Source organism: Mauremys reevesii, linkage group 9, assembly GCF_016161935.1.
Source record: "Mauremys reevesii isolate NIE-2019 linkage group 9, ASM1616193v1, whole genome shotgun sequence".
NCBI lineage: Eukaryota > Metazoa > Chordata > Testudines > Geoemydidae > Mauremys > Mauremys reevesii.
The window spans coordinates 81,161,849-81,306,027 of NC_052631.1; the positions used below are offsets into that span (position 1 = coordinate 81,161,849).

The 144,179-nt window shown below is 45.5% G+C and overlaps 1 protein-coding gene and 1 long non-coding RNA gene across 14 annotated transcripts; one reads left to right on the top strand and one right to left on the bottom strand.

Moving 5' to 3' along the window:
* Positions 1-258: 258 nt before the first annotated feature.
* VSIG4 (V-set and immunoglobulin domain containing 4) lies at positions 259-59,983 on the top strand. Of its 13 annotated transcripts, none has more exons than XM_039488023.1 (9): positions 279-369; positions 459-708; positions 3,101-3,457; positions 4,236-4,517; positions 53,674-53,751; positions 54,377-54,445; positions 55,780-55,893; positions 57,302-57,323; positions 58,601-59,983. In XM_039488023.1, the coding sequence occupies exons 2-9, from the start codon at positions 654-656 to the stop codon at positions 58,812-58,814; spliced, it is 1,191 nt and encodes a 396-aa protein (XP_039343957.1). In that variant the 5' UTR covers positions 279-369; positions 459-653; the 3' UTR covers positions 58,815-59,983. The 13 variants fall into 13 exon arrangements, with proteins under 13 accessions (XP_039343959.1, XP_039343957.1, XP_039343963.1 ...); XM_039488029.1 differs by lacking the exons at positions 279-369; positions 459-708; positions 3,101-3,457; positions 4,236-4,517 and adding exons at positions 25,691-25,864; positions 31,177-31,535; positions 45,267-45,623; positions 53,059-53,340; XM_039488018.1 differs by lacking the exons at positions 279-369; positions 459-708; positions 3,101-3,457; positions 4,236-4,517 and adding exons at positions 25,691-25,864; positions 40,902-41,116; positions 45,267-45,623; positions 53,059-53,340.
* Positions 59,984-78,998: 19,015 nt separating this feature from the next.
* Positions 78,999-87,952, bottom strand: LOC120372650. Its single transcript, XR_005585093.1, has 3 exons — positions 87,799-87,952; positions 86,695-86,774; positions 78,999-80,355 (listed from the first exon to the last, which is right to left on the bottom strand). It is a non-coding gene; the product is annotated as an uncharacterized LOC120372650 (long non-coding RNA).
* Positions 87,953-144,179: the final 56,227 nt, after the last annotated feature.

A 144,179-nucleotide genomic window follows, 5' to 3' on the forward strand; every position in this document is an offset into this window, starting at 1 on the left:
ATGAGGAGAAAACAAAATCAAACAGCTGTTCATTCACCAGCCATTTTGTGCACTGAATGAGACGGGTCCTGTGGAAAAAATGTGATCGTATAATTCAATACTGTACCTTAATGCATATACACAAGGGCCCTGAATTGATTTGGTACAATCTGTCTTAATTCTGGCACTTCCTAACTATTGAGTGCTTCTCTTTGCAACCATAATGTGCTTTGAACAGAACTTGCGTGTGTGATAGAGAATATAAATATATGGCCTTTGAGAGAAGAATGGAAAACATGAAGAGAAGGCAAAAATGTCCAATTAAAAAAGATAATCAAAGGAAGCAATTACTTGTACAATCAAATGAATGGCAAGCAAGGCAGACTCAAAGTAAGGGCAATATATAATGGAAAAAGAGGGGGAAAAAACAGTCCTTTTTTTTTAACTCCATCCTTCATTAGGATCTGTCCTATCTGTAGAACCGTCACTCTGACACCTTCAGCTGCCAGTAAGACGTACTTGTGGTTTTTGAGGGAAAAAAGGAAGGAAAAGAGCAGCAGCAATTCTGTATGCTAGCTGAGTGGGAGACTGCTGAAAGGAAGTATGGCTGCCTTGGCATCTACTGACAGGAGAGGAGGTCCAGGGTAAGAGAAGTAGCTGCGGTTCTGTGAAGAATGGAAAAGTTAGTGTGGCTGGTGGTGTTCATGAATTCCTTCACCACCTTCCAGGGTGAGTAAATGAAAATGTTTTCCATATTCAGAGACAGTTAATCTAAGTTCACATAGCTGTGGACTTGATAAAAGATTTAAAACTGTAAAAGGCTGTGAAAACCAGTATCTCTTCTGTTCTTTCTACCAGCTTGGATTTCAGTCGCTTCAAATTCAAACCATGTAGAAAGTAGCAGCATATTATCCCTGGAGTGAAAATGCAGCTTGTATATTTCCAGTTCAGTCATTTTGCAACACATACAACAAGGAGAATGTAAGAAACAGCCCAGTATTGAGCAATTTGTCAGATTTAATGTACTCGGAGTAAGAATAAAATAAGACTGTCCAGGGTACTGGGAGAGTTTATTCTCTGGCATTTCAGCTTCTTCAAAATTCATGTTGTGGTTGGAATAAGTTCATTCTTTTTTAACTTAGCTTTTCAGAATCGTACTAGTGCAGGGGTGGGCAAACTTTTTGGCCCAAGGGCCACATCGAGGAATAGAAATTGTATGGCGGGTCATGAATGCTCACAAAATTGGGGTTGGGGTGTGAGTGCGGGCTCTGGGTTGAAGCTGGGGATGAGGAGTTTGGGGTTGGGACTGAGGGGTTCAGAGGACAGGGGGATCAGGGATGTGGGAAGGGGTGCAGGTTCTGGCTAGGGGTGTGGGCTCTGGGGTGGGGCTGGGGATGAGAGGTTTGGGGTGCAGGAGGGTGCTCCGAGCTGGGATCAAGGGGTTTGGAGAGTGGGAGGGGGATCAGGGTTGGGGCACGGGGAGAGGCTCAGGGGTGTAGGCTCCGAGCAACACTTAACTCAGGCGTGGTGCGGCCCCCGACCCAGTGCCCCAGCTGGAGTGACGGAGCCGGGCTGAGCCCCGTGGTCCAGCCCCCAACCCAGGGGCCTGTCCAGAGTGGGGCTGAGCCCCGTGGTGCGGCCTCCGACCCAGTGCCCCATCCAGAGTGGGGCTGAGCTGCGTGGTGTGGCCCCAACCCAGCTCCCTGGCTGGAGCACTGGAGCAGGGCCGAGCCACATGGTGCGGCTCACAGGTCAGCTTAAAACGGCTCGTGGGCCAGATCCGGCCTGCAGGCCATAATTTGCCCACCCCTGTACTAGTGGGTGTCATTGTAATTACAATGCTAGCTATGGCTCTACATACAACTCTCCTCCAGACAGATTCTGATCTCCATAACTGTAAGAGATTCTATTCACACTTGTGTAATTGAGATAAGAATCTGAGCTGTCATTTTACATCGTGCTGCAATTTCAAATGAAATGCACTTGCACTTTATCAGTAAATCTGCACTTGAGAAACAGGATAAGGGGAAAATGTTGAAAACTGCTTTGAAAGGTGAGTGTGGAAACCCACAGTTACTACCATGTCTTAGAAAAGGATGTGGGGGAAGGCACCAGTCCTGGTTTGTGATGCAAAATTAGAAGGTTAGATGTATGTGAACTCCTATTTCAGTTGCTTACTTGGAGTTCTGTTTTAAACGGAGTTAAAAGGAACAGGAGACTTTCAGAAAAGGGGACCAGGGGGGACGAAAAGTAAAAGCTGGACTTTGAGGCAAATTCTGAAGTCATTTGCTAATGAGCTTCATCACTTCTCTGACTATTTGAGGCTGAAATTTGGATGGGCATCTGATAAACTGGAAGAGTGAGCCTAGATTCACAGGACTTGGAGATGAGATAAGAATTGTGGCTCCAAATGCAAACCTGCCCATAGTTCCGATTCAGTGCTCTGGTTGGGATTCGTCTTATAAAGATGGCCATGAACCAAGAAGACCAGATGCAGATCTGGACCGCCCCAAAGTTCAAGGACCTTCGGATCCATTGTTCCAGTTCACAGACCAAAGGCTAGTGACACTGCAAGAGAACTCACGACTTGTGTTCGAACTAATTAGGACAACATGCCTTGTGTGCATCAGCCTCTGAACATCTCTTTCTGCTCTGTGGGGCACTTGAAGGAAGAGGGGGGGAAAAACTTTCCAAGCAGCCACATTAAGCTATGACAGGATCTGAGAGGCAATAACCATAATTCCTTTTCATGAATAGAGCTCAAAGCACTTCACAATCTTTTCATGTATCTATCCTCACCACACCCTTGTGAGACAGCAAGGTGGTGTTATCTGCATCTTACAGAGGGGGAACTGAGTCACAGAAATAAGTAGCTTGCTCAAGGTAACACCTGAATTCCACGGTGGCACAGGGAACTGAAGCCAGGTCTCCCACATCCTAAGCCAGTGCCCTATCCATTAGGTGTGACTAGGGAAACCAAGCAGCAGTGTTTGTCAAGAATAACTGTCTGTGCTTGCAGCTTAGTGGACTCCACCTGGATGTGCCTCTAGCACTGTTTGGTCTTACTGACGTTCTCTCCTCTGTTCTTTTATTTCCATCCCTCATTTCCTGCTTTCTGCAGCCATCCTGGAACTGACTGGCACCCACGACACTGAAGGGACATGGAAGAGTTCCATCACCTTGCCATGTGTCTACGGGCCTTCCCAGGACTTTGTGCAGCAAACAGTCATTTGGACCCTGGTCCGAGATCAAAGCCCTGCTACCGTCTTTCGAAGGGATAGCTCTGGCGATCACATCCTGTTGTCACGGTACAGAGGTAGGGTCAGCATGCCAAATAGCAGGCCAGGGGATGTCTCTCTTGAAATTGAGAAGCTTGAAGTCAGAGACAGTGGACACTACACTTGCAAAGTCACCTGGAGAGCCCAGGACAAGAGCCTGCTAACGAGGGAGAGAACCACTACAGTTAAGGTTGTTAAAGGTAAATCCAGTAATAAACCCTTGCACCTATGTAGCATTTGTCAGTCATAAAGCACTTGACTGAGCTGGCTGCAGATCTGGTGGGGATGGGGTTATGCAGAGGGACTTCCACTCCACACTGACTCCCCACATCTGCAGGGCTGGGGCCAGCATTTCCCATGGATTCTTGAGCGCCATGCGTCATCTTCACTGCACTGGCACTACCCCCACCCTAATGAGTGGAAAACGAGCCAAAGAATGGGATTCATGCCTGCAACATTGATTTGGGGATGTGGCTTGTACCTAGTTTGGCCCCTAGTGCTACTTAGGATAGCCTTCACACTGCCCTGCGGTGCCACTGCTGAACATCTCTGCGGGCCTTGCAGCAGTTATGGAAGAGTTGCGGTACAGAATTGCCCCAGCTACACACTGCAGAACATCCCCAACACCCCCCCCAGAACTCTCTGTGCATTGGTGTGGAAGGCTTATGGAGGGGCAGAAAGATGGCTCTGCCTCTGACAGGGAAAGCCTGCAGGTTTGGGGTATTCCCTGCAGTGGCCACGTTGTACTAGCATAGCTGGTGCAAAGCAGTCACAAGGAAACCATGAATGCAGCTCAGAACTCTGTATAGAAGGGGGTTATATGAGCAGGTAATGAATTAATCCCTTCTGGAGAAGAGTGAACAGCCGTGGAATTCAGGGAAGACTCCTGCACCTTTCTATAATATCGAAATTCCCAGATCAAATACCCCGCAACTTTGGGACAATTCAGACCCAGATCCTTTTCCTTTTGTCTTTCAGTTGCAGTGACTAAACCCATCGTCAGACCAGGCCCTCTGGGATTCACTGTACCAAAAGGGGCTAGGACAAGCCTGACCTGCTCTGCCAAAGGGTCCCCACCCATCACCTACCGATGGTTCAAGGGAGAGCCAGGAGGAGACACAGTGCTTGTGAGCAATCACGCCGTACTCATGTTTGATTCGCTGCGAACGTCTGACACGGGGAAATATTACTGTGAAGCAGAAAACAGAGCAAGCTCACAAGTCATGCAGCAGAGTGATGCAGTGCAGCTGACTGTGAGGGGTAAGTGCCCCAAACTAGTGCTTGGTGGTCTCTGAGATATTGGATGATAATGAGGCAAATGGCTTAGAGGGTTTAAGAAAGGTTTAGACCTTTAGACTGAATGTAAACAACATCTGTAGTGACACTCCCTAGCTCTCACTGTCAGCCTTCATATTTAGGACGCAGCTGATCACTGGTTCTCCATCCTCCAGCTCTGCCACTTGCCAGCTTGCTGACCTTAGGCAAGTTGCTGTCCTGTGCCTCAGTTTACCCCTGGAGATAACAGGCATTTCCTTTGTAATGCCCATTGAGATGTACGAATGCAAAGTGCTCTAAAAGACTTAGGAGACCATCATCTCAGAAGGAGGTGAGGCCTGCTCAGTGCTGAATTGGAAGCAATTTGGAGACTGGAAGGGAAGTGGTGTTTTCATTGCGGTTCTGTGTGAATGATGGAGAAGGGTGGGCTGAATGTGACACATCCACTTGCTGCCATTTTAGAAGTTAGTCCTCAGGTTGCTAGAGCTTACTGGAAATGACCTCTGCTGCCCTGTGTGGTTCTAGCTGCTACACCCCTTTCCTCTGCTGTCCTCTGAAGTGTGACCTCGTGCCGTTGGGCTACTTGGTTACAGGCTCCATGGGATGGCAGCTGTTCTAACACTTGGAAGGACATGCCTAGAGAAGTCATGGATTTCCTTAGCTCCATGTGGTACGGCATGAAGTCATCAGGAGCAAAATTTCTGCCTCCATAACTCCACTGGTTTGGGAGGATTCAGTATGTTGGGGAGCCCAGCAGAGCACATTTGCTTCTTTACTTGAAACCTCACCATGTGCTGTTTTGATTTAGATTACCAGGGGACCAGCCTGCCCCTCTATCTCATCATCCTGATCGTTGTGCTCTGTGTGGCTGTGGTATTTGTTGTCATTGCGGTCGTCTTGTGTAGGAGAAAGACCAAGAAGGGTGAGTGGGGTGTGCTGGGGATGCTCCGGGTGAACAGGCTGACTTTGTTTCTGAAGATTTCTGGAGAGGGGCCAAATAAAAACATTTCTACAATGCAGTGAAAGAAAATGAACCAATCAAGATCACTTCTTGAAATGGAACACTAAGGGGTAGGCATATCCTATCGAGACCAGGAACTGACAGGGTAATCATAATCCACTGTGCTAGTCTCATTTTCTTTGAGCACTGAACCTGTAGTAGTTTATCTATCCATTCCAATAGTGTGAATGCACTTCTTGCAGCTTGTGCCCCAGAGATGTTTGCTAGGAAGTCAACATGGTTTCATTCCGTAAAAGTTGCTTCCAATTGACATCTCAACAGTTGTATTGACTGTAGAAAGAGTAGATGACTGAAGGTATCACTGTAATCATCTAGCCTTGGCCCTCCTGCAGAACACAGGCCATAAAACTTCCCTGAATTAATTCCTGATTCAAGTCATCCCCCGTTCCACATGTGGTTTCCTGGTTTCTGTGCAACCTTCTCTGTACATAGTTCCTGGACATTTCTCTCTGCCTCAGGCTTCGCTGCTGCTGCTGGCCATGCCACCACTGCTTCCAAAGAAGGGCCAGATAACTTCCTTGGTCCATTCTTTCCATAGAATTCTGCCCCCTCCTCCTATCTGGCCTGTGGAAGATGAAGTGTGGTGGGGAGGTGGTTGATGGGAACGGGTAGTTCCCTGCTTAGCAGATTCATCACAACTCCTTCCATGGGTGGTGAGCAAATACGAAAGGGTAGAGAGATGGCTCAGCATCTGCCAAAGAGAGCCTTCTGTGCTGGGGTATTCCTGGCAGTCATATTGCACTAGCATAGCTGGCGCAAAGCAGTCACCAGGCAACCAAGAATTGAGCAGGACGTGAGCAGGCAATGAATAACTTCAGTCTGGCAAAAGGCCCAAACCCTGCATCTGAACAGACATGAAATTCAGATCTGGCCCCATATTGTCCCCTAAATGTATAATAATTAAACCCCCAGATCAAATACTGTCCCAGTGTTGGATAATTCAGATCTACATAGTTAAGCAGTCTATAGCGTTTGTCACCACAGAACTCTGACCCAGTTTCCATGCCTCTGTTTTGGTTTATGTTCTGCTCCAGTCTCCTATTGGGGCATGTCTGCTTTTGTTGCAGCTGGCCATTTGAATGTTTTTTCTTCATTGGGAACTTCAGAGCTGTTTTGTGTGAGTTTTACATGAATATAGTTTTACACACTTTTAAAGAAAAATACTTTTATAGGCATTTTTAGATAATTTACAAAATAATGTGGATTATGACAAAGCAATAAAGAGAATGTCAGAAAAGAGGGTTTTAAAACTACAAAAAAGGTAAGTCCCTTACATATGCTGAGGTTTTTTCAGAGAAAATATTTTATCCATTTTTAAAGTAAAAGTAATTAAATATTAGTTATTAGTTTTTTGAAAATATTGTTTATGCATTTAGGTTACTTTGAAAAAAAGTGTGAAAAATAATTGTATGTCTTTTGAAATAAAGAATAGAGCATGTATATTAGAGAAGATAAACAAGACACGAAGTGAGAGAGAACAGCCGAGAAAAGCAAAAGTCTCTTAGCCTGTTACAGAAAGAGTAAAAATAAAGGGAGGGAGAGAGAAAGTTATAAAGCAGCAAGAAAGCTTGTGTCACTGAGCACATGGCAGAGAGAAGAGAGAACCACCTAACGCCTACAGCTGCTTCTAGTCAAATGCCAACAATTCTGGGGGACAAGTTGGTGAGGTAATACCTTTTAATGGATCAACTTCTGTTACTGAGAGAGACAAGCTTTCGAGCTACACAGATCTAGTCCCTTGAAATATGTGTTAACTACTCATGCTACACAATCTGTTCTACCTTGTATTTAACTGTGAGACACCGATGTTGCAAACATCTTCGGGTATGGGATATTAACTCCGAGTGTCACAACTAAATACAAGGTGGAACAGATTGTTTAGCATAAGTAGTTTATTATGCTATTTAGTTATTATTGGACACTTCCTTTTCCCCCCTGCATTATTATTGACCATACTACCATTTTCATCTAATAATGGACCAATACTATTGTCTGGATTCCTTTTTGTTCCTTGTTTGTAATTAAAAACTCCTTATTGTTCGTAACTCTGCTAGTCATAGATTTCTTTTAATTCCTTAATCAATTTTCTACAATTCTTAGCTGTTTGTTTTTATTCATCACGATCTGCTTCCCCCAGTGTTAAATGGTGCAATTGTGGCTTATTGGGCATCTTGAATCATTCCCAATTACCGTATTTTCCGGCGTATAAGATGACTGGGCGTATAAGACGACCCCCTAATTTTCCAGTTAAAACATAGGCTTTGGCCTATACTCGCCGTATAAGACTACCCCCCCTTCCGAGGCTGAAGGACCCACCACCGAAGACCCGGTAGGGAACCGCCCAGTGAGTACACCCCCCACCCACGTCCTGCCCCCCCTCAGAAACCACAACCCATAACCCCCCCTGTCCTGCTCCTTGTCCCCTGACCACTCCTTCCCAAGACCCCCAACCCTAACTCCCCCAGGACCCCACCCCTGCCAAACTTGCCGCTCCTGTCCCCTGACTGCCCCAATTCCATCCACCACCATCCCAACAGACCCCAGGAACTCCCATGCGGTGCCTACCCAGCCCCCCCTTCCCCATCCCCTGTCTGCCCCCCCAGAACCTCTGCCCGATCCAACCCCTCCTCTCCCACCCCAGCCCTGGCCCTGGCCTCTTACCCCTGCCGGGGGCCAGGGTCGGCGCCGCAGCTGCGGGGCCCGGCTCCCCGGGCTGAAGCTGGGACCGGCGCCACAGCCGTGGGGCCCGGCTCCCCGGGCCGAAGCTGGGACCGGCGCCGCAGCCGCGGGGCCCAGCTCCCCGGGCCGAAGCCGGGACCGGCGCCGCATCCGCAGGGCCCGGCTCCCCGGGCCCGGCTCCCCGGGCCCGGCTGACGCCGGCGCCGCAGCCGTGGGGGCCCGAGCTGGGCCAGGTCCGAGCCGCGCAGGCGGGACCAGCCCGACCCGGGGTGCTTGGCTGGGACCGGGCTGGGGCGCTCGGCCAGGACCAGGAGGAGCCGTCCCGCCCCCTCCCCCACACGCCCAGCTTACCTGCCTGCTCCTTTTTTCAGGCTTCCCGCGAACACTTGATTCGCGGGAAGCCGGGGAAGGGGAGGAGAAGGAGGGCGGAGCGTTCACGGGAGCGGTGTCATCTATTAAGCTTGCTCGGATTGGCTGAGTCAGAGAGGCGGGCTATTACAACCTTTGCCAATCCGAGCAGGCTTTGTATGCATTAATAGAATACACCAGTGAGACCCCTCCCAGGATTGGCTCAGCCGAAGCTGTTTATACCCAGCGTATAAGACGACCCCCGATTTTTGGGGGTTGTTTTTTAGTTTAAAAAGTCATCTTATACGCCGAAAAATACGGTATCTTTCACATTTTTCTGTTTAAATACTTCCACCCAGCTGATTTGGCTTTGTGATTTTCAGTTTTGTAAAACTGACTTTTTTTTTTTCTTCCAAAGCACCAGGTATCTATATATTACTAGTTTGGATGTCATGTCATGTCATGGATATATTTTGTCATTGCAGGATGTTCAGAGATAAATGTAATTGAATCATTTTGCAAAATTAGTGTCAAGTTCACAATTTTAATTTTTAATTCTGGTCAAATCAACTTTAGTGTCTACTTAATAGCCTGGCAAGCCTAATACATCCAGTCTAATAGGAAGAGATTTTCAGTGTTCATTGAAGCATAGGGCACTTCAGTGACAGATGCCTTTTGGAAAGTATCACTGTCACAGGGCTCAAAAAAAGAATTAGATCACTCGATGACTGCTTCTTCTGTTCATTCCCTCTGAAGCATCTGGCATTGGCCATTGTTGGAAGACAGGATGCTGGGCTAGAATGGACCATCGGTCTGACCCTTCATGGCCGTTCTTATGTAGAACCATCATCCAGGGAGGGGCAGCAAGACGTAATGGACTGAACACAAGGCTGTTTCTATTTCCAGTTTTGGCAAGTCTCTTAATCACTCTGTGTCTTGGCTTTACCATGGGTAAAATGGGAATAACAATACTTACCTAACAGGGTTCCGGAATGGATGCACTAATTTATGATTGTACAGTGTTATGAAAGCATACTGTGCTATGTAAGTGCCAATTATTATTCCATCTTCCAATGGTAAGACTGTAAAAATAAAAATCTGATTTCCACTAGGAAGAATAAAACTACAAAATATTCACATTTCTTTTTCTTTTTTTCAGATAATCCAAATGAAGTAACAGAGTGAGTAAAATTCTTCATCTGTCATGCTGCAAGAGCTTCTGGGGTTGTAATATTGATTTCTGTGGCAGGAAAGCTATTTGACAAGTGAAGAATGAATGTCCTCTTTGGTTATACAGGAGGAGGGGTTTGAATAGCTTAATGATATTTGTGATTGATAGCATTGGATATTCACACGGGGGACAGCGATAGAAATGTTGTTTGTGAATATCTTAGAATCACCAAAATTAGAGTTGGAAAAGACCAATTGGATCCTCTGTTCCTTCACCAAAGAGACCAGTGCATGATTTTCCAGTGAATTCCCAGTGCTTTGTCCAGAATCTAAAGAACAGGAATTTCTAGCTCTTCCCTTGGGACAGTATCCCAGTTGAATGGGTCTCCCAGTTGAGAGCCATTTCCTGATGTTCATCCTAACTGTCCTTTGCTGAACCTCCTTCCATTACTCCCTGGTATTTCTTCCTGAACCATCCTAATCCTAAATTTGCATCCCTGTGTCCTACTCTTCCATTCACTAACACAAGACAAGCTGCCAATTTAAATGTCCCGACAATAAAACAATATGTAATGTAGGAGCTATTTATCCAGATGCCAATGAAAGTGATCGTAAGAGTGTGTGTTGCAGTGTGCTATTCTGCTAATGAAATTTGTCCAAGTGAGGTGGGTGTAACAGTATGTTAAAATAAGGTCTCACTCTGATCAATATTGTTCACTGCATGCTGGGACTTCTCGTCATCGGCTGCACCTGCATTGTAAAAGATGTGGCCAGCCATGTGCCACCTTGCAGAACTTTATCAGCTGTACTTGGCCCAGAGGTTGCAATTTGTCCATTATTTATTCTGTCCTTTATTTTCCAAGGGCGAAATCCCCAACTGGCATAGCCCCATTGAGGTCAATGTTATAATGTCAGTAGAGAATTTGGTCCCAAAGTTAGCAGATTGTTTCTCTCTCTTATCATTGTTGCTTTTCCTTTTAATACAACTTTTTCAGCCTCCCATAATGTCCTTGGGTTAGTATGCAGCGTCTTGTTATTCCATAATTAATATTCCACTGTCATTTAAAAGCAGAGGACCAAAGCCTGATCTCTGCCACCTTGCTGTAAATCCAGTGTCACTCCATTGAAGTTATGCTGATGTAATGCAGACTAAAATCTGGCCCAGGATCTAAATTCCCTCTAAAATGCGTGGCCACAGAGGCCGCCACCAAGGGCTGTGCACTTAACTCCCCCAGCCCCGGGGCTGTGGCACAGCGAGGAGACATGCCACTCCCTCCCAGCTCTGGGGCTGTAACGGGGAGAGACGCCTTTCTCCCAGCCCCAGCCTCGCAGCTGCTGTGGTGGGGAGAGGTGCCTCACCCCAACCCTGGACGTGCTGCAGTGGGGAGAGACGCTGTCCCCCAGCCCAGGCACTGCTGCAGCTGGGAGAGGGCTGGGGGGGCCCCTCATCCCTGGCCCCACCCCAGAGCCTTCATCCCCAGCCAGAGCCCTCACCCCCTGAACCCCAATCCTCTGCCTCAGCCCTGAGCCCCCTCCCACACTCCAAACCCCTCAGCCCCACTCCTGCAACACATCGCCTCCCTATTGGTGCACATAACAAAATTCATTCCGTCAGTGGATGGGAAAAATTAGAGGGAACACTGCCCAGGACCTTGAAGCTGGGTGATGTTGAATCCCCTCTAGTTCTTTCCTCCCATTAATATTAGCCTTTTGTTTCAGTCATAACTCCAAGAACCTCACAGGAGGAGAGACTTGTTCAGGAGTCAATGACAAGTGCACATATGAGGAAGCAAAATCTAGAGGTGAAAACAACTATACATCACAGCCTGTGAAAGAGAACGAATACGAGACAATTGGCACAGTGAAAAACAATGACTATGCGACTCTTGGGAAAGCAACAGCATCTGAATATGAACTGGGGGATGTTCCATAGAAAACCGGCATTTACACACCAGCAACAGCGCAGAAGATAGGGCTGTAGAGCTTGAATGGTCACCATTCATTAAGGGAAGCCCTTCATCCTTTCCACCTTCTTCTCTGATAAAAAAATATTAAGCTCATTGCTTTAATTGTTGAAGGGCAATTGCATCACCCTCTGGTTCTTCATGGAATCCAGTCTGCCCTATTGGTGCTTGAGAACTTGCATGAAACCTTCCTAAAATCAGCTTCCTGGTGTAAACTATCCAGGAATGATACACGGCGAGAAGTTTCTTTCTCTCTCTCTCTCTCTCTCTCCTGGGTTTAACGTTCAGCATAGACAATGGAAGGTCCTTTTTAATAACGCGAGGAGAGTTCAGGAAAAAAACTGAAAGCAAGGTCAAAATAAGAACCACACAGCACTGGAGGTACCAGCGGAAAGGAATCAACTCTACATCTATATCTTGCTCTGTAATCTGTAATAGTTTTTGTACCATACTTCTACTGCAAGAGGAAGTCTGTATGTATTCTGTAGTAAAGTTTGGCTGCTAGCTAGCTAGCCAGTCATATGATATCTCAAATTGCAACTTGGGACCTATTCTTTCAGAGAGTCCCTTTCTTTTGTTTCCTGCTAGAATTACATTTTTAACATTTTGGAAAAGATGGAAGATACTCTTTAAAAAGTCTGTGGCTAGGAGTGTTGCATCTCCTGCTGTCACTTTTTTCTGCTCCTTGCTTTGCCCTTAGGCTTTAATATAGGCAACATTGTTTTCCTACTAAAACAGTATTTTTAGCATGGAATCATATGCTGACAACCATCCCTTGCCCCAGCTCTTAAGTGTTGTGTTAATAAAAACTTTCCACTCTGTATAAAGCATGATTTCTCATGCACATGCCAACTGCTTTGGTATAGTGTGCGCACAGCATATAGACAGGTCACTTGTCCTCCATACGTGGGGAATTGAGAAGCCCAGCAGCCAGTGGGAGATATCCAGCATCTGCACTCACCTAAACTGAACGGTTTCACATATAGTCCAGTGGTGACTGACTTGACACCAGATACATCATTTTCAAATACAGTAATTGCAGCTCCAATCTGTTTGAACCTGGCTTGTAGCTCTTCTTGTTGTTAAAGCCTTGAGTTAAGGGAGGAGACTGTCCCTCGAGGGTGATGTTAGAGGGCTTTCCCTCAACCCTCTCACTTCCCTAGTTCTTCTCACGCAGACAGCAAGCAGCAAAAGACCAGAAGGCCGAAGTGCAAACAATGGGACGTTTACTGAGGTTAGTTTCCAAGCAAGCATATTCTGAAGCCCTTCGCACCAGTTGGGCTTATCTCTATACAGCTCTGACGCCGCAGAGCATTTACCCCATGTCTCCCTACCCAGTTCTGATGCCGCAGAGCCTTGCCTGTGTCCCTGTTCTCCCCCCACTTAGCAAGCGTGATTCCAATTTCCCCTTCCACTTCCTGTTTGACCCCAGTTATATAATCTCATTCTCAGCTATATCTTACCAAACATTTTACTGAAATTTAACTAACCAGTCCTAACCTATTGTAACATAATTCTCTAACCAATTATATCTCGCTACCCTAATTAACTTACACCTAGCAAAATTAATTATACAGCAGACAGAAACAATTAGTGAACCAGACAAATTAACAATAGAAAAGTGGAGGCCAGACAGATAAAACAATACTGAAATGAGGGTTTCATAGCCACAGATAAGTGATTTCTTGCCAGACAGGATGCTATCTTAAGATCTGTTTCTTTTACATGGTGGTGATGGGCATTATCAGGACAGAATCATCTTCCTAACAGCCCAAAACCACCTTATTTCAGTGTGATTGGTTGGGAATGTGAGGATGTGACCATTCGCTTCCCACCTTATGGCTGCCCCTGCTGCTTAGCCAGAGGCCTTAGCCTAAGGGCAAGGCTTCAGACTATCCTAGTGAGAGAAGGCCCGTACACAGGCAGACTGTGATTTTAATTTTGTTTTATACCTTTATAACTAGCTAAGTGATAAAAATACACCTACGTTCTTAAAGTAGAGGCCTTTACAGGCAGGCCTGAAAATCTATAGTCTAACACTCCACCTCTTTCTTTTTCTTTTGAGATCCTCCTGCCCAGGTATCCCTGGAAAAGCATAGGAAATATGGCGACATTTCCAGATAGAGCCAGGCATCAAGGTGGACTGTGTCAATGCTCCATCTGTTCCACTGTCCCTTGTGTAGGACAATGCCCTGCACCTTCTCTTGTACGGGCATCCTACACCTCTTGCAGTTAGTGTTCCAGACTTCCCATTATAGTGGGCCTAAGAAGGTTGAGTCTGGGTTGTCTAGTACACTGGGGGGGAGGGGCAGGGCGGGCTTACTACATTATTTGTAGGTTATAATTAGTGGCCATTCTTTAGAGGGTTGTGCCCCTCTTGACTGTTTCCATATACAGTGTAATGCAAGTATACTTAACAATACTATGATATAATCCAGAGCACCACCAAGACTCCTGACCACTGTAATATAGTCCAACATCCTGGCCACCACAAAAACACTGCTTCTCCTCCTTTGATCCGGTTAAAAAAAATTAACACCATTTTGGAGAATATATTTTAAATGTGTCCAGTTGTTGGCAGTTGCAGTGAGCTGCTCCTGCAGTCTTCGCATGCTTTTGTCCATAATATGAGTCCACTGGATATTCTCAGAAAAATGGGGTATTGTCCAAACCAGCTCGACCACTTGGTATGGAATTGGGTAGTGTGCACTAGTTCAATTGTCCACAGCAATGAGTTCCACAGATCCACTTGTGCACTGAAGTCCCAATGGGAGCGTGTAAATGTGCATAATTATTCCAGATGCTCATGCACTTGTGTCCCCAAGTGTTGTGTACATTCCCAGCAAACACGCCATACCCAATATATAATCACTCCAAATTGCCCCCATTTGCAACAGACCATTAATTCTGCCCCTCCATGGCCATTGAGGAGGGACACATTCAAATATTTTCTCTAGACAAACAATTACTTAACTGGATTATGGTCCATTTTACACCATTCCATCCTCCCCATCTATCTCCCAGCGAGCTCCTCCCTTTCTCATTATTGCCACAGGGCTCATGGGGACCACCTTAGTAACCGTCCAATTCCAAGGTACACAGTAACTATTACACAAGTGCTAGCCCCAGAGTTGGGCATTTTGTAACCCCATACTCACCACCCCTCCAAGTTGGGCATTTTGTATCCCCATACCACCCCTCCCAAGTTGGCCTTTTGAAGCCATCCTCCACCCACGTCACGAGCTTTCCTGTCCATTGAGTTAGCCGCAGGTTCACTTTTGCTGTCCTTTTCCATCCCATTGTGATTGCAGACAGCTTTTGTGTCAGTAGCTCATTGATTTGCCACTGCAATTTCACATTTTGGCTTATCGACTACTTAGTTACCCAATGGTCCCCCAGATTTCATACACCCAACCCTGTGTTTCCTGCTGCCGACAAATCCCTTTTCCAGCGATGATTCCATGTAAGTCCCCGCACCCACCAATTAAATTGTTGCTTCAACCCTTCTATGTATGTACTGCAGTTGGGCTGTACCCGGTCTGCCCACCATTCTCTGGGCTGTATCACCCATGTTATGGACTGGAAAGACACACTGAAAAGCGCTGGTTGCATCCACTCTCACAGTGGCTCCCATGCATTCGCAAGTATTTCCAGCTCCAGGCTGCAGCCGGCTTTGATCAGGATTCTTCCAGCTTGGTATCCATAGTACCTGTAGGGTTACATTCTGTAAAGTGGTTAAATTGTCATACCCAGCATCCCAGGGAGACTGTATGCCCAGTGTGATGTGTACATAATAACTGCACGTCCAGGGATTTTCCTCTGTGGAGGTGCCATTATGATTACACATGGTAACATCACACCCCAACTGTGGGACCCCAAACACCCCAGAAGACCAGAGGGTTATATGTTTTTTGGACCCTCTGTGACAAACCACATGTTCAGATGACTGTGTTTCATGACATAGCCTAAGAAATACCATGCAACGTTTCCTGATAAATTTGATATTCTCTACTGGGTTAGGACCCCTCCCCGTTCCAATCAGTATACCACATACCAACACTGCCAAATTCCCATGGGAGGGATCAGTGGTACAATTTTCTACAGATATATCTTCCTTATTACCACAACTTGGGGGTGTAGCAGTCCACGTGTTCCCTCCTTTTGCCACTTCACATCACGGGATCTGGGCAGGGTTTACAATAGTGACAACTGTGATTAGCAACAATGATTGCTCCATTCCAGGCCGCGGAATCCTTGGGTTCCCCTTTGTAGGTCCACCTGTAAGATGCATGTAACAATTTATATGTCCTCCTTCTTAACCCCCATTTTGTGCCTTTTATTTGCAGTTGATTTCCCAGTTTGGGTAGACCGTGCTTCCCAGGCAGGTCCCACCATGCATTGACCTTTGCTGCTATATGTGTTAGCCCTCCTTGTACAATATCCACCAAAATAACGGTAAGAAGACAAACACACAACACCATCTTTGTCACGACAGTAGACCCATGGTGCTCTGGGTTACTCTTCTGCTGGCACCAGCTTGCTTGTAGAGTGTCTGAAAAACAAAAGGAACATTTCCCAGCCCCCTGGGTGGGGACAGATTATTGCCTAAAAATAACCCTTCTAAATCTTGCTGACTGCAGGGGAAAGAGAAGCATTACCTCCATCCTTTGCTTGTTTTGTTCTATAGGCAGGCTTGTGAATTATCCCACTGTTCATTCATGAAATTCATGAGGCGGTGTACCTCAGTTTCCCCTCTTGTACCACAGACCACGTTTGTAATGGTTTTTCTGCTGTGCCTAGCTTTAAGTTTATTCACAGGTAGCAGGTGAGAAGCATTATTGCCATATGGACTAACAATAACATTAGCGTCAAATCTATTACCAACAGGTGTTTATAAGTATCTTGTTATACCAGGCCTTTTATTTAAACAAATTGTCTTTGAGGCCAGTGTGTTCATTACTCTCTTGAAATCTTTGCATAGGCTTGGGGGTTTGGTGAATTATAAGGTCAGGGTGTTGTGTATGTAAGTGGACTCCTTTTGTATCTGTCTTCAGGTTATAGCACTGTGCAGACACACACACAAAGGAATACTTAGCGTTAACCTGTCCCCTCTTATTTTCAGGCTTGACTTGTTTTCCTATCTCCCTTTCCTGGAGGGCCATAATCTGAGTCTTCTTGCTTACAAGTAGCTTATTTGCTGACCAGGTATATTTATTATCAGTAGCGGATTAACAAATTTGGCACCCCTAGGCCCTCAAAAAGTTGCCGCTCCCCCCCGCCAGCTCACCTTTGCTCCCCCATGGTAAGCCTGGGAGGGAGGGGGGAGAAGGGGAGTTGTGGCACACTCGGGGGATGGCAGCGGTGGAGTGGAGGTGAGCTGGGGCAGGGAGCGGTTCCCTGCTCCCCCACTCCCCCAGAGTCACTCCAACACCTGCTGGCCCCAGCTCACCTTTGCTCCGTCTCCTCCGATCGCACCACTACTTGCTTCTCCCTCTCTCCTAGCGCTTTTGCGCGGCAAGCCTGGGAGGGAGGGGGGAGAAAGGAGAGTTTCCGTGCGCTCGGGGAATGGCAGTGGTGAAGCAGAGGTGAGCTGGGGCAGGGAGCGGTTCCCAGCCTCCCTGGGCTACTCCCCACGCCCGCGGGCACCAGCTCACCTCTGCTCTGCCTCCTCCAAGCGCGCCGCTACTCGCTTCCCCCTCCCTCCCAGCACTTTCAGAGGGAAGCACGGCGCGCCTGGGGGAGGAGGCAGGCCGGGGATTTGGGGAAGGGGCGGAGTTGGGGAGGGGTCACGAGCAAATTTGCCGCCCCTGGCCTAGGCCTTGTTGGCCTAGGCGATAATACGCCACTGTTTATTATTTGCCGCTCCTTTGTGCTGCCATTTTTGGGCAGTTCTTTCCTTCCCCTATCAGCTAGGTAATTTGCATCCACACACAGGCTTTCTGGCTTGCTTTTGGATCCAAAGCTATTAGCAGCTCAGAGACTCTGTCTTAAAAGGGACATAATTAGCTTCCACCAGAGTTCTGATTGCTTTGCTTTTCACTTTTAACTCCTGCTTCTAAAACACACAGCCACCTGCAAAAGAAAACACAACCTATTGTGGCTCCTTTTAATTAAGGAGCATGTTTTGTTTGCATTTCTTTTACCCCTTCTACAATATACACTGCACCTGCTTTGGGAAAATGCACACCCCCGCCACAGTTCAACTCTACAACATTATATTAGCCACATCAACTTTCACACAAGATGTAACTGCCTCCCCCATGTCCACAGAGTTCTCATGCACCCCCACCAAAGCGACAGTCCGATCACCCAGAGTCACCCCAAAGCTGTGTTCCCAACATTGCTCCCCTTTTTCCTTCTCTTCTTTCCTGTGCACGCATACACAAAGGATCCAGAATGTCTCCCTCAGCCCATGGTCACGGCTGTCTCCCACAACAGCCACGACTTTGGTCTTTATTTAAAAACATATTAAACACTGAGGTACCTTAAGGGCTGAATGCTAAATACCAAAGCCGAACAACACTAGTTACCTGTGTCTGGCAAAAACTGTCAGTTTTGCAACTTTGAATGAAAGATTCAAATGGATTTAGTGCCATTGCTTTTTCTTTATTTAAATTGGTTTTGTTTTTTATCTTAAACCTACAAACAGGATTTTACAAACCATGAGTGTTGGTTTAGGTCCTTAAAACCTCACATAATTACACAAAAAGATTCACACACAAAAATTCTCTTTTACCCAACACCCCTTGCACTGCTTTTATTATTTTTTACACAACTGTACCCTGATTACATTACCATCTTGTACATTGGAGACAGTCAATTTTTAATGGAAACCCCTTACATCCCTTTAGTGATTTTGATTAACTCGTCCAATAGTCAAATAATATAGATCAGAGTATCTGGCTGCCTGCAGCAATCCTTTACAGACCATTTCTGTGGGAAAAGGACCCATTTCCTCCACAATAGCGATAAAGGCTCCTGGGGACAAAAACATATTGGTGGTCAGGGCCATCCTTAGGATTTATCGAGCTCTATGCAGTATTATTAAACTGGTGCCCCTATGCCTGACGGCAGCCCGGGCTTGCAGCCTGGGGAGAGGGACGAGGCACTAAGGATACCGAGCTGCCCGGCCTGCCTCACAGCGGTGGAGAGTCACAGTTCCCTGCAGAGAGCCCCGAACCCTCTCCCTCATGCAGGATGCACGGCGCCCTCTGTGAATACGGCCTCTGCCTAAGGAGACTGCAGTGCATGCTGGGTATGCAGGAGCCAAACTGCTCTTACCTGCTGTCATGGGCAGTGAAGCTGCCGCTTGGGAAGGCTAGCTCCCCAGCCCACCTCTTCTGCATGTGGCCCCACCCATACTCCACTCCTGCTCCGCCCCAAGCCCCACCCTCTCCCCACTGTCTTCCTCCTCCCTTCCCTCCCTCTCCCTGCTCAACCTCTTCCAGCCAAATCCCTGAACCCAAATGAAGCAAATGACATTAAAGAAATTGCAGAAGAGCATGTTTTCCACTGCATGACAGCTGGTGAAGATTGGACATGCAGAAGATACCTAATTAAAAGCACTAATTTGGGAATAAAAGCTGTCAGTCACAGGTTTTTTGATATGCCCTGAAGTTTGTCAGAGATTTATTTGCAAAAACTTCATAGTAAGGGCAAGTCAGCTGTCCTGCTGAATACATTTAATATTATGGAATACATGATGCAGCTCTTCTGTTTTACATTTTCTTAATCAGTAATTCTAAGCTGATTTTATATTTTAAATGTACTCTTAAGCCTTCATAAAGTAATCATTCCAGATAACTACTACATACTTAACTCACTGAAACAAAGACATTATTTTAAATTAATCAGTCACAGAGATTTAGTGTCTTCATAACAATATTCATTGTTTTTAGAAAAAGGGAACACTAATTTACTTTGTGTGATCTCCATAACAACAGACATGTTTGTGAAATTTCACCAACTTTAAAAAATGTTTCCAAAGATTTTACGCATAACAAAGGATTTTATATCTTACTAAGGTACTGATTTTGCTGGAGGGTTCTCTTAAAACTAGTTCATCAAATAGTCAGAAGTAAAGAAATGGAAACTCGTTGGTCCAGCTATCTGGAGGAAAGGGGTATTGTGTCTTTAAGGGCTCTCTTCAATGAGGTCGGGGGAGCACGAGGGGGGTGAAGGGAGAAAGGGATGGACAGAAAGGACAAGAAGATTTTGGAAGCAAGTTTTTTTACTCTAGTAATTAAAATTAAAATGTGTATTTTAGATAAGGGTGGTCTGTTGAAGGATTTATTTAAAAAACTACGTGTCTGAAATCCAAGCATTTAAGGTTAAAGATGAATACTCAGATTATGCATCTAAAAATCTATGCAAGGATTTTTTAGAGACATGATTTTATAATCTTCAGCAATCTTCTAATGAAATATCTTTAAAGCAAATTTTAAACTAAGGTCCTGTGTAGACGAATATATTCTGAGTAATTATTACAGTAATGCACAGCTATTTATGGCAGAAACTGACAGTATATACCTTGGGGTTGGCCAATGCCTGTTAAATGGCTTCATTACCACTTGAATGGCTCTTTAACAGTTTTGATGTTGTGCTAATAAGTCTGGCAGGCTGGAAGGCTTTTTCACGTTTAAGTTACTAGATCAGGGGTAGGCAACCTATGGCACAGGTGCCGAAAGCAGCACGGGAGCTGATTTTCAGTGGCACTCACACTGCCCGGGTCCTTGCCACCGGTCCAGGGGGCTCTGCATTTTAATTTAATTTTAAATGAAGCGTCTTAAGCATTTTAGAAACCTTATTTACTTTACATACAACAATAGTTTAGTTATATATTATAGACTTCTAGAAATAGACCATCTAAAAACGTTAAAATGTATTACTGGCACGCGAAACCTTAAATTCGGGTGAATACAGGGCCGCCCAGGGGGGGGGAGCAAAGGGGGCAATTTGCCCCGGGCCCTGCAGGGGCCCCCAAGAGAACAGCTGAGGCTCCCGCCTCCGCCCCTCTCCTGGAGCCTCAGCGCATCAAGTGGTGTCTCAGACAGCGCCGCAGCAGGGCCCCTGAGCCCCGCCCCGCTCAGAGCCGCGTGGTGAGGGGGCGGGGCTGCCTGCTCCAGGCTGAGCTCAGCTCCCTCCACTCGGCGAGGAGCTCATAGCCCTGCCCCCTCACCACGCGGCTCGGAGCGGGACGGGGCTCAGGCCCTGCCGGAGACACGCTGCGGCTGTTAAGCGAGGCGCTGAGGCTCCAGGCGAGGAGGGAGCCGGGGGTAAGAGGCTGGGGCCGGAGGGGTTGGCTAAGGGGCAGGGAATCCTGGGGACAGTCAGGGCACAGGGAGGGGGCAGAGGTTGGGACGGTGGTCAGGGGGCAGGGAATGGGGGGGTTGGATTGTCTACATGTAATTTCAGTGCCATAGGGAGATTCATGTCAGGGGAGGGTAGCTTCATTTAAAATTAGCCACTGGGGGGAAGGATCACATGAGAAGAGCAATATCCTTCCCAACCCTACCAAGGGAGACCCCCCCCCCCTCCCCTGCATTCCCTGAGGCTTCAGAGGGGTTAATTCAGTGGTTCTCAAACTTTTGTCCTGGTGACCCTTTCACATAGCAAACCTCTGATGCGACCCCCCCCCTTTTATAAATTGAAAACTCTTTTTTATATATTTAACACTATTATAAATGCTGGAGGCAAAGCAGGGTTTGAGGTGGAGGCTGGCAGCTCACGACCCCCAGTAATAACCTCGTGATCCCCCTGAGGGGTCCTGACCTCCAGTTCGAGAACCCCTGGATTAATTTAATTTTAGCACCCTGTGTCCATTCACATGCATGTGCTATTTTGAGCATTTCAGTTTTGACAACAGAGGCTCATCCCAGATTCTGGAACAAGCTCAAATGCTCAGTTTGTGGAGTATGTACATAAGCTATAGTAAAGAAAAACCCACAGTAACCGTCTCCAGTTTGTGAGGGACCACGTGGAGCCAGTCTCTAGGAAACAGATAAATGCATGGAGATTAAGTCCATTATTGGCTGTTAGCCAGGATGGGTAAGGAATGGTGTCCCTAGCCTCTGTTTCTCAGAGAGTGGAGATGGATGGCAGGAGCGAGATCACTTGATCATTACCTGATAGGTTCACTCCCTCTGGGGCACTTGGCATTGGCCATTGTCAGTAGACAGGATACTGGGCAGGATGGCCTTTGGTTTGACCCAGTATGGCTGTTCTTATGTTCTAACCTAAATGAACCCAAAGTTATGGAGACAGATATGAGTCAAGGAAGCCAGCAGAGTATCAGAAACCTGGAAAAATCTCTGCCTGTATGGGTTCGGGTGTTTGGTTACAAGCTGAGGTGGTTCAAAAGTTTTGGATTTTTTTTAAGCAGAATTTTTTTATTGTTTCTTTTAAACAATCAAATACAGCAAGCAGCAAATATTTGGCCACACACTTCTGAAACCTCAAACCATATTCAGGTTTTGGCAGACTAATTTCAGCTTTTCAATTAAAAAAACCACAACAAATTTTGAAGGAAAGCAGACATTGTCCATGATTTTTTTGCTGCTTTTTAAAAAGCCCTAGTTTTTGATCCAGAAAAAGTTTTGATGGAAAATATTTGTCCAACCCTTTTAATGAGCTTTAGTGCCTTTTAGCACTAGCTGATGCTGAGAACCAGTGATACCTTGTAAAGAAGTTTTCTCAAAACTGGGTTTGTGCTGAAATGCGGAAGGCTTATTTTTCCCAGGGGTGCCTGTGGAGGGGAGCAAGTGGGGCAATTTGCTGTGGGCCCCACAAGGGCCCCCAGGAGAATATAGTATTGCAATTTTTTTTATAGAAGGGGCCCCCAAAATTTCTTTGCCCCAGGCCCCCTGAATTCTCTGGGCGGCCCTGGGTGAATAAACGAAGACTCGGCACAGCACTTCTGAAAGGTTGCCGACTCCTGTACTAGATCTCCTCTGGAGGAAGACTCACCAGGCTGCAGCAGCCAGCTGTGGGAGTATCTGTAGGAAGGGTCAGAACAGTGATAGGAAGAGGTGGAAGGTGGACACTAAGACCTAGAGTTGCCCCAAATTTTTGGGTGCCCTACACAGCCTATGCAGTGTATGCCGAAGGACGGGCCCTGATCCCCTTTGTGTCATTTGTTTAACTACCACGGTTCAACCCAATGTGACTGTACTGAGTTGAACAAATAATTACATTTACATAACCGGGTTTTATCATCAAACCAGAAGCTTCCTTCTTATAACACCACAACTGTTACTCTGTAACATCTTCACAACCGTTACCTTTTAACATTTCCACAACTCCCAACCATTTACTTCCCTCCAAATTCCCCCCACATTCTGTAGTATTAATTTCTGCAAACAACTGCCTTTTACCCTGTGCTGTCTTTGCCTCGGGATTGTTCAAAAAGGCAGTAAAAAACTTTTATCTCCGTGGTCACCCCTGGATCTTTTACTCTAAAAATTTTAGCAGAATCCAGCAGATTTCCAAAAACAAACATACATTTCACATGAATATCTAAAGTACCTTCCATTAAAACTTCGGAAAAACCAAAAGTGTGAGAGAGGGGAGTGGGGTGGAAAGCAACCAATTAACCCTGTGAAGTTATTAAAAAGAAGAAGAAAAGGATATAGTTAGCTCTGAGCAAGGGTAGGGCTCCCTAAATTTAAACAGTTGGGAACCCTTACCCCCAGGTTTTTATCCTGCCTCTGGGAGAAGAGTGTTACCCACTCCTGCAAAACCTGCTGTTTTTCACTTTGAAACTTTTTTTTTCCCACTCCCCTAGGACCAAGTCCCAGCTCCTGTCTCTTAAGGTGGTCTGTTAACTCTGCTTTTGATGCCAAACCCTGTTGTGCCAAATCATCTTTAACCACCCCTAACGCTAATTTACAATCCTCCAGTAGCCTTCGCTGGAGTAGCACCAAACTTGAAAGATTACTGGCAGCTTCCCATAATGCTGCCTTTACTTCAAACCTCTTACAAGTGGACTTAAGTGCCTCCTTTCCCTGGAAGGCATCCTGTCCCCGTAGGCACGGACCTCCTTCCACTACCCATTTATCCAGGAGGGTGGGCTCCTCAGCCAGCCCCTATCCCTCTGGGTCCCCTAACACTGCTTCCATTTCCTTATTAATCTCATCCCACGTTGATCCCCATGTCTGGAATGGGCCCTGATTCTTCCATATCCACTTATCCAAAAAGATGATTACCCCAGTTTGCAAGGACCCGCAACTACCATCATGAGAGCCTGCCATAACCCCCTCCATGCAGCTGCGGGGACTGTTGCGGAGGGAGACTTACCTGGCTGCCGATGTCACAACACCAAGATGTTAGTGCAGGGATGGGCAAACTTTTTGGCCCAAGGTCCACATCTGGGTATGAAAATTGCATGGCAGGCCATGAATGCTCATGAAATTGGGGGTTGGGGCATTGGAGGGGATGAGGGCTCCGGCTAGGAGTGTGGGCTCTGGGGTGGGGACAGAAAGGGGGAGTTCACGGTGCGGGAAGGAGCTCCAGGCTGGGGCAGAGGGTTGGGGTCCAGGGGGGAGAGGGCTCCGGCTGGGGGTGCAAGCTCTGGGGTGGGGCTGGGGATGAGGGGCTGGGGATGCAGGAGGGTGCTCTGGGCTGGGACTGAGGGCAGGATGGGGATCAGGGCTAGGGCAGGGGGTTGGAGCATGGGAGGAGGTTAGGGGTGCAGGCTCCGGGTGGTGATTACCTCAAGAAGTTCCACCTCCAGCTCCTTTGTGGAGGCACGGCCAGGCGCCTTGGCGTGCTTCCCTGGCCACAGGTGCTGCCCCTGCAGCTCCCATTGGCCCAAGTTCCTAGCCAATGGGAGCTGCAGGGGTGGGGCTTGAGGTGGGGGCAGCATGTGGAGCCCCCTGGCTGCCTCTACACATTCCTATGGAGGGGGAACTTCTTGAGGTAACCGCCACCCAAAGCCTGCACCCCCTCCCATGCTCCAAGCCCCTGCCCCAGCCCAGATCCCCCTCCTGCCCTACGGAGAGGGGACATGCTTCTGTTTCTGGGAGCTGTGCAGAGCCACGGCACATGTGGAGCGGATCAAGCTCCTGGTCCCTCTTCCCAGCTGGAGCAGGGCAAGACCCGGACCCCGCTCCCTGATGGAAGCTCAACGGCCGGATTAAAACCTCTGAAGGGCCAAAGGTGGCCTCTGGGCCGTAGTTTGCCCACCCCTGTGTTAGAGGGATTTCCATCAACGCTCTCACTTCCCTGGGTCTTCTCGCTCAGACAGCAATCAGCAAAAGACCAGAAGTCTGAAGTGCAAACAATGTGATGTTCATTGGGGTTTGTTTCCAAGCAAGCATATTCTGAAGGCCTTCACACCAGTCGGGCTTATCACTATACGCTGATAGAGTCTGTTCCCCAGTGTTCCGTTCCCAGCTCTGATGCCACAGAGTGTTTACCCCGTGTCCCCCGACCCAGCTCTGATGCCACAGAGCCTTGCCTGTGTCTGTTCCCCATTCCCTATTCCCGTTTCCCCCGCCCCACTTAGCAAGCATGATTCCAATTTCCGCTTCCACTTCCTGTTTGACCCCAGTTTATATAGTAATATTCTCAGCTATACCTTAACCAATCATTTTACTGAAATTTAACTAACCAATCCTAACCTATTGTAACATAATTCTCTAACCAATTATATCCCACTACCTTAATTAACTTACACCTAGCAAAATTAATTATACAGCAGACAGAAACAATTAGAGAACCGGACAGATTCACAATAGAAAAGTGGGGGCCATAAAGATAAGATAACAATACTGAAATGAGGGTTTCACAACCACAACCATCAATAAGGGCACCCTGTCTGGCAAGAAATCAGTCTTAAGATCTGTTTCTCTGTCTGGTGGTGATGGGCATTATCAGGACAGGATCATCTTCCTAACAGCCCAATACCACCTTATTTCAATGTGATTGGTTTGGAATGTGAGGATGTAACCGCTGTCCCTGTTGCTTAGCCAAAGGCCTTAGCCTAAGGACAAGGCTTCAGACTATCCTAGTGAGAGAAAGCCCATACGCAGGCGGACGGTGATTTTGATTCTTTGTTTTATACCTCTATAAGTAGCTAAGTGATAAAAATGCACCTACGTTCTTAAAGTATAGGCCTTTACAAGCAGGCCTGAGTATCTGTATTCTAACAGGTGAGTACCTACCAAATGCTAATTAATCCAGTACTTTTGTAACTGTCCTTTCCCTGCGAGATCTTTTACACTTGTATCTCTTTAATTGCTACTTGTTGGATATGCAGTGCCCTTGGCTGATTTTTAGGAGTCGCTGAATGGGGTCAATTTCTTGGTTTTGAAAAAACTTGGGTTTGTTTGTTTCAGTTTGGTTTGTAATTTTTCACATATCTTTGCTCTGTCTGGATTTTGCTGGGAGCAGCAATGCAGTGCAGACCCAGCTGTTCTAATACAATTTCAAATCAATCGCATATGTCAGGAAATGTGGTGGTTCTTGTATCATTTCCAGTCTGAACAGGTTTGATTTCAATATCTGCACTTCCAGCTACTGATCTCTTTTGAAGCATGAATGTATCTGGCTGCAGCAGCAGGGTTAAGCATTGTTCACCATCATATTTAGATCCAGTTCCTTCACCCCCCGCTCCCAAGTTTCGTTTCTTTTCTTGAGAACAGTTTTAAAAATCTAGAGCTACGAAACCCCTAGGTTTTAAAATGGAAATAGAAAATGCTGACAGTGTTTTTATTGGTGATGAGGTCGTGGAAATGTGCAGGCTTGCTGGCACCAGTATGGTCCGGATGTGGGGAGGCTGGGTAGCAAAGGAGGAACATGAGATGAAGTAATTAAATTCTAGGACTGTAAAATCAGCACATTTGTCATGCCTTTCATCATTCTGCATGTAAGAAGGTGCATGAGCAAATAGCTCAGCTTGAGGCAATGTACCAAGCATCTAAGAGTAAAGAAGGCTAACTTCCCTTGCAGAGTATTATCATGCATGTGCTGGATGTTTAGGTATAACCCAAGTGCTGAGGGTCATCTTTCACACAGGGATATCCTGACACCTGATATTTTGAAAGTGGTCAGGCACCACCCAGGGAAAAGGCGATGCTAGATCTGCTCTTACTGATGGAACACAGCAGAGCATCAAAAACCTGTTGCAACAGACTTAGCTGGTGTGATGGGACCAGTGTATGATGGGAGCTAGTGCACTGACAAGACATTTTGCACCTGATAGGAGAGAGGATCATTTTGGGGAGACTGACAGGACCCACTTCATTTTTGCAGCTTCCAGCAGATGCAAAACATTAGCTATCTGATTTTAAAGCAATAAGGAAGGTCAAAAATATAAATATATAACTAATTCTAGTCAGCATAGTTTCATGCAAGGTAGGTCTTGTCAAACAGGATAGATTACAGGTCTGGTTGATAAAGGCAACTGTGTGAGATAGTATACTTGGATTTTCCCCAGGCATTTGACATAGTACCACAAGACATCTTGATTGAAAAACTGATATTACTATACATGGAATTGAGAGGTCACACATTAGATGGATGAAAATCTGAGTTGCTGACAGGTCTTAAAGTGTAATTGTTAATGGGGAGCTATCAGTGAGTGGACTGTTACTATCCTCTGGGGATTGGTTCTTGGTCAAATGCTATTTAATATTTGTTTCCATGATTTAGAGTATGCTGTAAAAATCTTTTCTGATAACATTTGCAGAGGACACAAATGTTGGTGAGGTAGTGAATAACAAGGAGGCTGGATTACTATTTCAGAGGGATCTGAATCACCTGGTTAACTGATCACAATCCAACAAAATGTGTTCTAATACAGCTACATGTTAGGTAATACATCTGGGTTCCAAGGATGCAGGTTATACCTACACAATGAGACTATCTTGGGGAAAAAAGTGACTCAGAAAAGGACTATATGGTCATTATAGATATAGTTAACTCTCAGTGCAATGCTATATTGAAAAGGATAAATATGAGATTCCTGGATATTTAAAAAGGGGAATATCAAGTAGAAGTAGGGAATGTGATCTTGCATCTGTATACAACATTAGTAAGATCACTACTAGAATACTGTCTCCAGTTCTGGTGTCCACACTTCCGGAAGGCTGAGGAAATACTGGAGTGAGTTCAAAGAAGGACCAAAAAATGATCCCTGGGCTAGAAAACAAGCCTTTGATATGAGGCTGAAGGAACTCAATCTCTTCAGGTTGCCGAAGAGAAGGTTGAGAGGTGACTTGATAAGTGTGTGTAGGCACTCACACATGGAAGGGACATTTGATTGGGAAGCGGGGGTCATGTTTCAAAGGCATAACAAGTTCCAATGTCTGGAAGATGAAGTTAGATAAATTCAGCCTTAAAATAAGACATAATTTCCTAGTTTTGAGGATAATTAAACATTGGAACAGTTTAGTGTAGCTGAGGCTTGGCCTGTCATGAATGAGTAACAGATGGGGGGAGCACTTCTTGGAAGATAGAATTAAGGAGGGAAAGAGATCATTAGGCTGAAAACAGAACATTTATGCAACACAGATAAGTAAATAGGTCAGTAGGCAAAAAGACTGAAAGTCTGAGTCAGCTAAGATAAGAGGGAACCATTTACTACAAACAAGATAACAATGGACAAGATAAGTTAGGAATGAACGTGGACAATGGGTGGACAGCACATACTGCACAGGGATTGGTTCCTGCAAAGGAACCAATCCAAAAGGTGTGATGCAATGTGTAAATGTATACAAAGGGAGAGGATTTCTGTGTAACTTTGGAGCTGTGATGTACCCTGCACCCACCCTTTGGGTTTGAATCTGACCGATTTAGCATAGTCTTGCTGTATGCCAAATAAAGATACCAGAGTAACAAAGTCTGGAGTCCAAGTGAGTTCTTGAGAAGTCCAGTGGAAAAAGGTCTCGAAGGGAATCCCAACACTTACCAGGCGAGGTAATGGACTTACCTTTTCTCATGTCAAAGACTCCAAGCATTGGTATCTTTTAAAAACATATGCCTTATTCCAGCTTCTGGGGGAAATTCAATAGCCTCTGCATGGTTGGGAAGGAGTGGGTGGCCTGTTAGACTGGATGGTTGTGGCTGTCCTTTCTGGGCTTGGAATCCATGAATCTGAATCCTCCTGTTCATCCTCTGCCTTCAGGGGCCCAGTGGAGAATGGGACCACTTGTATTGCCCTCAGCATACTCATAACACTTGCAGTTATTCATTAAGATAATGTTTATTATCAAGTCTAATGCTTCAGGGCTTCAACCAGTCACCAGTAGGTGTCAGGAAGGACAATATTTCCCCGATGCTCAGTTGGCTACATGTCTTGGGATTGGTTCATTTCCACCTTCCTCTGAACTATCAGAGATTGGCCACAGCAGGAGAACACCATATAGGGTGGATTAGAGGAGAAGACCCTGGCTTGTGGGTCTTCCTCACACACTCAGGATCATACTGACCTCCAGATCTGGGGTCAGGGGATTTTTCTCCCAGATCAGATTTGCAGGGTTTATTAGTCATCCTCTGCAGCATGAGGCGTGGTTTGCATGCTCATGTCATCTGGGAATGTCTCGTCTAATCAATTCCCTGCCACTGCAGTGGCCGTGGGCGTTGGTGGCACCTTGGTCTCTCCTGTTCTCAGTCTGTGGCATGCAACTTCATTTTCTGAGGACTGAAATGCAGCTAAAGTATTTGTGTGAAAATTAATGTCCTGTGTGTGACAGAACATACCCTTGTGGATTTTGCCTCTAGATATCCTGAAGCAATATCTCTCACTAACACTGAGGCAGAGGGAGAGCCAGTAATTGAATATGTACAAAGGTTCAGAAAAGAAAGAAGAGTCAAACTAACCCCAAGACTCTCAGTCCAAAGAAAATGTGTAGTATGATCAACATACTTGCAAATGCACTTTTGAAATAAGAGACTTGGTAATGGTATTAAGCCCGGTGGGAAAAAATGCAAAATTCTTGGGAAGGACTTCTTGAGGTGATGGAGGTAGATGAAGATACATATCATGTTAAAAAGTCTCTCGTAATGCTGTCCCACATCCAGTACATGCAAACAGACTTAAAGTGTACCACAGCAGGGATGACAGGGTAAACATCTGCTGCGCAGAAAGGGAAATGGAGGCACGCTGCCTCTTTGATCTGATGGCTGAACACCAGACTGACTCAACTCTGGAAAGCATTGATATCTGCAGTGCCTGAACTCCAGTTGAAAGGGCAGAGCTGTTGTCAGTGCTGCAAGAACACAGGTGTTTTCTAACAAGTCAGGGAAGACACACTTGCTGACTCAAAATTATGACAGAAGGAGCACAGCCACCTGCCAGCAGACCCTACAGGGCCATTGGCAAGGTGCAGGAACAAATTAATATAGAAATATAAAGCATGTTAGAACTGGGAGTAATTTAAAGAGTCTGACAGCGCTTGGCTGTCACCTGTGGTCTTGGTACCTAAGAAAGACAACATGGTAAGGTTTTGTGGTGAGCACAGAAAACTCAGTGCTGTCACTGTACCAGATGTGTATCCCATGACTAGAATTGATGATATGCTGGGCATTTTAAGCCAAGTGAAATATCTGAATCACAATGTTACCATTTGGGTTAATTAATGCAGGAGCTACCTTTCAAAGGCTGGTCCACCAAGTGTTAAATGGTTTGCAGAACTTTGCAAAGGTGGATGTCAACAACGTCGGAGTATTTAGCAACACTTGGACTGATCACAAAAAATGCTTTAAAATTGTGTCGTCAAAGCTCAAAGAAGCAGGCCTAACAATAAACGCCTCCAAATGTAAAATTGGATCAGTCAGAGTTCCTTACTGGAAACACTGGGTAGGGGAAGGTCAAATATCCCCTGATCCCTGGTAAGTTGAAGCCATTGTAAATTGGCCTATACCCCAACCAAAACAACCGCTCCAATCCTTCATAGATCTGGTAATTTATTATAGAAGGTTTGTGTGTCAGTTCAGTGACTGACATTGTATCTGCAAGCACAGATCTATGTAAAAAAAAAAACCAAAGCCATATGGACAAAGGCATGGCAAGAGGGTTTTGATAAGGTAAAAAAAATCTTGTTTAAAAAGCCTGTTCTAGCCAGTCAATATTTTGAAAAGGTGTTTGAACTGTGTACAGAGGCATCAGACACTGGATTAGGGGCTTACAGGTGTTTAATATGGAAATTGTATATGTAAAGGAGGAAAAAAAACATGGTGGCAAAGGCCTTACCCAGGAAAGATGGTCCTAACCCTGCTGCCTACAGTCAGCCAGTGGCCAACCTTTCTGCAGCTTTGTAAAGGGGGAGATGTGACAGAATATGTCCCTGTGTTCATACCTTACACACTATTATAATAATGTTTGTACGAGGTATGGCTTGTGAGGTATCATTTAAATACCTCATAATTTGATGATCAATAATAGCATGGCAAAATGCACATAGCAGCATTATCTGTGCAGTTATAAATGAGCTGAGATCATGACTAAACTTATGTTTTCCAGATAAACCTGGGAGGTGGTCAAACCAGTACCTCAGAGAGAAAGGGGAAGCTGATGCCTTAGCCAGGTGTACACAGGGCTGATGGACCATTACCTGCTAAGTGCCCATTCTTTGGCAGGAAAGGGGTCAGGGGCAAAAATCTACATCTTAGCAAAGAAACAGCATGGAGTTTCCTTCCATGCAGGCTGCCTGTTGCCTTGCTCCCAGCTGGAAATAATTTTCAAAGGGCAGACCGGACTGTCTCTCTCCCTCCACCCATTGCATTCTCTGCACCTGAAAAGACAAAGGAAGCAGCTGATGGACTCTGGGGGAAGGGTCCTGACCTAAAGAATTTGGTCAGTTAGACTGCCAAAAGCATGTGGTGAGAGAACTTCTCTTTGAATCTAATATAATTTAAGTTAGGCACCAGAAAGAGTTTTATCTTTATTTTTCTTGTAAGCATTTCTGACTTCTATTACTTGGACTTGCTTAAAATCTGTCTCTTTGTAGTTGTTTTATCTAATCCTGTGTATTTAAATTGAAATATCTGGATAACTATTTTAAAATAATAAGCTGACATATTATTCCCTTAAAGGAATAACACACTTAATATATTTGTACTGTCCAGGAGAGTACTGGGCAAGACAGGACTTACATTTCTGGGGGAAGATCCAGGACTGGAGGGGGTGTTGGGGTCACCCTGCGGCATAACCAAGACTGGTAAGAGTCAAGGTGTGGCTGGCTGGCTGCAGCACACACAGACATAGCTGGGAGTGATTTACATGCTGGAGGCTGTTTGTGAGCAGTCCAGGGTAGAGGCTACAGCAGCAGGGCATTGTAAAGAGTACCCCAGGTTACAGGGCAGGGGTGACGCAGCTACTCCTTAGTCTGGATTGTGCCCTGGTATGTCACACTATGATATTCAGGAGATCAACCTATATTATCCCATCTGGCCTTAAAAATTTATGAATCTATTTAATGATGAATTATTTGCATGGTGGTCATGTAAGGGACAAAATAACACATTACCATGATATTGCAAAACACAGTCAGACTGAAGGGTTTTCTAGAGGGCAGCTGGAAATCATGACTTGGCAATGTATTGCCACATGATAATTTCTGAAGTGTTGAAAGCTTACGGGAAGGTGTTACATGCTCATATTTTTGCAGTTCCAGTCAGTGTCCCGGTTTCTGGAGTCACTTTGGGGCAAGGTGCAGACCTATTATTATTTTTTAAAAAGAGCCTATTTGACCTCTGTGAAGGAGCTCCATCACAGTGTTAGGCCTGAATAAAGATGTCTGGCACCCCCTTTCAGGAATGGGGCGGGGCCACAAAGACACAGCGATGAACATGAAAATGGAGAGGGAGAACAAAGGTTCTATAAAAGGGAACCAGGGGGATACTGAGCAGAGAATCCCAGACAACACCCACTGCTCCAAAAAGGTGTGGAAAAGAGCCAGCCCATTTGATAATTGGGATCAGTGGGCAGAAATCTTCCAAAGGCTCACCTCCTCATCTGAGGCCTAGTGTGAGTCAAACCCTGTTCAGAGTCAGACGCAATCCCACCCAGCGAGTGGCGCAGCAAGCTTCCCCAGATAACAGCCTTTTTTGGTTCCCATTGAGTTGGAAATGACTGAAATGCAGATGTTGTATGCAATGGTGGTGTAGCTGTGTCGGTCCCAGGATATTAGAGAGACAAAATGGGTGAGGTAATATCTTTTATTGAACCAACTTTTCTTGGTGAGAGAGAGACAGGCTTCTGAGCTTACACAGAACTGTTCTTCAGGTCTAGGAAACTTACTCAGAGTCGCCGCTAACTGCAAGATGGAACAGATTGTTTAGCACAAGTAGTTAACACGGATTTCAAGGGATCATCAAAGTGCAGGGGCTTGTTAATACCCTTCCAGTCACAGGGAGGAAAGGGAGGGGGAAGCAGCTGGGAGGGAATGTCAGTGGGCTACAGACTGTTGGAATAAGCCATAAATCCAGTGCCTTTCTTCAGTCTACCATTTTTCGTGTCTAGCAAAGTTATGACTTTAGGCTCCCAGGCTCATCTTTTGAATGTGTGTGTGCAGGTTTCCTTTGAAGGTGAGGACTGATAACTCAGATATAGAGTTATTGCTCTGTGACTCTGTTTCAAGTGGTCCAGTTGGTAGCAGGCCGTTGTCTGTGTGATTAAAAACCACCGCTACAGTTCAGTTCGTTCAGCAGAGAGGTTAAGAAGGGAACGGGTTGTGCAGCTGTCCCTTTAAGTCAGGCTTTAGGCACACTGGCCTGGGTGCAGTGTGGGCAGAGGTGAAAGTAAGATAAAAGACTTACCGGTACGGGGGCCTGGCTCCAGGCCCCCAGAAAGGACAGGGCCTTGGGAGGAAGGGGCGGGGCTGGGGTTACACACACACACACACACACACACACACACACACACACACACACACACACACACACACACACACACACACACACACACACACACACACACACACACACACACACACACACACACACACACACACACACACACACACACACACACACACACACACACACACACACACACACACACACACACACACACACACACACACAGCCCTTCCGCACTGCCTGGCCTGCACCGGCCGGGGCTCCAATGACAATTTAAAGGGCCCAGGGCTGCGGCCACTGCTGTGGTAGTGGCAGCCAGGAGCCCCAGGCCCTTTTAAATCACCAGGCCCCAGGGAAGCTGCCCCTCCCCCCCCCCCCGATTGCCGATGGGGCTGGGGTGGGCAGTGGCAAAAGGGGCAATGACTTCTTACCAGTATGCCACTTCTTACCAGTGCACTGTACTAGCCCGTACTGGTCCACTTTCACCTCTGAGTGTGAGAGAACGCCACAGTGCGGTTGTCTACGATATTTATTTTCTGTAGGTACACAGAGGATTTCAGTCTCCAGGGCCGTCCGTCTGGAATCTCGCACAAGCTCACCTGCACCATATATACACAACTCCTCCCCCGGGATTCCAGTGCACTGAAAGGTCAAGTTTGAAACTGAACTCCACATATCATTGAGTTAAACCAAACGCAATGGTCCAAGTGTGGTGCTTCTGAATACGCACATTCCTCCAGGTGATCAAAATGGGAGGAATGGGCTTCAGCTGCTCTCACCAAGTGGTTGATTTTCACAGAAGAAAAATGTCCCATTGGCTCTCACCATCCTGCACTGAGCTGGAATGATCCATTGTTTGCAGTTCACCGTATTTTCAGTGACCAGTCTGAGCTCAGCTTTAGTGAAGACCACTTAATAATGATGCCAGGCAGACAGTTTGTGGCAGGATCTAAATTATGGTACATTATACTTTGGTTAACCCTCTAACCCCAGCTGAAAAGGGCCAACCGTACTCCAGCAGCTTCTGGTTTTGTGTACAGCAGGGTATTATCCTGAATTCCCTGTAGACCCCAAACACCCCTAATGTAATCAGTGAGAGACTGCCTAAGGAATGCAAGGTTTGGATGCTAGATGGCTACTGTTCTCTGCTCTCTTTCCATCCAGGCAAGTCAGGAGGGTGCAGATTATTGAGCCCTCTCCCACTAGACCAGACCTGAGGGTACTGACCTTACCCCTACAATTGTCCCAAGTAGTAGGACAGAATGGTGCTGGTCGCACTTTATATTAAGGGGGTGAGGGGTTCGGTCACAGAGACCCCCTTGGGACTGTCACCTGATGTGCTGAAATTGCCTCTGAGCCCGTTTTCCCTGATGGCTTGGGACTCCAGAACCCTGCCTTGTTGAGCCAAACATGCTAGCCTGCTGCAACACAGACCCAGGTCTGAGCCATGCCCCCAAAGCTGCAGGCTTTAACTGAAAACCACTCAGCAGGTTACCTGTCTCCAGCACCCAGACACCCAGTTCCCAATGGCATCCAAACCCCAAATAAATCCATTTTACTCTGTATAAAGCTTATACAGGGTAAACTCATGAATTGTCCGCCCTTTATAACACTGACAGAGAGAGATGCACAGCTGTTTGCTCCTCCGGGTATTAATTAACCCAGCATAAGTGATTAATAAAAGAGAGTGATTTTATTAAGTATAAAAAGGAGGAGTTAGTGGTTTCACGTAATAACAGACAGAACAAAGTAAGTCACCAAGCAAAATAAAACAAAACACGCAAGTCTAAACCTCAAACGTTAAGAAGCTGAATACTGGTAAATCTCACCCTCAGAGATGTTCCAGTAAGCTTCTTTCACAGACTAGACTCCTTCTTAGTCTGGGCCCAATCCTTTCCCCTGGTACAGTCCTTGTTAGTTCCAGCTCAGGAGGTAACTAGGGCAGTGATTCTCAAACTAGGGTGCCGCTTGTTCAGGGAAAGTCCCTGGCGGGCCGGGCTGTTTACCTGCCGCGTTCACAGGTTCAGCCAATCACGGCTCCCACTGGCTGCAGTTCACTGCTCCAGGCCAATGGGACTGCAGGAAGGGCAGTCAGCACATCCCTTGTCCCGTGCTGCTTCCTGCAGCCCCCATTGGTCTGGAGCGGCAAACCGCGGCCAGTGGGACCCGCGATCGGCCGAACCTGTGGACACGGCAGGTAAACAAACCATCCCAGCCCGCCAGGGGCTTTCCTTGAACAAGTGGTGGCCCTAGTTTGAGAACCACTGAACTAGGGGATTTCTCATGACTGGCAGCCTCCTTTGTTCTGTTCCACCGCCTTTTATAGCTTTGGCACGAGGCGGGAATCTTTTGTCTCTCTGAGTCCCCACCCCTCCTTCTAAATGGAAAGGCAACAGGTTTAAGATGGATTCCAGTACCAGGTGACATAGTCCGTGTCCGGTGAGACCCCAAGCCTTCATTCTTCCTGGCCTGACACACACACATGCAGAAACGCTTGCAAGTAAACAGAGCCATTTACAACCAATTGTCCTAGTCAATGGGAGCCATCAAGATTCTAAACCACCATTAATGGCCCACACTTTACAATAGGACTTCAGAGTAATACTTTATATTTCTAGTTTTAGGTACAAGAATGATACATACATACAAATAGGATGACCACACTCAATAGATGATAAGCTTTGTAATGATACCTTACAAGAGACCTTTTGCATAAAGCATATTCCATTTACATCATATTCACATTCAAAAGCATATTTCCATAAACTTATGGAGTGCAACGTCACAAAGGGTATATTTATAAATAGCTTATAAAAGCAAAGTAAATGATTAAAATATGTTTTAACAAATGGTTCGTCATTTGTTATAGCACCCAACAAGTCAATAGATTGCCCGTAGCCATGATTTCTAACCAGCTGTAATGCCTTTTACTGATGTATTTATAGCCAGCTGGTGAATTTCAGCTTTCTCTGGGCAATCATTTCTGCTATTTAATAACAATCCAAGTCACGGTTTTCTAAAATTCCCCAGTTCTGTGGGGCATGGGTCACTAAAACCCACAGTTGCCTCATTAAGAGTACAAGTCTCTTTCCTTCCCCAGCAGCAATGTGGAGCCAAAAGTCGTTGTCTTCTCTTTTCAGCATAGCCGTGTCACAAGAGAAGAGGAAAGGAAGGGATAGAACTTCCCTCAATCCTAACCCATGATGTACTTACTAAGCAGTGGAGGAACACACCCAAGTATGAGCAAGCCCAGAGCAGAAAGCTAGAAACGCAAATCAAATTTCCTTTTCATCAGCATTTTTCATCCTTTTTCAGAACATGACCCCCCATTTCAGTCATCTGCACCCTATCCGCCGCTTCTGCATCCCAGAATGCTTTGTGCCTGCTTAAACAGTGCTCTCTGGAATAGGAGCTAGGCCCCATGGTGCTTCCAAAGAATTGTTGTGACCCCAGCACCTGATGCAATGGCTGATAGGGCACCTGCTGGAGTCTGAAAAGAACCACCTGTTTCCAGGGCAGTGCAGACAAATGCGCTTCAGCAGGTGACCAGAGACTGGACATGAGGCTGGCTCAAAATGCTCTTAGATAGCTGCCAGCAACTTGCTTTAACCTCCTAGGATGAAATATGCCTCCTCAGCCAGTCCCTAATTAAAAATCTTGCTTCCAGCTCTGTAAAGCAAGGTTGGTTTGGAAAAGCAGAACTTGTGTGATTAGTTTTCCCATAGAGGAGCAAGGGAAATGAGAAGTGACCCACAACCTTTACCAAGGTGCCTCCCCCACACAAGTATCAACACTTAACCTGTCTTATAAAAAGGACCAGAAGAAAACTTATAGCCACCCTAGGCTGTATTCAGATTGTCCTTCCATGACTGAAAACCCCCACACAATGCTTCCTCCTCTTCTAAATTTTCAGCATAGATAGTCCCCAGGAGGTGTGTGTCAATGTGACTGTGCCACCCATTATGATAGTGGTGGGATCTCCTATCACCTATCTAGACCAAAGGATGACTTTCCCTTCCTGCTCGGCCAAATGCTTCTCACAGTAAACAGGTTTGCCCAGCTTAATTATAATTTAACCACTTTATTCATCCACTCGCCTGGCCTAAGAACACTGAAATTAACGTATGCATCTCCCTCTCATTCTTGACCCCATCCCACATAGTATTCACATTCGAATTAATTCATGCAAAAAACCCATCCATCTACATGAACAACAAATGACTCCAGGAACATCATACATAAAGGAAGGTACTTCATAGGGGTAAACAGATTAAGACTCAAAGAACCAAAGGCAAACAATAAAACTGGCAAAAAACATAACGTGGTGTTATAGGGCTGCTATAAAGTTTGCATTAGTATATCCTGGGAAAACATAGTTGTGTTTCTTATTCCCATAAATAATATGACAATCCTTTGTTCTTGGTAAGAAGGGCTCTATGGCATCCTATTTGATGATCTGTGTATAGACCAGAAGTGGCTGGGAAATAATTTTTTTTCTAAGGAAAATATTCAAATACATTTTTTTTCTGGAATATATTTGGGTTTTGTGCAACCAAAAAGCAATGTGTTTGGTTGCTGAACACTAAAAAAATATTGGAGGTGGGGGTGAGTTTTCAGTACTTTGGTGAGACCTCCCAAAATATTAATGAAAATATTGTGTGTGTGTGAAAATTTCCCTTTAGTAGAAATGCCACTTTCTATTAAAAACCATTTTCAACAGAACATGTTCAGCCTGAAATACATATTTTACTGCTGTTATTCCAGACTTATTACTATTTAGAATGACCTATAGCAAGGGTTCTCAACCTGGGGGTTGGGACCCCTCAGGGGATCGTGCGGTTATTACACGGGGGGATCGCGAGCTGTCAGCCTCCACCCAAAGCCTGCTTTGCCTCTATCATTTATAATGGTGTTAAACATATAAAAAAGTGGTTTTAATTTATTGGGGGGGGGTCACACTCAGAGGCTTGTTATGTGAAAGGAGTCACCAGTACAAAAGTTTGAGAACCACTGACATATAGTGAGTTACAATGAAAAGAATACACATAACATATTGTGGGTTTTTTTTTTTATCAGTTCTGTAACACTGCTTTCTATGAACAGGAAAATGGAATAAGCAGAGGAATGAGGTCAACAATGCCATAAGTGCTTCCTTTATAAACTATTGCACCTGCACTATGGTTCATGTATTATAGGCAAGGCTGGTAGCACCACCAGTTTTTAAGGTAGCTCACTTCCCATTCTAAAACCTGTTTTCAGCTCCTTATACATTTGCTGTTTGGGCTCAAATTTTCTAGGCTGAGCATCTGCAGCAGGCTGAATATTTTGGGGAAATTTCAGCCAAAGCAGTTCACCCATTTCAGAGAACAAGGATAGGGGGGAAAGCATTGTTTTGCCCATATTAAAAAATTCTGGCAATCTCTTCTTTGAACAGCTTTGGCACAGGGAGTTGAAAATTGGCAGGGTGGAGGCCTTTGTGTCAGGAATATGCCCTTTACTGTTGCTGTAAAAATCTGACCAAATTTGGCCAATATATAAACTTTAAAACAACTGTAGTTTGCACATGTTCAATGGAGACTTGTTTTATTTTAGAAGCTAAAATCTCCAAAGATTCAGCCCTCCTTGAGCTTGCTTGAGTCTCTCTCAGTTCCCAGGGCTGACCGGACTAAGCATGCTCCATCCCCACAGAGCAACTGAGCACACTCCATCCCAGAGCTATGGGGAAAGCCAGACTTTTCCGGTAATCGTAGCTCCCAGGTGGGCTGCGTCAGGATTTGTCCAAGACCTGGAACTGAGAGCAGGGAGCCTGTCTCTCCGTTGGTTTCGATGACCTCCCTGTTGGTGCCAAGGCAGCTTGGAGGAGGATGCGGTCTGATTTGAATGCAAAGAGAATAAGAACAGCCTATGAGGGGAAGGGAAGGAGTAGGTTGGGATAAGGAGACTGGCACTGGAGGAGGGGGAAGAAACTGTGACTGAGAGATGGAGGGGGAACTGTGAGATGAGGGGGAAGGGTGGTTGGCTGGTTGGGTGGGGAGACTGGGACAGGGAGACAGGGATAGGGAAGAGACAGGCCTGGGACAGGGAGAGATTGGAGGTGATGGGGCAGAAGAGATCAACCTTGAGGGGAATGGACGGGAGAGACTGTGCCCCCTAGACCACACCTTCTTCAGAACCTGGACTGGACCCCAAGATTTCTCAGTCTCACCATTCCTCAGCTGTGATACTTTTCCAGTAGGTATTTTGTCTCATTCTCTTTAGTTCTGGTGCATGTGAAGCATGACAATCTACTACCGCTATCAGTTTCTTCATTAGCTGAAGTGTCAGAGAACTGTGAGGTGGAAGCTGGAAAGTGTATAGTGAATAAGGCTGGGGATTGCAGGAAGAGAAAGAAGCAGGTCATGGTTAAGGTAATTAAATGCTGCCCTGGGGAACAGGATTCTATGCCTGCCTCAGCCACAGAGCTCCTGAGTGATGCTAGGAAAGTAATTTAAACCAAACTTTTCACTGGTGGTCACCAATTGTGTGTTCCTCATTTTCTGAGTGCCTAACTTGATAACCTGAGGTCCCATTTGCAGAAGTGCTGAGCACTCACCGCTGTAACTGAAGTCAATGGCAGCTGTGCTTTGAACATAGAACATACTATGTAATGCTAAGGACTTTGAAAAATCAAGTCTTAGGTGTCTCAAATTGGGCACACAAAATTAATGGATTCTTTTGACCTTAATCTGTCCGTTCCTCATCATAGGCATATCAATTAAGCACTCCAAAATGATTGTGATAAGTGCCATAGAAAAGCCCAGGAGAAAATTAATAATTCTGCCTTCAGCGCAGGGTTTGAAAGTGTGCAGTAAATAATGGATGGGCCCACACATTGAACAGTGAGGATAAAATACAATTTTCAGTGAGCACCAGCCATCCTGTGCACTGAATAAGGCAAGGACTCCTATAGAAAAATAGTATGTGCGCATGTAGTTAAAGATTGTATCATAATAAATATGGTCAAGCAGGCCAAATTCAGGTTGCACAACCTTAATTTAGGTACGTCCTAACTTTGGAGTGTTTGACTTTTCAACCTTAAAAATGTTCTTTTAACATCGTTCTTGTGTGTGTGTGTTTATATATATATATATATACACACTGAGAAAAGAATGGAAAACATGAAAGAGAAGAAAGCAGAAAAAATAGCAAGTTATAAAGAGACTCAAAGGAAGAAGTTACTTGAAAAAAAATCAAGTGAATGGTAAGCAAGGTAGATAGACTCAAGGTAAATATGAAATGGAAAAGAAAAGATTATTAGAATCTTCTTATTAACGCCATCCTCCATTAGGATCTCTCTCTCCACACCTTCAGCCGCCAGTAAAATGTAACTTGTATTTTTTGTGAAAGAAGGAAGGAAAAGAGAGGAGCAGCAACAGCAGCTCTAGATCCCAGATGATATAATAAGTGAAGAAAAGGAAGTATTGCTGACTTGGCTTCTGATCCTGGCAGAGTGGGTCTGTCTCACTGAGTTCAGCATCAGAGAGACGTAGCTGCAGTCCTGTGAAGAATGGAAAAGTTAATGTGGTTAGTGGCACTTGTGAATTCCTTCATCTTCTGCAATGGTGAGTAAATGCAAATGCTTTTCATATTCAGGGAAAGTTACTCTACAGGTGCAGACATGCCCGTGTGTGTTAGCTGATTGTTTGTATAGGTATGTTGTTGATGGAAGAATAAATATTAAAAATGCTGTGAAAACCAGAACCTTAGTTCTGCAGCTAATACACATTTACAGTCATTTTGCATCACATACAACTGGGAGATGTTTTTGAGAATGTAACAAACAGCCCAGCGTTAAGCAATTTGTCAGATGTAATGTGCCCAGAGTTAGAACAAAATAGATTGTTCAGGATACTGGGAGAGTATCTTCTCTAGCATTTTAGTTTCTGAAAAGTTCATTGTATGGTTGGAATATGTTCATTCTTTTGGAAGTAACAACTTTTCAGAATTGTGCTGGTGGGTATTGTAATTACAATGCTGGCTAGAGCTGCACCCCTGGCTTACCTCCAGACAGATTCTGATCTCCATAACTCTGTTACGCTAACTACACTCATAATTTGAGATCAGAATCTGAGCTGTCATTTTATACAGTGCTGCAGTTTCAAATGAAATGTGCTCACATTTTACCAGTAAATCTGCACTGCATTAGGAAGAACTTGGAAAACAAGATAAGGGGAAAATGTTGATACTGCTTTGAAAGGTGTGTGTGGAAGCCCTGAGTTACTCCCATGTTTTAGGAAAGAATGTGGGGGAAGGCACCTGTCCTGGTTTGTGATGCAAAAGTAGAAGGTTAGATGTATGTGAACTCCTATTTCAGTTGCTTACTTGGAGTTCTGTTTTAAACAGAGTTAAAAGGAACAGGAGACTTTCAGAAAAGAGGACCGGGGGGACGAAAAGTAAAAACTGGACTTTGAGGAAAATTCTGAAGTCATTTGCTAAAGAGCTTCAGCAGTTCTCTGACTATTTATGAGGCTGCAATTTGGACGGGCATCTGAGAAACTGGAAGAGTGAGCCTAGATTCACAGAACTTGCAAACCTGCCAATAGTTTCGATCCAGTGTTCTGGTTGGGATTCGTCTTATAAAGATGGCCATGAACCAAGAAGACCAGATGCAGATTTGGACCGCCCCAAAGAATTCTTGTCCCAGTTCACAGGTTTAATGTATGAGACCAGCGATTCAGGGAGCAATTTTATGCCACTAGGAAGGTGGGGGATTGGGAGAGGAGGAGGGGAGAGGGTCTAAAAGAGATTGTCCCACTCTTATGGAATGGTCCCGAAAATGAAAAGATTTGAAAATTTGTAGTATTCTAGAAGGTTAGCTAACCCATTCCTCTGACCAATGGAAGAATGTAGTATTCTAGAAGGTTAGCTAACCCATTCCTCTGACCAATTTGTAGTATTCTAGAAGGTTAGCTAACCCATTCCTCTGACCAATAGAAGAATGTTCTCTAAAATACATTCTCTGTGGTTTTGGCCAGTTTAGTTTTTAATCCCTCTAGCGATGGGAACCCCATCATTTTCCTTGGGAAGCTACAACCCAGTTAAACAGCTCTCACTGGTAGGAAATATTTCTTGTTCAGAAATGTTTCAGCATCAGTTTTCTTTTGCTCTGTTTATCCTCTTACAGCTAGTAGTTTCTCCTTTGGGATATAGTAATCATATCACTCTGAAAAATGCAGCAAGCTCTGGGCTGAAACACGGCAGCTGTTTAACAGCACAAAGCAACAGTGCACAATCCGGGAAATATGGAGTAAAGGTTTCTACGTTTCCAGTGAACTTTACCAGAAAGGGGGTAGGGTTGGGCTAAAGCACATAGGTTCCTTAAAATACAGCTAGGTAGGTAAGACAATGCAAGTTTTTTCATAAAAACGTGTTTCTTTACCAAGAGCAAAAGACCAGGTTACTGTTCTGTAAATCCCCAATATAGACTCAACTATTCTTGGAGCCTCCCAAATCTGACCCTGTTCAACTCATACAAGCTGAGGCAGTTACACTGCCAGTTACTACTGAGCATACTGCAGGGCTGTTCCATTCAGCACATATGTTACACTTCAGTGCTTCTGTTCCAACATGGTTATTTTCCTTCTGTCTTCCTTAAATCATATTTGTTTTTTGCTAGCCAACTCCCCTAAAAGGCCCAGCCCCCTTTGAGCCCAGCTGTGTCATTCTTCATTTCTATGATAACTTGGCCTTTCAAAACATTTGGAATATATTGTATATATTTCACTCTGCTCCAGATCACAGTATAAATAAAAGAACAACCCTCAAAGCTGACTCTTAAGCTAAGCTCTTCCCAGCTGGAAAAGGTTCCATTTAGAGCTACCGTGCTCACCACTTCCTGTTTTCAAGTTTTCTGTTTGCATCCAGCTAGTTCCTGCGGTTCGTTTGCTTCTTGTCATTTTTTTGGACAAAGTTTAGAGTATTTTCTTGTTGGTTTTTTGTTGTTGCATTGTGTTCTGTTTAGGAGACTTTTCATAAAATTTCTGAAAATCAGTGTCAGAGATCTGGCCTTTGTGTGACCAGATTTGTAATTTCCTCGCTCAATTCCAGGTCTCATTATTGCATTATTCAAAGCAAATCTTTTCTGAATCTGACACCAGGGCTTTCATTATGATTGAAGTAGACATAGTTCCCAAATAATTCATCCCAGTCTTTGCATCTGCCCAGGCACGTTATCTCTAATGTCGGCATGTCTGAGGTTTGTTATAACTGGTAGAGGACCCACGTCCTGCAGTCCAAACTCCGTGAATACTCCCCATCATGTCGGTTGGTCTGGGACATCTGTGACTTGTAGTATGAGAGGGGAATCCGCTCTCTGTGAGTTGTTCAATTTTGGCCTCTCTGGGGAGACTGCCAGCAAGTGGGCAAAAGTGCTAATTGACATGGCAATGATGGGGATGTGGTCACCTATGATAAGGAGTTGGCAGAGACCCACCACCAATTTTCACATAATGCAGGCCAAAGAACTGTTTAGTACCAAGAGCTTGATAATGGCTCTCAGTAACATTGCCCTGGTCTAGATTACAACCAAGACTCTCCCTTTTAATCTTGCTTCTGCTCATTGTTCTAGTTTTTCCAATAATTCTCCAGAACTGATTCGTAGACATGGGTATTCACAGTCCTCTGCTGCATGTATTAAAATGCCAGATCCTGAGCTGTTGTAAATCAGTGTAGCTTCATTGATCTTAGTCGAGTCATTTGTCTCATAGGGCTACACAGATTTATACCAGCTGAGAATCTGGTGCATTGTGTCTATTTGGTACTTTGTTTGCACAACACAGATGGCTTCTATGCCTTTAATGCCTTAGACAGTGGACATTAGGATTTTAAAAAGCCAATGCTGAGAGAATACAAAATACATTCATAGATGTTGATAATTTCACAATATTCAAGGAAAACTACTGCAAGACTCTGGACAATATTTGAGAAATAAATGGAAATGCTCCAGTGGAAACTTTAAGAGTTGGGAAACTTTCCATCTCTGTTTTCCAAGTTCCAGATTGAATATTGAGACAACAGGGCAGGTTCTCATCTCAGGTATACTGGTGTAAATGCAGAGTAAACCTACTACAATCTGGATTTCCCTTGGTGTAACTAAATGCAGAATTTGGCCCTAAATATATTAAAGGCATTAGAGCAGTGGGGATGATTTTTTTCCCCCTCCTTCCTCCCATATATGATGGACAGGTGTGCATGAAAGGGTGGGAGAAGCAGTGGCTAGTCATGCTTGAAAGGAACGCGCATGGTAGAGTATTGGGGCACCAGATCCAATCAGAAAACGAAGGAACTCCTTGGAGCTGAAAGATCCAAAACAACCGTGTACTTAGAGGTAATATGAATATGTAACCACAATCCTGGGAAAAGGAGGTAATGGTGCTCCTTTCTGTGGACTTGTGGTCAGCACAGCTGGGATGTTATATTCAGATCTATTACATCTCCTTAGCAGAAAGGTATTGAAAATGGGAGAGAGTTCAGAGAAGAGCAACAAAAATAACCAGGGAGCTGGAAGGATTGTTCAGGCCCCTGGATACAGTCAATGGTATGACTGACAGTCCTGGATTCAGATGGTAATAACAAACAGCACATATAAAATGGTTGTCAGGAGTGACTGTCTGTGGCTTGGTGAGCTCAACCTGGTGGTGCATCCAGCATGGTTTGGTGTTGCTAATATTGTTTCCTCTTTTATTTCCATCCCTCATTTCCTGCTTTCTGCAGCCATCCTGGAACTGACTGGCACCCACGACACTGAAGGGACATGGAAAAGTTCCATCACTTTGCCATGTATCTACGGGCCTTCCCAGGACTTTGTGCAGCAAACAGTCATTTGGACCCTGGTCCGAGATCAAAGCCCTGCTACCGTCTTTCGAAGAGATAGCTCTGGCGATCACATCATGTTGTCACGGTACAGAGGTAGGGTCAGCGTCCCAAAATACAGTCCAGGGGATGTCTCTCTTGAAATTGAGAAGCTTGAAATAACAGACAGTGGACACTACACTTGCAAAGTCACCTGGAGAGCCCAGAACAACAGCTTGCTAACCAAGGAGAGAACCACTACAGTTAAGGTTGTTAAAGGTAAATCGAGTAATAAACCCTTGCACCTATGTAGCATTTGCCAGTCATAAAGCACTTGACTGAGCTGGCTGCAGATCTGGTGGGGATGGGATTATGCAGAAGGGCTTCCATGCCACACTGACTCCTCACATCCACAGGGTTGGGGCCAGCATTTCCAATGGATTCTCGAGTTCCATACTTCTTCCTCACTGCACTAGCAGCTATGGCGACCAGGTGCCCAGTTTTTTACCAGAACACCCGGTCAAAAAGGGATCCTGGCAGGCCACTGACTGTCCCCTGACCCCCTCCCAGGCCCCTGCCCCAGCCCCAGACCTGATTCCCCCTCCCGCTCTCCAACCCCCTAGATTCCAGCCTAGAGCACCCTCCTGCATCCCAAACCCCTCATCCCCTACCCCACCCCAGAGCCCACACCTCCAGCTGGAGCCCTCACACCCCCCCACAGCCCAACCTCCTACCCCAGCCCAGAGCCCCCTCCTGCACTCCAAACCCCCCAGCCTGGAGCCCCCTCCTGTACCCCAAATCTCTCATCTCCAGCCCCACATCAGAGGCTGCACCCTCAGCCGGAGACCAACTCCCCGCCCCCCGGTACCCCCAAACCCCTACCCCAGCCCGGAGCCCCCTCCCACACCCTGAACCATAGGCGCCAACTCCATGTGTGCTCCAGGGCTGGAGCAGCCATGGGGAAAAATTAGTGGGTGCTCTGCACCCACCGGCAGCCAAGCTCCCCTCTCCACTCTCTGACCCCACTTCACCTCCTCTCCTGAGTGTGCCGCATCTGCACTCCTCCACCTACCTCCCAGCACTTGCCAGTGCCAAACAGCTGTTTGGCAGCATAGCAAGCTCCAGGAGGGATGGGGGAGGAGCGGGAATGTGGCGCAGTCAGGGGAGGAGGTGGGGCTGGGGCAGGGATTTGAGGAAGGAGTCGGAATAGGAGCAGGGAAGGGGCAGAGTTGGGATGGGGACTTTGGGGAAGGGGTTGGAATGGGGGCGGACAGGAGCGGGAAGAGGCGGGGCAGGGGCGGAGTCAGGGCAGGGCTGGGGGTAGAGGGGGGTCGAGCACCCACCGGCGCGAGCAGAAGTCGATGCCTATGCCCTGAACCCCTCATTTCTGGCCACACCCCAGAACCTGCACCCTCAGCCCAGAGCCCATACCTCCTCCCACACCCCAACCCCCTGCCTCAGCCGGGAGCCCCCTACCTTACTCCGAACCCCTTGGCTCCACCCCCCAGCCTGGAGCCCCCTCCTGCACCCCAAATCCCTCATCCCTGGCCCCACACTGGAGCCGGCAACCCCAGCTGGAGCCCTCACCCCATCCCTCACCCCCCCCCCCCGAGGCAGCCCGGTGAGGAGTGAGGGTGGGAAGAGCGATCAACAGAAGGAAAGGGGATGGAGTGAGTGGAGGCAGGGCCTCAGGGAAGGGGAAGGCCATGGGCAGGGCCTCGGAAGTGGAGCAGAGGCAGGGCAAGGGTGTTCGGTTTTGTCTGAGTAGAAAGTTGGCAACCCTAACTGGCACTAGCCCCACCCTAATGTGGGGGAAACAAGCCAGAGGATGGAATTCATGCCTGTGATGGTGCAGACCCCAGCTATACTCTCTCCCCACTCCTGATCATCCCCAGCAAAACTCTGATGGGTGTAGCTGTTCAGTACTATGGAACATGAAGGTGTTAGTAGCATGCCAGGTGTACTGTGATGCTGGGGCAAGCCCTGAAGGCACTTCAATGGCTAGGCCTTTTAGGAACTTGCCCTGGTGGGTACCGGCAAGAAAGGGAAAGTTTGAAAATACTCTAGATACTAGGGCTTAACCAGTTCTAACTCAAAGTGAGGCTGTTCTTATGGTTGCAGGAGGTGGGGGAGGGGAATCAAATCGAGGGTTAGGACTCCTCAGGTCTACTGCCTGGGTTGTTCTCTCTAGTCCAGCCTTCTGGTCAAACCAAACAAAAGCTTGCAGGTTTCCAGGTCATGATCAGTTGGTGGTGTGTGTCTCATTGCGGCCCCTCGGCACCAGCTTTCTGCCCTGACTTGGTTGCTGCCCCATAAGTCCTGTCCTACACAGACCTGCTCTGGCTGCAATGTCCAGCAGTCACCCCTGTTCCACATGTGGTCTCTCGGTTTCTGTGCAGCCTGCTCTGTACATAGTTCCTTGGCATTTCCCTTGGCCTCAGGCTTCCCTGCTGCTACTGGCCATGCCATCACCCCTTCTGCAGAAGGACCAGATAACTTCCTTGGCCAGTTCTTTCAACAGAATTCCTGCCCCCTCCTCCTACCTGGCCTGTGGAAGATGAAGCGTGGTGGGGAGGTGGTTGATGGGAATGGGTAGTTCCCTGCTTAGCAGATTCATCACAACTCCTTCCATGGGCGGTGAGCAAATACGAAAGGGCAGAGAGATGGCTCAGCATCTACCAAAGAAAGCCTTCTGTGCTGGGGTATTCCTGGCAGCCATATTGCACTCGCATAGCTGGAGCAAAGCGGTCACCAGGCAGCCATGAACTAAGCAGGACGTGAGCAGGCAATGAATAACTTCAGTCTGGAGAAAGGCCTGAACTCTGCATCTGAACAGACATGAAATCCAGATCTGGCCTCATACTGTCCTCCAAATGTATAATAAACGCCCAGATCAAATACCCCCCCCCCCCCCGTATTGGGATAATTCAGACCTACATAGTTAAGAACTCTATAGCATTTGTCACTATATAATTCTGACAGGTTTCCATGCCCCTCTTTTGTTTTACGTTCTGCCCCAGTCTCATATTCGGACACGTACACTTTTGGCACAGTTGGCAATTTTGAAGAAAAAAAAAAAAGGTCATGGGGAACCTTAGGGTTGTTTGTGTGTGTGTGTTTACATGTTAAGGTTAGAAGAAAATAGGTATTTTAGACACTTTTAAAGAAACATTATTTTATAAACATTTTTAGGTAATTTACAAAATAACATGGATTATGGCAAAGTGATAAAGAAAGGAAAAGTGTCCAAAAAGAGAGAGTTTTAAAATCGCAAAAAAGAGAAAAGTCTCTTAAATATGTTGACAAAGAGTCCTGTGGCACCTTATAGACTAATAGACGTATTGGAGCATGAACTTTCATGGGTGAATACCCACTTCGTCATTCATCTGACTAGGGCCTGGTCCACACTAGGACTTTAATTCGAATTTAGCAGTGTTAATTCGAATTAACCGTGCAAACGTCCACACCATGAAGCTATTTAATTCGACATAGAGGGCTCTTTAGTTCGACTTCTGTACTCCTCCCTGACGAGGGGAGTAGCGCTAAATTTGACATGGCCATGTCGAATTAAGCTAGGTGTGGACGGAAATCGACCTTAGTAGCTCTGGGAGCTATCCCACAGTGCACCACTCTGTTGACGCTCTGGACAGCAGTCCGAGCTTGGATGTTCTGATCAGGCACACAGGAAAAGCCCTGGGAAAATTTGAATTCCTTTTCCTGCCTGGCCAGTTTGAATCTCATTTCCTGGTTGGACATCAGGGCGAGCTCAGCAGCACCGGCAACAATGCAGAGCTCTCCAGCAGAGGAGTCCATGCAATCTCAGAATAGAAAGAGGGCCCCAGCATGGACTGACCGGGAAGTCTTGGATCTGATCAGTGTGTGGGGCGAGGAGTCTGTGCTTTCGGAGCTGCGCTCCAAAAAACGGAATGCAAAGACCTACGAGAAGGTCTCCAAAGCCATGAGAGACAGAGGATACAGCTGGGATGCAACGCAGTGCTGCGTGAAAATCAAGGACCTGAGACAAGGCTACCACAAGACCAAAGCGGCAAACAGACGCTCCGGAGCCTGCCACCACTGCCCCACCAGTGACCGTGGACTCTGACAATGGGATAGTGTCGACGGCCAGTTCCTCGGCGATGTTCGCGGACGGGGAAGATGAGGAAGGGTTTGTGGAGGACGAGGCAGGTGACAGTGCTTACAACGCTGGTTTCCCTGACAGCCAGGATCTCTTCATCACCCTCACGGAGATCCCCAGAGCCAGTGGAGGGAGACCCTCTCTCTGTACCAGCGCTCACACAGCGAACGGGAGGAGAGGTGGCGTGAGGAAGACAAGCAGGCGACTCAAACGCTGCTTGGACTAATGAGGGAGCAAATGGACACGCTCAGGCGCCTTGTGGATGTTCTGCAGGACTGCAGGCAGGAGAACAGAGCCCCCCTGCAGTGTATCTGCAACCGCCCTCCCCCGCCACAAAGTCCCATACCCCCCTCACCCAAAATAACCAGAAGGAGGGGCGCCAGGGGCCGTGAAAACTGTCACTGCACCCCATCAGAGTGCTCAAGTACCCAAAAGCTCTCATACCCTAAATTTTGAGAAGTCCTTCTTTTCCTGACTCACCCAAGCCCCAATCCCAGTTTCATCCCCTAACTGTCTAGTTAATTATTAAAAATACTTTGCTGTTAATTACTGTTTCCATCATGTTTTTTTACGGAAGACTGTGTTTGAAGGGGGGGTGAGGAAGGGGGTTGGTAATTGCATAGGGCGGTCACCTTTACCAGGGTACAGACACGGGGGCAGGATCAGCAGCAGGTCACACACACAGTGCAGTCAGTAGGCACCCTGGTCGGTATGGGAGGTGGTTTCCAGGTTCTGTGTGGGTGGGGGGGTACGTGACTTTGTAGCAGGGGAGGGCGGTTACAGATCTTATGCAGCGGTCCTTGTCCCGGACCGCAGAGTCACGCAGCAGAGGAATCTGTATCCGTCCTCCTCCGCCAAGGTTACATAGCCCCCGCACACAGAGTCCCAAAAAGGAGGGATGGCAGGCTCCGTTGAAACAACCAGTCTGGCACTGCAGACCGCTTTAGGAGCAGGAGCCTGTCATTCCTCGAGTTTAGAGGCGGTCTTTACATCACTGCACACCCTACACAGCACAGTCTGCGTCCCAGTTTCAACCCTTTAACGCAAAGTCATTAATAAAGAAACCTTTGTTAAGTAACAATGGAACACGTATTTTATTTTTACATGTGTGTTGGAAGTGGGGGAAACAAGGTGAATGGGGTATGTAACTGCAGAGGATAGTCAACAGTAACTGGGTAAAGAAACAGGGACAGGTTCAGCTTCTCTGTAAAGAAACTGAACAGTCAGAGGTCACGCTGCTCGCTGCTCGCAGGTACTTGAAGAGTTCCTTGTCGCTGTCCAAGGCGCCTGTATAGGGCTTCATGAGCCAGGGCATTAGCGGGTAGGCTGGGTCCCCGAGGATCACTATAGGCATCTGCACATCCCCAACAGTTATTTTGTGGTCCGGGAAGAAACTACCTTCCTGCAGGTGTCTAAACAGACCACAGTTCCTGAAAACACGCGCGTCATGAACCTTGCCTGGCCACCCAACGTTGATGTTGGTAAAACGTCCCCTATGGTCCACCAGTGCTTGCAGCACCATTGAAAAGTAGCCTGATTTCTCAGCAGCTGACTGTGGAAGAGGTGGATGATAAGGTGCGAGGAGGTGAAAACGGCCATAACTGCAGCGGGCTCCATGCTCGCAGTGCTGTGGCGTCCGCGCTGTCACTGACCAGAAAAGTGCATGAACAGATTGCCCGCAGGCGCTTTCAGGGAGGGAGGGCGTGATTGACGGTTCAATGATGACAGTTACCCAAAACCACCCTCGACACATTTTTTCCCCCAGCAGGCATTGGGGGCTCTACCCAGCATTCCAATGGGCAGCGGGGACTGCGGGAACTGTGGGATAGCTTCCCACAGTGCACCGCTTCCAAAGTCGACGCTTGCCCCGTTAGTGTGGACTCACAAAGTCGAATTAGTGTCCTTAGTGTGGATACACAAATTCGACTTCGTAAGGTCGATTCCACAAATTCGACTTAAGTTGATTCGAACTACTCTTGTAGTGTAGACATACCCTAAGTGGGTATTCACCCACGAAAGCTTATGCTCCAATACGTCTGTTAGTCTATAAGGTGCCACAGGATTCTTTGCTGCTTTTACAGATCCAGACTAACATGACTCCCCCTCTGATACTTAAATATGTTGAAATCTTTTCAGAGAAAAAATATTTTATGCAATTTTAGAAATAAAGGTATTAAATATTAGTTTTTAGGAAAAAATATTGTTTATGCATTTAAGTTACTTTGGAAAAAAGTGTGAAAAATAATTGTATGTCTTTTGAAATAAAGAATAGAGCATGTATATTAGAGAAGATAAACAAAACACAAAGTGAGAGAGATCAACCAAAAAAAGCAAAAGTCTCTTAGCCTGTAAACATCTTCAGGTCTGTGAAATTAACTCAGAATGTCACAACTAAACACAAGGTGGAATAGATTGTGTAGCATGAGTAGTTAACACGTATTTCAAGGAACCAGATCTGTGTAGCTCAAAAGCTTGTCTCAGTAACAGAAGTGGATCCATTAAAAGATATTACCTCACCCACCTTGTCCCCCAGAATTGTTGGCATTTGTCTAGAGGTAGCTGCAGGAGTTGGATGGTTTTCTCTTCTCTCTGCCATGTGCTCAGTGACAGAGGCCTTCTTGATGCTTTACATCAGAGGTGGGCAAACTACGGCCCGGGGGCCACATCTAGCCCTTCATACATTTTAATCTGGCCCTCAAGCTCCTGACAGGGAGCGGGGTCCAGGGCTTGCCCTGCTCTGCACGTGCTGTGGCTCCACATGGCTCCTGGAAGCCGCAGCATGTGCCCCCCTGGCTCCTATGCATAGGGGCAGCCAGGGGGCTCCACACGCTGCCCCTCCCCCAAGTGCCGCCCCCACAGCTCCCATTGGCCGGGAACCATGAGTATTTGTGACCCGCCAAACGATTTCCATACCCAAATGTGGCCCTCGGGCCAAAAAGTTTGCCCACCCATGCTTTACATCTTTCTCTCTCCCTTTATTTTTCCTTTTTCTGTAACAGGCTAAGATGCTTTTGCTTTTCTTAGCTGTTCTCTCTCACTTTGTGTCTTGTTTATTTTCTCTAAAAATGCATGTTCTGTTCTTTATTTCAAAAGGCACGGAGTTATTTTTCAGACTTTATGGCAAAATAATATGAGTATATAAACAATATTTTCTTTTAAAATTAATATAATACCTTTCTTTCAAAAAATGCGTAATTATTTCCTCTAAAAAGACCTGTTAACATATCTCTTTTTTGCAGTTTTAAAACTCTCTCTTTTCTAACATTTTTCCTTTCTTTATCACTTGGTGATAATCCCCTTAAAAATGCCTATAAAATTATTTTTCTCTAAGAATGTGTAAATAAACCCTATTTTCTTCTAACCTTAACATGTTAAAACACACACACACACTAATGTTCCCCATAAAAAATTTTTTTTTCAAAATGGCTGACTGCTCCAAAAACATACTGGTCCAAATGTGAGATTGGAGGTAGGACATAAAACAGAAAAGGGGGCATGGAACCCTGTCAAAATTGTGTGGTGATGAATGCTATGGAGTTCTTAACTACTGACCCAAATCCCTTTCACTCTGTCTTTCAGTTTCAGTGACTAAACCCATCATCAGAGCAGGCAATCTGGGATTCACTGTACCAAAAGGGGCTAGGACAAGCCTGACCTGCTCTGCCAATGGGTCCCCACCCATCACCTACCGATGGTTCAAGGGAGAGCCAGGAGGAAACACAGTGCTTGTGAGCAATCACGCCGTACTCATGTTTGATTCGCTGCAAACGTCTGACACGGGGAAATATTACTGTGAAGCGGAAAACAGAGCAAGCTCACAAGTCATGCAGCAGAGTGATGCAGTGCAGCTGACTGTGAGGGGTAAGTGCCCCAAACTAGTGCTTGGTGGTCTCTGAGATGCTCCCAGCTGCAGGATGATAATGAGGCAAATGGCTTAGAGGGTTTTAAAAAGGATGAGACATTTATAGTGACACTTGCTAGGTTAAAACAACAATGGCTGTCAATCCGCATGCTTTAGGATCACTCAGCTCACTGGCTGAGGTCAGAGAAATGTCATGCATCCTCCAGTGATATAGAATTGCACAATAAAGTGCATTATGGGAGGCTTCCAACTTCCCCCTGAAGATTTTGTATTTATCCAATTTGTAAATTGAAGGAGTAGCAGAATCTGATGTGTGGTCATTTCTCTCACAGACCTCACAAAACCAGCAACCACAGTACCCAGCTCTGAGAACAAGGCGAACACCACGGCCAAGCCTGCCTCAGAAAGAGGTGAGGCCTGCTTGGAAGCAGCTTGGAGACTGGACATGAAGTGATATTTTCATTGTGGTTGTATGTGAATAATATAGAGGATGAACTGACTCTGTGACATGTCCACTCATTTGCAGCCAGTTTTTAGCAGATGGTCTGTAGGCTGCTGAGGCATGTGGCTTGCTGGAAATGACCTCTGCTGCCCTAGGTAACTTCCAGCCCCTCTCTCCCTTGCTCCTTGGGAGACATGGTCTCATGCTGCTGGACTACTTGGTTATAGTCTCCATGGGATGGCGGCCATTCTAACACTTGGGGACATGTCCAGGGGAGCTATGGATTTCCTTAGCTCCATTTGGTACAGCAGAAGTTAATCAGAGGCGTTAATCATGCCCCTGTCACCCCAGTGGTTTTGTGGGGCTCAAAGGTATCACAGCAGGGCCTTTCATTTTCTATTCAGAAGGGATGGTCACCCTGGCAGGTACATGGGCAGCACTGGCTCTAAAGGGTTTGTTTCACTGGCTTATTAGGCTAAACAGGGAAATGCCCTCCAGTCCTGCAGCTGCTTCATAGGCCAGAATCAAATTTCTTTCCAATGCTGAATGACTCGTAAACCATTATGATCACCTGAACCTTGCTCGATTTGCAGATCTGATCACCACAGCATTGGCAACTGGGAGTGACGTGCGAGTTCCAGAAACGCATGAAGTGACAGCGGGTAGGGGGAGACCTTTCAAGCAGTGGCCAGGGAGGTCAAAGAGTCAAGCTGGAGTTCCTATGCTGACACCTGGCAGTAGATTTTGTCACAGGGTGTAGCGGGGTGATCACCCCGATCTGGCTTTGGAAGGGTGAAAGCAGCCCTGGAGAGGGCTGCAGCAGGGTAAGAGAGTGAGAACAGCTGTGAGAAGCTGAATGAGTCGCTGACCACAGCTGTGGCTGGCTTAATGAGGGCCCAGCTGACCCTTATAAGAGAGTTCTGGGCCAGAAGCCAAGAGACAGTCTCTCTCTAGCTGTTGAGAGGGATGGGCCTGGCTGCTGGGAACTGAGCAGGGTACCTAAAGTGGAGCAGGGCTGGGGAAAGGCCAGAGGAGCTGGGGAGCTCCAGCCTGGAAACCCCCCAGGCTGCAGGCCTTGTTAAAGGCCAAGAAGCGTCCTAGGGTTGCAGAGGGGCAGCCCAAGGCTAGGCAGAGGCAGCAGGTCCAAATCCTTCTTGGTGTCCCTAGCCTCTGTTTGTCAGAGGGTGGAGATGGATGGCAGGAGAGAGATCACTTGATCATTGCCTGTTAGGTTCACTCCCTCTGGGACACCTCACATTGGCCACTGTCAGTAGACAGGATACTGAGCTGGATGGACCTTTGGTCTGACCCAGTATGGCCGTTCTTGTGTTCACCTCCTTCCCAGCTTCCGGTCCTTGTGGGTTTGTCCGAATCCTGATGTTTGCTTTGAGTTTCAGGATTCAAATGTACTGAAAATCTCAAAGTTAAAGTCAGCTGTAACTGTCATGATTTACCTAGTTTTTCAGTGAAACAGTAGACATTGTGATTTTTTTAGACAAATCCCAGTGTGTCTCAAAATGTCTGTGAACCATGGTGACTCTTTGGATGAAATGAGCTGAAACTAGAGTTTTAATGAGGCCCCAAACCAGATGAGTTTCATGTGGCTTGATGTTTGGATGTGAAGGTTTTGCACAGTTCTGCTCCGCACAGCTCGTACTTTCTCAGTCAGCTGGGGCTTCCTTTCATCTCTGAATGGAGATGCTGACCATGAACCACAATGGACCCCAATATCGCAGCAAGAGGCCAGTGCAGGAACTCCAGCTGTGAGACAATAGATTTGACTGAACCACTACCTTTGCTCTGAGCCCCTTTGTCCCAGCTGGCTGACTCAGTATGAGGAAGGAACACAAAGAAAAACCACATAATAACCTAGGCCTCAGTCAGTACATTCAGCTCCCAAGGGAAAGGTCCATCATCGTGGTTTGTCTGTTTTTATTCATTACGAAGCAGAACTGCTTCCTTGCTTGAAACCTCAGCTTATGCTGTTTTGATCTAGGCCACCGGAGGACTGGCCTGCCCTTCTATCTCATCATCCTGATCGTTGTGCTCTGTGTGGCTGTGGTTTTTGTTGTCGTCGCTGTCATCTTGTGCAGGAGAAAGACCAAGGAGGGTGAGTGGGGTGTGCTGGGGAAGCTCAGGACTGCTCTGGGCGATCAGGCTGACTCTACTGCTGAGGATTTCCGGGGGAGGGGGCCAATATTCTGCCAACAGATAGCAGAGGCAGTTTTGAGATCTGCTTTAAAAACCTTAAGATGTTTGCTCAAAGTGTTTGACAGAAATGTGGTCTGAGGTCATGGGAGTGATCTGTGCGCAGGTGGAGGATGGGATGGGGAGTGTTCTCTTGGATACATGTGATTTTTCCCCGCCGAAGATTAGGTGTAACTCACTCCAGATAAATGGGGGTCTTCCCAGCAGGCCAGTAGTCACATTGCACTCCCACAGGCTACTCACTAGTTTACATACATGAAAATTCAGTAAGAAGAAACAATATTCTAAGCAGCTTTCCTCCATCCAGCATATAGACTAGAAGGAATGAGCTGGTCCCAGATTAGAATACTGATGCAATACAACGAAAGGAAAATGAGTCACTTCTCGTATATGAACACAAGGGGGCAGGCATGTTCTATCAAGGAAGGGAATGGACAGGGTAATCATAATCACAGTGCCTGCCTTCCTAGATTTCCTCTGAGCACTGAACTGAGGGTACTCTGCCTATCCATTGCAGGACTGTGAATGCACATCTTGCAAGTGTGTGCTCCAGAGATGGTTGCTAGGAAATCAGCATGGTTCCATTCTCTAAAAGCAGCCTCCAGTTGACACCAATACTCAGCACATCTCCTACTGACTATAGAACTTGAGTAGGTGACTCGTAGCTGAGACCAGCTCAGCCTGGATCCTACTGGTGAATCAGGGGGTAACCATTTCTTCTTGCCTCACTTGGTGGAGCCATTGCCTGCATACAAGAGACCAAGAGAGGTCATGTGCCGGACACAGAGAATCTGGGCCCCAGATAACCAGTCACCAGAGGCTAAATCCACTTTAGTGTCTGCTCCTTAGCTGGACAGGCACGATACATTCAGTCCCAATAGTAAGAGCTTTCTAGTGTTCATTTCAGAAATGGGAATTTCAAAGCCAGATAGTTATGAATATATAATTGCTGTACAGAAATATCAGCCAAGGAAGAGCAGCAAAATGTAGTGGACTGAACACAAGGCTGGGAGGTGAGAACTCCTGGTTTCTAATCCCAGCTCAGCTGTGATTTTCAGCTGGTCATTAACCACTCCATGCCTCCATTTTCCCATCTGTAAAATGGTAACAAAAAACTTACTTAGCAGGGTGCTTGAGTGGATTTATTAATGTCTGTATAGTACTATAAAAACTTTATACAGTGCTATGTAAATGCCATTTATCATTATGAAACCTATCAATGAGCACATTTTTTAAATAAAACTGATTTTCTCTGTGGGGTAATAAAATGCAACATTTTCACATTTGTGTTTTTGTTCTTTTTTTTTCAGATAATCCATATGAAGTAACATAGTGAGTAAGATTCATCACCTGTCGTGCTGAGGGAACTTCTGGGATTGTAATATTGATTTCTGTGGCAGGAAAACTATTTGCCAAGTGAAGAATGAATGTCTTCTTTGGTTATACAGGAGGAGAGGTTTGAATAGCTTAATGGTGTATGTGATTGACAGCATGAAAGTTTAGTTATTCACACAGGGGACAGCGATAGAAATGTTCTTGAATGATATCTTAGAACCACACCAAAATTAGAGTTGGAAAAGATCTATTGGATTCTCTGTTCCTTCACCAAAGAGACCAGTGCATGATTTTCCAGTGAATTCCCAGTGTTTTGTCCAGAATCTAAAGAACAGGAATTTCTAGCTCTTCCCTTGGGATAGTGTCCCAGTTGAATGGGTCTCCCAGTTGAGAACCATTTCCTGATGTTCATCCAAACTGTCCTTTGCTGAACCTCCTTCCGTTACTCCCTGGTATTTCTTCCTGGACCATCCTAATCATAAATGTGCATCCCTGTGTCCTACTCTTCCATTTACTAACACACAAGACAAGCTGCCAATTTAAAGGCCCCGACAATAAAAACGACACGTACTGTGGGAGCTACTTATCCAGATGCCAGTGAAAGTGATCATAAGAGTGTGTGTTGCAGTGTGATATTCTGCCAATGAAATATGTCCAGGTGCTATTCTATCAGTGACGTTTGTACAGCAGTATGTTAAAATAAGGTCTAACTCTGACCAGTATTGTGCACTGCATGCTGGGACTGCTCTTCGTTGGTTGCACCTTCACTGTAAAGATGTGGCCAGCCACAGACCACCTTGGAGAACTTTATCAGCTGCACTTGGTCCATGGGTTGCAATTTGTCCACTATTTGTTCTATCGTTTATTCTCCAACAGCCAAATTCCCCACGGGTGTAGCCCCATTGAGGTCAGTATGGTAATGTCAGCCAATGTTGGAGCCAAATTCTCTGCTGATTGTTCTTGGTTGCCTCTTTTTTGTATGTGACTCTCTCATCATTGTTGCATGTCTCTTTAAACCAACTTGCACAGCCTCCCATAATGTCCCTGGATTAGTATCAGGAGTCTTGTTATTCCACAGCTAATATTCCTCTGTCATTCAAAAGCAGAGGACCAGAGCCTGATCTCAAATACCCTACTGCAAATCCAGAGTCACTCCACTGAAGTTATGGAATGACTCTGGATTTACCCTGCTCTGGTTTAAATGAGATCAGAATCTGAAAATGTCGAGTCTCCCCTGTCTCCTTCCTCCCATTAATGTTGGACTTTTGTTTCAGTCAAAACACGAGGAATGACGCGAGAAGACAGACTTGTTCAGGAGTCAATGGCAAGTGCAAGTATGAGGAGGGAAAACCCACAGTCAAAAACAACTTCATGACACAGCCTGTGAAAGAGAATGAATATGAGACAATAAGCATAAAGGAAAACAATGAATGCAAGAGCCTTGTGAACGCAATGGAATCTGAATATGAAGTGAGGGATATTCAGTAGGAACCAGCATTTTCATGCAAGCAGGAGTGCAGAAGATAGAGTTGGAGAGCTTGAATGGTGACCCTTCACCAAGGGAAACCTTCCTTCCTGTCTGTCTTCTCCTCTGATAAATATTCTAAACTCCTTCCTTTATTTGTTCAAGGGGAACTGTGTCACCTTCTGCTTCTTCAGCAAATTGAGCTCTGGCCTTTGTTGCAGAAACCCTCAGCAAAGCGGTTATCTATCTGATTTATGCAGTGATTAATTTGTGAGCATCCTGGGGGATGGGGGTCAGGGCTAAAGGGGCTCCACAAAAGTCTTGAAGCTGCAGGTCAAGGTAAATAGTGGATTGTAACATACCCAACAAATGATAATTAAAACAATAAAAAGATCTATAATGATAGAAAGTTACTGAATGCTTAGGGCCAGGGAACTTTATTAAAAGGCAGAAAGTTCTCTGGCTTCCTCCACTACAATTAAACCACTGATTTTACATCTTATTTGCACTCAGGTCTTCTCCCCAAGATGTGGGGTGGGGTGGTAAAGGGACCATAAGGGTTTGGTTGATGTCCGGGGTGTGTCAGATTGGAGGAAGGCATCTTTCTTTCCTGCCTCTCTTCTGGAAAATCAGAGTTGATGTTGGGGAAAACACTACAGCTTGACTTTAGGGTGGGGGGAATAGGAACACAATATAATAGGAATGTTGCAGAACTTTGTCATCCTGAGTCAGAGCTTAGAGGGGAAAGAAAGGGATGGTCTAGTGATATGAGCAATGGTTTGGGAACCAGAATCTCCTGCGTTTTAATATAGACTCTGACATCGGCTCACTGTGTGGCCTTTGGCATGTGTCTCAATCTGTCTGCTTCACTTATTTATCTGTGTAATGGAGATATTAATACTGACCTATCTCACAGGGATGTTGTGAGGCTTTCATGTTTGTAAAGTGCCTTGAACATAGCAAGTGCTTGATAAGTGCTGAGTATTTTAATATTCTCCCATGGTAATTGCAAAGGGGTCTCAAGGAGTCTATTGAATCTTGACTCTGACCACTTTGGTCTTTCATCATCCAATGCATGCTCATTCTGTTTCCTGCAATTTGTTCCCCTTGCTCTCTTGTCTGATGTAACTCTGCAGAGTGATTTGGGGTACAGCGTGCCCTACTCAAAATAAAGTTAGATGGTGTTTTCACAGTCACTTGTACAGTCTCTTCACACAAGTTTTCACAGACATGCAGCTTGCCTGCCATTGTAGTGACAGCACAAGAGCATGTGAGAGTTTGGGTCCTAAAGGTTAGCTCACAGCTGCTTACTCTAATGACACAAACAAGGTTTTGCTATTTTGTGCTGCTGTCAGACCTGCTGAGCCAGGGTCAGATCTGCTCTTAATTATACCATTGCAACTCCACTGAGAATGCATTGCAGCTGTGCACACAGGAATGGTCCTGTTGCCGGCTCAAAGAGCCCGAGGCGGAGCAACAGCAGGGTTCGTTGCCCGGTGTGCGTCGCACTAATTATCACACCAGGGTGGAGAAGCAAAACCAGGTTTATTTGAGCCCAAAAAGGTGCCAGGGAGAAAAGCATTCTCAAATCCTGCACACAGATACAAAACAGCTCTCTCTCTTTTTATACATGATTTCAACTAAGCATTCCCATTACTCCTCACACTCCTCCTCTCCCCCCACCTTTCATTCCCATGCAGCAAATACACTTTGCAATAGCAATCACATGAAGCAGTTAAGTCATACTTGGCAAAAAAACCACCTTAGCTCGTTAGCAACTCTTCTGTGATCAGTTATCTGTACTTTCCCACCGTGGGGGCTACGTTCTCATGCATATAACTTTAATTACAGCACCTGCTTTCCGCCTATCTTATTTAGTATTGGCTACATCTAGTATTAAGCAACCTTGCCACTGCCAGTAATTAGCACATAACACAAAAGGTTACAAAAGTTTAGCAAGGCTAACAAAAGCACTTTACATAAACGTACTTTGGGTCACATAGGCCCAAAGCCATCCTCCCGAGTTACCTAGATTTATGCCTAGTGACACCAACAACTCCCCCCTTTGAGAATACTCAACAAATTTTTGGCTGAGTCTTCTCAAACTTTAAAGACAAAAAAACAATGAAGCTTTGCAGAAATATGTACAACTGCTCTTTTGAGCTTAGTCACCCCAACCCAAGAATGAACGCATGGACAAAAGAGTGGAATGTTCATTTAACAACTAAGGGATTGGGACACTGACTATAAATCAGGTAGGTATACCAAGTGGTTTAATTTTCCAGATGTCTCGGTGAATAATTCAGTCCCATATGCATGCTCCCCATGGACCCAGCAGGATTCGGTATGTGGGAGCCCACACCCACCCTAACCGGTCCATATGCTTGGAAGGAGCACTGTGAATGTCCACACTTCTATCCAGAAAGTGTCCAAGTATGTCTCCATGACCACAGATCAGATGGTACTCCTGATGCATCTGTAAGGGCAGTGGGCCAAGTCTGGTCTAGATCCCACTGCAATACCTTCCCAGCCTCAGTGATATTCAATACCATCTCTGTCAGTAACGTCTGGGTCACAGAACTAAGGGCTGAAATGACATGTAACTACCAACTCCAGCCTGTACTTAAGACAGCTGAGCTTCAAGAGTAAGTCTAGTGGCCTTTTCTAGTTGGCCCAATTTTTCATCATTTTCTTGGCTTTTAGGTCCCTCTTTGTTCCAGAGGAAATAGCCCAGGCTCTCTGTTATACTAATGTAAGGGCAGCCCCTTGTGAGCAATCTGGGTATGTAAAAGTGATCTGAAAACTGGATAAGGACAATGTTATTCAAAATGCAATGAGGGAGGGCAATACATGCTGAAGGATTTATCCAAAACACAGGGCGCAGCCTGTAGAATAAACCCCAAAATCCAATGAATACCACAGTTCCAAATATAAGTCCCACAAATTTCGTCCTGCCAGTGTGTAATTCTTTGTTTCTTCACCAGGGTCAGTTCTTAATGTCCTTTCTGGTCAGGAATTCCTGGACTTTGGCAATGTCAGTGGAGTGAGTGTTTCTTCGTCTTTCCCAAAACAGATGTAGTTTAGCATTCTACAGGGGAGAGATTATCAGTACATCACCCTGTAATGGTTTTGCTTTTTTTAGAAAAATTCAAAGGCACAATAGATTTGTCCGTGGACAAGGGAGAGGTTCAACCAGCACGTCACCTTGTCCTTTTGCCCTGCTGTTCAGAAGCACAATAGAACTAGAAAAAAAAGAATAGGCTTATCATCAGTAGGAGAATTCTTCTGAGGTGGAGGGGTCTTTTTGCAGTGAGAATCCTGGGTCCAAGCAGTCAGTCTTTGGCACTTCACAGCGGTGTTGGTAGTCAGCAGGACTCAATACGGGCCTTTCCAGCATGGAGCCAAGGCAGTCTTTCGTTGATGGATCTTTATGTAGACCCAGTCTCCTGGTTCCAAGGAGGGGCAGGCTGCTAGGATCTTTGGGTTGTTTCTTCTTTACCTGTGTGAAAAGAAACCTAACACATTGCATTAGTGTCTTTGCAGATTTTACAAATTTTATAGCTGCATGGGCAAATTTAAGTCCCCCCCTTGTTCCTTTTTTTGGGGGTTAGCCAAGTCTTAGCTGTGAGGAGTGTCCTTGAACAAAGTCAGTGTCTCAGCTTTAAACTGAGCATGTTATCTAGTTTTTTTTTTCAGTCAACTTGTTTTTTTTTTCGCTTCCCTTCTCAGCTTTTTTTTTTTTTAACCTACAAAAAAACTTTCACGTTTTACGTATACACCTGGTGTTAACAATGAACACATACACATTGCTGTTATACAGTACATTAGTCTTATCTAATATATGCCACATATACCATTTCACTAAAATAATGTTATTACAGAGCTTGAGAACAACAAACCAAGACAAGCACACCCACTTCGATGAGTTCATTTAATACAAACTGTAGTCCAATAGCTTCCCACCATCCCCCGCCCTCTGGCTAGAAGTCTGAGGTAGCCAGAAGGATCCCATGTACAATATGGGGAGTGGGTTAACTTTCCATGTCCTTGCTTTTAAAGACTGTTAGTATGCAAATTTTAATAACCACTCTAAATTAAAAGATTTGGCCAATAAAGTTTCTTTCTCTTAAGGAAATTTACTAGACTTTAGTATATCACATTTTTCTGATATATCCAAACACTTTGTATTCTAAGTAAAACAAAACAAGTATCTGCATTTCAATTTAACACTGCCACTTGGTTTTAAATTAGACCATCCCATAAAAATATTAAACACAACAATTCTGGCCACTTGAGACAAACACCACAAGACAGAACATAGAACACAAAACATAATTGTTACTCTGTCAGTAAATGCATGGTATGTTGAATGCTGTTCAGCTGGCATTAGTTTTCTTTGATTATCTGAAAGACAAAACAAAAGTCTGCCCCTTCTGGGCAGTCAATTATTACTTAAAATATACAAATACTCTTGTTAATTTAGGAGAATTACCCCATATTTTTTTTGCCTGAATTTATTTACAAACATTTCAAAGACACCAAGAACTTTTTACTTTAGTACATTTACAAAGTTCAACTGCTGTTCCCTCCAGCAACTATAGAGTTAACTTTTCACTGTGCCTTAAATCACTTGCCTGTCCTTTCAACAGCCACATACCAACTCAGATCACCATTCCAAATATTCTTCTGAGTATATGAACCCCTATGCGTATACTTACTTACTCTGTTCTTGTTTTTTCACTACACCCTAAAAGTTTCCAACCTGTTCTCCAAGCTCTCTGTCTGTTGCCTGGCCGCCTGGGCCCGAGCCTTTTTTTTTTTTTTTTTTTTTGCTGAACTGTTTCTTTCCATGGGTACCAACGTATTCCACTACCAGTTAGCTAGGAGGGTGGGCTTTTCAACTTGCCCCCACCCTTCTGGTCTTTTCCCTAAAACATTTTTACTCCCAAAACTACTCGAGTCCTCCCTAGTAAGGCTTGCCACCTGGCAAAAATACATGGCCATGGGGTAGAGGCCATTTACTTAACACACAATCCAAACTCCTTTGGGGGTCTACCCAGAGACCCACCCATTTGTCTGCTGACACTTAAACAGAAAAGAAAATTACACAGAGAGCAGAGAAAATTACAGTCTAAGCCAGATTTTTCCACTTCTATTACATTGTCCGTTACAGGGGGGGGCGGGACAGAAAGATCTCAATACAACCTCAGAGCTTCATCGCACACATGGCTTCCACCCTGAGGAATTACGAACGAGAAGTTCAGTTCCGCCCACACACCTAACGCCCAAATGAACAGAGCAGAAAAACAACAGTAACCGGTTAAACAGAATAGAACCAGAACCAGATAGTGCACCAAAACCAGATAGTGTTTCCTTATTCTATTAGGGCTCACCTTTAACCATACAATCCTTATCATATAATACCAAACAATACCAAACAAAGCAAACATAAAATAACAAGGGTAAAACAGATAGATGGTGTAAATTCTGCAGGGCTCCCCCATTCTCTATTGCTCACCAAACTGTGACAAATTTCTGTTACCAATTATTCCTCATGTCAGGTGATCAAACTGACACTGCATATAATTAAATTTTAAAGCTTCATTAAAAATAATAAAACAACAATGGAGAGTATTGGGAACACTCCCACATCACTCAGGAAAAATATGAATGCCCCAAGCCTTAAGCCACTTCAATGCTTACACATATCCAGACTGGCCACGTCTGTGTATAATGGTCAAAGAAGGGAAATAGGTGGACGGGAGATTATCCTGTATACAGCTTGTCCAGAATTTCCAACATGCTTCCACTCTTGGGATGGCTGTTCTTTTACACCCTGGACTCTCCTGCGGCGTCTCTTTCAGAGATTCCAGTTCAGGTCAGCTGCCTGTGGCTTTTCCAGTGTCACCGAGCCATACCAGCTACAGGGTTGCAGAAGCACACTGTTGGATCTCACTGGAGAATTAAGCTTTGCAAATGCAATCTCAGTTCTGTAACTTGTACTGCGCCTTTGGTTTGCCTCTGTCTCTATTTTCCACAACCAGCTGGGGCTGAAAGCAGTTTTTTTCTTTTTTCTTTTTTTTTTTTTTTTGGTACTTAACATAGTCTGTACTGATTCTTGACCTTGTACACAGAGCAGCTTTCTCCTTATCTCTGGGGTTAGCCAAGTTTCAAATTAACCCGTTCCTAGACAAATTGCTCACACTGTGTCAGAGGCTTTTCTTTGTGATTAAAAGCTCCTCTGAGATATATGATCTTATCTAGATTGAAGATACCTTCTAATGGGCACTGTTTAGATGGATTTTCACACATGTGATGATTCCAATTCTCTAAATACCTGCAGGTTTTAGGACCATAATGTACGTACATGTAACATGCTGGGGTACCCTTAGGGGGTGAGGTGGAATATTTAGACTGTCTCTCCCCCATTTTCCACACACACACACACACACACACACACACCAAGGCCATTATTTCCTATTACCACGATGCATCTTATCTTGCTGCACAGTCAATAAATTCAGATGGCGTGAGCCCAAGAGAGACAGACGTCCCCACGGACAGTCTTCCTCCCAGTGTGGCTCTGGGGCATATGCTGGGGGATTTTTTTACAAGAGCTCTACATACAAACAGCTTCAGAAGCTACCCATTCACTGACAAAACAGAAATAATTGAAGGATCATGTTGTAATTAAGTGATCCTTCTGGTGGCCACCTTTCCTGGCTCTCTAGCTGATACCGAGGCCAGTCTACTGTACAAAACCTTTTCAGTTTGCTTTTAGTCAATGGATCTGATTCAAACACTTTCTAATTCACCAGAATGCATTCTAAGGGTGTACACCATACTCTGCCTGTACTCTGTTCCTGCCCCATACCTATGGGAAGACACTGGGCATCCCCAGGTCTTAACAGGCAAACAAAAGGTTAACAGCACTGGACTGTTCCTACCTTATCCACAGGACCGGTTCCTCACCGTCGCCCGCAGCTGCTTCTCCACTATCTGAGCGCGTTGCACCGTTGTGTCCTCCAAGGTCAGCCTGACACGTCTCTGCCGAGGCCCCCGGTAAAGGCACCGGTGCGCGCCGGGCATCAGCTGTGACCATCGTCCACCGGCCATTGGAGGAGTCCGGGCAAGGCACAATTTTGCCTCGAGCCCACCCAGGGACGCCAAAACTGTTGCCGGCTCAAAGAGCCCGAGGCGGAGCAACAGCAGGGTTCGTTGCCCGGTGTGCGTCGCACTAATTATCACACCAGGGTGGAGAAGCAAAACCAGGTTTATTTGAGCCCAAAAAGGTGCCAGGGAGAAAAGCATTCTCAAATCCTGCACACAGATACAAAACAGCTCTCTCTCTTTTTATACATGATTTCAACTAAGCATTCCCATTACTCCTCACACTCCTCCTCTCCCCCCACCTTTCATTCCCATGCAGCAAATACACTTTGCAATAGCAATCACATGAAGCAGTTAAGTCATACTTGGCAAAAAACCACCTTAGCTCGTTAGCAACTCTTCTGTGATCAGTTATCTGTACTTTCCCACCGTGGGGGCTACGTTCTCATGCATATAACTTTAATTACAGCACCTGCTTTCCGCCTATCTTATTTAGTATTGGCTACATCTAGTATTAAGCAACCTTGCCACTGCCAGTAATTAGCACATAACACAAAAGGTTACAAAAGTTTAGCAAGGCTAACAAAAGCACTTTACATAAACGTACTTTGGGTCACATAGACCCAAAGCCATCCTCCCGAGTTACCTAGATTTATGCCTAGTGACACCAACAACTCCCCCCTTTGAGAATACTCAACAAATTTTTGGCTGAGTCTTCTCAAACTTTAAAGACAAAAAAACAATGAAGCTTTGCAGAAATATGTACAACTGCTCTTTTGAGCTTAGTCACCCCAACCCAAGAATGAACGCATGGACAAAAGAGTGGAATGTTCATTTAACAACTAAGGGATTGGGGCACTGACTATAAATCAGGTAGGTATACCAAGTGGTTTAATTTTCCAGATGTCTCGGTGAATAATTCAGTCCCATATGCATGCTCCCCATGGACCCAGCAGGATTCGGTATGTGGGAGCCCACACCCACCCTAACCGGTCCATATGCTTGGAAGGAGCACTGTGAATGTCCACACTTCTATCCAGAAAGTGTCCAAGTATGTCTCCATGACCACAGATCAGATGGTACTCCTGATGCATCTGTAAGGGCAGTGGGCCAAGTCTGGTCTAGATCCCACTGCAATACCTTCCCAGCCTCAGTGATATTCAATACCATCTCTGTCAGTAACGTCTGGGTCACAGAACTAAGGGCTGAAATGACATGTAACTACCAACTCCAGCCTGTACTTAAGACAGCTGAGCTTCAAGAGTAAGTCTAGTGGCCTTTTCTAGTTGGCCCAATTTTTCATCATTTTCTTGGCTTTTAGGTCCCTCTTTGTTCCAGAGGAAATAGCCCAGGCTCTCTGTTATACTAATGTAAGGGCAGCCCCTTGTGAGCAATCTGGGTATGTAAAAGTGATCTGAAAACTGGATAAGGACAATGTTATTCAAAATGCAATGAGGGAGGGCAATACATGCTGAAGGATTTATCCAAAACACAGGGCGCAGCCTGTAGAATAAACCCCAAAATCCAATGAATACCACAGTTCCAAATATAAGTCCCACAAATTTCGTCCTGCCAGTGTGTAATTCTTTGTTTCTTCACCAGGGTCAGTTCTTAATGTCCTTTCTGGTCAGGAATTCCTGGACTTTGGCAATGTCAGTGGAGTGAGTGTTTCTTCGTCTTTCCCAAAACAGATGTAGTTTAGCATTCTACAGGGGAGAGATTATCAGTACATCACCCTGTAATGGTTTTGCTTCTTTTAGAAAAATTCAAAGGCACAATAGATTTGTCCGTGGACAAGGGAGAGGTTCAACCAGCACGTCACCTTGTCCTTTTGCCCTGCTGTTCAGAAGCACAATAGAACTAGAAAAAAAGAATAGGCTTATCATCAGTAGGAGAATTCTTCTGAGGTGGAGGGGTCTTTTTGCAGTGAGAATCCTGGGTCCAAGCAGTCAGTCTTTGGCACTTCACAGCGGTGTTGGTAGTCAGCAGGACTCAATACGGGCCTTTCCAGCATGGAGCCAAGGCAGTCTTTCGTTGATGGATCTTTATGTAGACCCAGTCTCCTGGTTCCAAGGAGGGGCAGGCTGCTAGGATCTTTGGGTTGTTTCTTCTTTACCTGTGTGAAAAAAAACCTAACACATTGCATTAGTGTCTTTGCAGATTTTACAAATTTTATAGCTGCATGGGCAAATTTAAGTCCCCCCCTTGTTCCTTTTTTTGGGGGTTAGCCAAGTCTTAGCTGTGAGGAGTGTCCTTGAACAAAGTCAGTGTCTCAGCTTTAAACTGAGCATGTTATCTAGTTTTTTTTTTTTCAGTCAACTTGTTTTTTTTTAGCTTCCCTTCTCAGCTTTTTTTAACCTACAAAAAACTTTCACGTTTTACGTATACACCTGGTGTTAACAATGAACACATACACATTGCTGTTATACAGTACATTAGTCTTATCTAATATATGCCACATATACCATTTCACTAAAATAATGTTATTACAGAGCTTGAGAACAACAAACCAAGACAAGCACACCCACTTCGATGAGTTCATTTAATACAAACTGTAGTCCAATAGCTTCCCACCATCCCCCGCCCTCTGGCTAGAAGTCTGAGGTAGCCAGAAGGATCCCATGTACAATATGGGGAGTGGGTTAACTTTCCATGTCCTTGCTTTTAAAGACTGTTAGTATGCAAATTTTAATAACCACTCTAAATTAAAAGATTTGGCCAATAAAGTTTCTTTCTCTTAAGGAAATTTACTAGACTTTAGTATATCACATTTTCTGATATATCCAAACACTTTGTATTCTAAGTAAAACAAAACAAGTATCTGCATTTCAATTTAACACTGCCACTTGGTTTTAAATTAGACCATCCCATAAAAATATTAAACACAACAATTCTGGCCACTTGAGACAAACACCACAAGACAGAACATAGAACACAAAACATAATTGTTACTCTGTCAGTAAATGCATGGTATGTTGAATGCTGTTCAGCTGGCATTAGTTTTCTTTGATTATCTGAAAGACAAAACAAAAGTCTGCCCCTTCTGGGCAGTCAATTATTACTTAAAATATACAAATACTCTTGTTAATTTAGGAGAATTACCCCATATTTTTTTTGCCTGAATTTATTTACAAACATTTCAAAGACACCAAGAACTTTTTACTTTAGTACATTTACAAAGTTCAACTGCTGTTCCCTCCAGCAACTATAGAGTTAACTTTTCACTGTGCCTTAAATCACTTGCCTGTCCTTTCAACAGCCACATACCAACTCAGATCACCATTCCAAATATTCTTCTGAGTATATGAACCCCTATGCGTATACTTACTTACTCTGTTCTTGTTTTTTCACTACACCCTAAAAGTTTCCAACCTGTTCTCCAAGCTCTCTGTCTGTTGCCTGGCCGCCTGGGCCCGAGCCTTTTTTTTTTTTTTTTTTTTTTGCTGAACTGTTTCTTTCCATGGGTACCAACGTATTCCACTACCAGTTAGCTAGGAGGGTGGGCTTTTCAACTTGCCCCCACCCTTCTGGTCTTTTCCCTAAAACATTTTACTCCCAAAACTACTCGAGTCCTCCCTAGTAAGGCTTGCCACCTGGCAAAAATACATGGCCATGGGTAGAGGCCATTTACTTAACACACAATCCAAACTCCTTTGGGGTCTACCCAGAGACCCACCCATTTGTCTGCTGACACTTAAACAGAAAAGAAAATTACACAGAGAGCAGAGAAAATTACAGTCTAAGCCAGATTTTTCCACTTCTATTACATTGTCCGTTACAGGGGGGGGCGGGACAGAAAGATCTCAATACAACCTCAGAGCTTCATCGCACACATGGCTTCCACCCTGAGGAATTACGAACGAGAAGTTCAGTTCCGCCCACACACCTAACGCCCAAATGAACAGAGCAGAAAAACAACAGTAACCGGTTAAACAGAATAGAACCAGAACCAGATAGTGCACCAAAACCAGATAGTGTTTCCTTATTCTATTAGGGCTCACCTTTAACCATACAATCCTTATCATATAATACCAAACAATACCAAACAAAGCAAACATAAAATAACAAGGGTAAAACAGATAGATGGTGTAAATTCTGCAGGGCTCCCCCATTCTCTATTGCTCACCAAACTGTGACAAATTTCTGTTACCAATTATTCCTCATGTCAGGTGATCAAACTGACACTGCATATAATTAAATTTTAAAGCTTCATTAAAAATAATAAAACAACAATGGAGAGTATTGGGAACACTCCCACATCACTCAGGAAAAATATGAATGCCCCAAGCCTTAAGCCACTTCAATGCTTACACATATCCAGACTGGCCACGTCTGTGTATAATGGTCAAAGAAGGGAAATAGGTGGACGGGAGATTATCCTGTATACAGCTTGTCCAGAATTTCCAACATGCTTCCACTCTTGGGATGGCTGTTCTTTTACACCCTGGACTCTCCTGGCGTCTCTTTCAGAGATTCCAGTTCAGGTCAGCTGCCTGTGGCTTTTCCAGTGTCACCGAGCCATACCAGCTACAGGGTTGCAGAAGCACACTGTTGGATCTCACTGGAGAATTAAGCTTTGCAAATGCAATCTCAGTTCTGTAACTTGTACTGTGCCTTTGGTTTGCCTCTGTCTCTATTTTCCACAACCAGCTGGGGCTGAAAGCAGTTTTTTTCTTTTTTCTTTTTTTTTTTTTTTTGGTACTTAACATAGTCTGTACTGATTCTTGACCTTGTACACAGAGCAGCTTTCTCCTTATCTCTGGGGTTAGCCAAGTTTCAAATTAACCCGTTCCTAGACAAATTGCTCACACTGTGTCAGAGGCTTTTCTTTGTGATTAAAAGCTCCTCTGAGATATATGATCTTATCTAGATTGAAGATACCTTCTAATGGGCACTGTTTAGATGGATTTTCACACATGTGATGATTCCAATTCTCTAAATACCTGCAGGTTTTAGGACCATAATGTACATGTAACATGCTGGGGTACCCTTAGGGGGTGAGGTGGAATATTTAGACTGTCTCTCCCCCATTTTCCACACACACACACACACACACACACACACACACACACACACACACACACACACACACACACACACACACACACACACACACACACACCAAGGCCATTATTTCCTATTACCACGATGCATCTTATCTTGCTGCACAGTCAATAAATTCAGATGGCGTGAGCCCAAGAGAGACAGACGTCCCCACGGACAGTCTTCCTCCCAGTGTGGCTCTGGGGCATATGCTGGGGGATTTTTTTACAAGAGCTCTACATACAAACAGCTTCAGAAGCTACCCATTCGCTGACAAAACAGAAATAATTGAAGGATCATGTTGTAATTAAGTGATCCTTCTGGTGGCCACCTTTCCTGGCTCTCTAGCTGATACCGAGGCCAGTCTACTGTACAAAACCTTTTCAGTTTGCTTTTAGTCAATGGATCTGATTCAAACACTTTCCAATTCACCAGAATGCATTCTAAGGGTGTACACCATACTCTGCCTGTACTCTGTTCCTGCCCCATACCTATGGGAAGACACTGGGCGTCCCCAGGTCTTAACAGGCAAACAAAAGGTTAACAGCACTGGACTGTTCCTACCTTATCCACAGGACCGGTTCCTCACCGTCGCCCGCAGCTGCTTCTCCACTATCTGAGCGCGTTGCACCGTTGTGTCCTCCAAGGTCAGCCTGACGCGTCTCTGCCGAGGCCCCCGGTAAAGGCACCGGTGCGCGCCGGGCATCAGCTGTGACCATCGTCCACCGGCCATTGGAGGAGTCCGGGCAAGGCACAATTTTGCCTCGAGCCCACCCAGGGACGCCAAAACTGTTGCCGGCTCAAAGAGCCCGAGGCGGAGCAACAGCAGGGTTCGCGGTCTGCGTCGCACTAATTATCACACCAGGGTGGAGAAGCAAAACCAGGTTTATTTGAGCCCAAAAAGGTGCCAGGGAGAAAAGCATTCTCAAATCCTGCACACAGATACAAAACAGCTCTCTCTCTTTTTATACATGATTTCAACTAAGCATTCCCATTACTCCTCACACTCCTCCTCTCCCCCCACCTTTCATTCCCATGCAGCAAATACACTTTGCAATAGCAATCACATGAAGCAGTTAAGTCATACTTGGCAAAAAAACCACCTTAGCTCGTTAGCAACTCTTCTGTGATCAGTTATCTGTACTTTCCCACCGTGGGGGCTACGTTCTCATGCATATAACTTTAATTACAGCACCTGCTTTCCGCCTATCTTATTTAGTATTGGCTACATCTAGTATTAAGCAACCTTGCCACTGCCAGTAATTAGCACATAACACAAAAGGTTACAAAAGTTTAGCAAGGCTAACAAAAGCACTTTACATAAAGGTACTTTGGGTCACATAGGCCCAAAGCCATCCTCCCGAGTTACCTAGATTTATGCCTAGTGACACCAACAGTCCTGTGCAAAGACAGGGCAATGCTGGCTGCCCCACAACACTGCTTCCAACTGCTGACCAGGGGCAGCTGCAGCACAAAAGGGAGGATGATTTCTCTCCTGAGCTGTAAAGCAAAACCAGCCAACCACCAATCCAGTAACCATCGTTTAGTACCCCCTGTGGAGTAGGTTAAAAAAGACAAGAATATTTCTCTCTCTCTCTCTCTCCCTCCCTCCCCCCTACACACACACATTAAAAGAAATTAATGTTTTGCTTCAGCTGAAATTTTTAGTGGAAATTATTGTTTTTTTTAAATGAAAAATTTTGCAAACATTTTCAATTTAAAAAAATTCAAAAGATTGTTTCATTTTGTGGGGAAAACCTACTTTCTCTCACTTCATTACTTTTTCTACTAATAAAAGAAGGGAAAAGTTAATGAAGAAGAGGCCACTGGAAACACTGAGGAAAAAGTAAAATAAAATGGAATTTTTGTTCTAACTTTTAATTTTTTCTCATTTTCCCCACCCACACTCCTCCTGCTTTCCAATGGAAAAAAGTCAGAAAGTGAGAGAAAATGACTATTTCCCCTCAAAACAAAAACTTATTTTAAAAAAGAAAAAAATTAAATATTTTATTTCTAATTTTTTCATTAGAAAACAAACAAAAAAAATAACCCAACCTCAATGAAAAAATATTGCAAAATATTTTTGTTTCCCCTGAGAAAAACTTTGATGGAGAATTTTCAACTAGCTGAGAAGCCCAAGGCTTATCTCCAGTAACATCCTCCACCTCACCTCCCTTCCCCTTTCCTTTCCAAATCAATTATGTCTCACCCATTCTGAATGGGGTTTCTTCCATAAGACAAATGGAGGGTGTTCTACCTGTCAGTGGAGGTCATCGCTCTTATTTTAGTAACCCTCGATTTGAATCCTACCTGGTGCTGCTCTCCGGGTCCCGATTTACACCAGTCAGGTAGATAGAACCTGGGTGGATCTTGAAATCTCAGAGCGTAAGAAGAGAGAGACGGAGGAAAAGTGGGGGCAGATGGGACTGGGAAGAAGCTTTATCTTATTTCTCCCTGCAGTGACCTTTCCTTGTTCAGGCCACTAGGAGTCTCTGTTTAGCCACACAACTCCTCTTGAGCTGGAAGCTTGAACAGTTGCCTTCTTCATCACCCTTATAAAAATGACGTTAAAGGGGCATGAGTGATGGAGGGAATTGGCAGTGCAACTAAAGAGCTTTTCACATCAGGGACACTGGTTCAAATCCAGGAGGACATCACAAAATCCACCAACACCACTGACAATCTCAAGAGCAATGGATGAAGTAGGGAGCAGAGGAAAAATACACTGGGAAGTGTTACATCAGCTTAACTAAATTATGTGAATGGTGCCCGGATAATATGGTGATCAGTACCTTAGAAATGAATATGGTAAATAAATGAATTGATAATGTCAGCAGAAAGGCCCAGGAGTGATAGAACATCACCTATTCATCCCTAAAGAGCAGGGGCGGCTCTAGGAATCCGTCCGCCCCAAGCACGGCGGCATGCCGCAGGGGGCGCGCTGCCAGTCGCTGGTCCCACGGCTCCGGTGGAGCTTCCGCAGGCATGCCTGCGGGGGGTTCACCCGAGCCGTGGGACCAGCGGACCCTCCGCAGTCATGCCTGCGGGTGGTCCGCTGCTCCGCGGCTACAGTGGACCTCCCGCAGGCATGACTGCGGAAGGTCCGCTGGAGCCGCCTGCCACCCTGCCGGCAAAATGCTGCCCCAAGCGTGCGCTTGGCGCGCTGGGGTCTGGAGCCGGCCCTGCTAAAGAGGGTAGGAGGCCCTGTAGCTAGGAGCTTATAATGATATTGCCTGAGCTGTACCTAGTCTTCAGATCAGCAGGGGCCTTCATCAAACCCAAATGTAGCTGTCTAACTGGGGGAAGTCACACAGTCCTCGGTTTCTCAGTCAGAACTCCCAATGGGCATTGCTATTGGCAGACAGAAGTGAGACTACTGCCAAAGGAGGAGGCCTGTTCATGTTGCTTTTACTATTCAAAACCTAAGTATGTTAAGTAATCACAACAGACCACTACCAAACATATGTCAAAGTGTCCGAGTGGGATATGGAGTCTTTCTCTCCTAGGGCAGTAGCTCAAATATACATTTATGTGGCTAGAATAAAGACTCCACTTTAATTTGATTGACTTCTTTCAACTTCAGTCAATGTACAATGTACTCCTCATTCAGTCCCAAGGCCTCTTTGCACTCCAAAGGCTCTGTGAGTGAGAAGAGCCATCTAAAAATGTGCTGTGCAATTACTATGCTTGAACCTTAGATACTGTAACCAAACTGTGCCAGCAGGTGGTAGGGTGACCAGATGTCCCAATTTTATAGGGACAGTCCCGATTTTGGGGTCTTTTTCTTATATAGGTTCCTATTAACCCCGACCCCATCCCTATTTTTCACACTTGCTGTCTGGCCACCCTAGCAGGTGGTGATTTTGCAAAGCTGCTCCTTGCTTATGTTTGATTTGCTGTATCCCAGTATTACCACCCCCAAAGCATTCAACAATCATGAGTCAGTCCCCAAAAATCAAACCATCTTAAAAACATGAGATTCTTTAAAAAGAATATATTTTGAGTTCCTTTTATGTGTCACCTGCCTTTTGAAGCTTTAGGGTTCAAGTGTTCAAGGTTTCTCTGTAACCATGAGGACTAGAAACTTACTCTTTTTTAAACAAATGAAAGCTGAGATTCTCATGCAATCACTTGACTCCAGAAGCTGGAGCTTTAAGAAAGACACCAATGAGAATCATGAGAGTTGGTAACACTGTATCCCCAAGAGTCTCACCTATTTGCTACATCTGCTTCCAGGTATTCTCGGTCATCCCTATGACACCTTAGTGCTTCCTGCAACAAACGGACCCTACCGGTCTGCCTGCTTTCATGGGTTGGTCAATTAGCTGTGAGGTCACTTGTGGGGGATACAGAGTGGAGATAAGCTATGGATGGCACTGGTGTGTTGCTAGACTGTATCACTACTTAGCAAAGCTTCCTCTGTCCCAAAGCAATGCCTTTCCCTCTTGGGCTGCTGTTCTCCGCCACTACACAACTGCCAGAACCTTTTCCCCACTAGTTCCCCAGCCTGACCATAGAAATGCCCATGGAAACAATTAGCTCTCAGTACAGCTGAACTAGGACACCAAATCCAACCTGCCCAGCCCAACTTTTGTCACAAATGTATGGACAATTCAGATCCTTTGTGACCCAGGCCCATCCCTACAGCTGGCCAACTCAGAACCCCAATTCTGCACACCCCAGAGCTCACTGGGGATCTTCCACTTCTGATTGGATTGTGGATCTGGTCTGCACAACTTGGCTTATCTGTCATTCGTGGGGTACATACCTGGGAAATGGGCAATTGTCTAAGGGTTAATAAAGAGACCTGGATCATCAGTCAGTCTGTGTTACCCCTGCCTCCCATTTCTGCCTCAGCTACTCAGACAGGGAAGGGGTTAAAAGCTGCAGCAGGGTTGGGCTGCAATCAACTGCAGCTGGGTTTGGTGGGGTGTGGCCATAAAAGATGAGGCAAGGCAGGCAGTAGGTTTTGCAGGACAGATTGAGTAAGAGGAGGTTTTTGGAGAAAAGAAGTAGAGCCTTTTGCTAGCCTGTGATAGGAAAAGAAGAGGAAGCTCAGAGAGGGAAATGAGGTCCTCTGAAGCAAAAATTCAAACAGATTTCTCTCTCCTCGCCTTTGAGGTTCTGTCAGGCCCTGGGGGTAGAGTAGATACTGACCCTTGTCATGGAAGTAATCATGGGAAGGGAGGGCTGTTCATGACAGCCCTATGAGAAAGGAACAGGTTTAGTAAGTTATGAAGGAAGGGTCTTAGGTTATTAGCCTATAGCCAAGCTACTCTGCTTGTTTCTTATGGAGAAGTAAGAACACCCTTCCACCTGCCCTGAGAGCTTAGGGGCCTGTTTGTTTTAGCCCTTCCTGATGGGTTTATTGTTTTAAATAAATCTGCTGGAGCCTTGAGACTGGAGATGTTTGAGCCACTTTGCCAGCACCTCATATGCCCTGGCAGTACTGCCAGCTTGAAGCATCAAAAAATCATGAGATGGGCTTAAAAAAGGGATTTTTTTTAATTTTATTTTTTTACAAATAGTTAATGTTGGGTTCTTTTTATCTGCCTTCTGGTTTCTGAGCACTCAGGGTGCCCTCACTTCATGTTTTCAAGTTACTTTTGTTAATGAAAGCAGAATCTCTTGATTCCAGAAGCAGGGGTGCTAAGAAATGGGGTTCAAAAAAAGTCATGAGCGAGGGCAACATTTGTCATGTAATGTATAAATGGACTGCCTCCCTTATCTGCAGTTACTCCTTTAATCTGCCCCAGTGAATTTAAAGATCTCTGGCAAAAACCAAATGGGAGGAACATTCCTTCCTGGAAGGGTGTGTGAAGCCCTGTGCTTAGCTCCCTGTCTCAGCCGTATGTGCTGCTTCCTGTATTATGCTCTTGACTCAATCGCTTTGTCTGTCTGTTTCTTCCCTACTGCTTGTTTACTCAGGTTTACATGCTGAGCTGTTCACCAGCAATCTGCCTGAGCACATGAAGGTGCTTCAGACGCTGCCCCCTTCCCTCCTGCCTCCCACACTAGCCTGTGGCTTGACATTACTTCTGTGCTACCCTTATGTGAAACAAGTGCCTTAGATACTTTTATAGCTAACAATAGCATCTGTGGAGGTGATAGCAAGTGCAACATTTCTGGGGCTGTCAGTCCTCATGTGTCAGGGCATTAATTGGTCAACAGGCAGGGACAGGAAGAAATATCTTTCCTCCCACTTTCCCTGGAACAGTACTGTAGAATGAGGGGATCTGTGGGTGCTCACACCACCTCTAAAGTTTCTGGCCACTATTAGAGACAGAGTAATGAACTAAACATCTCCTGGTTCTGTTCCAGTAGGGCAGTGTGCACATCCTCTCTGAGGGTTGAAGTCATTGTAAGGGTCTGATTCCATTTAAATAGTATTGCAGCTAAGTGGGACAATCTCTGCTTGCTGTGCTGGGGTGTCGTTCTGTGCCACTAACTGAGAAATAAGCCTCTTGTTGTTTAATAGATCTCGGGGTCTGTCCATGCTTCCTTGGTAACCACTGGAGAAGCTTTGAATCAACAAGTGACACAGAGGAGCTGTGCACCACTGGAAATAAAGGGAAGGGAATGTTCCTAAGTGGCACCTGGAGGAAATTCACTACTGCACCTGTGGCTACTTTGCACCAGCTGGTGCATGGAGGCTGCTAAGGGGCCATGCAGCCCACAATTTTGATTCCCTCCAGTAAAGAGCCTCAGCTCTGTGCTGCCCCTGCAGAAACCATGGTGCAAAAGATGGGGCAGGAGCAGAGTGGAGGAAGAAGCTGAAGAGGGGCTGAGACAGGTCCAGAGCAGGCATGGCTGGAGTGCTCTGATTGTCCCTGACTGCCACATGTTCTGGCAGCCCCAGGGGTGCCCTTACCTATGCTTTGGTCCCCTCCCCAAAAGCACCAAGCAGCTTCCTTTCTGGCCCTGCACTATTGCTTCCCTCTATGCTGTGGGCATGTGATTTCTGGTAGGGAGAAGCCAGCCAGAACAGGACATTTCCCCTTGAAAGTCAAAAGGGTTTACAGGGGCGGCCAGGGGGAGGGTTGTATCTCCAGATAACCAGGGAACTTCTCCTTTCTTTGCACTGGTCACTCACCTGATGATCTGACTAATACAGTCAACTCCAGAATCTGAGCCAAAGGAGAGAGAAAAACCGCAGCTTCCTCTGTGAAACTGCTCTGTGTACAAGATGAACAATACTTGGCAGCAGTGGTTAATGTGTCATGAACCAAATTCTGCCTTTGGTTGCATCTGGGCAACACCATTTACTTGATATCAGTGCCACTGCAAGGGTGGGATTCAGGGCAGACTATATTCATGGAACTATGAGGCAAAGTGGGGTTGTGATGCGGCCATTTAAGCCAGGATTTTCAGAGGGGATTTGCTCATTTGGGGGTGCATTGGCTTTTTTGTGTCTATCCTGATTTTCAGAGGTGGTGAGAAGCTGTAGATCTTGAAGGGAATTGAAAGGAAAAATGCCCCAGAAACAGCAGGATTTGTTCCACCAAAATGTCAAAGATAGAGAGATTAACCTTGCTTCCTCCTGGGGCGTGGAAGAAACTGAAGGATCTGCTCCTAGACATTTCAGAAGAGGAGGGGAGTGACAAAGTAGTAAGAATAAAGACTGAGGTAAACTTCTGGAAAAGAGGAGGTGAGGAACTTAAAATGGACCCTGAGATGTGTCTTCAGCCGGTGTCAAAAGGTGTAGCTCCATTGACGTGATTGGAGCTGGGCCCATTTACAAGAGCTGAGGATCTGACCCAGTGGCTTCTGACCAGAGACAGAAAGGGTTTAGGGTGGATAACGTATGCCTCCGTTACACTATGGATTATCAGAAATGGAAAGTCAGACAGAACAATGGACCTTGGACTTTTTAAAAACTGAATGCACAGATAAAAATAATAATTAAGACGAGAGTACTGTCTGTGAATCAACTTTAGGGACTGGAAAGAAAACTCAGGAGGGACAGTTTGAGTCAGAATGGCTACGGCCATGTTTGCTCATACAGGTGCACACTGCAGTTCTATTATGTAGATGATCAGAAGCATGCTATTCACTTAGAAAGTCAAAACCATTTATTTACAGATAGCATTCTTCATACAAAGCCCAGCATCTCCAAAACATTTTACAATAAGTGGATGTAATCTAAAGAAAAAAGGAGAGTTAAGGATGAAATACCATTTATTTATATATATAGATATAGATATAGATAGATATATATAAATTTAATGGCACAATTGGCTGCTGATACTGCTCCAGTAACAGTGAGAAGGGTCGTTTTCTGACAAGCTCTTTACACTAGCAAAGTAACAATGGCCTGAATTTTCAAAAGGGATTTTGGATTCTGGCTCAGTTTTTGAGTGTCCAACTTGAGACACCATAAAGGGACCTGATTTTCTAAATAAGTTGAGCACCCCAACCTCTGAAAATCAGACCTCTTTATGATGTCTCACCCAAAATCACAAGTCACTTTTGAAAATGTAGGCCAATAAATAGGTCTTCTTCATGTGAGCTGGCTTAGTATAGCTTCAATACAACGGCAGAGGTACAGCAAATATAATAGGCAACTCTGCTAGGAGATCTTACCGGGAGTAACTGGCTGAAGAAAAGGAGACTTCTAAACATGAGATTTATTTTACTAGGACTTCCAAGCAAAGTGATGAAAGCTCCTTCACATGAGTCATTTAAAATTGAACTAAACAAACCACAGGAGAATTCACTGCAGGGAATAATCTTATATTGGCTGCTGGAGAAGAGGGAAAATGAAATAACGGCCCTATAAGTCTATTTCCCCTCCATCTTCTATGATTATACAAAAATATTTCAACACATCTGATGAAGAAATTCTCTGTTATTGGCAATGGTTTTGTAAGTGGGATCACAACTGCCTTAACCTTTAGCTTAGTTGAATATACTAAAAAACCATTGTCACACAACAACTCAACATCACCTCCTAATTGCCACCAATACTTCAGTTACGAGCATTGTCTTTGGCAACAGACTGAAGAAATAAATAATTCTGGGCAAAATTCTCTGCTTGTGTAACTCAATGGAAGTGTGCCAGCAAAAATTTGGCCCTATTTCTGTAGAAACTCACCATTCAAATGCGTGTTCAAACAGACGCTTCTGAATTTGGGGCACTAAGGAAATCTGCTAGCACAGGAAGCAAAGCATAGTATGCAGTTATTAGATAGCTCTCTGTATTTTCAGCGGAGAGAAAATCTTAAACAGTCAAATGAAGTAATCAGTCTTCTGTGGTGCTGATGTGTGTTGCTAAGCAAATGCCTCACTTGGGGTATTTGACAAACTGACACTCTGCCACACTGAGTGTCAAACTCAGCTTGTCAAATACACGGAGCGCAGCACTGCAGGATTTGGGCGTACCACCTGGGAAACCTTCAGTGACGTGATGTCCTAGAGGGGAAGAAAAAGAAAGGTTGAGTTTCTGTCATTGACAGGTAAGGAAAATCCCTCCCTTTAATTGGTGGGGAGGGGAGCCAAATAAGCAAGTGTTGACTTCTGCTGAGTTCACATCAGCTACATTGATCTGTGAACTGAAGCCGGATATGAGGAGCTCGCCCACAGGACTTGAAATATTTACTGCCTTGCCCACACAAGGACCATCCACAAACACAATCTTTAAGGTGCCACAAGTACTCCTGTTTTTTTTTGCGGATACAGACTAACACGGCTGCTACTCTGAAACACAGAAGTGGAGTTTGGATGCATTGTCAGGAAGGCTGATATCTTTCTGGGTACACAAGGGCCCTTTTTGTCTCGACAAAAAGCCCAGAGCATATACCCTAGGGAGCATTTCTGCACTGGATGGGGTCACAGGCAAGATAATCTAATAGAATGTTTGCATTTTTCATTTCTGAAATTATACGTTTAGATAAGCAGGCCAGGATTTTCAAATTTAGGCTCCTGAATTAGAACCCCTGCTGTAATTTTGCATTGCAACGATCACACAGTCACCTGCAACCCCAAATCTGCAAGGTACTTAGGAATGTGCCCAACTTCAAGCATATAAGTCATGCCATTGTAGCCAATGCTTCACATTCTTAAGTATGTTGCTGAATTGGCGTCTCTGGCTCAGGTCCATAATGGAAGTTAGGAGCCTAAATTCCTTTGTGCATCTGGGTCTATGTGTCTAAAACAGGTGTTAGGGATGAAATCCTGGCCCCACTGAAGTCAATGGCAAAATTCCCATTGACATCAATGGAACCAGGATTTCACTCTTGATGTTTAAGTGCTGAGATCACTGAGCACCCAGATTTGGAATTGTCTACCTGAATTTGAAAAATGGGACCTCCAGGCCTATCTGAGATGAAGGATATGATTCTGGTCCCTTTGAAATCAATGTGGGGGTTGCCACTGAATGCACTATTAGCAGGATCAGATCCTAAAACTAGCTCAAAGTCCAGTGTCAAATGCGTTCATTTTCATAAAAAAAAAAAAAAACAAAAAAAACCCACCAAACCAAAACCGCTAAAACAATGTGGCAGTTCAGCAGCGTTCTTGCCTTCACTCCAGGAATGGTCTCAAGCCCGCCACCTTCCGATATTGGACTGCACTGTTTGGCAATAATGTTGTAAGGGTTCTAATTCTCTATTGCTGTTCAGCCAGGGGAGCTCAGAAAGAAATAATGAATTTCTTCAAGAATGACCTTAGGAACGTTCTCTTCCATTGTCAAAATTAAGCCTTTTGTTCCCTTTCCTGCCTGCTCTATGATGAAGCTTCCCGCCCCCCCACTCCCATGAACAAACATAGCTTTCTACCCACATATGCCAGCACAACTCACTCCCCCATAACCTAATGTAACTCCCCACTAAAACCCTGTTCCCTTTGTTCCCTCCCTCCCCGCCCCCCCCCCACTCCTCTGCACACAAACATGCAGATGCAGTGTCCTTGCCTTAATCCTTTTAGAAACAATCTGATCAATAGTTTGCTTTACAAAATTCAGAGCACCAAGTCTGTAAGAGAAAAGACATTGCTAAACTTCACTGACAGATGCATGCGTGTGTTTAAAGGAAGCCGGCAGCTCAGAATATGGTTGCTGCTTGAAATTATGATGCAGGGAAAATGTATCACAACTCCTGGAAAAAACCTATCCCGTGTCACACCATTTCAGTGCCGTTCACATGCTCTGTGGTATAGGCCCCGGCACAGCCTATTTTTAAAAATGAAACAGTTAGCTGCTGTCAGAGTTCTCTTCTTTTCATTTCACATGACCAGAGGCACCAAGTTTCTGAGAACGTAAGCAGGCTATTTTTGAGACCACAGTGAGAAACTCAAATGAAAACCTTTAAAGGAGATGAAAACAGAATTAAACTGTTACACTGGCAGTGAAATGGAGTGGGTGATCTAACAGGTCTAAATTCTAATTTCTAACTTCTGGGTATGATGATATCTTAGTTTCCCATCTCTTATTACACAAACACACACACGTCCCCCCAAAGGGGTGTATTTTTTCTACATGGAAAATAAAAAAATTCTAGTAAATGTTGATCCCCTCCCCCAACCTCACTCCCATGCATAATAAGCATAAGAGCTATGCAATGCTCAAATTCCACTTAAACACTCGAGTTAGGGTTTAAATGGGACTTTAATGATGCATGGTCCTTGTGCTTGTCCTCTGCTTAAGGGAGTATTTCGCCCTAAATAGCTGCATGAACAACACTGTTGGCACAGGGTTTTGTCGATATTGGTAAACTTGCACCAGTGTAACTGAACCAATATAAAAACCGATCCAGTCTGTTATGGCCTTAAGCTACATTGGTTTAGGCAGAATTTAAATGAATCTAAGTGGGCTACCCGAGGGGTTTGCCACATCGTACTAAACTGATTTTAAAGTGACTTAGTCACAGCCGTGCAAGTGTTCTAGTTTAGCCAGGCCACAGATTAACTCTTGCAAAGCTGATGTGACCTAATGGTTATAGCAGGGGACTGGGCAGCAGGTGCTTGGCTCGTCTTCCCAGATCTGTCATTGGGCTCTACATGCAGATTATTTATGATTACTAATTAGACATTGTGCAGTCCTTGGCACCATTCTCTCTATACAAGGGGGGAAAGAAGAATGAACTCGTCATTAAACTAACTGGGAAGTGGTCCAAATGCCTCATGTTTGCTCTAAGAACTCTCTTTCCAGTAAAGTTTGATGTGGAGGTTGCATCAAAAGTGTAAGTCAGCAGAGCTCTATTGACTTACGTGCAGGGATGCTGATTTACGCCAGATGAGGATTTAATACTGAAGTTCAAGAAGGCTCTTTTTAAAAAAACGAGCACCACTGCTTCTGCTATTCTAGGTTAAAGCCGTTGTGGCTTTGAGAGGGGAAAAACAGAGCTGCTCATAATGCTGCTGTCAGCAACAGATAAAGGGGGCAGGGGGGGGCACAAAGTGAAGATCATTTTTTCAGTACATAGGAGAGGAACTCACTCCGCACCCTGTACTGATGGTATGTTGTTTGGGTGGACCTCACTATTGACAGGGATTCTGGTTTCCAGTTGGAATGGGTATTTCCAAGGAAAAACCTGGTGTTAAAAAGCAGACTTAACCATCAATATTGCTGGAGGCAGAAAAACAGAAACAGAAGCTTTCTCCATGCAGTCCCTTGTGAATGGCATAAAAGGCCAATGCTTTAGAAATCCTGCTGTGAGCACATCAGCCACATGGAATCTCTCTTGGGAGTTTTACAGGACTCTCTTCCTATTCACTGTGCAATTGGTGAGAGAAGGAAAATAATAAAGCAGGATGGATTTGGCCCCAAACTTATACAAGTGCCTGTATTTTGGCTGTGTGTTTCTTTGAATTTTCAGTGGAACCGAGCCCAAGCTCTGAAGTTCAGCTCTCAATTTGGATACACACCTTTCTCAGGTTCAATGCAGTCAGAACCCGGGTTTGCACCATTTCTAATTGCCGTACTCACTCAAACACAAATCTCAAATCAAAATGAAAAGAGAGAGAATCCACATGGGTTTGTAGAATGCCCTACCAGCTGTAACCTCGAGACTTGAGTCTCCTCTCACTTACACAGGTGTAAATTAGGAGTAACTCCATTGAAATCAAGTCTTACGCTGATTTAAAACTGGAGTGAGGTCAGAATCAGGCTTCCTGAGTGACCCCCCAAGCTCTAGCTGTAAATTGAAAACCCTAATATCACTGGGCCAAATCCTGAGGCCCTTACTTAATCAAACCTCCTACTGAATCCTAGTCTATTCCACTAAAGATCTGCACCCATCACTATGGTTGATGCCAATGGGAGGTTTACTTGAATAAAGAGCACAGGATTTGATTCAAAGGATTCAATTATAAGTACCAGGCATGCTCCAGAAAAGATCAGAGCTGGAGATAAGAGTTTACACTGAAGCAGCCATGCCAGGTTGTACCCAAGTCCATTTTGGCTATAGCACATCTGTGGATTTGGGTTAGACAGTGAATAAGTTTCAGACAGAGCAACCGCCTAAGTATCATGCCCAGTACATTAGTAACGCCTGCTCTCTGGCTGACAAGTGTCATTGCTGCTTGCTTAGATCATGCAGGACAGCAAATGCTCTGCTCCCTGCTAATGAGGGCTGATCATGTTATGAACCGCCTTCCAAGGATGCTGACTCCAACTAGATGAGAGTTCTTTCAGCAGTAAATAAAGCATTCGATTCCTCGTAAGAGTTGAGCAACAGCAGCACAGGGCTTGCCAAAAGCCACACGACAGCTTTCGTTGTGCGCTTGCTCTTGGCCTTTTTACAGCAGTGAGGTTCCTGGTTGCACATGGGACCCTGCTGCAGATGAAATCATCTCCCCCAGCACTAGAATTAATGGAAACTCTCCTGTTTACTTGCTAAGGGCTTTATAGTGGCTTTAACCCACCATACACTATAGGGGACAGAGTGGAGCTGCAGCAGAGAGTTCCTGGAAGAGCACTGGCTCCAGGAGCCCAGCTGAGGCAGCCACCTGGAAGCAGGTGCAGGGTACACACTGCAGCTCTGTTGGCTGGTACAGAGGGAGTGGGGGTGAGGTTATGGTCACGTCTCACCCTCTCCGAGGAATCCAGCCCTGCCAACAGCACTAAACCAAAGTGGTTCCTGTGTTCAGAGAAAAAGTATCCAATCCAAAGCCCATCCAGCTCAATGGAAATATTCCCATTGACTTCAGGGGACTTTGGATCAGGCACAAAGATTGTGCCCAGCCTCGGCACAGAGGTGCATGTGGAGAGAGGCATCTCGCACCAATTCCCTCTGTACAGGGGCCAGGCACAATGGAGCTCTACGTGTTCCAGAGATGGGCTCAAGCTGGGACATCCAGCTCCAGAACCAGATTGGCAACACCCCAAAGTTCAGGGGTGCTGGATCCAGGGCACTGGCTCAGCTTATCACCAGGGCTGGCAAGCAGCCTCGCATGTGCCCTCTGACCTTCCAGGGAGCTGGGCTCAGGCTGCTGTCTTGATTTTGCGACCGGGCTCAAACCAAATATCCCTACAAGGAAACGTATAAAACAGTGAAATGTTTCCCCAAGCACCTGCTCCCCATGTCTTGTCATCCCAATAACCCACCCCCAGTCAGCGTGATTTTGTCCTTACTTATGCCAGCTGTCTAGAGTAGAGACATAGGCCCTAGGTCCTTGTCTTATTCTCTGCCAGAAATGCCATTCATCCTCACTCAGCCCAAGCTACTCATCTGAATGTCCCCTCTCTGTCCTTGCCCCACACCTGCCTCTGGCCCTTCTTTCACATGGTTCCCTCCCCCTGTAAACCCACCTTCTTTTCAAACCCCACTTCTCCACAGAGGCTTATAAACCAGAGTCCCATAAACAATAAGTCAACCCCCTAAGGTACATGCATTAGTCTCCCCAGCAACTATACGACTGCATGCCCTTCGCTTCCACCTCTCCCTCCCTGCGTTGACATCTTCTCCTGTTGTTTGCACCGTAGCCTAGATGGTAAAGCTCTTTGCAGCAGGGCTGTGTTCATTTGTCTTTGTACAGCCCTGTGCACATCTGTGGTGCCATGTAATAGATGAGTAGTATAATGCACTGTTCACACACACGTTGCTGTGTTAAATAAAAAAATAGGCCCAAATTCTGATCTCTTCTCAGCTTGAGGACCACTTGCTCTGCAGGTGGTCTCATTGACTTCAGTGGAACTATTCATGGAGCAGGGCACTATTCCGTGTGCGGAAGGGTATCATGATCTGACCCAGAGGTTAATGATTTTTATGAGGTACACAGTATTAAAGCTTTCTTCTCTCACCCCACAGAGTCATAAAAATAAAAACTCCTATAGACTATTTATTTGGATAATTGGACAAGGAGCCAATTTACAATGCAGACAGTTAAACTCAGCTTCAGGGATGGGCTTGAACCAATAATCCAGGTACAGACACCCCTGAACTTTGGGATATTCAAAAGCCGCAACCAGAGTTTAATGCTGGGCCCCATTTCACTGTGGCTGACATAAAAGCACATGGTGTCCCCAGTGTTCTTATTTGCAACCCAATTCAGAGACCCAGAAAGGATAAAACTATTAGCCAAGGAGAACCTTTTGATAGCTGATCAATACATGGATAATCTGAGTCTAACACATCAGGGGATCGATTAGAGCTGCAGAAATGGCTTAGGAGCCTGAAAATCAGAAGAGTGGCGATTTACACATGATAATTTATGCTTCTAGGCAAAACAATGTAGAAGTGCTTGATACAATACTAATTATTGCTAGCATTGCATATCCCTGAATCGTCCTGCAAATCCCACCTTGAAACTCACCTTCCAGCGCCGGCCTCCACCCCACCTCTTCTGCACTCCCGCTGGGCTCTGCTCTCTCCAACTGTTTGCTTCACTGACTTCTAAGAAAGGAGAAAAGAAAAAGGGAGGAAAAATGCTAATATCTAAAATTCACACACACAGAACTCGAGAAAAGGACCCAGCCAGTGGGGCATGCGCACTAACTTATCGTATGATCTTTCACTGGCGGAAACCTCCGGATCACCTCCCCCTGCTCGTTGCTAGTTATAGCCCTGGCATTTCTATGTCTCATTTGGATTGAAATCTCCCCAAGGCCAACAACCCTTTTTTATTTCTTTGTAAAGCACCAGGCATACATTAGAAGCTGTACACATAGTCATTAATAATAAATCATCATCATCATAAATTAATTATGGTTCCAAGTGCAGAGTTCCCAGGCACAATCAGCTGCATTTTCTTTCCTGGCAGGATGCATGGGGAGAAAAGACAAATGAAGAAGCCAACCCTTCTATCCATATACTTAAAATATACTGTCCAGCTGCATGGTTTTTCCCCTCCAAGGAGAGACCCGGCAAACCCCCTCATTAAAAATATCTGCCCCAGGGAGGCTTGAATATTGGATATGATTCTGTATCTTGAGGAGAGGGATTCTGGAAGCTGGGCTAAGAAATGATCTAGACCAAATTGTAAACATAGGAGAAAGACACCAAGGAAGGTGCGGGGTTAGGGTGACCAGATGTCCCGATTTTATAAGGACAGTCCCAATTTTTGAGTCTTTTTCTTATATAGGCTCCTATTACCCCCCACCCCCCACACTTGCTGACTGGTCACCCTAGTGGGGGTGGAGTGTCCAGGCAGAGGGCTGGCAGAAATTGGAGGTGTTCCCTGGGATCTCACCCCAAAGTCTCCCGAAAGAGACCCCCCCAAAACAACTTTAGACAGGAGAATTGCTAGAAGTGGTTTGTTGCTGCCTGTTCTCCCAAGCTGTACCCACCTCAAAGTAGAGGTGGAGGAGTGAGACAAGTGTCCCAGTTGAAACTCCGTCCCTTCTCCCCTCTGCCACCTCCTTTTACAGCATACAAGAGAGTAAAGCCAAGCAGGAGTGCCAGCGGGTACAAACCATACCTGTAGCTGTGCTCTCACGGGGGAAGAAGTTGTGTGGTGCTGGGTCAGGCACGTGGGGCCTGCTGGGGGCACCCAGGGAGCAAAGCAGAAGCAGAGCAGTGGGGCTCAGCCCAGGAAGGCAGCTCGTTTTTGAAGGGGCCTCTCCTTCTTCAAGAGGAAGCTGAAAATGGGGAAGATAAGGCTGAGGTTAGATAACAGGAAATGTCTGGATGTGAGTGACAACATGTCAGAGTTGTGAAATGCAGCAGCAGCAGCAGCAGCTCCTGGCTTTGTCCCTCTCACAGGGTGCAAAGCTCACAAACTGCTGCTAAAGCAAAGCTGGATGGGGTCTGTGCAAACTGTCCAGACGCACTTTCAGACCGAATACCTTGCAGATTAGAACAGGCCCCAAGGCATCAGCAGAGCTGGTAACCAGGCCACATTTATTGTATTTGAGCTAATCACACCTTGGGGGAGGCTGTTCTCTGCTGGCTTACAAAGGAACTCCAGGGGCTAGTCCAATAGCCTCTTGCTTTTAGAAGGGGAAATTTACTTTAACTATTTAAATGGCCAGACTGTCTTGGATTACGATGCTGCCCATGGCTACACTGTGACAAAGCTGGCAATGCGGACTCGTGGTGCAGCAGGAGAGCAGAGCTATAGGGAATGCACTTGGGAAGGGAAATAGATGAAAGAGACATAGGCTGGCAGAGAGATATCATTCAGCCCAAGAGAGAGGATATCTCACCAGATCAGCTGTTCCTGAGAGATTTTTTGACACCTTCAGTTGCTTATGGACCCAATTAAAAAAAAAAAGATCCCAAGCCAGAACCAAAAGAGATGGGGCTGGTTTGGGACCAAGGAACTGAATCTCATCCCCAAACCGATCAGATGTCTTTGGATCTGAAATTGTAGTTTGGACCCATCTCTCTTGCAAAAGAAATAACCAGCCCCCATCAGATCACCATTGATTTCCACAGGCGATTTATCGGAAGGAAGCATTTGTTTCTAAAAGTCACTGTATATATCACGGACTGCACTGCTAGTTCTCTCTGTCCATCTGTCTGCCCATCTGCCTATTCACCCACCATATTTCTAAGACCCCTATCTCCAGAGTATCTAAGCCACCAGTTCTCAAACTTTTGTACTGGTGACCCCTTTCACATAGCAAGCTTCTGAGTGCGACCCCCTCCCCTTATAAATAAAAAACATGTTTTTATATATTTAACACCATTATAAATGCTGAAGACATAGTGGGGTGGAAGCTAACAGCTCACAACCCCCCAGGCCTTGTGACCCCTGAGGGATCCTGACCCCCGGTTTGAGAACCCCTGATCTAAGCGTTCTACACACACCAGCACAGAAACATCAATGGTTTGTTTACCATTAGCTTGTTCTGCACTGGAGAACTTTCACAAACCATTCTCACCATTGTGAACACCACACTGGTTCCATGGGTGTTAGCAACAAGGGGAGCCCTCATGGAGCCAGCTTGCCAGTTCCAACTGTCATTCTCATCTAATCCACACAGTGTTGAACACAACTGCCAGAAAGCCCCCCACACTAAGCTCCACAACGCAGCTAGGACTATGGAAGCTGAACTTGTGTTACCAACGCTAGGAATTTTTTGGAAAAGTCTTAGCGCAGACAGCATTGTGTGCAGCATCTTCCTACGGAGTCAGTGCTCGTTTGAAAGATGTCACTGCATGTTTAGTCAGCTCCTGGCTTGTGTCTCATCAATTACCAGGGATCAGTTCTCCCTTAGTTGCCACTCAGAAGCTGCCTTTCCTTCCCATTTTACCCATCTAGCCTTCCCTTTTCCAACTTTCCACTGCTGTCTCAGTACCTCTAGCCAAACCACATGGAGGGGTCTGTAGTCTTTGCCTGCTGGGACCTAAACTAAGCCAGCAGCTTTCAGTTGCTTTATTAACACACAGAGGGAGGCAGCCACTCGTTTCACCATATTGTTACTGTGCTGGCCAAGGCCCTGATTCTGCAAACACTTATGCACATGAGTAGCCATGCACACTTTGAACTCAGTGCGGTTATTCGTGCGTGTAAAGTCACTCATGTGCTTGCAGGATCCAGGCTCAGGTCCTCAGCTAAGAACAAGCCCTAACCCTTGTGTCTGACAGGGAGTATTAGAGAATGAGGGATATAGCTAGCATGCTGAGTTCCTCTTTCATCCCCGGCATTTTAAAATATATAATAATAAAGAGGAATGGAAAATATGGGTGGTTTTTTTAAAAAAATGGGAGGGAGTGGAATTGGGGATGTAGTTTGTACAATTTGTTCTGAATCTTTTTTTCTTTCTCTCTCTTTACCATGCAAACACAGAGAAGCCCTTGAAATCAGTGGACACTTCCATAAATTCCTTGAACTTCCAGGTCAAATTATTGACTTTTCATAGGTGAGAGAGGACATATTTTATTTGTATCCCTTTCTGGGCGTGCAATACAAGGAGCAGTGCAGTGTAACATAGAGTTTGGTCCATACACTAAATCATGTGCTTATTGTGACAACGACAGGGTTGAAAAAACCTAGGGACAGCCTAAGCCAGAACTCTAAATCTTAACACCCTCAAACTGAACGTGCTAGAAATCCAGCCCCAATCCATAGTCCAGGAGGTCCACCTCTAAGAAAGCTCAGAATTAGCGTCTCATTTTGGAGCAATTTCATCATGCTTCTCTCTTTAAGTGAATGCAATGGCAGATCTGATATGTGCTCACTAGTTTCCGATGCTGTTTGTGTCACGAGTTGCAATGCTGTAGATAAAACATGATGGGCCTGAATCTGACCCAATTTACATCGCTTTTTCACCTGTGTGACTCCATTACTTCAGTGCAGTCAGTGCTGATTCTTACTTATGTGGGGGAGAGCAGAATCAGGCTTTTGAATAAACAAAAAAAATCAACCCCGAGCTTGATAAAAGATCTGAAAGCTGCAAACGTGCTCAGATATTTTCATCAAGAAACCACAATCCCATGTCCATACATTGTTCCACAAATTAAACTGCTATAAATAAATGTATGCAGGGTAGTTGTGGTGGGTAGCGTTCAGAGCAGCGTTTGATCTTGCTCACACAGCAAACACCCTTGGACTGTACTAAAGATGAAGGCTAGTGTTCTATGGCTGTGTTATGCAGACCAGCTGATCAAAATGGTCTCTTCCGGTCTTTAAATCTAACCTGAATCTGTGAACATTTTCAAACCTGGGTGCCTAAAGTTGGGCTCTTAAATCCATAAGTAGGTACCTAAGTAAAGCAAGCTGATGGCTAAGAGTGTAAACATCTACAGCTCCCATTCTCTTTGACAGCCGTTGTGAATACTCAGACCCAGATCCTCAAAGGTATCTAGGTTCCTAACACCCAATGGAAATTAGAAAATTTCAAAATCAGGACACTTACATTTTAGTGTCTATGTATGGGTTTAGCCTTATTATAGGCTTGAAAATTTTGACCAAAATATCTTTGTTCCTTCAGCCTGCAGTTGTAAGAGAACTTTTTGCCTATGTCATTTGTGAAAATGAGATACTCACTCAGGAGCTTTGGAATATTTGACCCTTTATGCAGAAGCAAACACATTTGAAAACTATTCACCAGTCTTTTATTATGTTTGAAATATGATACTGACAGGACAACTATATTATTATAGTTATATTATTATATTATATATTATTATATTATATATGCTCCCCTTGTGTCACAGCCTATGCTAAAGAAAGATAGTAGTTAATATGGATAAAAAGCATTAAACTATTTGCGTGTGAAACATAAACGGCCAGGCTCTACATTATAATTCAGCCTGTTTTCACCAAGCTGGTGGCACAAGGGGCTGGAGAGCACCCAGACCTGCCATCTGAGGACTCCGCCCATAGAGGCGTTGAAGCTGGCACAGAGCAGGCAGAGCCATTCCTACTCCACACACCGGCTGTGGCCACCGCTGTCGGGGGCATGGCTGGAGTATGCTAGTGCTCTGACAAGCCTCAGCTACCCCAGAGCCCCTTAGAGTGAGGGTTTGCCGACACTGCAATAAAACACCCGCCGCTGGCCAGTCTCCGCTGATTTGGGCTTCCAGGGCTTGGGCTGCAGAACTGGGTTCTGGGACCCTCCCACCTGCAAGGTCCCAAAGTCTGGGCTCTTGCCTGTGCCCAAATATCTACACGGCAATTTTATAGCTCCACAACCTGAGCACCGTGAGCCCAAGTCAGCTGTCACGAGCCAGCCCCTGGTGTTTTCTTGCAGTGTAGACATACCCTGGGTGGCCTAAACTAGCTAGCAATGGGTCTGAGTCTCCAGACAGTGAGTGACCCTAAATCTCTCTCCAGTCCGGACACCCTGCTCTAGAGCACACCCCACTGCCTGTGAGCCACTAGGCCCAGCTTTAGCAAAAGCAGGTGGGGATTTCACAGTGAAGCGGATTTCCCCTTCAGCTCGTCAGGTGTCATCACACTACCCCAAGACATGCAATAGCTTTGACATTGCACTCCACATTTCCTAACCAAGTCAGCCTTTCCAGAACAAATTTGCAGCCTCCCCTACGGGATATTAACGATCTTTATTTAGGGTATGTCTGCAACCGAGCTGGAAGGTGCAATTTCCAGCTCAAGGCGACATACTCCAGTTAGCTCTGGTAGAGCTAGCGTGCTAAAAATAGAAGTATAGCTAGGGCTGCCTCTGCCATGAGAGGGGCTAGCTGCCCCGAGTACAATCTCATCTGAGTCCCTAGGCACACAGTAGGGCAGCTAGCCCCTCCCACCACTCGCACTGCCACAGTTAAAGGGCTACTTTTCGTGCTCAAGCTTGTTCAGGTGCAGGCATGTCTCCTTGAGCTGGAAAGTACAGCTTCAGTGCAGACATAACCTCTCTGAGGGTAGGTCTATACTCACCGTCCGGGTCAACGCGGTGAGTTCGACTTCTCGGAGTTCGAACTATCGCATCTAATCAAGACGCGATAGTTCGAACTCCCCGCGCGCTCCGGTCAACTCCGGAACTCCACCACCGCGAACAGCGGTGGCAGAGTCGACCTTGGAGCCGCGGAGTTCGACCCCGCCGCGTCTGGACGGGTAAGTCAGTCGAACTAGGGTATTTCGAGTTCAGCTACGCTATTCGCGTAGCTGAACTTGCGTACCCTAGTTTGACCCCCCCCCCCTTAGTGTAGACCAGGCCTGAGACACATAGGGTCAGGGCCGGCTCCAGGCACCAGCATTCCAAGCAGGTTCTTGGGGTGGCAATCTGCAAGGGGCGGCAGTCTGTGTGTTTTTGCCCCCAAGCAGAGCGCCGAATTGCCGCCACAGTCAGCAGGGGCAGTCCGTGTGCCGTTAGGGTGGCACGCGCATTTCCGCGGCGGCGGCAATTCGGTGGCAGCTTCTATCTTCAGCTATCCACGGCAGTGCAGCTTCTGGCTGAAGACAGAAGCTGCCTCTGAATTGCCGCCGCCGCGGAAACGCACATGCTGCCCTAATGGCACACGGACTGCCCCCGCCGTCTGCGGCAGCAATTCGGCACGCTGCTTGGGGCGGCAAAAATAGTAGAGACAGCCTTGCATAGGGTATCAGCTGTAGCCCTCCACCTGCCAACTCCCAAAAGCACAAAACTGTGCAGCAAATGGGGGTGACAAAGCACCTTTGAATGAGGTAGCCCACACCCAGAATGGGACAGGAGGTTCATTTCACCACGTCCTCGCTCATTTTACTTTCAAGATCCTGCACTTCCATTGTCAATATGTGTAGGAGTAAGCAGCATGTCTGTGTAGGATGCAGGTAAATCTGGGCCTATCATGAGTGATGCCCCTCCTAGCTGAGGCCAGGGCCAGGAATTGGTTTGCGTTCATTTAGGGATGAGCTAACTCGTGAAATTCATGTGGCCATAGTTTGCTCTCATTGACCCCGCCCTACCCATGCCACCTCCCTGATGTCAATGGGACTGGACAAGTGTAGGTTAAAGCAGAATCTGGTCCTCTGGGCTAGAGCCAGATTCAGTGCAAGAGCAGTGGTGTTGCCCTAGGAAGCTCATTGAATATAAAGTGCTGAGAGATGTCTTGGAAGGCAAAACTTCACAAGTACGTAAGCAAATTAAAGTGTTGTGCTGCCAGTTTAGGACCTGATCCAAACCATTAGTGAGAGTGAAAGGGCTTTTCCTTGACTTCTGTGGGCTTTGGATCAGGCCCTTACTGCAGTTCCAGCCCAGTCCTGTAACCCAGCTGGAGCACAGATGCTCCCTATTTTTAAGCCCTGCTAATGCAGGATGAAAATCCCAGTGTGGACAGGAATTGTAATTCACCCATCACACTGTAATACCCCAGTGCTCTCTCTCAGGCTTCTCCTCTCACCTGAAGAATCCTACTTGGTCCTTGCTTGACAAACTGCTATAATTATAACATTCAAATGTTCTTGCTCTTTTCCTTCCCACTTGTGGAATCTCCCCTCCACCCCCACCCCAATCCCTGTGTTTTGCCCCTGGATCCTGGAGAGGTTTCTGATTAAAAGCTCACAAAAGCCAGTTGCTACTGGAGCTTCTCCCAAAGTGGCTGCTGCTTCTGACTTCACCACAGGGACAGTCTGGTGTGGTTGGAGCAGGGCCCTCCTTAGGATTTATGGGGCCCTGCTCAGTATTATTAAACTGGTGCCCCTATGCCCAATGGCAGAGCGGGAGGGGGAAGCAAATGACATTAAAGAAATTGCAGACGAGGGTTTTTTCAAAAGAAAATGGAGAATGTTTTCCACTGCATGTCAGAGGGTAAAGACTGGAAATGCAGAAGGTACCTAATTAAAAGCACTAAACTTGGGAATAAAAAATGTTAGTCACAGGTTTTTTGATATGCCCTGAAGTTTGTCAGAGATTTATTTGCAAAAACTTTGTGGTAAGGGCGAGTCAGCTGTCCTGCTGAATACAACATTAAATATTATGGCATACATGATGCAGCTCTTCTCTGTTTTACATGTTCTTAATCACTATTTCTAAGCTGATTTTATATTTTAAATGTACTCTTAAGCTTTCATAAAGTAATTATTCCAGATTACTACATATTTAACTCACTGAAACAAAGACATTATTTAAAATTAATCAGTCACAGAAGTTTAGTGTGTTCATAACAATGTTCATTGCTTTTAGAAAAAGGGAACACTAATTTACATTGCGTGATCTCCATAACAATAGACATGTTTATGAAATTTCACCAACTTTAAAAAATATGTTTCCAAAGGTTTTAGGCATAACAAAGGGTTTTATATCTTACTAAAGTACTGATTTTGCTGGAGGGGTCTCTTAAAACTAGTTCATCAGATAGTCAGAAGTAAAGAAAGGGAAACTCTTTGTCCAGCTATCTGGCAGGAAAGGGGTGTTGTCCCTTTAAGGGCTCTCTTTAAAGGGGAGGAGCGGGGAAGGGGGTGAAGGGAGAAAGGGATGGACAGAAAGGACAGGAAGTCTTTGGAAGCAAGTTTTTTTTACTCTAGTAATTAAAATTAAAATGTGTAATTTAGATAAGAGTGGTCTTTTGAAGAATTTATTTAAAAAACTATATGTCCTCAGATCCAAGCATTTAAGGCTAAAGATGACTGTGCATCTAAACATCTATTCAAGGATTTTTTAGAGATGTGATTTTATCATCTTCACCAACTAACTAATGAAATATTTTTAAAGCAAATTTTAAATTAAGGTTCTGTAGACTAACATGTTCTGAGTAAATATTACAGTAATGCACATATACCCGGGGGTTGGCGAATGCCTGTTAAAAAGCTTCATTACCACTCGAATGGCTCTTTAACAGTTTCGATGTTGTGCTAATAGGTGTGGCAGGCTGGCAGGCTTTTTCACTTTTAAGTTACTAGATCTAAGCATTTAAGACCCCACAGATGATGCAGAAGAATAACAGCTGAGTCTTTATAAGCAGTTAAGTGAGCCATGCATGATGGAGAGCCTCTTCTACGAGATGCCACATCACGCTGGTCTCTAACCTCAGCAGCAAGACATTGAGTGACAACCCACTCACCCAGTGAGCTACTAGAGTAGAAGCATTGCATCTTCACCACAAGTCTGATTGGTCAATCACACCCTGAGGGCATGAAGCTGTTTCTGGCACCTTCGGCAAAAAGCACTTTCAAAATGAACTCTTTACTGGCTGATATGTACGCAGCTCGCTAATGGGGGGTGGCTGGAGTTTGATCTCATGAGCACCTGGTTGCTGCTCACATGTGCTTATACCTCTCAGAAAAGAAAACCATCACTAGTGCCTCGTAATGTTGTTTTAAATAGCGTGTTTGGGCGTTTATAGCTTTTATGTCCTATTTTCAGCAGCCAGTGTTGGAGGCTGGGCTATAGCAAATGGAGGATGTTGCTGCTCATGGGCGATTATGTGTTTGTCACATTTATTTTAAACTTCTGTCTTTGGGGAAAAAAAACCAACATGAAAGAAACTGTGAGGCTCAAGCTGTTTTTCAGATGGCCTGTGTCAGATAAGAAAACCCCACTAACTGTCACCGCCCTTGCACGGAGTTCCAAGTTCAGTCTAAAAACGCTCTTGAGTGACCCATAAGCATCCTGTACAATATACAGTCTAATTATTATTAATAATATTCATGTACACTTGGTGTTTATGAAAGTAATAGAAAAATAGCACCAGCCAGTGAGCAAGAGGTTCGGATCAGCATGGGTCTGGTCTTATTTCATCTGAACTGGTTCATTCACATCTATTTTAAAATGGGGGAAGAAATGGATCTTCCTTCTCTTTCCCCAAAACTGTCAGTCTTTACAGCACAGCGTGGGTCTCTGTTCGTGTTCTCTCACTACAAGGCTGTTACTTTCCCTAGAAATTCTGCAAGCAAACTTATGCTGCAGCTTTGTACTAAGCCATGTCTGTCTGTCTGTCTATCTATCTAGTACTGGTATGGCCCTCATCCCTGTAATATTATAGGGTTATATTCTGCCACCCTTACTCATATAAAGAACAGAACTGCTAGTCCTATTATATGGCTATGTAAGGAGCAAGGTACTCCTCCATATTTTGCAAGGCAAACAAAATTAGTCCTTAGCAATTAATATAATCAGAGGCTATGGGGCTGTGTTTTATTCTCAGTTATGTCAATGAAGTTACTTTGGATTTACACCGGTGTAACCGAGGGCAGAATCTGGTCCCGGGAGACTACAAAAACAGCTGTGGGTTGGAACCCATTCTTCAAATGGAGGGTGAGGCATCAGAACATGTTAGAATATATTTTGAATGAGATAAATACTTCTAAAACAATACTGTGCTGATTTCCTACTGATTAGTAAAGCAGAAGTTTATTGTGTATCTGATGCTAACCGGTGTCTTTTTTTGAACACACTAAAGATGCCTTTCTATGCCTAATAGCCTTTAATCACCACATGTGAACCAAGTTTCACCACTGTGAGTCCCTAGAGATGTTATCAAATTAACATCCTGAGAATGAAGGCTCATTGATTAGTACTGAGTGTAGCAAGCAAAAAGGTTTAGGCCTAGCACATACTCCCTTCTGTGTGTATGGCCCGTGAAACACAATGGTCACATTCCCACCATGTGTTCAGTAGTAGAGCTGGTTTTAGAGCTCAGGGAATCGTGCCCCATATTTTTGGTATAGCTTCGTTTGGCTTGTTACGTGAACTTGCACTGTACATGTTTGAGCCCTTTTTTCCATTTGCTTTCCATGAACATTCAGGCAATTGAGTTTCTCTGACACAAATTTCAATGTCCTGTGCACTGGTGGAAACTTGAGAAAAGTTGCACACTCAAGTATTCACAACAGAAGTGTTTGCACGCTGGTCCAGTCAAGGAATAGAATCAATACTAGATGATGTATCTGACCAACCACCACTAGGTAACACTGCTTGAATTTCATATGTTCTTGATCAATCCACAGAGGCCAAAACTCAAACAGATTTCAAATGACAAACGCCTTTGTGAAAATCACAACCCATTAGTGGAGACTCCATGAACAGAAACACTGGCTAAATTAGCCAGGTAGGTTATTTGTGAATTATTCACTCATCTGCCATCGGTTCTGATTACTACTGAGTTATTTTTCTTTTTAAAGTTTCTGTATGGATTTGACACCATCAGCTCAGGATTAAACAAAGACTGTGAATGGCTTGCCAACTACAGAACCAGTTTCTCCTCCCTTGGTTTTCACACCTCAGCTGCTAGAACAGGGCCTCATCCTCCCTGATTGAACTAACCTCGTTATCTCTAGCTTGCTTCTTGCTTGCATATATATACCTGCCCCTGGAAATTTCCACTACTTGCATCCGAAGAAGTGGGTATTCACCCACGAAAGCTCATGCTGCAAAACATCTGTTAGTCCATAAGGTGCCACAGGATTCTTTGCTGCTTTTACAGATCCAGACTAACATGGCTACCCCTCTGATACTTGTATGGATTTTGTGCTGTTGAGAAAGCACTGAATTGACAGCCCCAGAGACTAAAGCCCGCTGTTTTCCACAGAACAATTGACCTAGAAGAACATCATCCAGGGTTGAGAGCACAGATCAGTGTTCGTGGCTCATTCAGTCCTGTCTGTGTTTGCCACATTTTGTCACAAGTCAGCCCAGTTTCCTTCACTTGCACATTCAAAATACAGAACCTCTAAACCATTTAGGTCCATATTTTGAAAAGCAACCTGTAATTTTTCGATGCCAAACTTTGGACACATCCAGTACTGAACACCCCTCACTCCATTTGAAGCCAATGGAAGCTGTAAATGCCCAGCACCTCTGAACATCAGGGGATAAGTGTCTAAAGCTGAAGACCCCCAAATGGAGCTAAACAGGAATCCACCTCCCCTCTGGTGGAAATCACTTCCTAAAGAGATTCCAGGGTGAGACTCATTTGTATTTTTAAATTTAAGCAGAATATTGTCTCGCTGCTAACTTCCTGTTGAGTTTGAGTTTGTTTTAGCTTGTGGGGCATCCGGATCCTGGTGAGTGGTGTTATTTACATTAATAAATAATACTAACAGCTAGGGAAAGCAAATCCCAGCAACAAGCTGATGGCTTTGTAAATCACATGGCTAGGATCCCCAAAGCACTGTCATAGGAACATAGGAGTCATAAAATCATGACTGGTGTGGAGAAAGTAAATAAGGAAGTGCTATTTACTCTTCATAACACAAGAACTAGGGTCACCAAATAAAATTAATAGGCAGCATGTTTAAAAGAAACAAAAGGAAGTATTTTTTCACACAACACACAGGGTTCAAAAAAGAACTAGATAAGTTCATGGGGGATAGGTCCATCAATGGCTATTAGCCAGGATGGACAGGAATGGTGTCCCTAGCCTCTGTTTGCCAGAAGCTGGGAATGGGTGACGGGATGGATCACTTGATGATTACCTGTTCTGTTCATTCCTTCTGGGACAGCTGGCATTGGCCACTGTCAGAGGACAGGATACTAGGCAAGATGGACCTTTGGTCTGACCCAGTATGGCTGTTCTTATGTTCTTCTGAGTGTCATAGTAGATGAGACCTAATTGTCCCATCTCTGGCTATGGCCAGTACCAGATGCTTCAGAGGTAGGTGTAAGAACTCAGCAGTAGGTAGATATGGGACAATCTGCCTCCCAGCCTCTTTCCTTCCCCCTTGGGCCTCACCCTGCTCTCTAAGGTCTCATCTGGATCTTTAATTGCCAAGAACTTCTTGTTTATAATGCAGCACTGTCACCTTCGATTCTTGGCAGTATCCAAGTTATATCCTTTCATGAACATCTCACATCCATTTGTGCTGCTCTCCCAACATAGACTTTACTGGGAAAGGTTGGGGGTTTTGTTTATTGGGTTTTTTTTAAGAGGGAGACAGGGAGTCTTTGTAACTTGTGAAAAACACTTTAAAGGAATACATACCAGAGTCCTGATTTTCCAAAGTGCTGTATATTCACAACTCCAGCTAAAATCAATGGAAACTGTGGTATTCAGCTCAGCACCTCCAAAAGTTAGATGTCATATCTCCAACTATGTCAGCCAATTAAAGAGCAGTTTGTTCTCCTTTCATATAGATCCAGGCTTCCCTGTTACTCCAGAGCTTTCAAGTTTGGATCAATAACTATTTTTGTAACACTAAATGGGCAGCAGTTCTATGGATTTACAAATTAGTGGAAATAGCTGTAGAGATGCTAACTATTAGAGCACGTACATAATATTGCTGCAACTGAAATGGATTATACTCCAGTTTACATACATACCACAAGCCTGACAGACATTATAGATGGTGCACATCTAATGATCTTTAAATCTTATATAGGAAAGATCTATTGTTTCAGTCAAAATAGTGCTAGGGTTGTATTGTCATTATAGTGTAGGCAAAGGCGTCTCCACGCACCAGGGCACCAAGCACATGCCTGGGGTGGCAAGCCACGGGAGGGTGGCCTGCCGGTCGCTGTGAGGGCGGCAGTCAGGCTGCCTTCAGTGGCGCGCCTGCGGGAGGTCCGCCGGTCCCGCGGTTTCAGCAGCAATTCAGCGGCAGGTACGCCGAAGGCCCAGGACTGGCGGACCTCCCGCAGGCATGCTGCCGAATCCGCGTTACCAGCAGACCTCCCGCAGGCGCGCCACCAAAAGCCGCCTGACTGCTGTGCTTGGGGCGAAAAAATACATAGAGCCGCCCCTGAATGTAGGTCTTGGGCTCACATCTCGGTTAAGATGATGCTTTACAGGGAGATCCAATAGGTAAGGAATTGCCTTTCACTTGGGTTCAAATCCTGGCATCAAATATAAATGAAAATCACTTAGGTGGGGGCTATGCTAGTTCCCAAGTTTTGCACATCCAGGCAGCATTTGACATTTAAAAATGCTCTACTCAGGAGAAGCCCAAAACTGGAAAATCGGGGTGCTACCAATCACCACGCAGGTGACTTGGCTGAGCTCATGGAGAGCATCAGACTAAGACAGTGAGATCAGGACTGAGGTGTATAGGCAAAGTTTTGTCAAAGAAGCTTGCACAGCACTAGCCTGCACTTTCATTGGCTCTGACCAGGCCTGTTAACCCCTCAATTTCATCAGCACAGAATCCTTTCCATGCATTTTTAGATGGGAAAAAAGTGCTTTGCAGAATGGTGAGATGTCCAGAGTAAAAGCTAGCCACTGATGGCAAGGCTCAAGGTTCAATGTCAGCAGAAACAACAGAAGGGCCTGTGATACCATGAATCCCGTTAGATACAAAATTGTCTGTTTATCAGTCCTGCAGTTCCACAGGCTGGGAAGCAACCACCACAACATAGCCAAGATACTGGTGTTTGCGTCTCTTGGCCTGTGCACTGTGGGCTTTTGGGAGGAGGCAGGCATGCTGCTTATCTGGCACCACTCGTCTAGCACAAAGAGGGCATTTCAACACTGCGGCCTCTGCTTGCAGAGTCATTGTCACAGGGAAGTGTGTGACCACCAGGCCCCAGCTCCTGTCCTGAGTTGCTCAAGAGTGACAGTTGGGTTTACATCAGCCATCATCCTCTGTGGCAACGAAGTGCTTCCCCAACAGCACAAGATGTCCTTCAGCTGCAACAATAGCACAGAGACAGCGTGGATTTTTATGGTTGTCTCTCAGTCCAGGGTGTGTCACAGTTCGAGGCCTCCCGAGGAACCGATTCCATTGCTTCAAATGCGGCTTCTGAATTTTTAGTTTTGAAGAGCCAAACGCCAGGTCCCAAGACTGCACACTAACTATTTCCATGGGGAAGAGGGGGCTCCTTCCTGCTGTGCTCCTTCCAGAGCTACTCTAGAATTGTTCTTCCCCCGTCTGTTCCTTCTCCTTGAAGCATCTGGCCCTGACCACTGTCGGTAGACAGGATACTGGGCTAGATGGACCATTGGTCAGACCCAGTACGGCCGTTCTTATGCGCTATACCACTCTGGCAGCTGTAAGGCAGCAGCCCTTGTGGCTGATGTGCACCCCTTTCCCCCCATTCATGGAGGAAGAGTGCCAAGTGGCTCCAAAATTAATTATCCTGTGACTTGGGCCCTGCCCTGTCCCTGACACCCTGTGCACATTGCTGTATAGGGAGCCTGCAATGAATGGTGCGACGCAGACCCCCTGCAGGTCATCTCCAAATCTTGCTTTTTTGCAACAGAACCACCACTGTTCCTGCTGGGTCAGGCCTTCCACAGATGTGCAGAAGACTTTGGCCCCGACAAATTGTGCTGGTGAAATTGACAGCGTGGGTCTCTGTTCATGTTCTCTCGCTGCAGGGCTGTTACTTTCCCTAGAAATTCTGAAAGCAAACTTATGCTGCAACTTTGCACTAAGCCATGTCTGTGTATCTGTCTCTCTAGTACTGGTATGGCCCTCCTCCCTGTAATATTATAGGGTTATATTCTGAAGTCCCCTCCTTGCCAACTAGATGGGCAGTGGCAGTGCAAGGTCAGGCTGCTCTGACAATTCACCATGCTCCTGCCCTGGAGCAGTTCCCAGGGCCTAGTCAGTCCTCAGCAGCTCTCCTGACTGCCCACAAAGGGAGCAGTCTCTGGGTTATTTGTGACATCTCTGCAAGTAGGAACTGAACTTGGACCCAGCAAACAAACCAACTCGTCTCACATCATTGGCCCCTGGATGGCGTGTTCTGAGTTTCCTCCTTTGTATGATGGAGCTTTTAAAACACAACGGGCCAATTTCAGCCCTGGTGACACTCCACTGAAAGGCTGGGAGCAAACCATAATGTTCCTTGCTAATGCTTCTTATGAAATTGCCAGTGCTGAGGTACAGGCAGCAAGCCAGTGCTTAGACATGGGGGTATCATTCTTCTGCCCCAGAACAGTGAAGTATTTAAGCCACAAGACTGATAAGCTCATTTTGCTGTACTGTTATTGTTATTTGTATTTTGATCTCAACTAAGAGCCCCAGTAATGGACTAGAACCCCACTGTGCAAGGTGCTGTACAAACCCAGCAAAAAGACAGCCCCTGCTCAAAGAGCTTCCATTCTAAAGTATAAAATCACGTGTACAGTAATTAAAGTTGCTGAGTTGCTTAACCTGAGTTACGCAGCTCAGGGATGGAGCAAAGACTTCTTCAGAAAGGAAGATGGAGTAATACTGGAGGAAGGAGACAGAGTTTCTCCCTTGACAAAGGTAATTAAAACACTGCAAGTTCTGGTAAAAACTGGTCAATGCATCCTTTCCACTGTCCCATAATGTGGGAACCAGCAAGCATTTGAAATTCAAGATCAGTGTAGTCACAATATATAAACAAGGTGACACTTCCTACAGCAGACACTACATGAATCCAGAATTAAGAACAGGCTGGATCACTTTATGAATAGTTGTAATATTTAAGGGTGATAAACTAATGCACAACACAGCACACTTTCTGGCTGTGCATAGTATTGCTCATACAGTACTACTGGATAAAGACAGAGATGCTAATGCTACGTTGTGGAAACCCAAGCATGAATTTGGGAGCTGAACGCATTGGGGGCCAGGACACATTTGTTAAATAGCTTGAATCAGCCTATTGTGTAGTGTAACTTCTGTATTTTATCCCATTTGTTTAGCTTATGGATTTGCAAAATGTCCGTGAAACATAAACTAGAGATCTGGGTACTGAAATCAGGCGGGTGGGCAGATTGTTTCTGCAAGAAACACAATTGCACATACAAAATATCGATTGGGGAAGCAAAGCCACTGCTCCATGCTAGTGCTGCTGCCTTAAGCTATGTTTACTCTAATTTTTTCCACCTAAAATTTCTGCAGAATAGATCAGGGTTTCTCAACTTGTGGGTTGGAACCCAAAACTGGGTTGCCAGAATGTTTCAAAGGGTCATATGGCAGTTCCTGTGGCTCCTTTCTCCAGGCACTGCAACCTCTGGGGTCCCCATGCCACTCGGGTCTGGCCCAGCTGTCGTGATGACAGCAGTCCAGGTAGGCCAAATCTGAGTGAGTGGCACTGCAACCCCATGAGCCAAGTCACAACTCCACTCTCACAAATTTGGTCCAGTCAAGGGGGCAGGGCCAAACCTGAGCAGAGCTGCAACCCCAGAGGTTGCAAAGCCCAGAGCGGAGAGCCAAGCCCAGCCAGCCCCACAGCACAGGAGCTGCCAGTGTGGAGTGAGTGCTGGGCAGGACCCAACCTCCCCCACCCACCCCGAGGGGGCAGGACCCACATAAAACAACCCCAGGGCCTCCACATCCCGACTACTTACTGCGTTGCGACAGACCATAAACATTTACAAACTGGTCTTGAGCCCAAAGAGACTGAGAACCACTGGTCTAGATAACACAGTGGGTAAAACGCCAACAGCCACCAATGCCCTGGCTTGCTCTGCTTGATGGACCTGGACAAGTGGAAACACCATGAGGAGATTTTATGGGCTAAAATCTTGTTTAGACAAGGTCGGAGGGGATGGGGAGCTGGCCTGGCATAGACAGAACGCATGATGCACCTGCTGGCAGAGACGTCGCTGCGGTGTGTGTTTTCTTTGGAAGCCTGAGGAGGAATCTCAATCAGCATGAATTCTTCCTGGAGCACCTGCTGCCATGTCCAGCCCCAGGCAGGGCTCTGAGTTGAGACAGTCTTGTCCTTGATGTGTGCATGTTATGGTGCTAGGCAAGACTAAGTACAGAGTTGGGGTGTGGAGGCTGACCTGCTGGAGTCACATCATTAGCAAGTTCTTTCCTCTCTTCTACTCCCCACCTCCTTCCCCCACCCAAAGAACCCCATTAAATGGTTAAAACATTTGGTCAAAATTGCCAAACTTGGGGGCCTAACGTTAGACTACCCAAGCAGCTGGTTTTCAGAGGTGCTGAGTCCCACTGATATCAGTGAGAACTGTGCATGCTCAGCCCCTGTGAAAACCAAGCCGCCAATTTAGGATTAGGGTTACCAGGCACCTGGTTTTTGACCGGAACTCCCGGTCGAAAAGGGACCCTGGTCACTGGCTCCAGTTGGCACTTGCTCCAGACCAGTTGGCGGTGCAGCTGGGGCCCAGGGCTAAGGCAGGCTCCAGGAAGTGACTGCCAGGTCCCTGCAGTCCCTAGATGCATGGGTGGCCAGGGAGGTGCAGTGCACTGCCCCTGCGCCAAGGGCCAGCTCCGCAGCTCCTATTGGCCAGGAACCGTGACCAATGGGAGATGCAGGGGTGGTGCCTGCGGGTTCAAGGGCAGCGCACAGAACCTCCCTGGTAGCCCATGTGTCTAGAGCTGCAGGGAGCTGGGGGCCGCTTCCCAAGAGCCGTGGTAAGCGCTGCCAGGATCCCGCACCCCAAGCCCTCTCCTGCAACCCCAACACCCTGCCCCAGCCAGAGTCCTCTCACGCATCCAAACTCCCTCCCGGAGGCCACACACCCCCAAAATCCTGCCCCAGCCCACTCCTGCACCCCAAACCCCTCATCCCCAGCCCCACCCCAGAACCCACACCCCAGCCGGAGCCCTCACCCCCACGCACACTCCAACCCCCAGCCCGGAGCCCCTCCTGCACCCCAAACCCTTCATCCCTGGCCCCACCCCAAAGTCCTCAGCCCTAGCCAGTGCCAGCACCCCGTCCTGCACCCCAATCCTCTGGCCCCGTCCAGTGAAAATGAGCGAGGGTGGAAGAAAGCGAGCGACCGGGGGGGGGGGGAGTGGAGCCAGCAGGGTGGAGCCTGAGAGAAGGGATGGGGGCTCGTGGAAGGGGCAGGGCTGCAGGGAAGGGGTGTTCAGTTTTGTACAAGTAGAAAGTTGGCAACCCTATTTAGGATCCTCACTTTAGGCACCCAAATTTGATGGTATTGGCCTTAAATCGAAAAGGCAAAGACTCACACTCCCCACCAGCACAGCGCTTGGTTGCTTTACTCCTCTATTCTCCTTCAAAGAAAAACTGGGCTGGGAGGGTTGGAAAGGGACGTTCACTTATTTAGCTAACCCAGGATCCCTTCCTGTGGGCTCCTGCCCATTCTTTACCCCACTCCCCCTTATGACACTGGAAGAATGATCCACTGCTGACAATAAGTGCCAGCCACATGCCGCTGAATTGGTGCCCAATATAGTCAGAGACAAACCGTGTCGCTGTTTCAGAAGGCAAGGAGACAGGCCCTTAGGCCCTTCAGCAGTCGGCTCAGTGTTTTCTCGGCATGTGTGCTTCCATCCGCTCAACACAAGATGGTGCCACCGCTTCCAACAGAAAGAAAAATGGGAAATGGGAGGGAAAGTGGATTCGATGAGGCAGCAAAGCCACATCTGGAGCAGGCACACACAGATCAGTTACGTATCCATACGCACGGCAGTGTAGTCCAGTGTAAACTCAGGTAAACCCACTTCTCATCTGGAGATTATGGAGCTCAATTAAGGTTAGTTTACCCGCTTATTTTATTACCTCTACACCACTACCACTACACTAATACACAGACATATACATGCCCACATACGCTGACATGTATGTGCACCCACAGCCATGCACGCATGCACGCACACACACACACACAGATGTACGTGTATTCTCACACACCTATTCGAATGAACTCACACAGGAAAATGATAAAAGACAAAAAAATCTCTATCACTTGCAGGTGAATACTTTTCACAAAGGGATCACTCTACATCTGGTCTCTCAGTCCTCGTCCTCAAAGGAAACCTGCACAACACTTTCAAAAGACGAGCCTGGGAGCTTAAATTCATTATGCTGCTAGACAATAAAAATTATGGACTGAACAGAGACACTGGATTTATGGCTTATCACAACAGTCTGTAACCCACTAACCCCCTCTTTTTGTCTTATGACTGACAAAGTGTTAATGGGCAGCTCGACCTTGAATGGTCCCTTACAATATGTGTTAATTACTTATGCTAAACAATCTATTGGGTTTTGCTATGATGGTGGGAGTTCCTGTCTCAAACCTGAAGAGGAGCTCTGTGTGGCTCGAAAGTTTCTCACACCCACAGAAGTTGGTCCAGTAAAAGATCTTTCCTTATCTCACACATACACAAATGCAGACACAAAGGTATATGTGTACTGATGACATAGATACACATATGCAGACACATAGTGTCAGATCCTGACCTCCATCAAGTCTGTTTTATGACATTCTGTGACACAAAGCAGCCTTAAAGCCACCATAACATGCTCCATAGAGATCCTCTGGCACATGGGCACAGAGCTGGTATAGCAGGTAGATCCGGCCTAAAAGTGGAAAAGGAATGTCATGAAAAAATGTAGAAGTTGTTTCCATTTTGAGGTTTATTTGTTTTTTTCCAGATTTTTTTTTTAATTTCCAATTTTCGCAAATCCAATTTTGCTTTCTCTCCCTTTTTCTTCCTTTTCTCTTATTTTATCTATATTTGTCATGTTTGAGGGGGTTTGTTTTGCCCTTTTGCTACTCCATAACTTTTCAAAACTTTCTCAACTCTGGAAAAGTTCCAGAGTGGCTGATTTCAAGTTTAATTTTTCCTCTGCCACTCTGGAACTTTTCCAAAGTTGAGGATGTTTTGAAAAGTTACCAAGTGGCAAAAGAAAAAATGACCCCCAATTCCTAGACATCATTCATGCTACTGCATTCAGCAACCAAAAGAAACCAAGGAAAAAAAGGGAGGAGTTGGACCCAAAATTGAAAATTCAAAATGTGGAAATCTTAACTTTTGATGAGAAACTGGAAAATTTTGCAAAAGCAGAAAGCTTTGTGTGAATGCTTTCATCAAAGAGAGGTTTTGGGAAGAGAATTCTGCCAGCTTTAGTAGCCAGTCCTCACCACGTCCCTCCTTGCCTCAGCATGGAGTGTGTGCGTGTGTTAGGTTGGAGGGGGAGAATGGACTGGGGGAAAGAGGGTGTGCCAGAGTGAAGCTATCTCTGGGTGCTGGAAGGTCTCCTGGGAAGCTATTGTGCAGTTTAGCGCAGCTCTGAGGCTGCTAGTGGCTGGCCTTCCTTTCTTCCCCACTCTAGCTGCACTGCATACTGCTGTGACACAGATGAACATCTAGCCCACACACACACTCACACATACACCCTGTCAGCCTAATGCTCACTTTACTCACGTCTTGTCAAGCTGCTGAACTCTCTGTGTAGCAGCAGCAGGAAGTTTGGCAGAGATGCTTCCTTCTCCTCAAAACCACTTGGTTGTAAACTGCACTAAATGTCAAGATGCCAGATGCACTTGGTGCACATTTGGGGTCAATCGTCTGGGAATTCCATGCACGTTTCACCCCCCCACCCGTGAATTTCTTGCTGGAGAGAGACACTATCTGACCAGCTCTATCAGTGACAGCTTCCTCCACATGCTGCTCCCTGCCCTGGAAGGGGCATCAATGAGCAGAGAGGGGAGTCAGGGCCAGAGCAATGGGAATGGACCAGTATTTGTTGGAGGAAGGTGTGAGGCTTTGCCTTTCCCCTCCCTCTGGCTCCATGGAAGCCACTGCATGAGACCTCCATGTATCTGTGGCTCTGCACTACAGGGAGGGACAAGTGGAGGGGCAGGGAGAGGGATGGGAGCTGAGCTCTCTTCTGGGAAGAAGCCATCCCCTTCCGAGTCCACAGAGCATTAGTAAGGAATTGCTGACCGTGCAGCACTAGGCCTTACAACAAAGTTATGTAATTTCTGCTGCCTCTGACATTAAGGGGAATTTTGTTATTAATTTTAATTGGAAAAAGATGGCGCTCAATCAATTTCGTATGTGAAATGTCTGTGCATGGGTTTGGAGGCTGGTCCTGAATCTCTGTCCTAAGTCTCACTATATCTCTGGCACTTGCACAAACCCTGCTGCACACTCCTGCCTGTACCAACATAAAACTTTGGAAGTAACAGCACATAAGCAAAGCCTCCACACTTCTCCGATCTCACCCCATCCACAGACTCGTTCCCTAGTTCTGCTGACTGACCCCCTAGAGCTCTGCAGTTTGGAGCAGGGGGTGGATATTGATCTAGTCTGGTGGAGGAATAGTTGCCTGCTCTGCACCCCTGCTGGTTGCCAGAGATTCTATTTCCATGATGGGTGGTTCTGTGTAAACTGCATGGGAACATTCTTTGCAATCCTGGGCTTTCGCTGTCCCCAGGGAAAGAGCTGCTGGGCAGAAAATGCAAGTAGGATTTTTCAGGCGAGGGGCTGGGTTTTATTTATAATGGTGTTTTTAAAGGACAAGCAAAAATAATGCAAATAAAGGTTTGTCTGTGTGTGTGGAATCCAGAACGCCGGGGGGGGGGGGCGGGAGGGGGGCTTGAAGAGAGAGAGACATTCCCAGACAATCCCACCAAAACAACCAACTGTGAGAGAAAATCAGCATTACCAAATCACTTACTCCGGGGACCATCCTCCCATCACCAAAAATGCGACTTTCAGCATCATTATGTTGGTGGCAATGCTCTACTAGGACCCAGTGTAAACCCTAGCCCAATATTAAAGAAACCTCACTGGCCTTGACTGTGTCAACCTCAAAGCCAAGCAATGAACACTTGCATCAGAACTGTTCTGGTCAATCACATGCACCAAATGAGCATCCTGTCATCATTCGAGTTACCCCCTACATCATGATCTGTCTGCAGAGGCCACCAGTGATAATCTGCCTCATTAAGATATGAGAAAAGAGAAATTGGCAGTGTCCTGAGCATGGACCTTTCTGTGGTCATTCGGTGCATTAAGATCCTGAACAGGAGTGTCTGTTTATTTGAGATGTTAACCCTTTGTGGGCAGGGACCCTGTCTTCCCCTGTATTGTGCAGAGCTGAGCACACAGAGAGCTCATCCAGTCATGCTAACTATACATATTCGTTAGCTTGGTTTATCAGCTTCTTGCGTGATCAGTGCCCTCCGCTGTGCTGCCCCTTGTGGCACAGAGTCAGCATGTAGACCCTGCAGGCATCTAGCAGGAAGTAGGCTACAGCGAGACATGGACTCAGAGTTTAGGGCTGCTCTGAGTCAGAGACCGAGTCTGGTTTTACCTGTAGGGTGACCAGATGTCCCGATTTTATAGGGACAGTCCTGATTTTTGGGTCTTTTTCTTATATAGACTCCTATTACCCCCAGCCTCTGTCCCGATTTTTCACACTTGCTGTCTGGTCACCCTATTCACCTGTCATGCAGTTGATGGAATTGTTAAGGGAAAGCATTTCCCTGAAACGGATGATTCCCTGCTTCCTCGAGAATACACCATCCCTTGCACTTGGAATGCTCTCCCTGACCAGAACCGTGGGGCCGCTACCTTCTCCTTCAAATCCCTGCTCATGCCATGGTGCCTAATAGAAACGAGCCCTTTCCAATGAATGATGTCTCAGCCTAGCGGCAGATGAGGAAAGATGATACTTTATCTGTTTGTAATCCGTTTTTAACATAAACGTGTATATATGTTTATAAAATTTGCACATATTACATATATTTTCTGTCTCTCCCTTACCCTTCATAATTCACCTGTCTTTGGAGCTGGTCAGCACTTTTCAGGGCCAGGGCTGTAATTATTCATTATTTGTATTTGAACTTCAGTAGTGCCTAGCGCCCAAGCTGTGATCAGGGTCCATTGTGCTAGGCACCTTACAAACACATTGGGGGAGGCTGTCACTGGCCAGGAGAGCTCACAGGAGACAGAAAGAGGACAGAAACAGTCACCGAGAGATTAAGTAACAGGCCCAAGGTCACAACTGTTTGTACAGTCCCTGATATCGCCTGGGACCCCCCATGGCTGTGGCAGTGTATTAGTTAATAATTTGAGGATTGGTTTTCAAACAGTCACTTTGGAAATACTTCATTTAGGCGTTAGGTGTGGGATTTTCAAAGGCGTCTAAGATGCCCAAATCCCATTTGGTTTCTTAACTTTTAGACTCCTTTGAAAATACCGGCCTAGGTACTTCCAGCCAAATGTAGCCTTCATGCAACTCCAATCACTTCCAGCGATGGCTTTGACTCCCTGTTGTTACCTTGGCAGAGGAAGATTTATCTGTGTTATGGTTTCTGTGTACCCAGAGCTAAACATGCATATTCAGTCTGGATGACTTTTATTCAGGAAAGCAACAGAGAAAGAAAGAAAGAACAAATATAAAGTCTCTGCGAGGGGGAACATAATGTGTGAGACTCACTGTAAAACAGCATCTAGCTGGAACGCACTCACAGCACTGCCCCAGCACACGCAATAGGGAGACTGTTTACCCTTAAAGGGGCACTGCACATAAGCCAGAATCATAGCACCTTTCCCACCTTTACAGAGTTGCATACGCCACAACTGTCCTGACCAAACAAATTCTACAGCTTACAAGGCTGACACTGTGGTGTTTCAGACGATGACTGTCGACTGCAGTGGTATCTTTATGTGTGTGTGTCTACCAGGGTTATAAATTACTACTCACCCCGCCAAGAAAGGGAAAACCTGGGGAAAAAACTGAGATGCATGAACAAAATGCTAGTCATGCTGCATGCACGTCTTGGGTGGAACAGGTGTCATCCACTGAATCAGCCTGTGGCACGCCCAGCAGGAAATGGTCTCTCTGCAGTGCTAGAACCAAGAGGATGTGAAATGAAGTGAGGGACTGAGCTGGCCTGAGAGTTTCTAGCTTTCTGAGGAAGGGCTGATAGTGAGCAGAGATGGGGGGAGTGTTTAGCCAGAATTGTTTACCATAAATAAATGAAAGCAGGGAGGGGTGGAAGCCCCTGCAGATCATGATGGCAGCAGGAGCTGGGGGCCCTGGGAGCAAGAGGCATTGTTAATATGCAAGGAGAAGTTTGAGTGGGGAGGATGCAGCTGGGTCCCAAGAGCATCAGCACTTCACACTCCAACTTCTTTTTAAAACCTTTTTTGAGCGCACTAGAGCTTGTGCATGCGAGAGGGTTGGGGTCATTGGCTAGTTGGACAGAATCAGGCAAACTGGAGGCACATATTATGTAAGCTGCACAGATCTGCTAAGGCACTTCACGCTTGTAGCGGCTCCTGATCGTCTACTCCCCACACAACTCTCTTGATACAACTTATTCCTGACTTGCAGCACCCAGCCGCTATTCCAATCCGCTGCACCGCCCACCCACCCCGCTCTCCCCAGGTCTGCTGAGGCAAAAGTCATATCTTCCCAGTGAACATTTTTGAACAAAACAGTTTATTGATGAAATGTCAATGAAAATCTTCAAAATTTTTGATGGAAAAACTTTAAATGAAAGAAACATGTTTCAGAATCGAAATTTTCATTTCAATTTCCTTTTTGAAAACTGACAAAAAGTAGGTTCTGGTTTTTAGGTTTCCCTTCCCCTCCTTTCTCACTTGAAAAAGGGGAGGAAAGTGGCAAAGGGAGTGAAAATGAGGGGGAAACCCAACACATCTCGCCTCCCCCGCAACTTTTCTCCCTTTTATATTCTTTCACTTGAAAAATAGGGGAAAGTAAAAAAAAAAATTGAGAGGAAAGTATAATTTTCTCTCACTTTTTAACACTTTTTTCATGCTATTCTAGTGGGAAAAGTAAGTAAGTGAAATAAAATGTTTTCTTCCCCCAACTTTTTCTCAGTTTTAACGTTTTCCTCCATATTTTCCAGTGGGGGAAAAAGGAGGAGTGGGTAACAAACTCTGAGAACGTGGATATTTTACCACAATTTCAAAACAAAATTGATGTAAAAAATATTCATTTTCAAATAAATCCCATTTGACAAACAAAACAAACACTGCTCTCCCCCCAAAAAACCCTATTTCCTCCCCCAAAAAAACTTTCTGACCAGCTGTAATGGCTGATGCACCTCACTCCTCACCTGCAGCACCCCTGCTCTTCTAGATCTCGATGCTCGAAAAGCTTGGCCATTACATCTTAATCAGAACTTCACATGGGTTTTGCAGGCCCCGGAATGAAATTAGACAGAGCCAGACCTTGGGAACTCTCAGAGCACAGCTGGAGAAGGGGAAAGGTTTTGGATCTGAAAGCGTTTGGAATTAGGGGCTGACAGGTTGAAGTGGGTGCAGGAACAGTTCAAAGCTCTAGATGGTGCTGCTGTTGTAGCTGGCGGAATCCTCAAAGCATTAACAATTGAATGCACTTGCATCCTCGGGTTTCCAGTTGCTTGAACAGCTGTTCTGCTCTCTGCCCACATGGAAGAAGGGATCCTGGGGGGAACCAGCATGGTGAAGCCATCTTTTTGGCAGTGGGAAAATCAAGCACAAATAGTTCTAAACCCTTTCACTTTGCAGTTACAGGCATGGATCAAAGAAAGACCCACAGCAAAGTAAGCAAAGGCATTGCAGTCAAATGGGATTCTTGCCCCAAAGTTCTCCCTGTGTGATGAAGAATTAGGCTGAAGCTTGTGGTTAAAGCGGCCAAGTCAAGGCTTATTGCAAAATGTGTTTGGTCTTTTTCTCCTACTTATTAGCCAAGGCTCAATAATGCTTTAAAGATGTTTCTAATTCCAAAATACAAGCAAGGGTGCTCTTCCTTTCTAAACCAAAATGAAATGCTGGAAGCACAGCAGCCAGGAGCAGCCCAATAACACAAACCAGTGTGCACCACTCAGCAGCCCTACAGTCACAATCAGCTGTACACAGTCCAGCTGTTGTGAGCAGCACTACAAATAACAAAGCAGCATGTGCAGTATGGTGTTTATGTTTGTTCAGCCCTATAGAAACAAACCCTAAGTGCATATCCCAACATTCACAGGCCCTACCACCGTACTAAAGCAGTGTGCACAACCCAGGTTCATGAACAACACTACAGTAACAAACCGCCATGTGCAGCATAGCATTCACAAGCAACCTGACAAAAACAAACCTACCAGCACAGCACAGCATTTACAAGCAACTCTACAATACTTAACAAGTGTTCATCATAGACCAGTGCTGCTGAGCAACCCTCAAGTAAACTCCGGCCTAATCGTGTTCCCATTAAAGTCAATGGGAGTTTTGCCTTTGCCTTCAGTGGAACAGAATCAAGGTGTATGGGGAAGGTTGTAAGAACAGATGTGGAAGGTGCCTGGAGTGGGTCTGGTGCCCTCCCGAGTTGGACTGAAGACTTTGATTTGGCTGTTTATTGATGTAATGGATCAGTAAAACTCAGAGTTTATGTACCTCACTGTCAGAGCACTGTTATGGGGACATCACAGGACAGTGCGGGATCTTGGACCCTCTCATGAGCTGTGTTTTCTTCTTTTTTAAAAAAAAAACTTCGGTAACATTAACTTCTGTGCAATGGTTTAAATGCTGTAATTTTTATTTTTTTGTATTTTGGCTGAAAGTCAGCTCCTCTATTCAGGTCATTTTGATGTGATCTCTCTGCACTGTGCCCAGCTGGCAGCATTTGCTTCAAAGCTGTGGGATGAGGTGAATAGTTAACACACAGTGCAAAGAGAACAAGCAGGAACAGTTCTCAGGGGTGGTACTAATGGTGACGATGTTAGCTGTGTGCAGCAGGCAAAGAATTGTTCAGAGTGTGCTGGAGGGGGATCTTTCTGTGCGAGTGAAAAAGTATTTAGGGGTCAGCAAAGAGCAGTGGGAGGGATGTTCTGCATCATCACCGTTATTTATCACTAGTTGTTTAGCACTTACAGGCCCCAACTAAGATCAGGTCCTCCATGCGACAGTGCAAAGGGCTGACATGCAAAGAGTTCGTGTTCAGCTTGGTCCTTGGCTCCTGGCATTGGCAGAGGACGGAAGCAGCAGACTCAGTCCTGGGAATGTTGGGAAGGACTCGCCCCTGGTTGTTCCTATAAACTAACACTTGGTGGGAAAAAATACATTGAAAAAGGTTTGAGATCATTCAGCTAAAAGAAAATAATGTGTGTAGGAAGCAACATTTTTATTGTGTTTTGGAAGACATGCCATCAAGATCTAGTATATTTCAAACAACTTTGCTTTCCTTAGAGCAGAGGGAATAATTTATAATCAATTATTTATTCAAGAAATTTCACCTCTTTCTCTGTTTGCAAGTTGTCTGTGTCCAGATCATGATTTTCTCTATTTCATTTGGCTGTGTAGTCATTTCACAATTAGTTCGTTGCCAATGCTCACGATTCAAAGTTGGAGCTGTTTTGCTAAGACACATAGATCACATGGTATGTTTCGGCCCTGACTGGATGAGCTTAATTCTGCTTCCAATCATGAATTACAATTTTGTTTTCAGCAAATATTCTTCAACATTTAACTAGAAACCCATGTTTCCATATACACTGCTATCAGAAAATTATTTCCCTAGAATATTCATGGACAGAGTGTAAAAGGGACATGGAGAAAATCAAACTGAGTTTATTTTTAAAAAGAGCAACTATTCACAGGATGTTTATATTTTGCCACATTCTCCCAGCAGGCAACAACTTCAGTTAGTAACTCGGGATGAATTTTAAAGCTCTTATTTACTTTTCACCATCAGTGCTACATGTTCACTTATTGCATGTCACTCAGTTTAGAGAGTGAAACTCGCTTGGTCAGTTACACCGTCTGGCTCTGATGCACTAGCCTGTTGTAATGTCACTCACATAGAGGCTCACACAACTATCACAAATCCCTTTTAGGCTCCCATCACTTCAGTGGACTCTTCAGTGACCCCAGAATACATTTTCATAGAAACAAAAAAAGAACAATACACACAAAAAAATCTATCTTCATAAATGCATTTTTTAAAAACTACATCACCTAACTTGGAGGCCTCTTACCTGATAGTAACCCTTGATGTTTCTAAATTAGTCTACTTATTCTGTTAGCAAAGAAACAGTTCTGTGACACATCCAAACAGCCTCAGCCTGTAAGTGGGGGGGCAGAGAACTGGGAGGCCTTGACAGATAACTCACTAACTCACACTCTGTTATCATTACGGCTCAATTCCTGTGGTATTTATTGTAATAACATTAGTCCTGATGACCTCACTTATTATTCATGCTGTTGCCATTAAGACTTCAATGTGCTACCCGTAAGATACTGAACTTGCAGCCATCTGTGCCATACCTGCTGTGAGGATATGTAGGTGTCCTTATCCAGCATTGTCGTCGTCCCCCACAGACGCACAATTCCTACCCTTTGGCAGCAGTTTATTGCTGAAGCTGTTAAAGCAAAATTCTTTGGCAGAGCTTCAGAGGATTTGGGGCTTGTTTGTTTTTTAAATCCTTGTGGACAACTCAAATGTCCTAATGCATTAGTATTTGCCTCGATCCCGCCCCACCTAGTAACTGTTCCTCACTTTATTGGAGACACTTGTCATGTGGTTTTTGTCATCCTGGTTTAATATGTTTTATCCTTATTCTTGCAACTACTCTCCCGATAGATTCTGGGGTCTGTTGAGGTGAATTTTCCCTTCACTCACAGCACTATACTCATTTGAAATTAATTATTACAAAAAACTGGAGAGATGTGAAATCAGTTTAAAAACCATCTTTCAATTGCCAAGTGCAAGCAGGACTAGCTCAGCCAGAGTTTGAGGTTACACCAATCAGCCTGTCAGCCCAGGGGTTAGAATAATAACCCATTTTCACTTTAATAACTTCCATTGACGTTTAACTTCTGTAGTACAATTGCGCAATGTTAGCTCAGTGCAGCAGGCTCTCGAGAACTAAGCAAAAGACTGGAAGTGAGGATTGTCTTCATTTAATTGCCAGCTTGAGGTATATATTGAGTTTTGCTCCTAACCCAACTCCTGTCCACAAACAAAAATCTCTAGCTGGAGTTAAGCCATGTATTAAGCCCCAGCTAGCTGGTCTGTTGGTGAGTGGGGCTGGCATGTGAGTGCTACTGAAGCCGAGTTAGCAATGCAGTGTGGATGCAGCAAGTTGCGTATACCTCATTGACTGCTAATCCAATCACTATGTGTAACTCCCACTGCTGTTTCCCAGTGTGGTCACCCTGGGTACATCTACACTGCAGTGTAACTCCAGAGTTCAAACTCAGGCTCAAGCCTAACTTCCTTCCATCTACACACAAATCATGCAAATCCAGGGCTTGGACCCAGGGTCCCAGGACCCCACAGGGGTGGAGGGTTTGATTCTGAGTCATGCCGGGAGCCAGGGTTCAAGCCCTATTGCTTTGCAGTGTAGATGCAGCCCCACTGGACTTGTGCTTTTGGGGTCCGCCAAAAGTATCCCACAAATCCCCTAAGTCAACTTTCTTTGTCTTCTGGACAGGCAAGCTTTTCCACGTTGCACCACGAACAAAGGGATAGAATGGCCATATTTTGAGAGGGCACTAGGAAATCTGATATATGGATGGTTGAACTTGGGCCCAGATAATTCAGTATAGACACTGGAGCCCCAGGTTGGGACAATTCCTAACCTGGTGTTACAAATGAATGTAGATGCTTAAGCACTAGGTTAACAAACCCAGGGTCTGCTAACTTGAGTTCAACTAACCCAGGGCTGACATTGCAGTATAGACATACCATCTCAGTCCACTATGACTCAAACAAGGCTAGTTCAAGCAAAGTAACTTGAGTCATTAACTTGAACTAAGACTACAGTCATTGTGGAATGTCTACACTCCAATAAAACACCTGTGGCTGGCCCATATCAGCTGACTTAGGCTGCAGAGCTATAAAATTGCAGTGTAGACATCCAGGCTACGGCTGGAGCCTGGGTTCTAGAACCCTCTCTCCTTGCAGGGTAAAATCAACACAAATTCTCAAAACATTTTGGTGTAATCAAATTTGCGTTTTTCACCAAAAAAAGTTTGGATGGAACATTTTTGCCCAGCTCTAGTTGGGCATTCATTCATCAACGTCTGCAAGGTGCTATGTGTTATTAATAACAATTCTTTGCTTTCCTCAGCACCTGCCATCCCGTGCTCTCCACGTGCTTTACAAACATGAATGAATAAATTTCTCTGTGGGCTTGGCATTATTTTATTTCTTTATTTAATTTATTTATTACAATCTATTCTATATTTCAGACTAATGGGATGGCACTGAGCAAAAGAAAATTTAAAATGAAAATCCAGCATGAAAACCTTCCTAAAAGCAAGATCTATGAAATCTGGGATCATTTACCAAGGGGAAGGGCAGGAGGAAGCCCCATCACTTGAGTCATGTCAATATGAACAGGACAAGCAGCAAAGAAAGTACTTCAGGAAACCATTTTACACTGTACTGAGATGGCTTAATAGGCTTTTATCTCTGTTATATACACTTTTTGCTTAGTGAAGTGGCTCGGCCGAAATCAAACCACTCCCTTCCCTACATCAAGCTGGACCAAACCCAGCATCCTTTATGGATGAATGAAACATTTTGGTGAATCTTTTTAATTTTCATTCCCTTAATAAGAGTAGGCTTGGATGAAAGTTCTTAATCAGTCCTTGTTCTGCAAAGCTTCTCTGGGCTTCAGTGATAGTTTTGCCTGAATGAAGACTACAGATCAGCACATAATAAATAATTAGGAATAATGTGGGGGAGGGGGAAGCCTCTACATGGGGGGGGGGGGCATTGCATGTGTGTGTGTGACCTCCAGTTCTGTTTCCCACATTGGCCTCCTCTGTTCTCCACTTGGCCGGTGATGGATGATTGATAATTTTTTACTGAAGGGCCTAAGACAGAGAGACATAGAAAAAGAGGGAAGACTTTAAATGTGCTACTAGAAACCAAATCAGTTGTTGGCTGCACTACACACCACAAAGAAGGTTAAAGTAAGGTTAGTGGTGATGGGTTACCCATAGGCTATTTGTCTCCAATTTGGTTATCCCAGAATAGCAGCTTTGCTTTAGTTTCCAATACAAAAGCCGTCTCTGTTGCTCACATGTACCAAGCAGGAAACCAGCGGGAAGGGGGGGGCAGGGGGAGATTCCACAGAAATTCCGCTTTTTCCTGTATTGCTAGCAGCACAGAGACTTACTCTGGTTAGCTCTTGTTTGGTTCCTAGGCACCAGTCCAGACTCACCCTCTCGCAAGAGACAAAAAGTGCCGTTCAGGGATTGGAAATTGGGGCGCCATTCTTCCGAGAGACCATTTGGCTGACAGATGTGTTGGCTCCTGTGTCTTCATCTTTATTTTTATTTCCTTAGGTTAATTTCTATCTTAGGAAGAAGAAGGAAAAAACACACCCTGTAAAGGGAATTATTAATAAAATAGTAGAAGGTCAGCTATGCCCAGAAGGATGCATCTGACCCTGAGTCTGGATATCTGTCTGCAATGAACATTTCATTAAAATCAAAGGGCAAACATTACACAGTATCCCTTGACTTCAACATCAGTGTTGAAGAGAGGGTCAGCAGCTCACAGAAGCTTGATGGTGCAAAATTTGCAAACTGGGGGTGTGATCTTGCAATGAGCATTGCATAAGCAGCTCCCGCTGTCTGTGCACCGTTCATTGCAGGCATCCAGATCCAGGACCAGTGCTCACATACTATGGTGAGGGCACGTCAGAAGTAAATAGAGAGATCAGTGAAATATGCCGAGTGAGGCATTTTGCTTCTTTGATGGTGGAAATACCTTGAAAAAAATGAGATCTTGTGTTATTTTGGCCTCTTAAATGGCATCTGGAGGCAATAAACTAGCCCTAAAGCACAAACACAAATGCTGAGATATTTTATTTCTGGAAAATCACATTCATATTCTCCTACAAAAACCAGCCTGAACCTTGGCAGTTCTCTGTGAGCTTTGAAAAACACCCATTGATTGACATTAACTCCCATCCCCATGCAGGAAGGGTCCTCTGAGCCATGAAGTTCCCAACCCCACCAAATTTTCCCTCTTTCTTTCCTCCACCTTCATATGCACTGTCTCAGTGAAGTTCTCCCTCTTGCAGAGATGGGTGATTACCCTTCCTTGCCTTAATTATGGGAATGCCTTAAGGGAATATGAAATAACTCCTGAAGCTGCATTTATAAAGGATCTAAGGGCTCAAGGTTATGCATTGCTTTGGAAAGTAAAGCCACCACAACCCTGCACTGACCCAGCTGGGCAAGAGGACGCTCGGTGGCTGTGAACAAGTCCCGTTCCGCCTTATGAGCATGAAAAAAGCATAAACATCAGACAACTGTTCGGTTTCGTATACAGAATGAGTTGGTGCGTTCCAGTCCGGTTCCTACTGGGCAGATATCCAAGCATAAAAATGACAATTAAAACGGCCATGCTCAGTGGCAATTGCAGCAGAAAGGCCAGGGTGGACTAGATCATGGACCCTGAAGTTTCCTGGGCTGAACAAGTTCTTAAGAGCTCCATGTAAAGAGCTACACAGAAGAGACCATTTGCAGTGCAAAACAAAAACATATATTGGTTCTACAGAACCCAGGAACTATCCTACTTATTCCTGAGCACCATCTGCTGGCACTTTATCCATTAACTACTTGCGTATATGCAGGCATCTCATTAATAGATCACTCCTGTAAGGCCAGGGTTGAGGCCTATTGGTTGGGGCCATGCTGGGACGCTCATGTTGCCTGTTCTGTGCCTAACCTGAGGACATCAGCCACCCTGGTTGTTGAGCCTGCACTTTTTATCAGTGCTAAATTCACTCCACTAAAGCTAGGCTATGTCTGCTACCTTTAATCCGAACAATCACAACGAAACAATAACTGCAGGATATCACTGTGCTTTAGAAATTGTTACTTCAAGTTTATTGGCCTGTGGTACATACTGAGCAAGAGAGAATGGCTCAGGAAACAAAGGGTGTACTTCTTTGAGGTGTACTGGAGGACAGTTTGATAAGATACACCGCGCCTGAGCGTCTGTGATATTGAGTAAGTTCAGGACCAGGTTATGCAAGTGCAGTTGCTCATCACTGCAAACAATGGAAACTATTTCACTGTTTAGAATAAAGGATACTCTAGGAACGTCATATCAGAGCTTCTGTGAGATTGGCCCTGCTTTGCCTTCTTCTAGATGACTGGCTTCCCCAGGCAAGGCGGATCGACTCCGAGCCCTGTTCAGTGCAAGACAGATTATTAAGGTAGTTTAAATAAAATAGCACAGCCTCTTTAAGATTTAGGCCAAGATTTTTCACAGTATTTAGGCATTGTTGTGCTCAGCATTGCCACACTGAACAGATTTAGGAGCCTAAATCTAATTTTCAAATCCGATTTAGACACTTAGGAGCCTAAACCCCGTTGACTATCAGTGGGATTTAGGCCAAGTGCCTAAATTCCTTTTGAAAATGAGATTTAGGATCCTAAATCTGTTCAGTGTTGCAATGCTGAGTGCAGCAATGCCTACCGTTAAAAATCTAGGCTGCTAAACCTGTTTCTGGGCTACAGTCTGTGACTTGGCTCTGATACCTTTCTGTTGAACTGACTATCTAGTGTTACACATGCAGTTGGGTTCTTAGAAGTGCTGTGGATGCTCCCATTCATTTTGCTGGGAGTTGTGGGTGCACAGGATTCTCCAGATCAGGCACCAAGCTACTGTGGGTTGTTATTTTTTTCTTTAAAAAAAAAAAAAAAAAGAATCAATAGCATAAGGTATAGACCCAAAACTCACACAAGACACAGATGAGATACAGGGAATCTGAAAACAAAACCATGGAAGGACAAGAAATCAGCATCAGCAACCTGCTACCTCACCACACATGTCTGCAACCAGCAGGACTGAAACTGGAGCAAAGCTGAGCTGTACAGAAAGAATCACACCTGTTACAGGATAAGAATTCAAGGAGACAGCATTAGGAAATCTATTGAGATGGGAAGTGAAGCCCATCAGATAGCAGACTATTATGAATGATCTTGGATAGGAAGTGTTACAAGAGTACTCTCTGTCTGCACATATGTATATTGTGCGCTGCAAATGGTTTTCTCTGTCCAGCTGTTTATATGGAGCACGAGTGGCAGCACCCCTAAACCTATTCATTTTCCCAACCACTGCAAAACAGGCAAGATTTTGGAGCTTTTATTTGTACTCTGCTGTAAAGCACGGAAGATCTACATACAAATAAAACTCAAAGGTAAAAAAACATCCCTGGATGTGTAGCATGATGGTAGGGGGTTCCGTGCCACAGGATGTAGTGTCCAAGACTCAGTAAGGATTCTTCTTCCCTCTTGGGTCATGTAGCAGGGTGGTCACCTGCTCCTGGCCTGAAAGGGGTTAAAAGCCAGCTGGAGAGGGCTGGGGCAGGGAGCCTTAGGTTGGGCTGATTGGGAGGCAGCCTCAGCTGTGGCCCTGCCCCAAACAGACTCAGTTGGCCCTACAAAAGACAGGGAAGCCAGGGGCAGACACACAGTCTCCTCTAGCTGTAGAGGGAGATGGATCTGGCTGCTGGGGAGGTAGAGAAGGTACTTGGAGTGGAGCAGGGCTGGGGGAAGGCCAAGGGAGATGGGGAGCTCTGGCCTGGAAACCTCCAGGCTGTGGCCTAGTATAAGGCCAAATAGGTATTGGGGTTGCCAGAGACAGCCCAAGGCTAGGCAGAGGCAGCAGGTCCAAACCCAACCTTGCCTGTAATGGGTGGCTTATACTGCATCTGCCCCAAGGAGTGGGGGCTAGTTGGTGACTGGCAGTAGCCTATGAGTGAGGTGAGGTGGGGATAGGGGCTGGGGGTTCCCTGGGGAGGGGAGACCCTGAGAGTGAGGGGTTACTGCCAGGAGGCAGCACCCCAGATAATGGGGCACCAGAGTCCTGGGAGGGATGTGGGGGCCCAGTGGCAGTGGGACACTGGCCTGCAGAGGGCACGCCAAGGCTGTGAAAGAGCTAATTCCCAGGACGACAGCAGGAGGCGCCGCAGGGGTGAGTCCCACACAGCTAAAGGTCAGTAGTGAATCAATGCCACAAAATGGTGTTGAAAGGGCATCCACTACTAGAGATGGCATGTGTTATTTGAAATATAAACCCTAAGTCCTGAGCGCTCGTGGATATAAATATTTACTATCCCCTGAGGTGAACATAGCACTTCATTGAGAATTAGACTTCAGCCTCTGTCCCAGAAGGACCTTTAGGTTAAAAGTGCTGGAGCAAGAAGGACAATGCCTTCTCTGTGCAGAGATGCTGGTTTTAGGAAGGTATCCACCATGCCAAGAACTTAGCAATGAATTGAAAATTGTATAGGAAGGCCAGGAGACACCTGGGCACCATGCTGTATGCTCTAACAATCTCAGAGACAATCAGTGTGAATGTCTTTATTGCAGCAGTACAGCTGTGCCACTGTAGCTCTGAAGCATAGATGCTTCCTACGTTGATGGAAGGGGCAGGTAATCTTAGAATCATGGGACTGGAAGGGACCTTGAGAGGTCATCTAGTCCAGTCCCCTGCACTGAGGTAAGACTAAGCATTATCTAGACCAGGGGTCAGCAACCTTTCAGAAGTGGTGTGCCGAGTCTTCATTTATTCACTCTAATTTAAGGTTTTGCATGCCATTAATACATTTTGATGTTTTTAGAAGGTCTCTTTCTATAAGTCTATAATATATAACTAAACTATTGTTCTATATAAATAAGGTTTTAAAATGTTTAAGAAGCTTCATTTAAAATTAAATTAAAATGCAGAGCCTCCCTGGACCGGTGACTAGGATCCACGCAGTGTGAGTGCTGCTGAAAATCAGCTTGCGTGCCTCCTTTGGCACGCGTGCCATAGGTTGCCTACCTCTGATCTAGACCATCCCTGACAGGTGTTTGTCTAACCTGCTCTTAAAAACCTCCAATGATGGAGATTCCACAACCTCCCTAGGCAATTTATTCCAGTGTTTAACCACCCTGACAGTTAAGAAGTGTTTCCTAATGTCCAACCTAAGCCTCTGTTGCTGCAATTTGAGACATTGCTTTTAATCCACCTCTCCGAGAGGTTGTACCTAGGTCAATGGAAGAATTCTTCCTGCACCTACCATGGGGGTTAGGGTGACCTAACTACATTGCATAGGGCATGAAATTTTTCGCAGCCCTGAGTGATGTAGCTAGGTTGACTTAAGTTTTAGGTGTAGACCAGGTCTGGCTTTGAAATCTCATGAGGCCTGAACCAATCTCAGAGCTTTAATCCTGGGAAAGGGGAATGCTAGGGTGTTAATGTTCTTTTGTGCACTGTCTCTTGGATGGTTAGATACAACAAACCCTGCATCTTGACAGAGGGTTATAGTAGACAACACTCACAGTCCGTCTTAACCCAATGGTTCTGTGATTTTATGTGGTTAATTTCACAGCCCCACCAGATGTGTTAACAAACAGAAGCCACTCTGCTGGCCAAAGGGAGAGACAGGCAAGGCAAAGCTCAATACCTTCTCTTTCTCTCAGTGGATCAGCATCAAGCTGCCAGCTTCCTCTAGGCTTTGCATAGCAAAGAAAGAAAACTCAGTGAGGCAGAGGCACAAGAGCTACGACAGAAATCATCGTTCAGCTGAGCTCGTTGAGGCCCCTTTGCACTAGACTTGCTGTCGGATGGAAAATATTGCAGTTGGCAAGGGAGGGAAATGGGTGGATAATGTAAGAATCATATCCCGCCTCCATCAGACCCAGCAGAGTCAGACTGCTGTGTTACACCATTCAGACCCTGGCTCTGCAAAGCAGGAAGGAGATAGATGATGGAAAGTGGAAAACTCCACTGGTCTGAAACAGCGTCTGGTCTGGAACAGGGAAGTTGCTCTATTTAGGACCCATCATTTAATTTTATTTTTAACAGTTCTTATATAGACACTGTTTCTTGATTTTACAAAAGGAAGGAGGAGGGGTTTCCTTGGGGGCAAGGAGTCTTTGAGTCACTGGGCACAAGAACAGCCTTGGAAAGGCTCTAATTCCAGGAATGCAGCTTATTATAGGTTCTGATCCAGGAAACAAAGTCACATGGCTGAATTCTGCACTGAGATACACTCGGTACAACTCTGCTGATTGTAGTGACTTTAACCTTGCTACATTAGGGAGGGATTTAGCCAGGGCCATCCTTAGGATTTATGGGGCCCTATGCAGTATTATTAAACTAGTGCCCCTATCCCCAACAGCAGCCCAGGCTTGCAGCCTGGGAGGGGGGAGGCAGTAAAGGATACCGAGACACCTGGCCCGCCTCACTGCAGGGGAGAGTCACAGTTCCCTGTGGGGAGACACCCCCCGTGCCCTCTCCCTCACACAGAATGCGCAGCACTGGCGCATTCGGCTCTGTGAATATGGCCTCTGCCTAAGGAGACTGTAGTGTGCGCTGAGTATGCGGGAGCCAACCCACTCTTACCTGCTATCATGGGCAGTGGGTAAAGCTGCTGCTTGGGGAAGGTAGCTCCCCAGCCCACATCTTCTGCATGTGGTCCCGCCCATTCTCCACTCCTACTCCACCCCAGGCCTCACCCCACTCCACCCAGGCCCCGCCCTCTCCCCACTGTCTCCCTCCTCTCTTCCATCCCCCACCCTGCTCACCCCCTTCTAGCCAAATCCAGGAACCCAAATGAAGCAAATGACATTTGAAAAAAATATTATTCTGCAATTTCTTTCTAAAGAAAATGCGGCATGTTTTCCACTATATGCCAGATGGGTGTAGACTGGACATGCAGAAGGTACCAATTAAAAGCACTAAATTTGGGAATAAAAAATGTAGTCATGGGTTTTTTGATATGCCCTGAAGTTTGTCAGATTTATTTGCAAACTCTTTGTTGTAAGAGTGAGTCAACCGTCTTGCTGAATACAACATGAAATATGGCATACATGATGCAGCCCTTCTGTTTTACATTTTCTTAATCAGTATTTCTAAGCTGATTTTATATTTTAAATGTACTCTTAAGTCTTCATAAAGTAATCATTCCAGATTACTACATATTTAACTCACTGAAACAAAGACAATATTTTAAATTAATCATTCACAGAGGTTTAGTGTGTTCATAACAATGTTCCTTGCTTTTAGAAAAAGGGAACACTCATTTACTTTGCGTGATCTCCATAACAGACATGTTTATGAAATTTCACCAACTTTAAAAAATATGTTTCCAAACATTTTAGGCATAACAAAGGGTGTTATATCTTACTAGGTCCTGATTTTGCTGGAGGGTTCTCTTAAAACTAGTTCATAGGATAGTCAGAAGTAAAGAAAGGGAAATTCTTTGTCCAGCTATCTGGAAGGAATGGGGTGTTGTTCGTTTAAGGGGTCTCTTCAATGGGGGGCGGGGAGGAGGGTTAAGGGAGAAAGAGATGGACAGGAAGACTTTGGAAGCAATTTTTATTACTCTAGTAATTAAAATGTGTATTTTAGGTAAGAGTGGTCTGTTGAAGAATTTATTTAAAAAACTGTGTATGAAGATCCAAGCATTTAAGGCTAAAGATGACTGTGCATCTAATAATTTACGCAAGGATTTTTTAGAGATGTGATTTATAATCTTTACCAATGAAATGTTTTTAAAAGCAAATTTTAAACTAAGGTCTTATAGACTAACATGTTCTGAGTAAATATTACAGTAATACACAACTGTATTTGTCAATAAATTCAGAAACTGACAGTATATACCTGGGGGTTGGCGAATGCCTGTTAAATGGCTTCATTACCACTCAAATGGCTCTTTAACAGTTTCAGTGTTGTGCTAATAGGTTTGGCAGGCTGGCAGGCTTTTACACTTTTAAATTACTAGATCCCCTCCAGAGTAAGAGTCCTCAGGCTGCAGTAGCCAGCTGTGGGAGCCTGCAGGCAGGGTCAGGAAAGGAATAGGAAAACCAGGAGGTTGGACACAAAGACCCAGTGGTGCCCCAAATTTTGAGGTGCCCTACACAGCTGTGTACTCTACCTATGCCCAAGGACGGTCCTGGATTTAGCTCAAGCAGTACATCAACAGTGCTGGCATAAACCTGGTGTAAGCATCAAGTATGAAGGACGGGCAGGGCCGGCTCCAGGCACCAGCCCAGCAAGCAGGTGCTTGGGGTGGCCAACAGAGAGGGGCGGCACGTCTGGCTCTTCAGCGGCAATTCGGCAGCGGGTACCTCGCTCCCTCTCGGAGCGAAGGACCAGCTGCCGAAGATTGAAGCAGCAGCGGTAGTGCCGCAGATCGCGATCGTGGATCTATTTTTTTGCTGCTTGGGGCGGCAAAAACCCTGGAGCCAGCCCTGAGGACGGGAAGAAATTCTTTATGGTGGTTGAAGGGTTATAGATGGGAGTAATGGGAGAATGTGCAAAGGAAAACTTAAGCTGTATATCAGGTTAAAATACTCTGGTGGTAAAACCTGTAAGTTGTAGTCTCCCAAGGGAAGTGGCAAACACTCCATTTATCTATCTAATGAATTTATGTAGACCTCTCACCATAATATCTAAGCAGTTCTAAAGCCAACACTTGGGACTTTTAACCCTGGCCTAGAGAATATACATAGGATTTCTAGTTGTACTATAAAATCCCATTAACCCTTATTAAACACCAACTAAAGCAAAAAGCTGAAATAGTTGGGCCTTTTTTTAACATGCACCAAATTGCCTGAAATGTACAATTTCTGTATGGCTGGAAATTGTTTGCCCTGAAGAGGCCCCAGCACATACACACTTGCATCCCCAGCATGCCAGGATAGGAGGGGACACGCAGAGGGGGAGACTGCTGCACTAGCAGCATGGGGCTTTGGAGAAGTCTGGCGGGCCCTAGCAATTCCCATGTTCACCGGCAGCTCGGCTCTGTTCTTGTAACCCTCTTGTGAAGTTTTAAGGTATGTCCTCAATGTTTGCCGTTTTCAGGAGTTTTGGGAAATCAGCTCCAGTTAATCATTGCACTAGGGGCCATGGAACAGGGTGTGTGGAGTCAGGAGCTAACTCGGCACCCTGTCACTCTAATAACCACCAGTGTATATTAATTGGGACCTAGCTGAAACAGGTAGTTGACAGAGAGTATCGATTCTCTGAGTAGAGCATCAGCTGAGGACCTACTTGAGGGGGAAGCAACCCCAGCAACTGGGATTATATAAGCAAACAGGAAGGAAATGCTGGGGGAGAGGATTGGCAGCCTGAAGGAAGGCAAACGTAGGCGGGATTGGCTGCACTGCTTCCCTCCCCTGCAAATGGGGAAGCTGGAGACTCACTGTAAATATAAATACAGTAAGTGTCTTCGTGAATACCCTGCAGCCATGCAAAAACTCCTGAATAACAAACAAGAGCATGTGCCCTCCCTCCCCAGGAAAGTGAGCCAGACTTACTATATTCATCCATGATATATTTGTGGATCTTTTTTTTTTTTACTCTTTGACAGTTCTAGGTTACACCCACTTGAGGCAGTTACAGAGCAAGACGATTCACTGGGGTTCTGTGAGGGTTTTTGTTACTATGGGAGGATCCAGCACAATGGAAAATAATTGAGGAGCCAAATGGTTTTTCACCACTATACTAAATCTCTGCTGCTTCTGGAAGCCAAATCAGACAGCTTGAAGCCTGGTGGACTTTGCAGCGAGAGCTCTTTCAAACCTTTTCCCTGTATATGGATTAGGAACTGATATAAATTTGCCTGTGGTTTGGCATGTCTGAGACATTCCCTAGATGTATGACAGACGTTAAAGATGAGAAAAGATCTATAGTACATCTAGTCCATCTCACTGGAGCGAACGCAGTACTATTCCCTATTGGATGCTTACTATTGTTTGCGTAAGACAAGTTTTTAAATTTCTCAGCTGATGGAACCTACAACATTTCTTTCAGGGAGACTATTAACAGCCTAATACATCTCACTGACATGAACTTTTCCTGGTATTCTACTTAAGTTTTCCCTTTCTTAATTTCAATCATTGCTCTTTATTATATCCCATTGGGTCATTATAAACAGTTCTCCACGCTTGGTATTTACCTCTCAAAGACCATTATCAGGTACTACGTACTACAGAGATAACAATTATACCTTAGATATAGATTTGCCCCCTTATTCATTCTTTAAAGAGATCCATTTTTAAATCTCCTTTCATCCTTCTTTGAGATTTTTTTTTCCCTCTAGTCCCCCACTCATTTTGTTGCTCTTTGCTAGATTCCTTCCAGTTTATCACTATCTTTCTGGTAATGTAAAAAGAACAGGAGTACTTGTGGCACCTTAGAGACTAACAAATTTATTTGAGCATAAGCTTTCATGGGCTAAAACCCACTTCATTGGATGCATGCAGTGGAAAATACAGTAGGAAGATATAGATAGAGATAGAGATAGATAGATATACACACACAGAGAACATGAAAAAATGGGTGTTCTCATACTAACTATAATGAGAGTAATCAGCTAAGGTGGACTATTATCAGCATGAGAAAACTTTTGTAGTGATAATCAGGATGGCCCATTTCCAACAGTTGACATGAAGGTGTGAGTAACAGTAGGGGAAAAATTAGCATGGGGAAATACTTTTTACTTTGTGCAATGACCCATCCACTCCAGTCTTTATTCAAGCCTAATTTAATGGTATCCAGTTTGCAAATTAATTCCAATTCTGCAGTTTCTTACTGGAGTCTGTTTTTTGACTTTTTTTTGTTGTTGTTGGAGTATTGCGACTTTGAGGTCTGTAATCGAGTGACCAGGGAGGTTGAAGTGTTTGGTAATGTGTTGCTCAGCATGGAATGGAACACAGTGCTTTTGCAGCACTAATGTTACCTATATCTTCCCTCCACTGAATAAATGTACTTTGGGTTATTGTTCTCTAGCCATATTAACTTGCATTTTTCCATAATTTTGTTGTTTGCCCACATTTCCAATATTTTTAGTATTTGAAGATATAGCCTATGGTGAGTGTCAAGCATGTCTTTGAGCATCCCTCCCTCCCTCCAGTATCCGGGCATGCTGCTGCTATTTTCTTCAGCTCCCTGTACCCTCTGCAGGTTATCAGTCAGTCTCTGCAGGTCTTCCATGGCTCAGCCTTCCAGCTGGGTCACACATCCAAACCCCTTCTAATACACAACATACTCAAATAGGAAAAAGTTCCTTTCCCTTCAGGATTAATTATAACTAAAATGACTTCTTACCCATCTGGGCTTAATTCCCTTTTCACAGTTAGCTCAGCAGGGTTCCTCCTGAACTCCTGGCACCAGTTGTGGCCAGCAATGAACCCTGGCCCACCCTGATTCCTGTGTCTGTGGCCTAGGGAGCATCCCTCCTTGCTCCAGCCAGGAACTGCTTTTCTAGCAGCAGGCAGCTCCTTTTATTTCAGCCTGTTGGGCCTTGACTGGCTGGCTGTTGGTCCCCAATCCTTCTAGCTGCAGGAGGGCAGATCTCAATGGTTCACAAAATTGGTGTTCTCATAATGCCTTTCTAGGCAAGCTTGGAGGTCTAATACTCACAGCTCTTTTGTTTTCAGAGAGCTGTTTCCTGGGGTGAGGTGCAGCAGAGCAGCGGGGCCTCCAGTGGGGGATTGGGAAGGCCTGGTACACCGTGTCCATGTCTGGTTTTTGGTAACCAGAACATGGGCTCATCTCCAAAACCTCTTTTGGCTCAGTTGAATGCATTTGGTGGTTCCCATCCTACTTTCTGATGGACACTTGTCTGCAAAACCACTACACAGTCTGACATAACTGACGGGTTGCTGTAGGTCAGGAACGAGGTGCATTGGCAGAGTACTAGGGGAGGTGATCTAGAACTGGAACAACAAATAAGTGTAGCAGTTAAGGACTGAAGTGAAATAATGGGGCTTTGAGCAAGGGAGCCCAGGCCTGACACAGCAAGATTACCCATGGTCAAAACCAAAGTAGCAAGGGATATTTTAGAAATGAGTTGTGTGGAGACTCAGGATTGGAATAAAAGGAGGTTGCAAGTTAGGACTGAGAGGCATTGGCAGAAATATGTGAGGAAAGCTCAATCTTCTAATTGGCATCATACTGATGAAGATCTGATTTCTAGCCCCAGTTCTGCCACTGACTCGCCATATCACTTAGGCTATGTTGACACTGTGAGCTACTGGTGTGATTTCCCAGTTCTTGTACATATACTTGTGCCAGCTCTCATTGAACTGGTGTGGGTGTAAATAGGAGTGTTCCTGTATTAGCCAGGTAGCAGCAGTGGAGGCATACATACCTACCAGCTTCAGGCCGGATTGTACTTTGCACGTCTCAGAAGTGCTTCTGCTGCCATTACCAGTGTTACCACTGATACAGTGTAATTTATACTCAAGTTAGTTTGATGAGAGATAGTGTGACTATGTGTAAATGAGCAGGGGAATCACACCTCTGGTTTGTGGTGTAGCCATAGCCTTAGAAGAAGCCACTGCCATTCTCAGTAATGGAGATGATGATCCTAGAACTGGAAGGGACCTTGGGAGGTCATCTAGTCCAGTCCCCTGCACTCATGGCAGGACTAAGTATTATCTAGATTCTACAACCTCCCTAGGCAATTTATTCCAGTGCTTAATCACCCTGACAAAATCTCCCTTCCTGCAATCTAAGCCCATTGCTTCTTGTCCTGTCCTCAGAGGTTAAGAAAAACAAGTTTTCTTCTTTCTCCTTGTAACAACCTTTTACATACTTAAACTTATGTCCCCTCTCAGTCTTCTCTTTTCCAGACTAAAACAAACCCAATTTTTAAAATCTTCCTCATTGGTCATGCTTTCTAGACCTTTAATAATTTTTGTTGCTCTTCTCTGGATTCTTTGTCCACATCCTTTCTGAAATGTGGCACCCAGAACTAGACACACTACTCCAGCTGAGACCTAATCAGTGCAGAGTAGAGCAGAAGAATTACTTCTCGTGTCTTGCTTACAAAACTCCTGCTAATACATCCCAGAAAGATGTTCACTTTTTTTGCAACAGCATTACACTGACCCATATTTAGCTTGTGGTCCACTATGACCCCCAAATCCTTTTCCACAATACTCCTTCCTAGGCAGTCATTTCCCATTTTGTATGTGTGCAACTGATTGATCCTTCTTAAATGGAGTACTTTGCATTTGTCCTTATTGAATTTCATCCTATTGACATCAGACCATTTCTCCAGTTTATCCAGATCATTTTGCAACCCCTCCCAGCTTGGTATCGTCTGCAAACTTTATAAGGGTACTCTCTATGCCATTATCTAAATCCTTGATGAAGATATTGAACAGAACCAGACCCAGAACTGATCCCTGCAGGACCCCACTCATTATGCCCTTCCTGCATGACTGTGAACCACTGATAACTACTCTCTGGGAACAGTTTTCCAACCAGTTTTGCACCCACCTTATAGTAGCTCCACCTAGGTTGCATTTCCCTAGTTTGTTTGAGAAGGTCATGTGAGACAGTATCAAAAGCTTTACTAAAGTCAAGATATACCACATCTACTGCTTTCCCGCTATCCACAAGGCTTGTTACCTTGTCAAAGAAAGCTAAGGGGTTAGTTTGACATGATTTGTTTTTGACAAATCCATGCTGTCTGTTACTTATCACCTTATTATCGTCTAGATGTTTACAAATTGATTCCTTATTTATTTGCTCCATTATCTTTCCAGGTAGTGTCTCTATCTTTGTAAAGGTCTTTGAGATCTGTGGATCTAATGTGCTATATGAGAGCTACTTATGATGCTATATAAAAGCTACTGATGATGATGATCATTATGAGCGTGACCTAGAGAACTCCAGAGGCAGACTGATTCCATTGGTTCCTCTGCAAGCCATCACTAACGTGGTGCAAATAGGTATTTTGTTCAGCTCTGTCTATCCGTTACCCAACTCCCATGGACCTTGCATAAAGTTGTTATAATTCTGGGCAGTGATGTCAAAGTGTTGGACAGTTTGTGAAGTTTTCATTTCTTACATGGAGGCACCGTGGCTTACCAGCCTTTTCTTTGGATGTCCTGGGAAGCAGCCACACAGTGAGAAAAATTTTACAAGAGTCCGATTTTATTATTTTGTACTTACATTCCAAATACTAAGGTGTGTGAGGATTGATAAACATGGCCAAGATTTATTTTAGCCCAAGCGTATGCATATTAAGTCTGTTTAATATTCCCAATGCCCCCTTTGCCCATTTGTTTAGCCTAACATATTTTTATTGCAAATCTCCTTCAGCCACAAAGCTTCTCAGACAGGATTTATGTTACACAGCTGCAAGTTCATAAACATTTTGATAGATCTCCTGCAATTAAGGTTGTTTTTTATATCTATATAATGAACTTCTCTTGTAGGGATTTTTAAATATTCAAGATTTATTAACTCTCCTTGGCACTTCCAAGCCACTGTACACGGTAGCAATTCCTAATCTGGCCAGGTTGCTCTGAGGTCTGGAATGGGAATTTTGTATCACACAGAGGTATTAAAATTGAATCAGCGCTAATCTGGGAATTTATAGGCTTGACTTGCATCTTCATTTGCTTGGACAAGCCTTTTCATGCATAACATACTACAAAGTTATTGCTGCCATTTGTGGCAGCCATGTTTCTATTACTTTTTTCTAATTTGTTTTTTTTTTTTTAGGTGAACATAACGCTGGAGAAAGGTGATGAATTGATGCCACTGGAGATGACATTACTTGGTCCAGAGAACTCATACTGGCATGGGCATCGGCAATACAAGCATTCCACACAAGCCAATATGATTCCTTCCTGAGCAAGAGGGACCATGTTGAGGGGTGAGAAAATAATGCAGCCTTGTTGGTCTCATCAATCCTTGGTGTCTCTAAGATTGCCAACAACAGTGCTAGTTAGGAGAGTGGTTTTAGTGACCTGGGCACCTGCCTACCAGAAACTGGCTCAGGACTCAACAACTCATTTTGCAGAGCCCAAGGAACAGCTATCAGATGGCACTGACTTCCATCCATGACCCATCCTGGGTTGGATTAGAACCATGACTTTGCTGTGAAAGGCTCCATATCTTGTTCCCTTGAGTCATGCTCATTAAACGTTGAATATGCAAAGATCAAGTAACAGGATGGAATTACTATGTGTCCATGCAAGAGACAAACCCAGCTGTATTTCTAAAGGTGGGGTGTTCAGCATCCTTCAGGTAGGATGCCTGGAGAGTGTCAGTGCCTGGCTAACTGGATGCCACTGGCTATCTGCTCTGGGAATAGCTGCCTGTATGCTGTGGGCATCCCTGAAAACCTGCTCTATGCATTGCTGTGTACTCACTTTGGACACTAATGCCTGGGTCCATTGCCTGTCTTCTTGGGGTCTCACAGGGACCTTTATCTTCATTCCCAGAAGTGCTGCTTTCAGGGAAGTACTGTGAAGGCAAGTGTCACATCACCTTGTTTGCAGAACCCCAGAAATATTTATTGGAGCACGTTAAATGGGCACCGTATATTTCAAATCCCTCTTTGGTTAGCAGTGGCTCTCAAGCACTGTTCACCCAGCTATACAACAAACAACTCCAAGCAGCACCTCCCCACTTCTTTGGTGGCCTTGCTACAATGCGTGTCTTGCAGCCCCATCACAAACCACAGCACCTGTGGCCAGTGCCCTTTTCATCCATTTCGGCATGTGCTTGCACCATACCGTGGCTCCAGACGTTCTGCTCACTGACAAATTTCATAAAAGGGAAGCCTGGGCCTTTCCCATATATGCAAAATCCACCTGCATCAAGCCTACAAAATACCAGAGATAGCCTAAGTATTTTCAGCAGAGAGGATCGGTCAACTGTGCACCCCAGTCTCCCAGACACCAGAATAAATAACCTTCTAACTCCTCTTCCAAGGCTGATGGTTATAAGAATACTTTGCCCTTCTATAGGTAGGCGAGTATCATTATCTCAGTTTTACAGCTGGGGAAACTGATGTATAGAGAGGTGATTTCCCCAAAATTAAACAACAAATCATTGGCAGAGTCAAGAATAGAGCCTGAGAGTCCTGGCTTGTGGTACCTCTGCTCTAATTACTAGGAATTCAACGGGATATGCACACTATGATAAGCCCGTGGTGTCTTCACTACTTGATGGCTTGTTGTAATATTGTCACACATAGATGTAACATCATTGTGCCCACAATAAACTGATTCCTCCCACAGGCTGGGCTTGAAAGCTGGACCTTTGGAAATCAAGCTTGTCCCACATATTTTGGGACTCTGCCCCTCTGTCACAGCAAGTGGGCACACCGCATACAGCAGCAACGAAGAGTTCTTGGGGTACTGGGTTCTTCCAATTCTCAGTATCGGAAAAGGGCTGCCAAGGGACAGAAGTGTGTTGGTATTGTGCTGTTGTGGTCATGCTGATCTCTTGGGAATACACTGCTCTGCAAGGTCTCTGATACAAGAGACAGAGCATAACCCTAACTCTTCTCTGCAGCATGCCTGAGAACTGAACAGGCATGCAGAGGGCCAGTCCTGGGAGTGGTTAGCTCCATTTCTCATTCTCTTCCCCCTGCCCTATCTCCTTCTCTCCTTCACATCCTCTCTTTTGCTCTCTGCAACCCCCACCTCTGGGCTGTCATTCTTTTAGTCTGCACTTCCTTTCATTGTTCCCCTCAGGGTCCCAGGTTAATATTGTCTCTCCTGCCAGCCTTGTCTGCAGCCCCCAGCTGTCCAGTGCTCATTGATGGATGGGCTTTAAGAAAAGCCAAATACAGTAAATGTTCCCTTCTCTTCTCCCCTCCCCCACTGAAAACAAATCTCTTTCCCACATGCACCGGCAGGTGAGGAGGGCGAGATGCCTCAGAGGGTTTCAAAGAGACTCTCATTTCATCTCACTCCCCAAACAAAGGGTGAAATGCCATCTTAAGTTAATGCTGCCAGTGAGGCTTGGATCAGCTTTGGTTGCCTATGAGAAGAGTTGAGCACAGCTCTCGCCCTTTCCTTCCTGTTGTCAGAATTGAGGGGGGGGGTCCACAGACAAGAAGCCCCAAGCTGGGAGGTGCTGAGCACCTCCTGCAAAGTGCTGATGGGACCTCAATGACCAGGAAGAGCCAAGGGCACTCAGTGCCTCACAGGATTGGGCCTTGATTTGCTTCTCTCTTCTCTCTCTTCCACCTTAATTCATCATTCTGTTGGTGGAGAGAGGCAGGGGGGAGCATGTCATGGGGGTCTCCTAACTTGTGTCTGTTAACCCTTCAGTGCCCTGGGATCACAAACAGCTATTCTTTCCCTCCAAATGTGTGGTAGGGTAATGTGTTACTCGACTATGAGTTGACACCACCTCCTTATGCTCTTAATGCCATACAATTACCAGTCTGATGGGAATACTATGTCCTTCACCCATATTATTACTGGAACATTGTCTCCATAGGATGATGTTTTTAATCTGACCAAAGATTGTGTGTAAGATTCCAGCATGGAGTGATGCTTTTAACTGTTTGTAGGGGATGGTGTATCCCAACAAACTTGACCTGATCAGGCTTTGCAGTCAGTGTGGAAAATGTTTCTGGAGATTGCTCCAGTATCCAAAGCTCTAGTAGTCGAGAACACAAATAATGTGTGTGGGGGTAGTGGGGACAGATCTTTCAGTTCTTGTAATATATTTGTAAGAAGTCAAGTTAGATGAGAGTTTGCAGATTGTTGGGAGAAGTTCAAGATTTTGTATAAACATTTATAGTTTATGTAAGGAAATTTTACTACCCCAGTAAATGATTTCCCCAGGGCAGTAATGGATCAAGGAAAGCATTCTGATTGCTTCTCAGACCATCCAGCCCCCATGAGGTTTATAGGGGGTCTCGGCAGCCTTGCAGAATACCTCTGTTCTGTAAAAGCTGCTGTGACTGACTATCCTGCATGCAACTCACTTTCGCAAAAGTGGCAACCTGAGGCTGCAGGCATTGGCCAAACCTTTCAACATGAAAACTGAACAGGACTAAATGATGTCTTTATTGTAACCAGGGTGAGTTAGTGCAGTGTGGGGGAAGGAAGGTTAATATCAATGTGATTGTGTGCCTAGGAATTCCAGTGTCACTAAGTAATTATTTGTAATAATTCAAAGTAACAGTTTCCATATGCAGAAACCCAAACACAAGAATTGCAAGTGGGAAGATGCCTTCTCAGACTTGTTAGATGAAAGCAGGATTACTATCTAAAGCTAAATCTGGTCTATTTCTATCCTATCCTATTCCATTCCTCACTACTCCAGCAAAGGTAAAATAATTTGAAGACAGATATCAGGAGGAAGCTTTTTTTCTTACAGGCCACTAACCCTCTGGAGATGGTGGCCATATGTTAGAGACACAGAAGCCTTGACAGGTTCAGATTTTAACATCAGTTGAGTTAAGCAGCTAAATTATCTTCAAGCTACTTGTGTCTGTTAAATGAGGCTCAATAGCTTATGAGAGCAGCCTCCTGATGTCTTGGATTTTCCAGTCCTGGACAGAACAGGAAAGTTCAGGGGTAGAAGTGAAAATGAAAAATAGTCATGAGGATAGTGGTGGGGAGTAGAGGGGTGGGCTTCACCAACTACGATGTAAGAGTTGGTTCTTGTGATGGGGATGTATAACCCCCACCCTGTCAGTGACAGGATTAAGAGCAACTAGGGAGCCCAATTCTGTGGCACCTGGAGGGAAGACAAGTAATTAAAAATTAGACCCAGCTAGGGAGAACCCACCTGGGTAGTTCCTATAAAGGAAGGTCTGTAGGGACAGCAGAGGAGAACCAAGAGAGGAGAGGTGCAGCTTGGACTGTGTACCTTGGGACTGGCCCTGAAAGGAAAGGGCAGAGTGTCAAGGGCTTCCAGGCAGCTGCTGGGGAGGCTGGGTCCTGCCAAGAGGCAGCTCCTCAGCAACAGACTGGCAAGAACTGTGCAAGGAATCAGACTTCCCAACAGAGGAGGCTGGAGATATAGTCCGGGGGAAGGTGCCCGTGGACAGGTGGAGGTGAGAAGCAGCAAAGGGAAGCAGAAAGGCTTTGTCAGTAGCAGGTCTGAGGTGCTTAAACAGAGTGTCCCTGGGCTGGAACCTAGAGGAGAAGATGGGCCTAGGTTCTGTGACCATGCCCAGGAAAGGGAGGTAAGAAAGCCTCCCCGAGGGAGAGAGAACAAGCACGCTGGAGCCCAGGCTGGGACTGGTGAGCCAATACAGGTCATGGGACGTTTGGCCAGTTGGACTCTTTATTACCTCAGAAGGCGTGAGATTAAGAATGACCTGGCTGGAGGGCTAGCATTGTGAGAAGAGACAGAGTGTCTCAGGGTACGTCTACACTACGGGACTATTCCGAATTTGCATAAACCGGTTTTGTAAAACAGATTTTATAAAATCGAGTGCGCGCGGCCACACTAAACACATTAAATCGGTGGTGTGTGTCCATGGTCCGAGGCTAGCGTTTCATTTCACTCCTCCCCTCCCCCCGCTTCGCTACGTGCAGGAAAGTGTTTTTTTTAAGCTGCTGCATTCCACGAAACCAGTAGAAAAATGGCCACCCCCCTTACTTAAATTCCTGATTTTTAACCAGGTTATCCTGAACGATATCACTTTGCTGAGGATAACAGAACAAGATAAAGAGCGGATGCTTCTTGAATGCCAGCAGTCCCCGGGACCATACGCTGCGATGCTTTGCCACGCAATGATACCTGATTACTTGCTACATGCATGGCATGGTAAAGTGTCCTACCATGGTGGGCGGAACAAGGATGCCTTGCCCAGAAACCTTCTGCAAAGGCTTCTGGAGTACCTACAGGAGCGCTTCATCGAGATGTCCCTGGAGGATTTCCTCTCAATCCCCGGACATGTTAACAAACTTTTCTAAGTAACTATACTGTCTGCGAATGCATCCCAAGTCCTCTGGGCAAATCAATCATTAAAAAAGGCTTGCTTAAAAAACACTGTTTGCTATTTGCAAAGGTACACTCACCAGAGCTCCCTTCCAGGGCGTCATTCTCTGGAATAGTTGCTTGTCAGGGCTGGGAGCAGGGTAATTCCGTCAGGGTGATAAAAAGCTCCTGGCTGCTGGGGTTCACGGAGTGCTGTGTGCTCTCTGCGAGGTCTTCCTCTTCTTCTTCCTCTTCATCTTCCCCATCTGCATAATCCTCAGACATGGCAGAGATTACAACCCCCACCTCGGAATCCACGGTCAGGGGTGGGGTACTTGTGGCGCAGCCCCCTAAAATTGCATGCAGCTCATCATAGAAGCGGCATGTTTTTCGACCTGCCCCGGACCTTCCGTTTGCTTCTTTGGTTTTCTGGTAGGCTTGTCTGAGCTCCTTAACTTTCACTCTGCACTGCACGGAGTCCCTGCTGTGGCCTTTAGCCGTCATAGCCTTAGAAATTCTTTCAAATACTTTTTCATTTCGTCTTTTGGAACGCAGTTCTGTTAGCACTGAATCCTCTCCCCATATAGCGATCAGATCCATTACCTCCCGAGCGGTCCATGCTGGGGCTCTTTTTCGATTCTCAGGAGACAGCATTGTTAACTGTGCTGATGAGCTGTGCGTGGTCACCTGTGATGATGAGCTCTCCACGCTGTCGAAGCAGGAAATGAATTTCAAAAGTTCGCGGGGCTTTTCCTGTCTACCTGGCCAGTGCATCCGAGTTGAGAATGCTGTCCAGAGCGGTCAGTGGTGCACTGTGGGATAGCTCCCGGAGGCCAATACCGTCGATTGCGGCCACACTAACCCTATTCCGATATGTTAATACCGATATTAGCGCTACTCCTCTCGTCGGGCAGGAGTACAGAAACCGATTTAAAGAGCCATTAAAATCGATATAAGGTGCCTCCTAGTGTGGACGGTTGTGGCGTTAAATCGGTTTTACGCTCGTAAAACCGATTTAAACGCCTAGTGTAGACCAGGCCTCAGTGCCAATTAGCTGTCTGCGGGGAGGAAAGAGGTGGAGCTGCTACGAGGCCATGAGGGGACACATTGGCCAGTGAGTTAGCTCCATTACAGTTCTTTCTAACCATCCCTAATGTGTGTCCCTTAAATCACTCCTTTGGCTGGCTGGCAAATGCCAGCATATCAAGGGTTAAAACAGAAAAGGTTGCTTAGCTGAATGCTATCATCTCCCCCTCCCCCCCACACACCCATCATTCTGAAGCGAGGATAAAAGAATTCCTTACACGATGGGACATGGGATGGGGTCTAGGCAGGAGCCCTGTGTGGCAGAGCCACCCTTCCTCCACCACAATCATTCCCCAGGCCACACCAAGCATCAGGCCAGTGGATGCAGAGAGACACACAAATGCTCCTCTGTTCCTAAGCCCAGAGCATCATCTTGGCTGCATCCTGTACGAATCCCCTGACTCTGGGCCAGCTGTATTTTTTTCTCTCTGTCTCTCTCTGTGCCAAAGCAAATTGAGTTCTGACACCTTCCTTTATGTTTTCATCCTTTAAAGGGTGGAAGGCTGAAAGCTCAGCTTTGCAATATTCCCTGGCACACTTTCTTCCCCCGCCCCCACCGCTGAGCCAATACGGCAATTACTTAGGCTCCTACAGTACGTTGAGCTGCTCTATTCAGCCAGAGTCATTTGGCTGCCAGCTTCCCCACCCAGCAATAAAATAGGCTCTTCCAGACAGCATTAGGGGCATGGATTATTAGTTCTTCAGGGCTTGCAGGCAAAGAGGGTTGTATGATTGTATGTGTGTGTATGCATCCAGGCAAATATGCATGTGTATGTTTGCTCACTTGTGGGGGTACTTGCAGTGTGGGCTGGTGGACAGGATACTGGACTAGGACTCGGGAGACCTGGAATCTATTCCTGACTCTGCCACCGGCCTGCTGGATGACCTTGGCAAGTCATTTCACCACTCTGTGCCTCAGTTTTCCCCATTTGTAAAATGGAGCTAATGATACCGACTTTCTTTTTAAAGCACTTTGAGATCTACAGATAAAAAGTACTATATTAAAATGAGGTGTTATCAATTAATTTCAATTGCTTATAATTTACTTTTCTGAGAGACTCCAATGCCCCCCAGGAGCACAAAGGACCTCTAAGGAGAATCCATTAATCACAGTGAACTGGCGCAAGAATCAAATCAATCTTCCTCTTTGCTTTTAAGTAATTCTGATCCCCCCCCCACATGCTTCCTTGTTTGTTTATTCTTCTTAAATGTTGGGATGCTTGGATCTGGGGTTTGGGTTCAGGCACATCCCTGCAGCATTAATTCAGTCATTCTCCCAATCAGGTCGGTAAGGGCTGCAGCATACAGCAACACTACACAACAATGTACTCCTGAAAGTGAAGAATTATTCTGAATTCAGTTGAAACTGCAGGGGAAATTTTAGGTAGACCAACTGTATCTACCTGAGTTGGTGAGACCTCATTTCTTGCAAAAAGTTACACAAGATCTGTAATGGTCACGTGGTCCTGGTTCCATATAGCCAAATGACAAGGGTTAGTGTGGTGTGCTGTAACAAATGCCTGCAAGCAGAGGGGCTTTTTGCCTTCGTGCCACTAGGACCTGTTAGAACTTGGCCTCTTTTCATGCACCAACTAATGACCGTTACAATATTGCTCCTTTGCATGCCAGCCCAGGTGCCACTTCACCCTTCCCTTCCACCCCACCCTTCTCCTGTAATGGGATCTCGTACAATTCAAAGGTCTAAAAGAATCCAAAGGATGCTTTTGATTCCTACTGTAATTAGCCTCTGTTTCACCAGGGAAATTGTTTGGCACGTGTGAAATGATTTTCTGAGTGGCTCTCATGCCAAGAGCTCTCCAGTCACAGCTTGGAATTAAATTGCAGGCTGCTTAGTGTAAGAGGATCAGGAAGCCCAGCCCAGTTCCGAATCTAAAAAAACCCAGCCACCATGTCACATACCTCGAATGTTGAGACATTTCCTGATGCCCCCCTGATATTTAACGCATTGTCTCAGTGTTTCCTTTGCTGGAACATGAATCAGGGGGTAGGGAAGCTCATGCGCAAGGAGAAGGAATTTACAGAATCCCACCACTCACTGCCATATGCATCTCAAGTGAACTCTGACTTTACTTCAAATGAAAAAGGGGGTCATGCATTACCCACAGATTGTGTTTTCCAAGTATTAGTGGAGCAGCATTTCCTGTCCCTCACTCAATACACAGATTTGTCACACACTTTAACTGCCATAGGAACCACTATGATAAGCATGCTCAGGCCGGACCACAGAAGTTCTCCCAGAAGCTGGAGTAACATGTCTTTCAGAACGATAGCTAATCTTGTTTTAAAGACTTCAAGCAAGGGTGAGTCCACCACCAACCCTGCTTAACTGTTCCAATGGTAAATTACCCATCGCAGCTAGGAAATTGCACCTTATTTCAATGTTGAATTTGTCTAACTTTAACCTCCAGTCATTGGATCTTATGTCTTTGTCTGCAAGGTTGAAAAAACCCTTCTCTTCTCTCCCCGCCCCCCAGCTCTCAGCTGTCTCTTCCATCTGTAAGCATCTACACACAGTGATCACATCACCTCTCAACCTTCTCTTCGACAAGCTGAATAGATTGAGCTCCTTAAGCCTCACATCAAAGAGTTGTTCTCCATCTCTGGATCATTTCTGTGGCCCTCCTTTGAGCTGTCTCCAGTATTTCCTCATCCTTTTTGAAGTGCAAACACCAAAACTGAACGCAGTATTCTAGTAAAAGCAGCAAAGAATCCTGTGGCACCTTATAGACTAACAGACATTTTGCAGCATGAGCTTTCGTGGGTGAATACCCACTTCGTCTAGTAGTAGTCTTACCAGTGCTGTGTACAAAGGCAAGATCACTTCTCTACTTCTACTTGACATTCCCCTTTTTATACATCCAAGGTTCACATCAGCCCTTTTAGTCACGGTATTTTACAGAGAGCTCATGCTGAGGCAATTATCTATCTGCTTTCCAAGACAGTCTTCCATCCTGTAGGTATAACCTGCTGTGATGGGGGGGTCTGCCCCACACTGGCAGAGAAAGGCTTAATAGAGCCCTAGGGAGACTGTACGAGAAGCAGCCAATAGGAGAGGGGCTGTGAGGAACAACCAATCAGGGCCCAGCAGGCCCATATAAAAATGCTGCAGGGCAGAGTAGGGTCAGTTGCTGTTGGGAGCTCAAGGAGTGAAGATTGTACAGTATCTCTAGAAGGCTGAGAGACTTATGGCACCTTAGACAGAACTACTGCTGGCAGGGACCCAGGGAGCAAGAGGAGCTCCTGGCTGGCTGCTGGGATTGGATAGTTGCACCCTGAGGATGGGTGAATAAAGTGCCAGGGCTATGGGCAAGTGGGATAGAGAGACATAGCAGCAGTGAGAGGAATTTGAGGTGCAGCAGGAGGCTGTGATCCACAGGGTCCCTGGGTGGGCTGGGACCCAGAGTAGTAGGCAGGCCAGGGTCCCCCCTCACTCTCCACTGGGGAAGTGGCAGGACAATTGACTGCAGTCACCACTGGGGAAGTGGCTGGACTATTGAGGAGCTATTCCTCCCCTGGAATGGGGGGAACACAGACAGTGACATGGCTGGAGGACTGAGCCACGGAAAGGATGCTGCGGTTCCTGCAGCCGGCCTGTGGAGAAGCAGTGACGGTGTGCAGACCAGGGATGGCGGCGTCAACCTTGAGCTAATTCCCAGAGAAACCTGGAGGAAGAGCCAATCTGGTGGTGGATGACATGCTCTGTGACACTTGCATTCTTTGTTCCCAGATGCGTAACCTTGGTCACACATTTTATTGGGCTGTGATCATTTAAACAGGCAATTCAGATCAGTCTGTAACAGCAATGCATCTTCCTTATTATTTATTGCCTCACCAACCTTTGTGTTATCTGTAAGTTTTGCTATCAAAGAGTTTACATCATAGTCTAATTGTTGATAAAAATATTAAATAGCACTGGACTAAAAACCAACCCTGGGGAACTTGCTAGTAGCAGCTGCATTCATTGATATCTTGCCATTAACAACTACATTTTGTGATCTCTTAGTGAGCCAGCTTTCAATCCATCTAATGTGTACCCTGTTAATTCCATACAATGCAAACTTTAAATCATGTGGTCCTATGTTAATTGCCTTGGAGAAATCCCAATATACTGTATCAACCAGACCTGTAATCTTTTTTTTTAAACAAAAAAAAGTTTGCATGACAAGATCTACCTTGCATGAAACCATGTTGACCAGCAATACTTATATTTTACCCTTTATTTCTTTTTTGACAGAGCCCTGAATTACCACGCCATTATTTTATCCTGGATTGATGCCAGGCTAACTGGGCTATAGTTTTCTGGGTCACCCCTTTCTAAATATTGAATTACATTGGCAGGCCTCCAGGCCTTTGCCCAGTTTTCCGAGTCTTATTAAAAATGAACATTAGTGGTTCAGAGAGCGCCCCAGCTACTTCCTTTAAAACTCTTGGGTGTAAATCATTCTGGCCCGTTGATTTGAAAATACTTAATTTTAGCAGATGCTGCCACCTCACATCCTCCTCTGTTAACAATGGTGAACTTTCTAATCCTTCTACAGTATCCTATGGGATGGAGACATCCTCCTGCTTTGTTCCAAATGCAGAACAGAAATATCTATTGAAGATTTCTGTCCACATTCTGAAGCAAAGGCTCAAAACCAGACTCCCCTTAGATCTGAATGCCAGCTCCCCTATGTAGGTATGGGGAAAGACTCCTATGACTCTACAGTCTGCAGGTAGGCATGCATGTGTCTAAGCCAGGGGAATGGGATCTGGGTCAGAACTCTGCTCAGGTTCAGGGATGTTCAGCTCCAAGCTTCCAGATGAGACCCATTAGGGAGATACTCTGTAACCACAAACTTAAGAACGAGGGCCAAACATCCTCCCCAAGTGCAGGTTGTCTCAATCCAGGGTGCCATTTTCAGCCATCTCCATCTAAATTCAACTATGAGCTCTTCAGAGCAGGGTCTGCCTCTCCCTAGCTGTTTGTAGTGTGTCCAGCACAACAGGCACTGGTTATTACCACAGTAGAAAAAAAACATCATCTCTATATTGTGAGTGTCTCTTGTTCCTCCCCAACTCCCTCAGTCACTTTTTATGCTTATCCAGATCAGGCTGAGTTCTGTGGCAACTCCAAGTACAT

Coding starts and splice junctions, on each gene's coding strand:
- VSIG4 (XM_039488023.1), top strand. CDS start 654: ATGGAAAAGTTAGTGTGGCTGGTGGTGTTCATGAATTCCTTCACCACC. Junction 709..3,100: donor TTCCTTCACCACCTTCCAGG/GTGAGTAAATGA, acceptor TGCTTTCTGCAG/CCATCCTGGAACTGACTGGC. Junction 53,752..54,376: donor CAAGCCTGCCTCAGAAAGAG/GTGAGGCCTGCT, acceptor CTCGATTTGCAG/ATCTGATCACCACAGCATTG.